Source organism: Phaseolus vulgaris, chromosome 6 (genome assembly GCF_000499845.2).
Source record: "Phaseolus vulgaris cultivar G19833 chromosome 6, P. vulgaris v2.0, whole genome shotgun sequence".
In the NCBI taxonomy this organism is placed as follows: Eukaryota; Viridiplantae; Streptophyta; class Magnoliopsida; order Fabales; family Fabaceae; genus Phaseolus; species Phaseolus vulgaris.
The window spans coordinates 1,242,268-1,385,591 of NC_023754.2; the positions used below are offsets into that span (position 1 = coordinate 1,242,268).

The following is a 143,324-nucleotide window of genomic DNA, read 5'->3' on the forward strand; positions in this document are numbered from 1 at the left end:
AGAAGGAGTTAGAAGGTGACCTTTCAAAAGCTTCTCTTAAGCTTCTCTTGTACTTTGTGACCGGTCTTCCTCATTATAAAAGGGAAGCTTAGGTCTTTGAAATAATAAGATTGATTTTGAGAGTAATGAACTTCTACCAAATTGGTGAGTGATTGAGAGAGACTTGTGTCTTCTTCTCTTCTAGTCTTATCTTGAGTGAATTCTTGGGCTCTCAAGTGGCGGCAACAACACTTATCTTGAAGCCAACCATCCTTCAAGTGGCGTGCACAATTCCAAGAGCTCCAACCACATAAGTTTCCTTGTCCTTTTCATCTTCTTCTTCCATTTCCATTCCAAAATAAACTCTAAAACATGTCTTTGTTGTTTCTTGTTGATTCAATCGGTAGAACTTGTTTAGTTTGTGTTTATGTTCGGTAGTTTGCTTTAGCTTTCTGTTCTTATGGTTTTAATTGTGTTTCTTGAAGTTTCAATTGGTGCATTTGTGTTCTTCTTTGTTTCAATCGGTTAATATGTCCAAAAATGGGTTTCTATGTGAGTTTGGCTTGGTTCTTGTGTTTTGGTGAGTTCTTCAATGTTTAAACACTGATCCAATTCTTAAAACGTGCCTAATCATATTCCAACTCTTATTTTATCCATAACATGTTCATTTCATATCTCTATCATGTTATTGGAATCACATCATGTGGTATCATGAGTCTTAGGTGTGTTCTTGTGTATGTTTGAGTTGTTTTGGCACTTTTAATTCAAGAACTTTACATTCTTGTCTTTACCTTTCTGTTTTAGGTTTATTTTTGGGGTTTTTTTGCTGTTTTCTTGTTCTTAATACATTGTGTTTGTGTAATTTTGATTTTTGAATCTCTATAAGTTTTGTCAAAGTCATGTTTCTCCAAAAATGTTATCAATTCTATGTAGTCCTTTTGTTGATAATTTTGGTTTCTTGATTTTTAATTGAGTGCAGTTTTATGTGTTTGTTTTCGTGATCCTTTGGTGCTTTTTCTTTTTAGATTTGAGTTCTTGTATTTTACATCTATACAAGTTCTTGAAACATCAATTCTATTTTGTGTTTTGAAGTTCTCAATTCTGTTTTTCATTCCAATTAGGTTTACTCTGTTTTCTTGAAAATGTGCTGACTATTTCGATTTATTAAAATTTCTGTGATTACTGGAAAATTCGAAAATTCTGGATTTGAGTTCTTGAGAGTGTTACAAAGAAGTCGAAAAAAGAAGTGTATCAAAATTCCAAGTAAAAAAAAATGATAAATGAAATACGTCCAATGTGTAATTCTGGCACAAAAGCTACGGTAAAGTGGCAGTAGTTTTGCAAAATTTATCAAAATTAATAGACGCACTATATTTGTATGATTCCAGTGCCATTATTGAGATAAGATCTTGTACTTTCATTGGTTTAAATTTCATAATCCAGTTTGCTTTCTTCAGTTCCAGATAAATCTGTAAAGTCACGCACAGTTTACATAAAATTCCAGTAGTTCTGTTTTTGTTTTCTTCATCTATTCTAGTACTTTTCTTTAGGTTTCTTTTGTGTGCCATCCTTTAATTGAGTACCTTATTTTTCTTGATTGTCTTTTCTTCACTCTTCTTTGAGTTTGTAATATATCTTGTATTCCTTTTGCTATAGCCTTTTCTTGTTTACACCTTTTCTTGATTGTCTTTTGTTGTTCTTTAAGTTTTGTGGTGTATTAGCTTTAAGAAAAAGTGGTTTGCTTTGACATATTTCATTTGAGAGTTACCAAAACCTCAAGAGCAGATTGGTTGAGGGAAGTATTCTTTCTTGGAGTGATTTGAGTGTCTTTTAATTTTCATTACTACACTATTATTGTTCCATTTTCTAACCTTGTTTTTCTTTAAATTGTTTGTTCTTGTGTTTGTTGTTTTCTTTTTCTAAATATGTGGTGACTCTTCCAAACCACACTCTCCTCGTAGAGCTTACATTCTTAATGAATTAAAAGAGGTAAAACGTGTCATTGCCCTTGGAAGGACAATTATAAAAAGTTAATTTGAAGCAAGATAGGTCCGCAAATTCCATCCATGGAAGCCACCATTCTCATAGACATTCTTCACAAGGTTCTTCCAATGCTCACGACCATGGAGAAGAACATAGAAGGAGGAGACATCACCATCATTCCCATGGAGATAGACATCACTGTCAAGAAAGATATCACCAAGAAGCCAAGTCTCAATTTTCTTTTGTAAAAGTACCTAGCTTTAGTGGTGATAGTGATCCTAATGTGTATTTAGATTGGGAGGCTAAATGTGAACAAATTTTTTATGCCCATAGGGTCAATGATGACCAAAAGGTGAAAATAGCCTATTTAGAATTCATAGATTATGCCATGAAATGGTGGCATAGACTTGTAATGGACATTGGCCTAAACAAGAGACCTCCCGTGGTTTCTTGGGAAGATTTGAAAGAGTGTATGCGCATTAGATTTGTGCCACCACACTTTAGGAAAGACCTATTGTTGAAGCTCCAAAGGCTTCAACAAGGCACGCTAACTGTGGATGCTTACTTTAAAGAATTAGAAACGCTTTTAATCAAAGTAGCAATGAATGATAGTGAGGAAGCTAAGATTGCTAGGTTTGTGAGTGGTCTTAGGAGGGATATTCAAAATGTTGTGGAATTTCATGAGTATTCATCTTTACAAAATTTGGTTCACCTTGCCATCAAGGTTGAAACTCAAATTTTAAAGAAAAAAGCTTTCGAAAAGACTCATAATGATGGCTTCTACAACACTTCTTGGAAAAATAAAAAAAAATCTTTTTCAAAGTCTCCTCCTCAAGAATCATCTTTCAAAACTAGAGATTCTAAGCCTTCAAATTCTACTTATAAGTCACCAACCAAATCGTCTAGTAAGAAATGTTTTAAATGCTTAGGATATGGTCACATAGCTTCTAATTGCCCTTCTAAATGAAATATGTTTATACATGATGGGGTAGTAGTTAGTGAGCATGATTCTGAAAACTCTAGACATTCCTCACCTTCTAGATCCCCAAGTGAGATTGAGAGTGACAGTCTTGTGAAGGTGACTTATTGATGATAAGGCGAATGTTGGGAACAATTCCAAAACCTTTGGATGATACCCAAAGAGAAAATATTTTCCACACCCGTTGTCTTATCACCAACAAGTTATGTTCCTTGATTATTGATGGGGGTAGTTGCACTAATGTGGCTAGTACAAGAGTTGTGTAGAAGTTAGCCTTACCCACTATCTCTCATACCAAACCCTATAAATTAAAATGGCTTAGTACCAAAGGTGAAATCATGGTTAACAAACAAGTCCTCATTAACTTTGCAATAGGAAAGTATAAAGATGAGGTTTTATGTGATGTTGTGCCCATGGAAGCAACTCATCTTCTTTTAGGAAGGCCTTGGCAATATGATAGACATGTTTTACATGATGGCCTATCCAATACAATGTCTTTTTCCTTCCAAGGGCGCAAAGTTACCTTAAAACCCCTCTCTCCCAAAGAGGTTCATGAGGACCAAATAAAAATGAAAACTAAAAGAGAAAATGAGAAAGCAAAAGAAGTAAGTAATAAACCGAGTCACCATACTTTATCCACTAAATCAATCATGTTGACTCGTGTTGTGCCTCAAGTTGAACCTCAAAGGTATTCTTCTTCTTTATATTTTTCATTACCCAAGGTTCCTATTTCAACACCAACTTGGTTAAAGAATGTTAGGAATGAATTTTTCATACCTCATAATGGTTTTCACCATTTAAGAAGACTTTTTCCAAAAAATATCATTATTCCCAAACGATTTTTTCCAACTTGGTTTGTCTATAGGACCTCCTTTCCTGAACTCCCACTGCTTACAAATTCTAAGTCATGTTTGCCTTTCTCTTATTCAACTGTTAATTTTAATAGTAAATTGACTTTGTTATATGCAGGGATTCAGAATTCGTGGACGAATTCTCTCCAACTCGGGGAGCATGAAGGAGATCAAAAAGAAGAGGATTTCACTAACGGAGGAAGAGGCCATCCACCCAAGCATTTAGGGCTTGTTTGCTTCCAGGGGTGGTACTGTTGTCGACGACGGAAGTCACAACACCACCCCGTTTGGATCCATGCATTGTTGCGGGTGAGGGTGGAAGGAAAGAGAAAGGTGACTGAATTGTGCTTCTTCTTTCAGATGAAGAGAAAGTTGCACTGTGGAGAGCGAGTGCCAAGTCATCCACACGAACTTACAATCTTGCCCTTGCTTTTGTGCTGGAATCAAGGAGAACAGTGGCCTTGCATGCATGCCACATGAAAGCATCAGATTCCTAACTTGGCTCAGGAATCGTTTGACCATGTGAAAGTTTGAAAGGTCATCAATGAAGTGGGTGAGGTAGGTGTGGAGCCTGGTTTCTTTATAAAACGATGAAGTTGCATGAAGCTGGTTCCTCCATTCACAGATAAGCAAAGAAATTGAAGCCATAGAGTGTGTAGTTGGAGAGATTCGTAAGTCATAGTGTGTGGTAGGGGCTTGAGTTACGTATAGGTTGTTCATCTCTGGCTTCATCTCTGGCTTCATCTGGGTTCATCTTTGGGTTGATCTGAGGTGGGTGTATGTGTTTGAATGTTGCTTAATCGATTATGGCTGAAACAGCACAGGTCAAATAATCGATTATGGTGTACATAATCGATTAAGTTAAGCCAGTAACCGATTATCTGTAAAAATTTCGACCCATAATCAATTATCTGAAGTGTGTAAAAAGGGTCTTAATCGATTATGTATTGTCATAATCGATTATGCTTGTTTCTTGCCTACTAACATAATCGATTATACGTTGATAATCGATTATCCTGTGTATATAAGTGAAGGGATAATCGATTATGTTCTAAAATTTGTGAAATAGAAATGTTTCTTAATTTTTTTTATGTTGTTTTCAGGTGTGTTCTTCATCCTATAAGTCATCCTTATTGCTGTTCTTGAGTGCTTATCTTCAGGTTTTTAAATTTTTTATGAAAAGTTATTTTTTTTAATTTTTGTTTTATATTTATGTTTGAATGATTATGGTTTTGTAATATAATTTGTTTAGAATTTATTTTAGTTTATTATGTTAAGGCGTTAGTAAATTAATGTTGGTTGTAATATAATTTGTTTAGACTTTAGTTTAGTTAATTATGTTAAGGAGTTAGTAGATAGTTAATTAAATATGTTAAGGAGTTTAGTTAATTAAATTAATCTTTTATTTGATATATTTTTTAATTTTTGTAGATAGTTATTATTTTTTTAACATTTAAGAAAAATATTTATTTGTATGAAATGAATGATTTACGGAATGGAAACAGAAATTTGTAAAGTTTAGGTTTTTTTATTATATTAAACATAAATTATTAATGCTATAATTAAATCAAATAAAAAAATGTTGTTGTGATTAAAGAAAACTGAAAAAGTTTAAATAAATATGTACCGCCCTGGTAGTCGGAAGTGATGACGTGGCATCAAGCTATTGTATAGGCGTGTTGATGGGACACCTGGCTGGCAGAAGGGAAGGAGGTCGGGGGGCTCGTTTAGCCGCCAGTTATTAAGTTGGCGTGCTCCGATCTCCAGCACACCGGAACCGGCGGTCACCGGGTTAAAGATGAAGTCGCCAGATGTGAACCCAGGCGACCAAGTGATTAGAGATTGCCGAAACAAGGACATCGCCAAAGATGAAGGCAGATGGTCATTTCCCAGCTGGCCAGAGGATGAAGCTCGGGAGATAGCACACTTGAACATACACGGTGAAGCAGGTAGGGCAGATCATGAAGGCGGCCGGCGAGACCACAGGGAAGGTGTGTACGAAAGCACCCGAACTCGCCACCCAGAAGAGATCACGCTCCAAGGCAACTATGCACTGAGTATACCATGCATAAGTAACTTAGCCAAAGAAGAGTCAGAAATAGCGCCCAAGTCAAGGATGCTCCAGATGATGGCACGTGTACAGCTGGATGCGAGCCACGTGTCCAGATGTGTAACTGCCAGGAGAGAGAAAGTATCCAGGTATATAAGAGTTTCAACGAACTTCTGAGGTACGCACGCGTTTAGATTACTTCTTTACAACTGCGAGAACGAGAGTACACTGAGAGAGAACTTGTCACGGTTCCTTAGAGTTCTTGAGTTTTACTCTTAAGTAATTGGTGGTTCAGTCGCTGACTTGGGCGTCGGAGCGTGATCGGCCGCAGCGGCGCCGTTTCGTCTTTTGCAGGTTCTTGAGGTGGATCGCGGTGAAGGACGGAGGCTAACACGGCGCAGAAGTCGATCCAAGTTTGACGAGGCAAAGCTCCAGCGTTTCGGTCAACAGGCAGGATCATCAGGCGCCCACCGAGAAGAGGGGAAGCGTGGCCCCCGCTAAGCCACGCGCCCAGACCAGGATCCAGCCACAGAGGGTGCTGGAGACAGCGGCGGCCAGGAGGGATCAGAGGACTTGCCATCCTTATGATCCAAGGAAGAACAAGGGCAGGGGCCCAGGGCGCTCTCAACCAGCACGCCGGGAGTACAATCGCCCGCCAAAACACAAGTTTGTCATGGGACTGGCGGACCTGATCGCCATTCCCAATATATCAGCTAGGTTGAAGGCGCCCGAGAAGGTGGGCGATAAGGTGCTGGGACCAAAGCCAGACGCCTGGTGCGAATTCCACCAAGGCTTTGGCTACACCGTGGACTCATGCTTAGCTTTGGGATACCAGCTCGACGACCTGGTCAAGAGCGGGTTCCTGAATGATTATTTGCTGGATAGAAGGACAGGGGGCGCGTCGAGCTCCCGGCCAGCAGGTGGTGAGGCTCAGCAGCACGAGATGCCTACCCACGGAGAAATCCACACCATTGCAGGAGGTTTCTCGGGTGGTGGATGCACCGCGTCACAGAGGAAAAAGTATGCGACGTCTGTGATGACGGTGGATATGTTTGAGGACCACTCGCCAGATGTGGACATTACGTTCACAAAGCAAGATCTTCGGGACGTTGTGCCTCATGACAACGACCCCATAGTCATCTCGCTGATTACAGCGGGAAGGAAGGTCCACAGGGTTCTGGTGGACCAAGGAAGCTCAGCAGACGTGATGTTCTGGCCGACTTTCACACAGTTGGAGCTACCCCTTGACCAGCTGAGGCCCTATGGAGGGTGTTTGTATGGTTTCGCTGGCGACCAGGTGGAGGTCAGGGGGTACATTGAGTTGAGGACTACGTTTACGGATGAGGCGGGCTCGAGAATGGAGAAAATCAAGTACTTTGTCGTGAACGCTCCTTCAGCATACAACATTCTGTTGGGAAGACCCACGCTCAACAGAATAGGCGCCATACCTTCGACCCGGCATATGAAAGTGAAGCTGCCATCTATGGAGGGGGTGGTGATCACCATCAAATCCGACCAGAAAGAAGCAAAGAAGTGCTATGAGAATAGCCTGAAGAACAAGAGGTCTGTGAGTTACATGACAACCACCCCGCCTCCCGGTGTGAAGCCCAGGTTGACGGTGATGGAGGAGACCGCCGGGAGGGACGTGGTGGTGGTAGATGCTGAGCTGGGGGAGGGAAACGCCGGTCTAGAGGAAGAAGAGGCGAGGAATCGCCCTGAGAAAGCGAGGGAGCTGGGAATCGCCAGGGCGGTGATCGCCAGAGAAACCAGACCAAAACCCGTCGAGCAGTGGCTCGAAAGAGAGATCGGGGGAAAGGTCTTCAAGCTGGGAAGATCTCTGAAAGTTGAGCTCCAGGACCAGATCGCCAAGGTGATAGAGCGGCATCTGGATGCGTTTGCATGGTCCGCTTCGGACATGCCCGGGATCGATCCCGACTTCTTGTGCCATCATTTGGCAATGAACAACCAGGTGAGACCAGTGCGGCAGAGGAGAAGGAAGTTCAATGAGGAGAGGAGGCAGGCGATCAGAGACGAAACCCAGAAGCTCCTCGCTGCGGGCCATATCAGGGAAGTCCAGTACCCTGAGTGGCTAGCCAATGTTGTGTTGGTGAAGAAGAGCAATGGGAAATGGCGCATGTGTGTCGATTTCACTGATCTAAACAAGGCCTGCCCGAAGGATTCATATCCTTTGCCAAGCATAGATGCCCTGGTCGACAGTGCTGCAGGGTGCAAGCTGCTGAGTTTCCTGGATGCCTTCTCGGGGTATAACCAGATCAAGATGCATCCCATGGATGAAGAGAAGACCGCCTTCATGACCGAGAGATCGTGCTACTGCTACAAGGTGATGCCATTTGGGCTGAAGAATGCGGGGGCCACGTACCAGAGGTTGATGGATCGGGTACTTGCGCGGGGGAAGAAATGTGCAAGCCTACGTAGATGACATGGTCGTGACCTCGCCAGAGAAGATCAAGCACATTGCAGACTTGGAGGAATTGTTCACCACGATCACCAAGTTCAGGTTAAAGCTGAATCCTGAGAAGTGCATTTTTGGCGTGGATGCAGGAAAGTTCCTGGGATTTCTCTTAACTGAAAGAGGAATAGAAGCCAACCCGGATAAGTGCGCTGCCATCTTGGCGATGAGGAGCTCGGCTACCGTGAAGGAAGTGCAGCAGCTTACAGGTCGGATGGCCGCTCTGTCTCGTTTCGTGTCAGCCAGCGGAGAGAAGGGCCATCCGTATTTTCAGTTCTTAAGGCGGAACAACAAGTTTACTTGGACGAAGGAGTGTGAAGAGGCCTTCGTCAAGCTTAAAGAGTACCTGGCGAGCCCGCCGGTTTTGTGCAAACCGCTGGCGGGAACCCCTCTCAGGTTGTATTTCGCTGTGACTGAGAGGGCGGTGAGTGCGGTGCTCGCCCAGGACCAAGATCAGGCTCAAAAGCCTATTTATTTTGTCAGTAAGGTGCTGCAGGGCCCGGAGGTAAGATATCAGGCCTTGGAGAAAGCTGCACTGGCAGTGGTTTTTTCGGCGAGAAGGTTACGCCATTACTTCCACAGCTTCACGATACTGGTGATGACCGACTTGCCCATCCAGAAGGTCCTAAAGAAGCCCGACGTCGCCGGGAGGATGGTGAAGTGGGTGGTGGAGCTGTCGGAGTTCGACATCAAGTATGAGCCCCGAGGTCCGATCAAGGGGCAGATCTTCGCAGACTTCGTGGTCGAGCTCTCGTCCGAAGCAACACGAGTTGAGGGGGATGACTTCCGTTGGTTTCTTTCAGTGGACGATCGTCGAACCAGCAGGGTAGCGGTGCTGGGGTCATCTTGGAGGGGCCCAACGGCGTGCTGATCGAACAATCTTTGAGGTTTGCCTTCAAGGCCAGCAACAATCAAGCAGAATATGAGGCGCTGATCGCCGGTATCTTGCTGGCCAAGGAGATGGGAGCTAGGGTGCTGATGGCTAAGAGTGACTCGCTGCTAGTCACGGGACAAGTAACAGGCGAGTTCCAGGCTAAAGATCCACAAATGGCGGCTTACCTGGAGTATGTACAGGAATTGAAGAGTTCCTTTGTCTCTGATCCTGCCTGTTGACCGGAGCGCTGGAGAATGCCTCGTCAAAGGATCGACGTGCGCGCCGCTTCTCACTTCCGTTCCTCCTCTGGATCTATCTCAAGAACCTGCAAAGAAACGACACGGCGCCGCTGCGGCCGATCGCACTCCGACGCTCAAGTCAGTGACGGTATCACCAAATACTAAGAACTGGAACCGTGCAAACTCTCTCTCACAAACAGCTCTGTCACTCGCAAGCGTAAAGTGTATGAACTGAACGTGCGTACCTTAGAAAATCTGTTAGGAACTCTTATATACCTGGTGGTTTTCTCTCTCCTGGCAGTTACAGACTTGGACACGTGGCTCGTATCCAACTGTACACGTGCCATCATCCGGAGGCTCCCTGACTTGGCGCTGTTTCTACTCTCATTTTGGCTAAGTTCCCTATGCATGGTACTGCCCAGTGCATAGCTAACTCAGGAGTGCGATCTCTACTGAAACTGGCGAGGTAGGGCCTTCATACACCTTCCCTGTGGCCTCGCCAGCCGCCTTCATAATCTGCTTCTCCTTCACCTTCGGCGATGTGCTTGTTCTGGCGATCTCCGACTGCCTGGTCGCCTGAGTCTGCGTCTGGCGACTTCATCCCCAACCTGGCGATCGCCTATTCTGGTAAGCTGGAAATCGGAACACGCCAACTTAACAATCGGCGACTACACGTGCCTCCCGACTTCCTTCCCAACTGCCAACCTGGCGCCTTGTCAACACGCCTGCACTGTAGCAGGGTGCCACGTCATCGCACCCGACCACCAGGGCGGTACACAAGCCCCCCAGTCTTAAGCGAAGACTTGTCTAGCGAAAAGACTGAAAAAGCCTTCGTTAACACCGGTCTACGTGGCATGGGCGCAGAATTCCAAGCGATAGTACTTTCTGCTGCTCTGACGCTCCACCAAACCCTTCAGCGATCGCTCGACACGTGGCTTCATCAACGGCTCTCTTCATCTGCCGTTAGCGCTTCCAAACTTATTTCGAAAAACCCTTAAACCCCTTACGCTCCTACTGTTCCATCACTTTCTTCACACTTGCATACGCTCTCATTTCCTTCTGCGAAAACTCTCGACGTTCCTCGACGCTCTAGATCACCACCTCCCTTCAACGTTCTCCTAATCATCGAAAGGTAACTACTTTCCTTCAGTTGCTGGGTTCCCTTGCATTTTCACCGATTTGCATCATCCTGTAATTGTCTGGTGCATACGCTGTGGGCTGTTTTTCCATTTCTCCTTCTGCGTAACTTAGGGCTTTGTCGATCGTCGCAACGAACTCACATTCGTTCGTCTTTCACCTTCCTTCCATGGTCGAGTCAGCCTTTGTAACCCTCCTGATTATTTTTTCTTTCTTCTTCGTTTGCAGTTGCTATCATGACTCGCACGAAGATCACCCCGAACCCCCCTCCATCAGCGCGAAACCCTCCTTCACAAGCACACAACTCAACGCAAGTTCGTGGTGCTCCCTCTTCGCAGGCTGTGAGGCCTGCGTCTTCCCAAACCGCTCTGGCCCAGGCGACTCCACCAAACGCTGGAGGAGCCCCCATCCCACCGCCAGACTTCAAGACGTTATACCCATGGGCTAACCCAACCCTCTTAAAGGAAACCTCGTCGGTGAACACTGCGGGAGCGGTTCTGCGATTGCCCAATGGGGACGAGGCCCACCAATCGTTCCACAAGGAGCACGATGAGAGAATGATGGTGCTGCCTTGCCCCGCCTCTCTGCCAGTGTGCGCCGATGATAAAGTGAGCGCCGACGGGCCCTTCTGTTTCGTCTACACCACTTTCTTCAAGAAGGTCAAACTCAGGTTCCCTCTTACTCGATTTGAGAGGGAACTCTTAACCGAGCTCAACATCGCTGCCGCCCAGCTTCACCCCAACAGCTGCGCGTTTGTCCGAGCTTTCGAGATAACGTGCGCCCACCTGGGGTTGCCCGCGTCAGTGGACGTGTTTTTATTCCAGTTTGAGGCCAAGCACCCAGGAGATCGCCTGTGGGTCAGCCTGAATGCCATTGCTGGGAGATCCATTTTCACCATCTTCCAGCAGTCGTACAAGGATTGGAAGGGGAAGTTCATCCAGGTTCGCGCAAATGACAAAGACACTTCCCTTCTCAACGGTTTCCCCTTGTACTGGGTGGACAAGGGGAAAAAGGAGTCCAAGAGCTGCTTCAGGAGGCCCAGAAGTCCTGATAGGAATGGGAGCTTTGGATCGAGACCTTTGCCTATTCTGGAAGAGGGTGGCAGATGCCCACATAACATTCTTGACCCCCACCCTGATTTCCTTCGAGTTCTTTGAGGACCAGTTGGAATTCCAAATAGGTTAGGACGCTACACTTTTGTCTTGACATTGCTTCTGATATTGTTTCTGGGCGTCTTGTGTGACACACACAAGACTTTGGTTTTATCTTTTCTGCATATACCTGTTTTTGCTGTCTCATTGTCTTGTACACTTACCCCTTTCTCCTTTGAGCTAACTTATGCACCTCCATTTCATGCAGACACCATGTTGGGTAAGAACATGCTCGCCGACTTAAAGGCGCTCGCCCGCAACCACGGGTTGGCGACCGGTTCCCAGACGGTTCCCAACTCGGCGGTCGAGAAGGCCATCATCCATGGGCGATCACCGCCTAAGGAGCCCACCCAACGAAAGAAACTGGTCCTTAAGAGGCCAAAGCGAAAAGCCCCCCAAGTTGTCCAAGAGGATGAGGAAGAGGACGACGAGGTCACTGAGGATGGCCTCGTTACAAAGAGGAAAAGGGTGGCACCACCTTCCCCACCTGCCCCGCCCCTCTTCCAGCTTCAACACCACCATCAACACCTGCCCCTCCTCCCTCATCGCCAACACCACAAGCCCCTTCACCACCAGTCCAAGCAGTTCCATTGGCCACTGCGCCACCTGCAACTGAGGCCCCAGAGCCAAATTTCTTGGAGGACCCCCGAGCGCCTCTACACCACATATATCAGCAGGAGGGGGCCCTCCTTCCAACACTTCAGCTGCAGGAATCGTTCCAATCGGGGATGAGGTCGCTCACACCTCTCCAATCCTAATCACCGAGTCCCCGATTGCGTCGCCACGCCAGGAAACAACCACTGAAAATGTTGCTAAGGAAGGTGGTGACGAGAACCCTCAACAAGCCCCCCTGGCGCCTCTCCAAGCCACGAACCTTTCCCTCGAGGTTACAAGGATGTGGGAACCTCTGACTGCCAAACTCAAAACCATAGCAGAGGATATCCCATCGATCATAACGAGGGCTGTGGAGAGCTCCACCAGGCGGCTCCAAGACGATGTCTACCACCTCAAGACCGAAAACAGCACAATGAAGGTTGAGGTAGAGAAGGTGGCATTCAGCCTGACGCTCGCGAAAATGGAACATTCCCGAGTAGAGGATGCCCTAAGTACCGAGCTTAGGCTTGCGCGCAAGGAAGCTGCTGACCTTCGCCGCAAAGTCCATGAACTTGCCCAAGAAAAAGTTGAACTTGAAAGCAGAATCGTGCCTCTGCGCACCAAGGCGAGCGACCTGGAGGCTCACATTCAAGCTAATGCCGATAAGGTACAAAAACTGGAGCAAAGGTCAATCGACCGCGAAAAGCTACTTGGGCAAGTGGAGAAAGCGAGAGACGACGCCATGGCTGATCTCGCCGAGGCAAACAAGGAGAAAGGGAAGATGGCTGCCGAGTTGGCCCAAGCTCGTACAGAATCCAAGAAGGTTACTGACGACCTTCTCCATGCTCAAGAGACTAACAAACAACTCCAAAAACAGATTGAAGAGCAGGGGCAGCAGAACAAGGAGCTCAAGAAACAAGCTGAAGAGCTGGGGCAGCAGAACGAGGAGCTCAAGAAACAGGTTGAAGAGCTTCAAGGACAATTTGAAGAACTTAAGCTAAATTCTGCTCAGATTCTGACTGCTGGATTCGAAGCCGCTCGGGAGCAATTCGCATGCCTATTCCCTGATCTCGACCTCAGCATGGTGTCGTTAAACAATGAAGTAGTAGATGGAAAGGTCGTTCCCGCCGAAGGCTCAACCAATTCCACCCCATCTGCTTCTTTATAACTTCACCTGTATTTACCTTGTAAAAACTCTTGCACATGTGTTTTGAACAGTTACTCATTTCGATAGCGAAACTTGGATATTTCTTCTGACTTCTTTTGAGCGCTTTTACCTTCTTTGTATGTTTAACTTTGCTGCGTTTAACTTAGCGATTTGGCAAACACGACCTTTGGCGTAACTGCTTCGAGCCGATTCAAACTTAAGCAATCAATCGCTTTACACAACTTGTACCCTTGAGGCACTAACCTGGTCATAAGAAAAGTTTCCAAGCAACGAACTGTAACTCAATCGTTGGTTCAAACAACGTCCCACTCGACCTGCTTTATCAAACAGGCCTTTCAACTTTCTCGCCGTGTTTGAACTTTTCGCGATCACCTAGACCCCTTGGTAACACCAGCTTTTCTTAGCCTCAGGCTTTGGCAGTCATTTCTTTATCTGAGGCAGAAATGTCCTTTGGGATCTTCCTTTACCCCCCTGAACTTCAGAGCTAAAGACTGGCTGGCTAGGCGTTCTCTTCGAACCTACCTCAGCCACCTTTCAAGCTTCTTCCACCCTCTTCGCCATACCTGAACTCGTTCAAGACGAGAAGGATTTTATCTTGCCTATACTCGCACACAGGCGAGAAGGTCTTTTAACTCGCCTGAACTCGCTCATCGGCGAGAAGGACTTTTACTCGCCTGAACTCGCTCATCGGCGAGAAGGACTTTAAATGGCCTTAACTCGCTCGACGGCGAGAAGGACTTTGTCTGGTGCCTCAACTTGCCCAGGGTGTACATCTCCTCCCCCCTGGATGCACTGAGGACCTTTTCTCTCTCTCGCCTGCACTCGCTCGACGGCGAGGAGGTCTTTAATGGGCCTTAGCTCGCACGACGGCGATAAGGACTTTGTATGGTGCCTCAACTTGCCCAGGGCGTACATCTCCTCCCCCTGGATGCACTGAGGACCTTTCTCTTTCTCGCCTGCACTCGCTCGACGGCGAGGAGGTCTTTAACTTGCCTCTACGTTGCCCCGGGAGTTACATCTTCTCGCTCCCAGAAACACGGAGGACTTTTCCTCTTTCTCGCCTACACTCGCTCAACGGCGAGGAGGTCTTTTAACTTGCCTCAAAACGCGCGAGGGCGTTGAGGTCTTCCATCTGGTGCCTCCGATCGCCGAAAGACGATGAGGACTTTAAAACTTAACGGGTGCCTCTAATCGCCGAAAAACGATGAGGACTTAAAACTTAACTGGTGCCTCTAATCGCCGAAAAACGATGAGGACTTAAAAACCTTTTAGAAAGCACGCGATATATCTTTTCTTGCCTTAAATCATGTACGAATGACAAGGTCTTTCTTCAAAACTTTCGAAAATAGCACACATGCAATTTGAAAACACCTTATACTTCGAAAACTCTTCTTTTATTGGGTGGCCTCATTAAAAACCCTCCTTAGGGAAAAAAGAGTGCCCCCTTGCAACTGTTTTAACAGAGACATTGTAATGTAATATTTGTGTTTGTCTTTACTTACAAAGCTCTTAACTATAGTACAACTTCAGGTGTGTGGCGTTCCAGGTACGAGGGATCGCCCCCCCTTCCAGCGTCTCCAAGCGGTAGGCTCCGTTCCCGAGTGCCTCGGTTATTCTGAACGGTCCAGTCCACTTGGGTGATAGTTTATTCTCCATCTCGTACTGGTGGGCCTTCCTCATCACCAGATCGCCTTCTTTAAACTGCCTTGGCATCACCTTTGAGTTGTACCTTCGCTCGACCCTTCTCTTCACCGCCTCAGCCTTCAGCCTTGCCTCCTCCCTGACTTCGTCCAACAGATCCAGGTTCAGCCTTCTCTCTTCGTTCGAGTCTTCCTCTACAAAGTTCTGGAATCTCGGCGAGCTGTCCTGGATCTCGACTGGAATCATGGCATCACACCCATAGACCAAGCTAAACGGGGTCTCATGGGTTCCTGACTGCTCGGTGGTGTGGTACGCCCAAACTATACGGGGTACCTCCTCAGCCCAACTTCCCTTGGCTTTCTCGAGCCTTCTCTTCAAACCTCTCAGCAACACCCGATTAGCTGATTCCACCTGGCCATTCGTCTGAGGGTGCTCGACGGATGCAAACACTTGCTGAATTCCAATCCCTTCACAAAGCTTCTTCAACAGGTGGCTTGCAAACTGAGTCCCATTATCTGATACCAGGCGCTTAGGCACTCCAAACCGGCACACGATGTTCTTCCATACAAAGCCTTCGATCTTGTGTGCGGTGATCTGGGCCACTGGTTCTGCTTCAATCCACTTGGTGAAGTACTCAATCGCCACTACCAAGTACTTCATCTGCCTGATCGCCAGTGGAAAAGGTCCCAGGATGTCGATTCCCCAGGTATGAAACGGCCAAGGGCTATAGATCGACTTCAACTCCTCGGGAGGTGCCTTATGCCAATCGGCGTGCTGCTGGCACTGTTTACAGCATTGGGCATACTTCTTGCAATCTTCTCTCATGGATGGCCAATAGTAGCCTGCACGGAGAGTCCTCGCGGCCAGAGCTCGACCCCCGACGTGACTTCCACATATTCCTTCGTGGAGCTCTGCCATAATTCTCGTGCACTTCTCGCCGTGTATACATTCCAGGAGTGGGTGAGTGAACCCAAACCTGTACAGATCGCCATCAATCAATGTATACTTGCTGGAATTTTTCTTTACCTTCCTAGCTTCTGCTGGATCCAGCGGGAGGAGGCCATCTGCCAAGCACCGCTTGTACTGTGTTATCCAAGTGTCTGGCTCATGGGTGGCGCAGACCTGCATCACGTCCACCTTCTCTCCTCGACCGGCTCTAATTCTCGGCGATCTCAGAGTTTCTTGCGTCAAAGACTTATGGCTTCTCGCTGCTCTCTCCGTCGACTTGCTTATCTGAAGGACCAGGTGATCTGCTACAAATGCCCTCGGCGTCTTTAGAGTTTCTTGAATCACCGTCCTCTGCCTACCCCCCTTGCCTGAACTGGCGAGCTTAGCAAGCAAGTCAGCTCGGGCATTCTGTTCTCGGGGCACATGGACCACTTCAAAAGAGGCAAAGGAACTCTTCAATTCCTGCACATACGCCAAGTAAGCCGCCATTTGTGGATCTTTAGCCTGGAACTCGCCTGTTACTTGCCCTGTGACTAGCAGCGAGTCACTCTTAGCCATCAGCACCCTAGCTCCCATTTCCTTGGCCAGCAAAATCCCGGCGATCAGCGCCTCATACTCTGCTTGATTGTTGCTGGCTTTGAAGGCGAATCTCAACGATTGTTCGATCAGCACGCCATTGGGTCCTTCCAATATGACTCCAGCACCGCTACCCTGCTGGTTCGACGACCCATCCACCGAGAGTACCCAACGGAAGTCATCTCCTTCCACCCGCGTCGTCTCCGACGAGAGCTCGACTACGAAATCTGCAAAGATTTGCCCCTTGATCGGGCCTCGGGGTTCATATTTAATGTCAAATTCTGACAACTCCACTGCCCACTTCACCATTCTTCCCGCAACGTCAGGCTTCTTCAAGACCTTCTGAATGGGCAGGTCAGTCATCACCAGTATTGTGAAGCTATGGAAGTAGTGGCGCAACCTCCTCGCCGAAAACACCACAGCCAGCGCAGCCTTCTCCAGGGCCTGATATCTCGTTTCTGGGCCCTGCAACACCTTGCTCACAAAATAGATAGGCTTCTGAGCCTGATCTTGGTCCTGGGCGAGCACCGCACTCACCGCCCTCTCAGTCACAGCGAAATACAATCTGAGAGGGATTCCCGCCAGTGGTTTGCACAGAACCGGTGGGCTCGCCAAATATTCCTTCAGCTTGACGAAAGCTTCCTCGCACTCTTTCGTCCAAGCGAACTTGTTATTGCGCCACAGACATTGGAAATAGGGATGTCCCTTTTCTCCGCTCGCTGACACGAAGCGAGATAGGGCTGCCATCCGACCTGTCAGCTGCTGGACTTCCTTCACTGTAGCCGGGCTTCTCATCGCCAAGATGGCGGCACACTTGTCCGGGTTGGCTTCTATTCCTCTTTCAGTCAGGAGAAAACCCAAAAATTTTTTAGCCTCCACGCCGAAAATGCATTTTTCTGGGTTGAGCTTCAACTTGAACTTGGCGATCGTCGTGAACAATTCTTCCAAGTCTGCAACGTGCTTGCTTTTCTCCTGCGAGGTCACGACCATGTCATCGACGTAAGCTTGCACGTTCCTTCCCAGCATTGGTGCAAGTACTCGATCCATCAGCCTCTGGTACGTGGCCCCCGCGTTCTTTAGCACAAACGGCATCACCTTATAGCAGTAGCACGACCTCTCCGTCATGAAGGCTGTTTTCTCTTCATCCATGGGATGCATCTTGATCTGATTATAGCCCGAGAAGGCATCCAGGAAACTCAGCAGCTTGCACCCTGCAGCACTATCAACCAGGGCATCAATGCTTGGTAAAGGATACGAATCCTTTGGGCAAGCCTTATTCAGATCGGTGAAATCGACGCACATGCGCCATTTCCCGTTGCTCTTCTTCACCAGCACGACATTTGCCAACCACTCAGGGTACTGGACTTCCCTGATGTGGCCTGCAGCGAGGAGTTTCTGGGTCTCGTCCTTGATCGCCTGCCTCCTCTCTTCATTAAATTTCCTCCTTCTTTGTCGCACCGGTCTCACCATGTTGTCCATCGCCAGATGATGGCACAAGAAGTCGGGATCGATCCCGGGCATGTCCGAAGCGGACCAGGCAAACGCGTCCAGATGTCGTTCAATCACCTTGGCGATCTGGTCCTGGAGATCGACCTCCAGAGATCTTCCGAGCTTGAAAACTTTCCCCCCGATCTCCTTCTCGAGCCACTGCTCGACGGGTTTGGGCCTTGATTCTCTGGCGATCACCGCCTTGGCGATTCCGAGTTCCCTTGCTTCCTCCGGGCGATTCCGCGCCTCTTCTTCCTCCAGGCCAGCATTCCTCTCCCCCAGCTCAGCATCTACCATCTCTACGTCCCTTCCGGCGGCCTCCTCCATTACCGGCGGTCTGGGCTTCACACCGGGAGGTGGGGTGGTTGTAACATAGCTCACTGATCTTTTATTTTTCAGGCTATTTTCATAGCACTTTTTCGCTTCCTTCTGGTCAGACTTTATCGTGATCACCACCCCTTCCATGGACGGCAGCTTCACCTTCATGTGCCGAGTCGATGGAATTGCGCCTATCTTGTTAAGAGTGGGCCTTCCCAGCAGGATGTTATATGCTGAAGGGGCGTTTACGATGAGGTACTTGATTTTCTCCGTCCTCGACCCAGCCTCATCGGTAAACGTGGTTCTCAGCTCAATGTACCCCCTGACCTCCACCTGGTCGCCAGCGAACCCATACAAGCACCCTCCATAGGGCCTTAGCTGGTCAAGGGGCAATTCCAGCTGCGTAAAGTCGGCAGAACATCACGTCTGCCGAACTTCCTTGGTCCACCAGAACTCGGTGGACCTTCCTCCCCGCCGTGATCAACGAAATAACAATGGGATCGTTGTCATGAGGCACAACGTCCCGAAGATCCTGCTTGGTGAACGTAATGTCCACTTCCGGCGAGTGATCTTCAAACATGTCCACTGACATCACCGATCGCGCGTACTTTTTCCTCTGCGATGCGGTGCATCCACCACCTGAGAAACCCCCTGCAATGGTGTGGATCTCCCCATGGATAGGCATCTCGTGTTGCTGGGCTTCCCCAGCTGCAGGCTGGGAACTCGACGCTCCTCCGGTCCTTCTGTCCAGCAGATAGTCGTTTAGGAACCCGCTCTTAACCAGATCGTCGAGCTGGTATCCTAAAGACAAACACGAGTCCAGGTTGTGGCCAAAGCACTGGTGAAACTCGCACCAAACGTCCGGCTTTGACCCCAGCACCTTGTCGCCCACCTTCTCGGGCGCCTTCAACCTAGCAGATATGTTAGGGATAGCGATCAGGTCCGCTAGTCCCATGACGAATTTGTGCTTAGGCGGGCGATTGTATTCCCGGCGTGCTGGTTGTTGGCGTGCTGGCGGTTGGCGCGCTTGGCTTCTTCCCTTATTTCTCCTATCGTAAGGATAGCGAGTCCTTTGGTCTTTTCTGGCCGCCGCTGCCGTTTCCAGCACCCTCTGTGGTTGGATCCTTGTCTGGGCGCGTGGCCTGGCGGGAGCCACGCTGCCTCTCTTCTCGGCGACCTCACTCTCGTCGGCGATGTGGGCCACCGCAAGTCGCCTGACTTCAGCAAACGTCGCTGGATGAGCCCTGATCAAGGCTTCGCAGAATGGCCCTGGCTGCACGCCCTTCTTGAAGGCATAGACCAGCATTTCTTCATCCTTGGCCGGCGATCTGACCATCTGCGCTCCGAAGCGATTGAGGTAGTCTCTGAGGGACTCCCCATGGTACTGCCTTATATCAAACAGATCGTAGGACACCCTGGGCGATGCCTTGTTCATAATATACTGCTCGACAAAGATTTTCGAGAATTGTTGAAAATTAGTTATGTGGCCATTAGGCAGGCTCACAAACCACTCCATCGCCGTTCCCTGGAGCGTGCTGACGAACATCTTACAATAGACGGCGTCCGACCCTCCTGACAGCATCATCTGTGTGTGGAACGTGGTCAGATGAGCCTCTGGATCCTCCACGCCAGTAAAAACAGCTTTAACCGGGACCACGCTCGTGGGAATTGGCGTGTCGGTAATCGCCTGAATGAAAGGCATTGGGAAAACACGAGGTGGCGTCGACGGTGCCACCTCTTCAGCAGAAGAGCGAACCTGCTGCTCCTGAAGAGCTCGACGCAGCTCCTCAGCTACCTTGCTGAGCTCCTCGTTCCTGGCGCGAGAGGCGACCAGGTCTTCATGTATCCTTGCCTGCTCGACGCGCGAGGCTTCTACAGTGGCTTGCAATGAGCGCATCATTTCTGCCATCTGCGCCATGGTCATGGCGGCGTCGCCTTCAGCTGCGACGGGAGCCACGGGACTGGAACGATTGCTTCTCATCTTTCTCATTAACTTCAGCGAACCACAGAAATACAGCAGACAACACTTCAACCACGAACGAATCAGCGATCGATCAGAGAAAACTCAAGAAACCGTGCAAGAACCCAAGAACACCGCAAACCTTCGCAGAAAACCACCAAAGAACTCGAACTTCCACCAGACAGATTGCGCGCAAGCAACAAAAGACCTCACTCCCCCGATTGAAAGCCAAGCAAACGGTACAAAACACAAACTCACCGAACAAAACTCAAAGAAACTGCAAACGACGGTTGCACCAACACACAACCGCGCAGAAAACCTCGAAAACTTCCACGAACTCACGCTGTGGATGGGAGCACGTTTTACACGGCCCCACGGTGGGCGCCTGATGATCCTGCCTGTTGACCGGAGCGCTGGAGAATGCCTCGTCAAAGGATCGACGTGCGCGCCGCTTCTCACTTCCGTTCCTCCTATGGATCTATCTCAAGAACCTGCAAAGATACGACACGGCGCCGCTGCGGCCGATCGCACTCCGACGCTCAAGTCAGTGACGGTATCACCAAATACTAAGAACTGGAACCGTGCAAACTCTCTCTCACAAACAGCTCTGTCACTCGCAAGCGTAAAGTGTATGAACTGAACGTGCGTACCTTAGAAAATCTGTTAGGAACTCTTATATACCTGGTGGTTTTCTCTCTCCTGGCAGTTACAGACTTGGACACGTGGCTCGTATCCAACTGTACACGTGCCATCATCCGGAGGCTCCCTGACTTGGCGCTGTTTCTACTCTCATTTTGGCTAAGTTACCTATGCATGGTACTGCCCAGTGCATAGCTAACTCAGGAGTGCGATCTCTACTGAAACTGGCGAGGTAGGGCCTTCATACACCTTCCCTGTGGCCTCGCCAGCCGCCTTCATAATCTGCTTCTCCTTCACCTTCGGCGATGTGCTTGTTCTGGCGATCTCCGACTGCCTGGTCGCCTGAGTCTGCGTCTGGCGACTTCATCCCCAACCTGGCGATCGCCTATTCTGGTAAGCTGGAAATCGGAACACGCCAACTTAACAATCGGCGACTACACGTGCCTCCCGACTTCCTTCCCAACTGCCAACCTGGCGCCTTGTCAACACGCCTGCACTGTAGCAGGGTGCCACGTCATCGCACCCGACCACCAGGGCGGTACAGTCTCCTTTGAAGTAGTGCATGTGCCCAGGGAGCAGAATGCCCGAGCTGACTTGCTAGCCAAGCTCGCCAGTTCGGGCAAGGGGGGTAGGCAGAGGACGGTGATTCAAGAAACTCTGAAGACGCCTAGAGCATTTGTGGCAGATCACCAGGTTCTTCAGATAAGCAAATCGACGGAGAAAGCGGCAAGGAGTCACAGGTCTTTGACTCAAGAAACCTTGAGATCGCCGAGAATAAGAGCATGTCGGGGGGAGAGGGTGAACATGACGCAGGTCTGCGCTACGCATGAACTAGACACCTGGGTAACGCAGTACAAGCGATGCCTGGCGGATGGCCTTCTCCCGCTGGATCCGACGGAGGCTAGGAAGATAAAGAAGAATTCTAGCAAGTTCACAATGATTGATGGCGAGCTGTATAGGTTTGGGTTCACTCACCCACTCCTGGAATGTGTGCATGGCGAGAAATGTACAAGAATTATGGCAGAGCTCCATGAAGGGATATGCGGAAGCCACGTCGGGGGTCGAGCTCTGGCCGCAAGGACTCTCCGTGCAGGTTACTACTTGCCAACAATGAGAGAAGACTGCAAGAAGTATGCGCAGTGCTGCAAGCAATGCCAGCAGCACGCCGATTGGCACAAGGCGCCTCCCGAGGAGTTGAAGTCGATTTACAGCCCTTGGTCGTTTCATACATGGGGAATCGACATCCTGGGACCATTCCCGCTGGCGATCAGGCAGATGAAGTACTTGGTAGTGGCGATTGAATATTTCACCAACTGGATCGAAGCAGAGCCAGTGGCCCAGATCACCGCGCACAAGATCGAGAGCTTTGTGTGGAAGAACATTGTGTGCCGGTTTGGTGTGCCCAAGCGCCTGGTGTCGGACAACAGGACTCAGTTTGCAAGCCACCTGTTGAAGAAGCTGTGCGAAAGGGTGGGAATTCAACAGGTATTTGCATCTGTCGAGCACCCTCAGACGAATGGCCAAGTAGAGTCAGCCAATCGGGTTTTGCTAAGAGGTTTGAAGAGAAGGCTAGAGAAAGCCATAGGAAGTTGGGCTGAGGAGGTACCCCGTATAGTCTGGGCGTACCACACCACCGAGCAGTCAGGAACCCATGAGACCCCATTCAGCCTGGTCTACGGATGCGACGCAATGATTCCAGTAGAAATCCAAGAGAGCTCGCCGAGATTCCAGAACTTTGTAGCGGAAGACTCGAGTGAGGAAAGAAGGCTGAATCTGGATTTGCTGGATGAGGTCAGGGAGGAGGCAAGAGTGAAGGCTGAGGCAGTGAAAAGAAGGATTGAACGAAGATATAACTCGAAGGTGATGCCAAGACGGTTCAGAGAAGGTGACCTGGTGATGAGGAAGGCCCACCAGTACGAGATGGAGAACAAGCTGTCGCCTAAGTGGACGGGACCGTTCAGGATAACCGAGGCGCTCGGGAACGGCGCCTACCGCTTAGAAACGTTGGAAGGAGGGGCGATTCCTCGCACTTGGAATGCCACGCACCTCAAGTTATATTACAGTTAAAAACTTTGTAAGTAAGAACAAACACGAAGAGTTTTACAATGTTTCTATTAAAACAATTTGGAGGGGGCATTCTTTTTTCCCTGAGGAGGGTTTTTAATGAGGCCGCCCAATAAAGAAGAGTTTTTAAAGTTTTAAAGTGTTTTAGATTGCATGCTTATTGTTTTCCGAAAGTTTTGAAGAAAGACCTTGTCACTTATATGTGATTTAAGGCGAGTTGGAGTTATGTTGCATGCTTTCTAAAGTCCTCATCGTCTTTCGGCGATCGGAGGCACCAGTTAAAAGACCTCAACGCCCTCGCGCGTCCTGAGGCGAGATAAAGACCTCCTCGCCGTCGAGCGAGTGCAGGCGAGGAAGAGTAAAAAAAGTCCTCAGTGCTTCCAGAGGAGAGATGATGTAGCCTCTGGGGCAATGTAGAGGCACCAGTAAAAAGTCCTCAGTGCTTCCAGAGGAGAGATGATGTAGCCTCTGGGGCAATGTAGAGGCACCAGTAAAAAGTCCTCAGTGTTTCTGGGGGAGAGAAGATGTAGCCCCTGGGGCAATGTAGAGGCACGAGTTAAAGACCTTCTCGTCGTTGAGCGAGTTCAGGCGAGTTAAAGACCTTCTCGCCGTCGAGCGAGTTCAGGCGAGTTAAAGACCTTCTCGCCGTCGAGCGAGTTCAGGCGAGTTAAAGACCTTCTCGCCGTCGAGCGAGTTCAGGCAAGATAAAATCCTTCTCGTCTCGAACGAGTTCAGGTACGGCGTGGAGGGTGGAAGAAGTTTAAAGGATAGCTAAGGTAGGTTCGAAGAGAACACCTAGCTATCCGGCTTACTGTTCTGAAAGTCAGGGAAGGTAGAGAAGGATCCGAAGGGCGCCTCTACCCCCAGATGAGGGAACAATGGCCAAGCTGAGAAGGCAAGAGGAGGTTGGTATCGCCAAGACTCTTTGGCGATCAGGAGAAATTCAAACGATGGCGAGAAGCCAAGGCTCGTTTTGATGAGGCAGATCAGGTGAGCTGTGTTTTAAGCTATTAGTCGGGTTAAAGCTCGTTATTTGAAAGATGATTTCGCGCTGAGGTTTATTACCTTAAGGTTACAAGTTGTTAGAATGTTACCGTTCGAAATTCGATAGTTCGAAGCAGTTGGTATACAATTGCGCTCGCAGAGTTACTAAGTTAATTTCGCCTAAGAGACTTGCGCAAAGAAGATAAAGTTAACAGGAGAGGTTATGTAAAGGAGTAGGAAATGTCATAACATAATGGCATCAGTTCAAAGTACATGTGCAGAAACAGGAAAGAATTTGTTACAAATAAGTATGTATAAAGGAGAAAGCATAATGGATGGAGGGAAGCGACTAGTCTTCAGAAGGAACAATCTTCCCGTCCACCACCTCGTTGTTCAGAGACACCATGGAGAGGTCCAGATCAGGATATTGGCAGGCGAACTGCTCCAAGGTGGCGTCAAACCCAGCAGCGAGAATTTGGGCGGAGCTCAGCTCGAGTTCTTCAATCTGCTTCTTGAACCCCTCATTCTGCTGCTTCAGTTCTTCAGCTCCCTCCCGAGCTTGAAGAAGGTCTTCAGTATCCTTCTTGTTCTCCGCCTGCGCCTGGACCAGCTCTGCGGCGACCTTCCCATTTTCCTCTTTGGCCTCGGCGACTTTGGCCATGGTGTCATCTCTCTCCTTTTCGACTTTCCCCAAGAAGACCTCCCGATCTGCTGACCTCTTCTCAAGGTTTTTTACCTTAGCGGCGTCTGCTTTAATCAACGCCTCCAGGTCAGCCACTTTGACGCGATAAGGGACCAGCTTGCTCTCCAGCTCGATCTTCTCTTGAGCTAAGAGCTGCACCTTATGGCGTAGATCGGTGGCCTCCTTGCGTGCCGCCCGAAGTTCGGTGCTCATAGCATCCTCCACTCGGGAGTGATCGATCTCCGCGAGCATGAGATTGCAGGATAACTTCTCCGCCTCAATCCTTATTGTGCGATTTTCCTCTTGGAGCGCGGAGATGTCATCCTGGAGCTTCTTGCTGGAACTCTCCACAGCTTTTGATATGATGGAGGGGAAATCCTCTGCCATCATCTTGAGTTTCGCTGAGAAGGGTTCCAACACCCTTTTGACCTCAAGGGAGAGGTTTGTTTGTGGAAGCACTGGGGGAGCTTGTTGCTGATTCTCGCCACCACCTTCTTGAGTTGGCTGTTGAGTGGGAGCTTCTTGGCGTGGTGGCGACGACGGGAATTCGGTGATGATGATAGGCGAGTTGTGAGCGCCTTCAGCCCCGCCTGGTGCGGCTTCCGCGGTTGAGGCAGTTGAAGGAGGACCCCCGCCAGCTGATACATATGGCGTGGAGGCGCTCGGGGGGTTCTCCATAAAGTTGGGCTCGGCAGCCTCAACCGCAGGAAATGCAGCTGCCAAGGGAACCGCTTGGACTGGTGATGCGGGAACTGGGGGAGGAAGCAGTGTTGGAGGTGGAGGTGGAGCTGGTGTGGAAGGAGGTGTTGATGTTGGAGGAGGAGGTGGAGCAGGCGGTGAAGAAGGTGCCACCCTCTTCCTCTTGGTGATGAGGCCATCTTCAGTTGCCTCATCGTCTTCTTCTTCATCCTCTTGGACCACCTGAGGGGTTTTCCTCTTTGGCCTCCTGAGGATGAGCTTCTTGCGTTGTTGGGCGGGTTGGGCCTCTGAAGGAGCTGGGCCTTTAGGGGGCGATCTGCCCTGGGCAGCGGCGATCTCCACCACTGAATTGGGCACAGTTTGGGAGCCCGATGCCAATCCATGGGCTCGGGCGAGCGCCCTCAATTCAGCCAGTTTTCCCTTGCCCAACATGCGATCTGTATAATACAAAGGTACATGGGTCAGCTCAGAGAGAAAGATAAACACATGAGTCAGTATGCAAGTAAAGCAGATAAGTGGTGCAGAAAATAAGCCCAAGTCTTGTGCACAACAGACAAGACGCCCAAAAACAGTTAACAGAGGTATTGCCAAGAGCAATAACTTAGATATTGAGGTGAAGCTCTAACCTATTCAAGCCTCGAGTTGGTCTTCGAAGAAATCGAAGGAGATGAGAGCAGTGGTGAGGAAAGTGATGTTGCCGTCTGCCACGCTCTTCCAGAAGAGGCACAGATCTTTGTCCAAGGCTCCCATGTTGTCGGGGCTTCTTGGCCTCCTGAAACTTCCCTTGGATTCTTTATTTCCCTTGTTCACCCAATACAAGGGAAAGCCGTCGAGCAGCGAGGCGTCCTGGTCGTTTGGGCGCACTTGGACAAATTTGCCCTTCCAATCCTTGTAGGATTGCTGGAAGATAGAGAGGATCGACCTCCCAGCAATCCCGTTCAGACTCACCCACAGGCGATCTCTTGGGTGTTTGGCTTCAAAAAGGAAAAGAAAAACGTCCACTGACCCTGGCAGTCCCAGATGTGCGCACATGATTTGAAACGCCCGCACGAATGCCCAGCTATTGGGATGGAGCTGGGCGGCGGCGATGTCGAGCTCGGTAAGTAGCTCCCTTTCAAAACGAGTGAAGGGAAACCTAAGTTTCACCTTCTTGAACAAGGTGGTGTATACAAAGCAGAACAACTCGCCGTTGTTCCCCTTGTCATCCGCGCAGATTGGCACGTCGGGGGGGCAAGGCAGCACCACCAGCTTGTCGTCATGCTCCTTGTGGAACGAAAGATTGGGTTGGTCCCCTTTCTTCAACCTTAGCACCGCCAGCGCAGAGTTTACTGAAGAAGTCTCCTTCAGCAAAGTCGAATTGGCCCAGGGGTATAGCATCTTATAATCTGGGGTAGGAATGGGGGCACCTCCGGCGACCGGTGGAGTAGCCTGAGCCAGGTCAGGGCAAGAGGTTGCAGGCCTCTCAGCCTGGGAAGAAGAAGCACCAGGTGCTCGCGGTGGGTTATGAGCTTGAGACGGAGGGTTTCGTGACGAGGGAGGAGGATTTGGGGTGATCTTTGAGCGAGCCATCGCGGAAACTGCAAAGGAAAAAGAAAGGGAAAGGTGAGCAGGGTTCGCAGAGGCTGGCTCGATCGTGAAAGAAGGATGAAAAAACGAACGAACGAAGGTTCGTTGTAATGGAGACGAAGCCCTAAGTTACGAGAAGGGAGAAACAGGAGAAACAGCCCACAGCGTATGCACCAGACAGTTAATGGATGATGCGAATCGGTTAAAATGCAGGAAAACTCAGCAGAAGAAGTAAAGGGGGTACCTTTCTATGATCAGAAGAACGATGAAGGAAGTTGAGAATCCAGAAGGTTGAAGAGCGTCGTGGGTTTTCGCAGAAGAAACTCAGAGCGTTTGAGAAAGCAAAGAGGTGATGGAACAGTAGAAGTGAAATGGGTTTAAGGGTTTTTCAAATGGTTTTTCGAAGCGCAAACGACAATTAAAAGTAGCCGTTGATGAAGCCACGTGTCGAGAGATTGGAAGGGTGTTTGGTAGAGCGTCAGGAAAGCAGAGAGTACAAACGTTTGGAATTCTGCGCCAGCGCCACGTAGATCGGTATTGACGTGACTCCTTTAGTCTTTTCGCTGGACAAGTCTTCGCTTAAGACTGGGGGGCTTGTGTACCGCCCTGGTAGTCGGAAGTGATGACGTGGCATCAAGCTATTGTATAGGTGTGTTGATGGGACACCTGGCTGGCAGAAGGGAAGGAGGTCGGGGGGCTCGTTTAGCCGCCAGTTATTAAGTTGGCGTGCTCCGATCTCTAGCATACCGGAATCGGCGGTCACCGGGTTAAAGATGAAGTCGCCAGATGTGAACCCAGGCGACCAAGTGATTAGAGATCACCGAAACAAGGACATCGCCAAAGATGAAGGCAGATGGTCATTTCCCAGCTGGCCAGAGGATGAAGCTCGGGAGATAGCACACTTGAACATACACGGTGAAGCAGGTAGGGCAGATCATGAAGGCGGCCGGCGAGACCACAGGGAAGGTGTGTACGAAAGCACCCGAACTCGCCACCCAGAAGAGATCACACTCCAAGGCAACTATGCACTGAGTATACCATGCATCAGTAACTTAGCCAAAGAAGAGTCAGAAATAGCGCCCAAGTCAAGGATGCTCCAGATGATGGCACGTGTACAGCTGGATGCGAGCCACGTGTCCAGATGTGTAACTGTCAGGAGAGAGAAAGTATCCAGGTATATAAGAGTTTCCAACGAACTTCTGAGGTACGCACGCGTTTAGATTACTTCTTTACAACTGCGAGAACGAGAGTACACTGAGAGAGAACTTGTCACGGTTCCTTAGAGTTCTTGAGTTTTACTCTTAAGTAATTGGTGGTTCAGTCGCTGACTTGGGCGTCGGAGCGTGATCGGCCGCAGCGCCGCCGTTTCGTCTTTTGCAGGTTCTTGAGGCGGATCGCGGTGAAGGACGGAGGCTAACACGGCGCAGAAGTCGATCCAAGTTTGACGAGGCAAAGCTCCAGCGTTTCGGTCAACAGGCAGGATCAAAATATTATTTATATTTATAATAATAAATATACAAAGTTAAATTTTTTTTAACATTTAATTGTTTATAAGAGAATAGATTTATTTATTTTAAATGAATATTTGTATTCTGTATGGTTAATGTTTTTTTAGATTGGACAAAAATTATTAATGTTATCACTTGAAAAGATTAAAAAAAATGTTTTTGTAATTTTTGTTATAAGATTTAATTGTTTATAAGAAAAAAAATAAATGTATTTAAAATGAATATTTTTACAAGTGGAAAAAGAAATTTGTAATTTGTAGGTTTTTTAAAAAGTAATTGATATTTTAGAAGTGCTATTTTTAATTGATATTTTAATTATAAATGTAGAAAATAATTATTTATTTAAAAATGAATTGTTTATAAAACAGATTTAAAAAATTTAATTTTGACAGAATGGAATTCAAAATTTTAAAAATATTTTTATAGGGTTTTCATTTTTTAGATTAAACATAACTTGTTAATGTTATAATTAAAAACATTATAAAAATGTTGTAATAATTAAAAAAACAGTAAAAGTTTAGAGTAGAAATATAATTTTGACTTATTTTTTTTAATTTTATTTCACATAAATTATTGGTGTTAGAATTAAATATTAAAAAAAAATGTTACAGTAATTTAAAAAGTCGGAAAAAGTTTACAGAAGAAATTTGAATTTGTAATAATAATTGTAGATAGTTATTAGTGTTTAAAAATTAAATTATTTATAAGAAATAATATTTTATTTGTAAATAATATTTTTACAGAATCCAAATAAAATTTGATAATCTGTAGTTAATATTATTTTAGATTGTACATAAATTATTACAAAGAAAAAAAATTATGTATTTAAAATTGAATATTTTTAAAGTAGAAATAGAAATTTTAGGTTTTTTTATTTTATTTGTTGTTTGATTAAATTATGTTATTGAATGATATAGTAATTTTTATTAATTTTTTTATTAAAATTAATTAAAATTATCTTTTAGGGTAACTGTATTGGTGTACTTTTACACCGATACGGTAACCACGTTCGGTATGAATTCGGAAAGAAATTATGACGAGGCAGAGATGATACACTTTGAGGAAACAGTTGCAATTTATAACAATCTTGTTGCGGCGAACATGAATTTAATTTCACAAATCGAAGAACAAATAAAAAAAAAAAATCAAGGTGCATCAGTCATGATTCTTTGTATGATTGCTTTTGGATTGAAATTGTTACGCACAATGCCTACTACAAGCAACTGTATGAGTCAGTCCCAACCACAAAAAGAGCGCCGCAGACAAGAATTGATGGAGTACTTGGTTCACACTGAACAATCTCGTCATATTATTCGCATGGGACCGGAAGCTTTCATTAAATTTTGTGAACGAATACGGGAAACTAGACTTGTTAAAGATGCATATCGATCAACCGTGGAAGAACATGTAGCGAAATTTCTCCACATTATTGGGCATAATGTGAAGAATCGAAGTATGTCATTCTTTTTCCATTGGTCTGGAGAAACAGTTTCTCGTCACTTTCATAATGTTTTGAGTGCAATTTTAAGGTTGGAGGGGGAATTCTTAATTCAACCAAATGGAACGGTTGTAGAACCACACATCCTTAACAACAGTCGATTTTTCCCCTACTTTAAGGTTTGTTGATAATAACATTACTTAAAATTATGTGTAATGTCTTCTTTAGTTTGTGTTCAATTAAAGTTATGAATTTTTGTTTACATTAGGATTGTTTAGGGGTCATAGATGGGAGTCATGTACGTGCTAAGGTTGCACGTGCTGATGCGCCTCGTTTTCGAGGGAGAAAAGATTGGCCAACCCAAAACATATTTGCAGCCTGTGACTTTGACATGAAGTTCACATATGTCTTAGCCGGTTGGGAAGGAACTGCCTCCGATTCAAGGATATTGAAAGATGCTTTGGTACGAGGCGATCCTTTGGTTATTCCAGAAGGTTAGTTATAGGGGATTGGGTGTGCAGAATAATTAAAAGGTTGTAGTAGTATATACTAACCCAGTTTTCCACAATCTTTGTAGGAAAATACTATCTTGGTGATGCAGGTTTTATGTTAAAACGAAATATAATAACACCTTATCGCGGGGTGAGATACCATTTGAAAGAATATTCGCGAAGAGGGCCACAAAATGCAAAAGAGTTTTTTAATCATCGACATTCATCACTTAGGAACGTAATTGAGAGAACCTTTGGGGTGCTTAAAAAACGTTTTCCAATTATAGCCAGTTGGACTGAGCCACATTATGATGTAGATACTATGACAAAAATTGTTTTAGCTTGTTGTATTGTGCATAACTTTCTACGCGGGATCGAGAATGATGAGTCTCTGCTTGAAGAAGTAGATAATGAATTGTTAGAACAAGATGTCCAACCAAGCACCACCCATGCTCGTGAACATGATTACAGGATAGAGTGTGATATTAGGACACTAGCAAACGAAATGTGGCAAGATTATGTAAACAATTAATTTCATGAAATAATATATTTTCTACCATTTTTCAATGTTTGTCATCCTAACTTTATTTAAGTTAATTAGATGGATCGCGGAAAAAATGTGGCTTCAAATTCATCAGGTTATTATAGAGAGCTCACCAAGTGGACGGCGGAGATGGACCTAATTTTGCTCAATGCAATGATTGACGAGGTACGAAAAGGGTGTAGAATTGATAGTAGTTGGACCACTCAAGGATACACTAACATAGTTATGGCTTTAAATGAGGCTGGTTTATCGGGTCTTAAGAAAAATAATGTGAAGAACCGATAGAAAAGCCTGAAGGACAGGTGGAGGGAAATCCATGATTTGTTTGGTGGATTGAGTGGTTTCGCAGGGAACCAGACCACCAAACTTTTTAAAGCCGAGGACGAAGTTTGGAGTGAGCTGATTAAGGTACAATGATAAGTACTTTTTTACGTAACAATTACATTTAACTTCACATTTCGCATGATATACTAATATGTGAAATGTATGTAGGTCAAACCATCTGCGGCAAAATGGCGTTGTAAGTAATCTAGGTTTGGTTACTTAGTGCATTCCCCAGTGGTTTCTGGGAAGACTAGATGTAGCTCTTGGTTTGAGACTGAACCAGTATAAACCTGTGTGTGCAATCTCTCTATCCCTTAAACTCTTTAATTTCAGTTTATACTTGTTAACTAGTATAAACAACCGATTGTTTCTACGAAACAACCGATTTTTTTTCTGGTGTTGTGCTAAATAGCTTTGTGTTTTTGGCAAACTGAATTCTGAATCAAGTTTTCTCCAAGGAATTTCATTCTAGACTAAAAAGATTGTGAAACCCCTCTTTAAACCATTCACCACCCCTCTAGTTTAAAGCCATACATTCTAACAATTTGCACTCTGACGCTCAAGTTAGTAAGGGCTAAAGAAACAGTAATATGAGTCTTAGAACCGTACCTTTTCTAAGGTTCTTACCACCCTTTATAAAGGTTGTATCTAGGGTTACTTTTGTTCTGTTCCCACGTCTCTTAGCCGGCTTAGGGTTCTTGGGAGAATGTCCTTGCGCCGCTAGTACACAATCTTAGCGTAATCTGACGCATAGGACTTCCCTTTACTGGAGTGCATAGACCTAACAACATAGCCGCCAGGGTACCTACTCATGTACCAGCGTTGCAGCATCATCTATTCTTGGGTGCCCTAAGTGTTCATGTGCCATGCATGCAGTCTTTCCCAAGAAACCCTAACCCTAACAAGCCTTAACGCCTCCAAGGAACACTTGCTTGTGTCGTACCCGAATGTACCATACACACCCCATGCATGATCATCTCATGACTTAGGTCTTTTTGGTATTTGGGTGTTAACTCATACTGTTCGTGAGACTAGCTTACGTGGCCCACCATTACTATCAGACCATCGATATCTGATGTCCGATGTCTTTCTCTAGCGCCGATGACCGAGGTCTTGGCCAGTTCAAATTTAAAGGTACTTGAATTTAAAGACAAGAAATTAAAGGTACTTGAATTTAAAGACAAGAATTAAAGGTGCTAGAATGTAAAGAAATTATAAAGTGTCGAATCAACTCAAGCAATTAAGCATAAGAACCTAAGCTCTGATAACAACATGATGTGATTTGATTTTAGGATTGAGATTTTTAGGCAAATATGAGTGAAAACCTAAGGAAAATTCCCACTGGACATTAACTTAACCAAGTGGTTAAGTAGATCGAAGGTTCGTTTCACAAAGGCAAAAGGAAAAAGATAATTATAAAGTGGCAATGATGCCAAGATAAGGGGCGAAATTAAGGATGGAAAGCAATTACAAAGACAATAACCGAATGGACAAAAGGATACTAAAGAATATATTTATGAATTGGATGGAATGGCAATGGAAGGAAAGGGAAGCTTATGAGAGTGAAGTTTGAGATTATGAGTACACCACTTGGAGGATGAAATTACTCCAAGATAAATGTTGGAAGCCGCCACTTGAGAGCTCTCAAATTCTCACAAGATAAGACTAAAGACTAAGAGAAATTCACAAAAGGTGTAGATAGAAACCTCTTCTAAAAGGTTTTGGGGAGCCTAGGGGTATAGAGCTTTGTAATTAATTGTGGGGAATCCAAAAATAGAAAACACAAAAAAATACAGACACACATTCAAGCAAGGCAAACCACATGCAATGATACATTTCAAATTCAAGCAAAGCAATGTAACTAGTAGAAATAGCGATCAACATAAGCAGGGAAGAGTAAGTCCAGTAGAGGCCCAGTTCAGGCAATGTGATCGTAACGAATGCTCCAAACAGATAATGATGTGAATACAAAATAATAAGTTGTTTCAGGGAGCGATTGAGGACGAGGAAGATTCTCAGTTTCGCGAAGAAGGTGCAGTGAGAGTGAGGAAAGCACGAAGGAGTTGCAAAGGGTAGAGAAATGAAATAGTGAATAGTGACGAGTTTCTAAATGTTAAACTTAAACGACTATATAGGAATGGTAAGCAACATCACCTTCCCACTGCTAATAGGAACGCCACGTGTGTGTCCATGATTGAGTATGATGAAATGTCACCTCAGAAACGCTTCGTGCATTGTGCTTCGTGCATTGTGCCACACCTGTCCGTTGCGAGACTACCACGTAAGTCGCTAGAGCACTAAAAAGTTTTTTTGCTTAGGCAAGCTCAGCTCGAGCCTGGAGGGCTTGTGTACTGGACAAAGCGTCAGTGGTCCGATCTCGATGCATGGTACAGACAGGTCAACTCGACTGTTGGGCCAGTAAAGTGGACCTTATGATTGGATCCAATTTGGTTAATTAACCCATTGTGGCATAATTTAACCTTTTATACAACCACTAGTAAAAGATATTTTTGAACTTAGGAATAAGTGTAGTACATGTGATTCCTAGGTCAAGTAAATGTTTCTTTTAACATAGTTGGTTAACTTGCATGCATGACAAAATATAACGTTGCACCATGAGTAACCATGAGTAAGTGTCCACATAAGCAGAATATTCCCCTAATGTTGACACACAGAATAGATTCTACTTTGATTAAATCCCTTAATTTAGTATTAAATATGAAATTTATAGATTTCTACAATAAATGCTTAATAGCATTCGAAACTATTTTATAATCGATGAAACAATTGTTTACATTAAAAAAGAAATGTCTAATGAGGTTGTTTATAGAATTGTCTAATCTATTATTAGAGCGTCTAATAAGTAAATTAAATATATATATATATATATATATATATATATATATATATAAATGAAAGGACATTGCACTTTCTAACTTGACATAAGATCAAAGGCAAAAATAACTTATATTAAAAGAATAACAACCTAACATCACTATTCAAAACCCTCTTCAACAATTTTTGACTTAGAACCTCCATCTCTTAAATATTTATCACAGATTCTTCATTCACATTCAATACTTACATTAGTCTGTACACAAAGCATGTAGTCCATACATGTTATCAAACTCCCCTTTTTGATAATGACAATTATTTTAGTAATGCACCAAGACTTTGTCTAGTACAACTTGCTAACACATGAAAAAAAATCTTTCCTCTCCCTTTGTCATTGTCAAATCAAGATAATGCATAAAAGAAAGTAAAATAGAAACCAAATGATATTTTCACTGATAAAAAAGTCAAATTACAATTACTAATAACAGAACCAAGAGAAACCAACAACATAAAAATTACTTAAAATACAACCAAAGAGCACAGACTGGACCTTATCTATATCTGTATCAGTACGTAACACCTTTTTTATAGTTAGCAACTCTGATCTTTTGTATATCAAAAGTGTTTTAAGTAGTGGTTACGTTTCCAAGTGCTTAGTCAGAAGTAAAAAACATTTGATTGAAACTACCTAACCTCAAAATTATTAGTTAAGAGGCTAGAAGAAGATGAAGTCTCATAGAGGAAGGCTCTACAATTGAATGGTAGAATACTAAAATTTTCTTTCTTTTTCTTAGTCCTATAGATATTATACAAGTGTAATTTCTTTTTGTAATTAGTTGTAATTTTTTGTAAAAACATCTATAAACCTTATTTGAACCTTAATCGGGCTTTGAAGTAAGCTAGAAAAATCAGCCAAGAACCATAAAAACTGTGGCCCAACACTAAAGTAAAAGAGGGCATAAAATAGAAGTCACATATCACTCTCGCTTGTGTTTTTTTCAATAAGACAGCACACATTTCTTTTGTTTTCTATAAAATTAAGATATTTCCTAAAATTGAAGAGTTCGAACGTTAAAAAATCAAATTTCTTAATATTTTTTATTGAAATTATTTACTTTAATATTTTAATAATTTTTAATTTCCTTTTTTATTAAATTTTAATAATATAATATTTTTTAATAAAATAAATATTATGATACTATAAGAAAGTGAACAAAAAAACTATAAAACGTTTAGTGAATATATTGTAACACCTACCGCTATAGGAGGAACATGAGACTCATGAGAAAAATGCCACCTTACTAAAATATGAGCGATCAATATCATCTATTAAAAGTATAAAAATACATATCTTATGCGAAACACGAGAGTTTTAAAAATTAGAGGATATAGCTGTCATTTAGCTTGTGTATGTACAGTTTCCCTTGTGTTTAAAAAGTATGAACCACAAATATCAGTAGCTGAAGATCGGTGCATACTATCTTTCGACTCAATAAATGACAATGAAATGAAGTATCGTATAGAAGCAACATGGTCTCTAACATTAGACTCCTGAGGAAAAATGCAGCATCTCACTATTCTCTTGTTATAACAGCAAAGCAAGAAAAGACAGACTAAAATTAATCTGTCTACCCTTTAGACTCCATTTTGCCAACAGGAAGGAATGTCAATACGAACGTAGATATGGTTGAAGTGAGAATGAATTTATAATTATCTTATTTGATGTCTATTCATAGCTAGATGGGCCGGGGGAATAGGAGAAACAACCACATCAAAAGGTGAATTTATGCTGACCAGAGATATATGGAGGCTGGTAAATCTTTTACATTACATAAAAAAGCTGTCTCTGCTACACCATTATGCAGCTCTTACTTAACTTAGATTAACACTTCTAACTGGACAAAATCAGGAAGCAATCAAGAAAAAGGACAAAAGTCAACCAACTATACCCTGTATACACTCACTAATCCAAAAATCTTATGTACTGATACAGTTTCAGCGACGATGATCAATGACCTCAACTTGAAGAACCTCCATACAAAATCGGAAGTAGTAAAAAAGCTCAAGGCGCTGTGGTTGGCAGATACAAGACGTTGAGAGCAATATTACCCATTGACAGAAAGAATTACATACCACATAACTAACTTAAAGTCTGCAGACACCACCTGAATTGCTGATTTCATTAATCCTATACATAGTAGCCTTTTGCCATCTTCCCCAAGTTTACAAGCCCATAGATATATAATAATGCTGAATTCATTCCATGCATGAACTCTGTCTTCAATAGAAGTTTTTTAATTATAAATCTTTACTGGCTTCTCAAAAGTGTGGCGATTCTGAAACAAAAGCCATATAATTTTGAATGGAGTAAATAAAACCAAGTTTTATACCCTCAAAACCAAATTGTACTTGAGGAAAGCTTGCTCGTTAAAAGATTCACTAACCTGGTTGACAGCATATGATCTTTTAGGAGCATTGTCAGTATGCTCCAAGCCAAGATATTGCTCCCAAGCACCATAAACATCTCTTCTCTATTAAAAATTAACAAAGAAAGTACAATGTAAACAAATTCGAACATGAATACAGAGGTGGACATTTGTTTTAAGAAAAATAATTACGATTAAGTTTCATATCATCCCACCTGAAAACGACTGGATACAATGTCAGAATCTTGAAGGTACTCCGGACGCCCTAGTGATAGAAATGCAAACTTCCACTGGCCAAACGAGAAATATGTTCGGTGAATTGAAATCAGATATACTAAATTTTTTTTTCTCATTGAACTGTCAAGCAAACAAAATTACACAAATATCTGCGCAAAAATAAAAAATAACACAGGTAAATGAGGAAATACCTTGCCAAACTCATCATCAGGAACTTGAAGTTTCTTTTGTATTCGCACCTTAATTTCAGATAGAGTTTCTCCTTCATGTATAACCAGAAAAAAAGGTTCCCCAAAGTTCTGAATTTGCTGTAAATTTTGAAGGGAAAAGAAAAATATAATACTTTTGTCATATAATATCAGGACGAAATATGAAGGACATTAAATTTTTCAAATTTAATAATAAAAGATATATCAATTAAAACTAGTTACCATTTGGTTTTGAGCTGTGTCTTTATTGAAATGGTACACGTGAATTAGACGATCATGAGGACCAAGGCTTTTCTCTTCATCTGGAATCTATTAAATTTGAAAATGACCATGCAGGTATTACAATTATTTAGGGAGGGAAATTGAACAAAAATATAATATAATGACATATGTAGAAGAGGCAGTTGGTGTCATCATTTCAGCAATAAAGCAGGAATACTTCATTATGCTAAATGTCCCCTTGTTTTAGATTCCTACCTCCTCTGCTCGTAATGTCCAGTACTGATCATTAATGTTTTCAATCTTTTCATTGGGAGGAAAGACCTGCACAGATACGATTATACTGAATGGTAAATTTAATCAAGATTTCCCGATGATTTTTTTGGTAACCATAACACATTATAACAAATCCACATGACATCAATGCATGTGTAATTCTTTACCTTGTATATTTTGTGATAGAAGACTTCAAGCAACCTAAGTTCCGCTTTAGGATCAGATAACTCTACCTGAGCAATAATAATAAGTAGGCGTGATGTATAGAAATAGTACACTGTCATCTAGAAGTTATTAATGGAGGTAAATTGGGCAGCTTTATTAGGGAAACTTGGTATATACCCCAAATTGCAGTCCCAACTAATGTTACGAAAACCATACTGACCCTTGTTAGAAATGCATTTGACCAGGTTGACTGGAGTGACCTGACTGGATCATTCGAAAATATAATAACCAGGTACAAGTTGATGGAGCTTATTGTTTAAAAACCATTACTACTTTCTTAGGATAAAGATACTAAATTTGGAGTAGATTTGTCAAATTGTGTTGTAGACAGACATGTATAGTAATAGATAGGGTAAACTAGTAACCCAATGATCCAATCACTAACCCGGTACCTCGAGAACTAACACAGCAATACAGTAGTTTGCCTAACTAATCAATGTTGAATCTCCAAAGGTTAGTTGACACTACTTGATTTCCCTTTCAACTACAGAAGAAGCCATACGTGATATTTGTGTGCATTTGTGACTTATGCCCGTAGTGTTGTGTACGTAGGCAAGTGAATGAATCAAAGCTTAAGAATTTCACCTTTGTTTTAAGATCATCCAGGACATCCCCAACAGTGCTCTGCTTTGGGAGTCGGATAGTATGAATAACCACCTGACAAAAATATATAAAGAAACACAGAAAGGTGTTATGGGCAAAAAAAACTACAAAAAAATGGAAGAGAAATCTGGTCAGCATACTCACTTCATCTTTAATGGCATGATGAAATGCAACTTTCAGAGTTTTCAAACCTTGTAATTCTGGTAGAGGGATGTCAAGTACTTCATAGTACAATATATCTGACGTCTGACATTGAAGAAAGGAATAAGATCTATTGTCTTTCCAAAAGCTACAATTATTATTAATGTATCAATAACTACCTGATTGTAATGAACTAACATATCAGACAAATGTTCTACCCCTCGATATTTAATGGGCTGGGGTTTTGGTTGTTGAGAGTAGCAGTTGTGTGGTGTCAGCCGTATTTTGGACGGATCATCCAAACCAAGTTGTTGGGCTACTCTCTCGACTACATCATCATAGGTAAAAAGCCTTGACCTAGAAATTAGTAAATCAAGAGTATAAAAGCCTTGTACTGCATAAAAACTACATCTGCTCTTTAATAAAATAGAATAAACAGTATATATTTAACAATTAGAGATGCTTACATCTCCAAGAAAAAGTCATCTTCTTTAGGTCTCTCGAGAGATCGAAAGTGAACCACCTATGAATACATAAAATTATAAGCAATTTTTGTTCTTATTTCAATATTAACATGAAATTTTCATGATTAATTAATTACACATACAGATATGAACAAGCACAGGTATGTTGTGAAAAGAGGGCAAGATATCAAAAACATGACTGCATTTTGGGAAATTCCATGTCTACATCACAAAACTCAAACAAATTTGTATGAAGTAACCAAAACAGGAACGTACCTGGCGATTGTGCACATATTCTAAATATGAGGGCACATCTGGATAACGGACATTGTCCCCAATATCCATAGAGGAAGCCTTCTGAAAGCATATGATATCACCATCTTCCAGCTGCAAATATAGAATATAAGCCAATAAACTAAATTGAGGTATTTGGCTATGTAATAGTGGGAATCCTTACATAGAATAGTGGATTCTAATGTTATTACTGAAACATTCCCAATTAACTTGATTGCCAGAATATTATTGCTGAACATTCTCAGACTAGTTTCATTCCCAAGGAAGGAGGTAGGGTGGGTTTGCTCTATTCTCTTAGCAAGAGAATATTTCTTACATGAAAGTTGTCTAGAAACACTTGACCTGGTCGTCATCAATCTAACATAACCATATCATTTTCTGAGGTGACCACCTTATGCAGTCAAGGATTGCCACATCATGGCAACTCCATGCCAGTACCATTGACTGACAGTAGGAGGCACCCATCTGCCCCCATCACCAGAATAGGTCACTGTCAGCAATAACTGATAGTTACAACAGTGACCACAAACTGTCCCTCTGCTATGTCAGAAGTTGACAATAGCTGATGACCTATCACAGGAATCCAGCAACACCCCACCACTACTGCCACTCGTGTCAGTCCCCAGAATGTTTTGGTCAATCAGACATTGCAATTGTAATTTCTAGTAATACCATTCCCAAAATTCCAAGGAATTATTTTCAAAAGCTGAAACAAGTCGTGCATCAATTATGGATATAACTCACCTGGCTAGTTCGAAAGGTTACTTTCTTGTCAATAGGTTCGCACATGACATTTGGTTCAAACTTAATTTCCTGCAAATAAAAGTCAGTCAATCCACAAATGGCACAATCCAGTCTCGGATCATAAAAATGAATACAAAGCATGGATATAACACAGGACACATTCGGCTCAAAACAGGGATAAGGAAAATGATAGACAAAGGAATATTAGAAGCTATAATCCAGTCTGCCTCTCCCCACTCTCCACTCTTCCCAAATACTGACTCCTCACTGCACGCCCCTCACCTCATCATTCAGTAACTAAGTATCATTCCCTCAACTACTGGCCCCACTATCTGTCTCATTCCCTACACTACTGGCCCCACTCTCTTTCTCATTCCCTCCACTATCAGGCCCCACTCTCTTTTTCATTCTCTTCACTACTGGGTCACACTCTCTTTCTCCGAGTGTAGACTTGCCATATTCAGGGCCTTTCAGTTTTCTCAAGTATATTAGGCCCATAAGCATCTTGTTGATGTCTAGGAGTCTTATCAGGAAATTTCAAAAACTTAAGGCACAAGATAGCAATAATGCAACACATAAAATTAATCTGAATTTAACATAAAAGTTATGGGAGAATTCCAGATTAAAAAGAGTAAAGGACATTATAGACATCAAATTGAGCTGGTATTCCAATCAATATTGGTATAACTAAAGAAAAGTAAAAAAATGATCAATGTAATTATATGATGTCATGTAGTATCCCATATTGAAATGTGACAAGGTTAAAACACAAACGGCTATGATTCAAAGTATCCATCCTTTATAAGGTCCTACCCTTTTTACATAATGCAGGAACCAATTAATTTCTATAACATAAAGCACTAATCTGTTATTATTACAGATATTGCATTAGCTCGGAATTCACTGTATTTGGCATTTTACATTTCATTTCACTCTAATGTAGTTCTATTCTGTTTAGCCTTTCTGTTTTAGTTTTACAATCAATCTTTTCCTTTTAGTTAGTTACAAGATGTTACTAGTTATAGGTAGTTATTGACTCGGTGCTTAGTAACACTTATACCTATATATAGATATATATGTTGTAATCACAGTTGATATTGAATCTAGTTTTTTCTTTTCTTCATATCTGTTCTTTATCTCTTCCTCGGTCTATTACTTACAACACACTGATGCCAAAACCGTTCACTAGAAAATTTAGTGGCTAAAACAATGAAATATATTAAAAAATGGACTTTAAACCTAACTCAATCTTATAAAACTGGCTTATAAGATGAGGTATGCACCCACTTATATACTATTAAATGTCTTAATCTCTAATTAATGTGGGATCTTCAACACACACCCCTCATGTCAAGACCAGCCAACTCATGCGTCAGATATTATGGGTGGTCATAGTGGTCCGATAGTGGGTAGCCTGATAAGCCCAACAAACTCTTGTAGAATAGGCTCTAAATGGTTCTGATACCATATTTACTAAAATGGGAAAAAGAAGAGACAGAAAAAGACAAAAGTTCAGGTAGCATGAAAGCAAATATACTAGAATTTCAGTCAAAAACCAACTTCATTACCATCATCACAACATATTTAGCTGTTCATTCAGTTAAAGAGAGTTAAAGGAACCAATACAAACCAACCTCATAAAGTGCAATATCTTCTTCAGGGTCATAACCAGCCATTTCATTTAACCTCGTTAAGATTTCCAATGGCTTTCCAGTACACTTCACAAAGATCCTTCCAACATAACTGCCATTATAATGAAATAAATCTTAGGTCAACCGAGGTCTCATAAAAATGTTAAAATAAAGAAATTACTCAGTACCGCAGCTCCTCTTTTTCAGGATCATACAGCTTGAAGAAAAGTAATAGATCATCCTTGGTCTTTTCAGGTGGTGCGATGGGACGAGAATCCTAAACATTAATGCAGATTTTCAACAGGACTACTTTCGAGTTGTACACTAAAATTTCATAATACTAATATCAATTAATACAAACGTTACCATCCCCATCTCCACTTCCAAAAACAATTTTAATTCTGCATTGTGAACCTTGTTTGATACTTCTCTCAATTGTCCAACCTGCAATGCAGTGAAGTACATTGAGAAAAACTTCAAATCATATGATTCTTCATTTCATATAACCAAGCACCAACACAAATAAAAATTAAAAGACATCAAAGCATTCCCAGAACAAGGAATACAGACCCAAGGATCCACAACAATTAATATGGACAACACTACTGAAATAATGATTTTTTTTTTTGTTTCAAGAAAGAAAAAACAGTCAACAATGAGGAAAGTGAAAAACAAAAGCAACCCATGAACCATTAGGCCAGCTTACAAAATGAAATAAACATATAGCAAGATAGCACCATAATGAAATAATTAAAACAAAACAAAGCTATAATTCAAAAAACATAACCAAATGGTTGAAGGAGCTTAATATAATTGTAAAACATCTCGATGATCAAGAAACAATTAGCCAGCAGCAAACTAAAAGGGACAAAGTAGAAACAAAATCTCCAAGCAAACAAGAGAATTTACAGATTGTGCTTCCTCAGCAGGTGTCAATGGTCTGTTGGGACGATAAGTATGGTTTTGCCGCTTTGCCCATATCCAATACCGCTGAAATTGAACTGGAACATCAAATTCTTTTGCAACCTCTTCCTGTATAAAAGAGAAGGTGCAAAAATGGGCATTAAAATAAAATTACGATATAAAGTATTTAAAGAAATGCTATATGACAAACTAAGCAATCATCACTAACATTTTAAATTATTGTTACAACAGATATTGATCATGTTGATTCATGTAATACATTTCATTATATCCTTCTAATTTTCAGATCTCATATATATGGTCAAATTATTGTACATGAGTACAAGGCAATTCTCACTCAACAAAGTTTTTTAGAATTGAATCAGACCTAAACTCACATTCTCTTATACCATAAGCTATACAAGTCAATGTTGTTAGCCCAATTGTGTCACCCAATTTCAGAGCACTTACAAACCCCATGTACAAAATGTCTACTCAACAAGCATGAGGTTTGGAGATGTCATATGGACTAGAGATATGAACAAATTATACTATATAAGTGGCCAACAACTCTCATCTTACAATTCAATTTTATAAAGTTGAGTTAAATCTAAATTCACATTATGAGCTTATAAGGTGATGTGCCTCACTAACATACCCTTTTCATACCCCATCGGTAGGCGATTAGATATTTATTCTCCAATAAGTTCCATAATGTAATATTCCATAGAATTTGGCTAGACTTTTAAGGTCTTCTGTTCTTATGAAAGGAGAATGTAGGTCACAAAATTTTAAAGTTGTAAAAAGTAATCATAGTTGTCATACGCAGATATATCATCCGTCAATACAAAATAGAAATTGCAATGAATCTATAGAGATTTACAACAAATTTACAGACTTCACAGTACTCTTTGCCTTTAAAACTGAACAGTCATTTAAAATCATTTTCTTTGGCACTGTCTGTACCCTGCTACTCATGTGAATTTTGTGGTTACAATCAAAGGTTTTGGAAGAGGAATTAGCCACATCAAAACAGACTGAACCCAACAGCTATCCATCTAAGCTACCACAATGGATTGGGTTATAGGACTGAAACCACCAACGAAATGCAGGTTGCATTGACCCACCAGATTGAGATTAATTCATTATTATTTTAAAAATTTAAAGTCAAATGTTTTATATATTTCAGCTGTATATTTGCTTTGTCGTTGATGAATACGATAGTGGTGTATGGTTGTTATTTTCTATATCAATATTTATTTTGTGGGTTAACTCATAAATTATCTTTTTTAAATATTTATTACATATAATCCTTTTCAAACTTCTGCAAATCAAACAAACCCATAATGCAACAAATCACATATAGGGTAGGGTAGGGTTTAGATTTCCAAACTTTGAAAAATTGGGTTCAACACAACACACTTTTTAGTGAGTTTACTGCAGATTGGGTAATTTCTTCCTATATTTTGGTACATTTGCCTCTACTAGGAGGAAGGAGGCCAAATTTCTTCTATATTTTGGTATATTCTTAGATACAATATCATTCTTGTATCTAAGAATATTTTTCAGTATTAGATTATTTCTTAGGAGTGGATATCAAGCTCCCTTGTATTTCCTATTTTGTTTTGTTATTTTATTAAGATTAGAGCTTGAAGTATAGCACTAGTATCAAGGGCTTTAGAAATCTCTCTTTTATTGTTGTTGGTTGCATCAATTGTCCTATGACAAAAACTAGGTAGGTCAACTCATAAGAGTTCAATTCCTGACAAGGTGGTGCATCAGTTGTCCCATAGACCAAGTCACAATAGAATTGTTGTGCTAAGTCACAATAGATTTTTTTCCTTAGGTTGTTACAATATCAAGTAGAAAATGTTGTGGCGTAACTTAAGTTATAACTTTTGACTTACTGGTAAGTGCATGAACCAACTATTGATATCAAAGCCAAGGTCAGAAGTTCAATTACTAGAGGGACAATTGTTAAGGGGCAGACTGTTGTAGATTGCATTAAATGTCTCATGGCAAAGACCAACTGAGCAAAGTCACAATCGAAGAGTTTAATTCCTAAAAAGACCATTGAGGGAAAAATTGTTGTAGGGTGCATCCATTTCCCTCTCAACAATTGCCCCGCTAGGAATCGAAGTCCTCAATCGTGACTTGACCTACCTAACCTCCGCCATAGCACAACTGATGCAACTTGCAACTTTCTTCCCTTCAACAATTGCCCCACTAAGAATCGAATTTGTGACCTTAGCTCTAATACCAATTGTTGGATCCAACACTAACCCGTAGGACAAAAGTTATACTTTTAAGCCTAGTGATAAGCACTCCATCAAACATCTTTTCTATCGTATGATTAGGAGAATATTGTTCAACAATTCCTATTTTCATCCCTCCCTACCAAAATTTTCAACAACTAATGCAATCTACAACTATAACGTAGTTTTTTCACTCTTGAAAATGTATCCATGAAACTTCTCCATTGAAAAGTAATTATAAGGAACAAAATCAATATCTAGTAATGGAAAATATCTGGTTATTTGCTAAGCCTATTGTGTCATCCGTTATCGGGCCATTATTGAACTACCTACAAATATTTAGTCTCATGCTTGAAATGTCCAGTGCATAGTGTAAAGAAGTTGTTGGAGATCCCCCGTTGAGTAGAGATAAAGTCAATTAACAGTATCTAAGTGGGAGCACTCCTCACCTTACAAGCCGGTTTTGTGAGGATGAGTTAGGCTTATACTCATATCTCAATATGATATCAGAGGCTGTTCTTATAAGATTTGTTGGGTCTATCATGTCATCAGCTATCACACCGTTATTAGATCACCCACAAATATCTAATCTCATGCTCAAGATGTACATGTCTAAACATGAGGGGGTGTTGGACATATGACATTGACTAGACACAAGGTCAATTTACAGTATATAAGTGGGGACAGTCCTCACATTACAAGCCGGTTTTGTAAGAATGAATTAGGCTTAGAGGTATGTCGGAAATCCCACGTCGACCAAAGATATGGCCAAATTATAGCATATAAGTAGGTTTAGGATTTACAATTTAAGCCAAATTATATATAAATGCAAACCTAATCTTACGAGAAATTTTGTAGCCTTGAGTTAGCTTAAATTTAAATCAACTTTTTGAAGAGGGGAGACATTAAAAGAATGTAACTTCATTTCATTCTGGCATCGATGTATTTTTAGGCTGCAGCATCAATAAATCTCGGTATTTTGGTTACTTTAAATTATATATCTCAATATCATAATTGTTGTATGTTTTATACCATTTTCTGTGAGGCTAATTTAATTTGCCCTTCACTCTGAATTCTTAAATGAAAAAATAATGCAGTATCAAGACCAAGCAAAAGGGCATGACTGCAGAAGATACCTTGAAAAGATTAAAAGATGTCTGCTTTTGGACTCTGAAACTACGAACTTTGTCATGGTCTACAAGATCAAAGTATATAGCCTTTCCAATCTGCACTTTCAGGTCTTCATCTCGTGCCACCTAAGAATATCATATCAGTAATAACAAACATAATTTATTGTGTAATTCAAAACCTTGGTTAAGTGCACGATAAACAATATTCAATCGCTCCTGTAAGTCACGGTAAAAACTAAGAACCTTTATAATAGTATAAAGGTGAGCTTCTGCCTTTTCTTTCTTTTTGTGCTCTTTCTCTTCTTGTTCTTTCTTCAACCTCTCCTACATTAATTCATTGCAGAAAATCATACCCGATTTCCATAATAAAGCAACCTAAATAACAGAAAAATAAAAAGTAGAGGACACAGCAAATTGAAATTCACTTAATTTTGGCCCAATATGTTCATAAGGCCTGCAGTTTCTCATTAGAACAAAATTCAGAGATCAAGGAGAAAAAAAGACAAGATAAAACAGGATATGTTCTTAAGTGCAATCATGTTGAGAGCTACACTGAGCAGGAAATGCTTTCTTAGACCTATTCTCAAATAAACAGCCATCTAAGTTAAAGCAAGTGTTTTAGACTCTAATGTAGATAAGAATACACTCTTACCCTTAAATGTGCTGCAATGTCTTTCTCATCCACATTGCATATGATTTTGTCCTTGTCACTTTCACGAATATACACCAACATATAAGCATTTGAGTATTTGGTGAACTTAAATGGAGTGTTATTGAACCCAGGAGTTGCCTGTGGTAACTGTTCAAACACAATCTTCCATCCTTAACAGGAAAATATTGAATAGGAAAAAAAAACATGGTCAAAGGGAATAAAATAATTACCTCTTCCTCACCACCATATTGCTCCTCTAATGCTCTTTTATTATCTTCTTTTGTCACCCTCTCATCGTCAAATTTATACCTGAATATGCCAGTCCAGATATTCACAGATAGTTAATACCAAGACAGGGTCAAAACGGGTATTTAAAAAACAGAAAAAAGAAGTTAAACAGCCTCCCTTATTGAATCCCTTACTGCAGTTATAGCCTCTGAATCTAATAAAGTATCAAACAGTCGCTAAATCTAATAAAGTAGCAGAGAACAGAATATTCCAATTCTCTAGCACTCCAACAGCCAGATTTCAAATATGAAGATGTGTGAAATATTATTTAGGAAAGGTGGGACAACCAACTCCATAGTCCTTTGCATGCTGCAGACTACATTTTGAATCCTGAATTGCATTATTCTCCAAATTTTAAAGCAGATACAAAAGTTAAATTTGGCCTATTGCAATGTATAAAAAAGATGGTGCCTAACCCTCAGGAGTAACACTTAATTGATTTGCAACTAGAAGATTTCAAGAATGAAAAAAAAAAGTTGTTTGGAAAGACATTGGTTATTAAGGCAATTGGGAAAAAGATTATAGCAACTTGGGGTAGTCTTATGGAGATCAACATCTAGAGATTCAAAGGTTTGTCATCCATGTATTTTGACATTTAGTTCTTTTGGATGTGAACATGACTAGATCGCATTTAAGATGATAAGATCTTAAAATTTGTGAAATTAGAATTAAAATATAGTAAATTAGTAATTACTTACGTATATTTACATATGCATTATTAGGTCCACACAAAGAGAATAAATTATTTGAAACAAGATACTATGAATGAAGTTGTTTATGACAAGGTTAATTCCAAATTTGTTGAGAAAAAGGAAGGTAGAAGAAGATCACCTAAGGAGTTTGAACATGATGGTATTCCATCCAATGATAAGTAGATTATGCAAAATGCTGAAGGAGGAGACAATTAAAAGATAGATTTAAATGATGATCCCAATTCAAATGGAGATGATGAACACTTGGTTGAAGATCAAGCCCAAGGTGGTGGGGAAGAGGATGATGTTCTTGCCATCTACCTGTAGAGGTGGAGGATGTTCTTATTGATGTGCTTCATAAAGGAAATAGAGCTAATGAAGATCCCTTGAGTTTTCATTTTATTTGAATGATTTATATCAGATGAACTTAAGTTTGATGAGGTATTGACAAAGTGATCAATTTTACTTCAATTATTTACGTTATGTGCCCAAGGGTGTGTATCATACTTCCGTAGAAAATTCTACAATCTCTGTCATGATCCCACAATTTACAATATTGTGAGCCCTTCACTATCTTTATCATAATCAGAATTTTAACTACCTTGCATATGACAAAAGAGCACTATTGGACTACACAATAGTGCTCTTTTGTCATCTCCAACCTTAGAAATGTCCTTCTTGCTCCAAAAAATTCTAATAACTTTGTTTGTGTTTAAAAACTTACTCATGACCTAAATTGTTTTGTAACTTTCTTCCCCTCTCATTCTGTTTTTCTAGTATGGAAACAAGAAGGGCAATTGGAACTATTAAGGAATCCAGAACTAGTTAGTTGTTTATTATCCTTTAAATCCCAACTAATATAATCTAATTTTTAGAGTTTGAACTTTTCTCAAACGATTTCATATACGACAAGCAGATATTCCCTTATTTTTGGCAAATATTTCAAGTAGTGTTATCACATCTCTCGCATACTAGCATAATTTAGCAAGTTTGGAGGCCAAGCTTGAGGTCACTAGGACGGCGAATCGAATTCGGAGGGGACCAGAACGAGTTGTCGCACGGCTCAATGAATCGAAGGATGTTGGAGCTTCTCAATCTTCTACTCGACTCTTGAACGATCATTTTTTGTCAAAAACATGGTGCATCGCATCACGGCCCACTTGTCCAAAATAATGCCCAAAACAACCTAAAATGTGATGCTTTGTTGGGTTAGTAAGAAATCTGAAACAAAACCAACGAACCTTCACTCGCTCTCGCCGCCACTACTCTCGCACTCGCACCATCATTGTCGCACTTCTCAATTGTGTTGACAACTGCGCTTGTCTTCGCAATCGCGTTCACAGTTACGCTTGTATTCCAACACCACTTGCTCTCCTCATCGTTTGTCGTCGCTTACTCTCACTGCTAGTCCTCGTCGTTGGTTGCTCATTGTTCTTTGTTACGTTCTTCTCTTCTCTTCTACTGCTCCCTTGGTGGAGCAAGGGGTGAGGGATTCAAGAAAAGAATTTCCTTGGATAATTAAGTGTATTAAACATTTATGAATTTTATTAATTATTTATATCAATATTTTATGAACTAAGAATCTGTTTTGAATGTTTTTAGTTGTGTTGTAACTCTTACGATCCCTGAGTTACGATCCTCAAATTTAACAACATTGCCTATAACCAACTCCATAAATAAGTTACATTCCCTCTTAATAGGAGATCATAGTAACTATCGATACACAACCCCACATCCTCAAGTCAAGTAGGCAAGGTGAAAAGGTTTATTCAACGAAAAACCCATAAATAAATTACGATGTATGTTGTGCCTAATAGGTGTATCGTCGTGCACGAAAACATTAGGTAGCCCATTTTCATTAGGACACAAGTCATTATGACACAAGTTGTGCCCAATCGATTTAAGGCCTTGTTCTCCATTATCGTTTAGACAATTGCAAGTTCAAAAAATGAACTTGCGTTTGTTAGGTAATGTGAAATTCTAAGCAAATGTCATGCCGATAAAGTTAGGTCAGGACTTGCCCGATAAGGTGGGTCTTTTGTAAATACCACCTAAAGAGGTTGATCTTATGGTCTTATGTAGATGTTGCCTAACAAGGTCGGTCTTATATAAGGTCGGGTTCACAATTCTCAACATTTCATACTTTGTTTCCTTATCAAGCTAGTATTATGATCTATTATAGGTATTGATAAGGGCTAATGCTTTTAAGTTGCGTATCACATTGTAAAACATCATATAAATCCTACCGTCAATACATCATGATTTATTTCCTTCTTATTTAGTTAGGATTAAGATCTAGCAATCTAGAATTGCAATATCACATACTAAATGGGATTAAAAAAGCAAATGAACAAAAACAACATAACAAAACAAAGAAAAATCAATGTGGCAGTATCAAAGGCACATAAAATTGAGCAGAAAGCCAATATATGTGTAGGTTCTGGATAAGTTCATTAACACTTTTGATAACGGCTATTGCTTTATAGTTTGTATCATATTACAATTGTAAAAGATCATATCTTAATGAATTAATACATCATATGATAACGGCACACTGCTCTCACTTGCTACAATCTTTTCAATCCTCGTTTTTCATGCCACAACCACACCTGTTTTTGTCATGCACTGGCCTCAATCACAAGGAAACTCAATTATTACTTTACTCCTCAGTCTCTAAGTGGTCACAGCCACCTCCTAACAAGTAACAACATTAGCATTCTCCTTCACACATCAACAGTCCAACAACACTTCACTCTTCCCAATTTTTTTCAAGTTACGGTTGCAAAACTGATCAAGCGAAGCTAACTCTCAGTCTTGGTTTCCTAACTCTAGGGCTTCATAGCATGTGATTAGTGCCTCTCAAAATATCCAACAAACTCCTAAACAGATCATCATTCACAACCAACTGGGTTTATATATTTTCTCATCTAGCTCTTTTGTACTCACTTCTTCACATAATCCTAAAATCAATGTTATTCTTGAGGATCAATAGCCTTTCATATCCACGAAAAGCCCCTAAAAGTGTTGAAATTAAAATTAGTACCTTGAAGTAAGAGTCATTTTTCTCATTAGTCCTTCATATGGGAGATGTGAACTAATAGAGTTAGTTTCCTTATATACCACATTATGTGACAAGTCCACCACCACCTAACATACCAAGTTGAGGATAAGATGGTAGTTGACGTGTCACTTAACATGTCATGTTGACAAACTAAGTCTATCACAAGGCACCAACATGAAAAATTGATCATACTTTGGGGTTCTAATTTTTAAATTCAACACTTTTAGGAACAGACTAGAAGGCGAGATACATTTTCAATAACCCGAAAGACTATTCGCCTATTAACAAATTCTTGCATGTTCATTACATCACAAAGAAACCTCATTAAGTGTTAACATATTTGCTCAAAAATAACAATGTTTATTGAGTTTCTTGCTAGCCACTATTTTGCAAAATCTCAACCATCCAACAAAATCATGCTTCACGAACATGTTGCACTGGAGGACCTTTATCAATTTTCCAGTCAACATATTTAGCAACAAGATCAGCCTCCTAGTTCCCCTGTGCTTTGTTTACATTTTATTGTTTCCAATATTAATGTCAATCGCATACTGAGCAAATTGGCATTTACAGTTTGGCTATTCCAATTTGCATGTACTACATGTTGAACTTCCAACCTATAAATACTTTTTAACTAAATAAAGCATGCATGTCATTTTATTCTGCTTATTGTATGGCCAAAGTCCATGGACCACCCTCTAAACACTCTCTTACCAACTACATTTTCACCTTTCAAATTGAACTTCAGTAATTTGTGGAATCCTTCTCCCATTTCTACAAACGATTTCTCTTGTTATATTTCTTTTGTAAATGATTGCTCATGTTTTACATATGTATTTCTTTTCAAACACAAATCTGATGTTTTGTCTACTTTTGTGCAATTTTTGTGGTGAATTAGTCCTTACCATGTTTACCGTATCTCCCTAGACATTAATCATAGAACTATATCCCTAACAATCATTACTCTTCTTAGTCAAATGTCTCTCTTATTGTCTTATTGGGATCATGCCTTCCTTATAGCAGTTTATACTATCCTATGCACCTTAGAACTTTGTTGTTCCATACACAATCACCTGCCTATGGTTTTCTCAAAGTTATTGGTGTGCCAGTTTTTTGCTGCTTAGATCATATAATTCACACAAGCTGGAATTTCACTCCCTTCCACTCTACCTTCGATACTCTGCATCACAAGGGTTACAAATTTAAGCTATGAAGCACAGACATGAACACCAAACATGACACGCACATTCTGACACCTACAATTTTCAAAATGTAGGATACGACGATAAGGATGGATATACATATACACACATATATATATATATGTGGGTGTGTAGACCTGTTGAACATTATTATGAATAATTTCCATTGACAATCAAGATTATATTCAAAAACAGAAATAAATAAGTTAGTCAAATATAATAACTTGAACACATAATATCCTAAGACAAAAACAAATTTAATACATCTATCTAAACATTAAAAGATCTAAAATTTCACCCCATTGTTGATCACCATCTTAAAACATCATTGTGTTTGTCCTTATTAATTGTGTCAAAATTGTGTTGAATGTTGCAAGAGTGTTGGAGCCAAAAAAAATGTTTAGATTAGAAACTTTAACAAAAGTGTTTGATACATGTTGAACACGTGTCAGTGTCGAACACAGAGACATAGCATTGAAGACACAGAACACAGAAGACTCTACATCTCCAAAGATGTTTTTCCAACTAAAACAAATTTACCTTAACCTTAACCCTATTCCATCTCTTTTTTTGTCCCTGCCATTGTTCCTACAATTTTACCCTCTTAAATACCTCTTCATATTTACTATCCACCAGACCTTCTCTACCTGCTAGACCTCTCAATACCCATCCCCAGCAAACCAAGTTAAAATCTAGAATTTAGAACCTCACATCCATCCTACATATATACTTGTCCCTATAGAACCTAAAACCACCAAACATGCTCTTGAAGATCCAAAATAGTTTTCTGCTGTAAAGGAAGAATTGCTTGGTCTATGCTCCCTCTTCCTCCTCACCAAGCTGCCATCAGCTGCAAGCATGTCTTTCAGGTTGAAGAAAATCCTGGTGGCACTGTTTGTAGATACAAAGCACAACTGGTTCCTAAAGAATTTAACCAGCACTCGAGTTTCGACTTTAGGGAGACATTCTCCCGTTATAAATACCGTCTATATTCAGATTATACTCAGACAAGCTCTTACTTGTAACTGGTCAATCTTTTAGATGTTCATAACACATTCCTCAATAGCATCCTTGATGATGAAGTCGACATGATCCAACCGCTAGGTTTTGAAGTAGATACCTCTTTTTTTCAAGCTTCACAAAACGATGTATGACCTTAAACAAGCTCCACACACCTAGTTTGGTGGACTCAGCCACCTGACAGCAGTTTGGTTTCAAAGACAGAAAATGTTACTCTTCCTTGCTCGCCTACAGTCATGAGTCCTGCATTGTATAATTATTGGCATGTGGGCAACATAACTATCATGGGTAGCTCCCTTCCCTTATCCACCATCTAAGAAACTGTACTGTCTTTTCTCTCAAATAATTTGGTAACCTTGACTAGTTCCTTGGCATATAGGTTTGCCCTTAACTCAACAGGTTCCTTCTCATGGTCCAAACCAAATACATTAAAGACTTGTTTGCTAAGACAAACGTCTTGAAGCTAAATCCATATCATCTCCTATGGTTTCAGGCTGCAAACTATTTTCCTATTAAACAGTTGTGACCAAGAGGTCAGTCAGTTAGACAATTGTAACTTCTTGTCAGATATTTTTCTTTTATGTTAGAAATCTCATATTGACTAGAGAGACGACTAAATTATAGTATATAAGTGTAAACTTCATCTTATATGTCACTTCCGTGAGGTTGTATATGGCTTAAAGTCCACTTTCTAAGATGGTATGACTGTGTATCCTAATAAGATTTTGTTCGGTCTATGGTGTTGTCACCCCTATCAAGTATTTATTGGACTACCCAAAAATATTTAGTTACACGCTCGAGATGTCCAAGACTCAGTGTGATAGGATGTGTTGGAGATCCAAGATCAATTAGAGATATAACCAAATTATAATATAATTCGATGCAAATCTCACTTTAGAACCGGTTTTCTGAGGATGAGTTAAAATTAAAATTGTCTTTCTATGATTTTCCCCTTAAATGTCTTCTTTTTATTACACAGTTATAGCTTTTTACAATCTCCTTTCTATTAGACAGTTGTAACCAACAGGTTCAGTCAGTGACAACCAACACCCATCAGTGGTAATACCCTGGTCTACATATGACAACTATGAGAGAGAATTACCAACTTTTGTTTATTTACTGAGAATCAATAATACTTTACTTTCTCTATCTTAATATAAAACTAAATGGTTTGCTTCTGACTTGTGCCTCCCTACACAACACCAACCAGAACTCCTTGCCCAAAAAAAAAAAGATGTGCGTAACATAATCTGTTAAGACACTGTATTCCCAACAGCAAGTTATTGTTCTTCATATTTAATATATTTCTCTCATGTCCCCATCACATACATGTATAAATAAATCCTAGATACAATGAGCAGAAGAGAGCTCTCAAACTATTTACACATACCACTGTTCAGAGAGGGTTGGCCTGATAAAAGCATAATAATGTCCGCCATGCACACCTCCACTGTGAACCAAAACACTGGAAAAAAAATTTAACGTATGTTAAAACGTAAGCACAAAACAAAATTGGATAACAATATCTTCACAGCATGGATAAACAAAATTTATAATTTTCAAGCATTTCTTTAATAAAAGGGTAATCCTATTTCATATGAGAAGATGCACAACAATACCTATTGTCAAAGAAAAAACTTTCAAATATAACTTCAGACACCAATTACATGCATTCCCCAATGACAGCAATTCACCAACTTTCCCTAATTTTTTTGTTATAATAGAAATGCCTATGAGAAAATTAACTATAAGAAAGAAAACATATTGTCCATAGTTTGAAATACAAAGGAAATGGAAGAGAAAGAAAATAGTCATGTGAGATCCACACAAAATCTTCGCTCTTCCCAATAGTCAGAAAAGTAGAATAATAGTTCAATTTTCTATTTTCATCCTTACAGTAACAAGGAAACTAAGCAACATGTACAGAAACAAGCCTATAAAAATTGCACATTGAAAGAAAACTCGGCAACTTATAAAGCAATGAAGCCCATAAAAATTGCACACTCATACTCTCAATAAACGAATACAAAACTAGGAATCACATACCGAATCACCAACCACAAAATAACCAGTTATGAATGCTCAAAAAAGTAAATAATCAAACTATAAAAGTGACTACCAAATGCAATTTATCTTAACAAACACTATCATTACACAGTCTGTATTAACAAACACTATCATTACCTGTGAAGTGTATAAAGATTGCGGACAGTCCTATCAGCATCAGGTGAAAGATATTTTCCATCATCACGGTCAAGATCAAGTTGCAAGGGAAACTCATAACGGTCATTAATCTATATAGTACGAGCACCAAGAAAAAATTAGACTACCATTTCCATTTGAAATCTATCAAACGTGAATGAATATTGAAAGAAGCATAGACACTCATAATAATAGCTAATACCCATCCGCTCTCTAGCAGAAAATCTTCTGTTTTTGTGTATAATACACAATCCCTATCCCTGGCCATAGCAGTTACAAAAAACTATTTTTCTAACAAGTATAATTAACCAACGGTGGTGTAGGGCCCACCATGTATTGCAATTGTATAAAGCGCTATCCTTTAAATCCAACCAAAACTACTCAATCACTCAGCAAGCAACTATTTTACAACACCACCAACCACTTTAGATCAAATTGCCTTCCAAATACACACCAAATCACTTTCTTGGAAGAATAAACAGTATCAGTAGCAAATTAGCGATACCATGAAAGCACCACTACTAACAACCAAAAAGGGGTAGCATCATACATTGTCATGCATAATTTTAACACTCTTCGTTGGCATGTTACAGTACAGCTAAAGCGCACAAGATGCAGCTCACTCCATATGACAGTTACACTAATTGAAGCCCTATTTGAGAGCATGCAATAAAAAATTTCAGCATTCGAAGGTACTAACTGCAAAAAAATATCAGCAATTTATCAATTGGACCACCAACCTTAACCATAGTATCCCGCATAAAGTCATATTCAAATCTTTTTAGCTGAAGTTGAAGAACAGGAGGAAATTCAACAAATAGGACACCCTTCTTAGCATCCTGAAATAGTCATGTTCATTAAAAAGTAAATTAGTTTACGCATCAAGCTTAATAAAAATAAATCTGCTTAAAGTTTTGCATTCAGGCAACCAAGCAACTTAACAAAATATGAAGAGACTGTTTGGAGCTGTAGAGAGAAATAGTAGAGTTGTGATAGAATCCCCTAGTTGGTTGGGCAAAGCTGAGGAACATATATACATATATCATATATAGCATTATATAAGGATGGCCCCCCCAAGGCCATATAAAAATAAATGTATAATAAATCATATGCACCAAGTGTGTTGCATATATTGTCAATTCTAGTGACCCACAATGATTTAGTGAAAATATCATCCAACTTAACGTTTATTAAGAAGTGGACTTAAGCCTAACTCAACCTTATAAAACTGGCTTATAAGGTGAGGTCTGCACTAACTTATAAACTATTAAATGTCTTGATCTCTACTCGATGTGGGATCTCCAACACACCACCTTAGGCCCAGGCCAATAGCGAGTGGCTTGATAAGACCAACAAACTCTCGCTAGGATAGGCTCAATGGCCCTTATACAATTAAGAAGTGGACTTTAAGTCCAACACAGCCTTATAAAATATTAAGAAATGGATTTTAAGCCTAACTCAACCTTATAAAACCGGCTTATAAGATGAGGTTTGCAACTTATATATTATGAAATGTCTTAATCTCTAGTCAATGTGGGATCCCCAACACACCCCTCTCACGTCAAGGCTACTAACTTGTGCGTGGGATTATATATTATGGGTTGTCCGCAGTGTTATCGATATCGGATAACTGATCATATCAAAGACCCCAAAAATCCTTTATAGAGTTATAACGGTAAACATAACGGGTTAGGCGAAAGCATTGTGGTCGAAAGAAATATAATCTTCTATACCTATATATAAAAGGGATGAAAATAGTTATAATTTTTTAAATGGGACCAAAATAGGTCGAAAAAACCAAAATTTAAGTAAGCTGTGATTTTTACTTAGGGTTTCAGTCGCACACCACACACCACATTCCATATTTAAATTTTAATAGGTTTTATTAGGTTAAAATTGAAATGGGCCTTTGGCCCAAAATTATGTCTTTTAAAAATTAGGTTTAGGTATGTGCCCGCATCTCCTTATGCATGGAGCCACCACAGCTCTAACTTCATTATACGCAGCGCCGCCGCATCTCCAACTTCATTATACGCAGCGCTGCCGCAACTCCTCCTTTCTTTTACGCAGCGTCGCTGCAGCTCCTCCTTTCTTTTACACAGCGTCGCCGCAGCTCCTCCTTCCTTATGCGCAACACCGCCACAACTCATTCCTCATGCTTCCCCGTCGTCACAGTGTGCGCCGCCGCCACTGCCGCTGTCTTTTTCTCCGCTTTTTTGGATATTTCTGCTATTTGTTACCACTCCGAGATGGCAAAAGCGGCCGCCATGGGCCACCATCGAAAATCTGCATCGCCACCGCCTTGTTGTGGCAGTGGTTAGAAAATCCACCATGGCCGATAATTGATAACATTGGTGGTCTGATAGCGACCCCGTAGCGGGTGACCTGATAAGCCCAACAAACACTCTCGCTAGGATAGGCTTTAAATGACTCTAATACCATATTAAGAAATGGACTTTAAGCCTAACTAAATCTTATAAAACCAACTTATAAGGTGAGGTTTGCACCCACTCATATATTATAAAATGTTCTAATCTCTAGTCGATGTGAGATCTCCAACACTAGTGTCTCTAAATAAAATCTTTTATTTACTGAAGTCACAATTTATCCTTATATGCACAGTTCCTTCAAGAAATATTGGATTTGAGGCACTATGGAAACCAACTTGGTATCACAAATTAGAGTCATTTGAGCAGCTTCCCCAAATCTTAGTGTTCTTTAAGGCTCTGTTTGAGCCAAATGAGCTCACAAAAGGCAGACGCCATCATTATGTAGTCTTACCACGAAGGAAATGTCATGACAATAGATCATGAAGTACTTCGGTTTTTCAACAAATCTTTTATATCACTCCAGATATGAAACTGGTTCCCCCTAACTCAATAGAAGTTTAGTATTAGGATCCATAGGTGTGTCAACAGGTTCCTCTAAAATATTCAATGCATACTTACTTTGGAAAATTATGATTCTTTTGTTTGATTGTTCTACCTCAATCCACGAGATTTCTTATGGTTTGGAAAATTATGATTTGTTATACTTGGTCATGATTCTAAAGTTTACACTCAAATTTTGATCATAGATGATCAAATTCTAGTTTGCGATTAAAATATGCCTTCCACAAATAGTTTATTCTCTAGAATTCTTGAGGTACCCTGGTGAATGATGAAATTTCAGCTAAGATTATTGAAACTTAGAAATGGTAACACCCTATGGAAGAAGAGGTCATAGCAACCCTCTCATGGAGGCTAGAGTGGACATCCACAATGCACATATTGCAAAAGAATGAGTCATACCCAAGAAAGTTGTCATTCCTTTCAAGGTTTTTTAGACAAACCACCCAATGTGTCTAATTCTTAAAAAGGAGATTCTATGTTTTCTGATGACAGATACAATGATTATTTGATTTTGAAATCTAAAATAATCAACAATCAAGCTCAATATTCTATTGCACCAATCTATGGAAGGTCAAGCTCTACAGATTCTTGGCTCAAGTGCCTTCGATCACATTCTAGTAATAGTTTGTCATTTTAATTTATTTGTTCACCAAAAATCACTCACCTTATTACTATAGCCAATGGATCCAAAGTTGCATCCCAAGGAATTGGTCAAGTTCCTTCTTCTCTTTAGATCTTAATTTTTGTCTTTTACATTCCATATTGTCCTTATAATTTAATCTCTCAAAGTCAATTAAGTCTCTCTTTCAATTGTTGGGTAACCTTTGATACTAATTCCTTTGTTATCCACGAACATAGTATGGGTTGTTTGTTTAGCCAAGGACATGAATCAAAAGGTCTTTTCAATGCCAACTACAAATCTTTTTCATGAACGTTTGGGTCAACCAAATTGGGCCAAGTTAAAGACAATAACTCCTAATATTGAGCAACTTCAAGTGTTAGAATGTGAATCATATTAAGAAAACATGTTAGGTCATCCTTTGCTAAACAAAATTGAAAAAATATGTAACTCAATTTTCGCTACCCTTCATTCAAATATTTAGGGACCAAGTTGTGTCATCTTTTCATTTTATATATCCTTCATTGATGTCTTTTCGTTTTATATATCCTTCATTGATGTATTCTTTTACTATACATGGATTTTATTTAATGAAAGGCAGATCTGAACTTTCATCCATATTCATGTCCTTTTTTAATGAGATTAAGAACCAATTAGAAAAAATAATAAGAATCTTCAAAAGCTACAATGTCGAATATTTATCTATTGAGCATTCTTCTTTTATCATCAAAGAGTATTCTACATCAACCTACTTATCTCACACACCACACAAAATGGTATAGCAAAGGAGAAGTATAGACACTTCATTGGAAACTAAATGCACATGAGTGTTTAATACAAGTGTTCTTGAACATCATTACAGAGATGCACTCCCCACCGCGTGCTTTTTAATAAATAGAATGTCTTCTTCCTCTCTTAAAAAATTTAAATTCCTTACTCAATAATACTTCGTAGTGATTCTTTATTTCATGTCTCTTTTAGAGTGTTTGGTTGTAATTGATGTCTCTCCACATTGACAACCTTTCTAAGGCAATTAAATGTTTTTCTTAGGAAGTTCTCTCTTCATAAAAGATATATATATTATTTTTTGCTAAAATGTAATGATATTTTATTATTATTTCTTTTGTTTGTACCCAACTTTAAGGTTAGGGTTTATGGTAAGATCCTTACCGCTACATTTTTGTACACACATCATATATGTATATGAATGTATATATGTTCATGTATATATATATCCAGTTTGGTTGATTCTCTATTGTTTCTCATTACCTGTTTATTTTCTATTGGTCACCTACGAAAAAAATGTTTATTGGACATGCCACCACCTTCTCCAAAACTCCTACCATTACTTCTAAAGAATTGAATGGGTAAAATTATCTCTCTTGGTCTGCCTCAGGTAAAATGTCTTCTCACTAGAAAATAAAGTTCCCAACTCCATTCTCTTTCCAAAAGAACCCCTCTTTCATATCACTCTACGTGTTTTTGGTTGTGTATGTTTTGCCGATGATGTCTTGAGGATTAGATAAACTCTCAGTTAGAACCCTCAAATATGTCTTATTGGACTATTCTCGAATTCAATGTTACTCTCCTAAGACCAAGAAATACTACATGTTTGCCAATGTCACTTTTTTAACCAACTTTGTTCTTCCCTCCTTCTACATAGGATTCTAATTTTGTCCAACATGTTTTACTTGTACCCTTACTTTAATTGAGTTTTTTGTTCTTTGGCTCCTAAGACCCAAAATACCCTAAAAAAATCCATCTAAACCATTGTCATTGTCGTTCATTAACTATCAACACCAAGAACCAAATGGCTCCAAAAGCCCAAGGTGAGTCCTCTTCAGCAGGTCCTTCCCAATTATCACCGAACATGATGACTCAAATTGGCCCATTGTCTTTTGTAAAGGTTCTCGATCTACAATAATTCTCAAGCTATTTACAATATCCTTAGCTACCACAAGTTGTGCCCTTCCTATTTTTCCTTAATTTCTTGTCTTTTCTATTTCTATTGCTAAAAAATTGACAAAAGCACTTCATCATCTTGGGTGACGACAAGCCATGATTACTGAAATGCAAACTCTTAAACATAACAAGACATGGGAGTTAGTTCATCTTCCTTTCGAGAAGAAGACTTAGGTTGATGTTCGGTTTATGCCATTAAGGTTGGACCTAATGGTGAAGTTGATTCTCTAAAAGCTTAATTGGTAGCTAAAGGATATACTCATTTCTATGGGCTTGACCATAGTGATCTATAAAGCTCAGACACTTCTCTTAAATGGCGTATCGGTGTCAGATACTCATATCGAATACCGACACTCGTATCCATGAAGTGTCAAATTCAAAAAGTATTTGTTGAGTTTCTGACAATTCTAGTACAGTTCTAACACAATTTTAAAAAGGAAAAATACATTAATTTTCTAAAAATTCAAACTTATTATATAAATTCGTATTACGATTATAAAAATAAGAAACAAATCATTTTGAACCAGTCATAAAAAACATTTTTCTGTTCCAAAAAATAATCTGGAACATACTTTTTTGCACATAAATCTTTATTGTCAATTTATATAATTCATAATTATATAATATATAGATTCGTGTCCCCGTATCTTACATTTTAGATATTATATGTATCTTCATGTCCGTGTTCGTGCAGTGTGCGTGTCCGTGTCCGTGCTACATAGATAGTGATACTTTTTCCTCGGAACCAAAATGACTAAACTAAAGTCACACTTTTCATTGGCATGGCATTCATTCGTCATTGATCCCTTTCATCAATTAGATATTGAAAAAGCTTTTATGCATGGTGATCTAGAAAAGGAGGTCAACACGGTGCAACCACCTGGGTTTGTTACTCAGGGAGAGTTTGGTTTGTAAGTTGTGTCACTCTTCTTATGGTCTCAAGCAATCTCCCCATGCTTGGTTTGGAAAATTCAGCCACATTGTTCTATCCTTTGGGCTGAAATGTAGTGAAGCAGACCACTCTGTAATCTATTGTCACACCTCACCTAGAAAATATGTGTACTTAATAAAGTATGTTGATGATGTAGTATTTACCATGATTATCTAACTCACGAGTTGACTCCTTAACTCGTCTAAGTTTATGTTCCTACTCACCCCATGCAGATAACTTGGAAGCAAACTCGTTTTTTAAACAAACTCTGTGGACTCAATGCAAAGTAGCTGAACTCGGTTGAACTCGCGAGTGTGTACTCTTTTGTTTTACTATATATATTAAATACATCAGCAGAGCACAATAACTCTAATTTTTATCACCTCTAAATACAACTATGGCAATCATAATCCTAACTTAATAAGAAATAAATAATAGGAAAAGGAAATAAATAACCAATCCTAAGAGTTAATGCGAAAATAGGGAAAACAATCGTAATGGATAATACAAAATATAAGATAAGACAATATTGGATACATCCAAACATTCAACCAAACATTTTAAAAAATGCTAAGTTGATCAGCTCTTCAAGTGGTAAGAGAATTTGAAGCCAAAAAAGGTTGTCAGTTAAATTATAACCAAAAATAACAGATAATAGAGATACAGAAGTTTCTAAACGAAGTCACATACAATGTTGTAAAATCGCGAGTATACTCATATACTCGCACGATTCAACGATTTTAGAGAAGAAATCGTGTTGACTCGCATGGAGGGTCACTGCCTGAGCGGATCAAAACGAGTTTGGGAGTAGGTAGCTGAATCAAAGGGATGATTGTCTTTGATCCGCAACTCGAGCCAGAATTTATTAAAAAAAAAACAAAAAAAGCATGTCGTTCTCCTTGCCATTAGTGGCGCCGCTTCTGTTCAAGATCGTCATTGTTGAACATTGCACACACTGCATACCATAGCAGACGTCGTCACGCTCGCCATCGTTGTTGAGCCCCCGACCATAGCGCTCGTCGTTGTCCTCTCTATTCCTCGGGTGTCATTGTTCTCCTTTCTATTCAACTATTTTCAATTTTGTTGTGTTGCAGGAGGGAGAGAGCTCATGCTCCTTTTATATTTTGGATTTCAATTGAGCCCCATAACCATTACAATATTTTGTTTTAATTTTTTATTGCGCTGGCTAAAAACTAATTTGAAGCAATGCAATGGGTAAGAAAATCACAACCTACATCTACTCAAAGAATTTTTCTGATTTAAATATAACTTTTTATTATACTAGTAACTCTTACGAGTCGAGTTGCAGTCCTCAAGTTACGAGTTTTAAATCCCTTTCTGATCCTCTTCCAATCTACAAGTTTCACAACATTGTTCACTTTTGCAAAATACAGGCTATTATAACATCGGAATATTTTATAAGGAGACCAAGTACTTGCATTTTGAAGATGCTTCTTTGTTTTTTGCAAAGCATAACATGTCATTTTGATAAGGAAAATATGTAAATTTTGACTCTCAATCCAAACATGTTGTCATATTGCTTATATTTTATTTTAGTTTGACTTGCATTCATACAAAAACACAATCCACTATTCAATAGTTCAAGTATCATCTGCCGATGGGTGCATGTATCCATGTCTTTCTTTGTTGCTACAATCTCCATTGCCACTACTTCTTGCTTAGTTCTACATGCAACTTCATCTAGTAGTAGACATAGCCTGTATTAGATAGTAGCATTTGTATCTCAAGCTCCAACCTTATTTTAAGAAGCTCAAATTCATGTTTCACAGTTATACATTGCTACATGCTTTATTTCGTAGAGTTATTCAACATGCTTCATGTTCAGTTACCCCAGTCTCTAGTGCAAATTATGGTTGTACCACAATTTGCAAGTAAACCAGCGAATAGAAGACATGTTCAAGAATATATCACAAATAGCTTGATCTATTGAATAGCACAATTCCCTCAGTCAAGCAAATATCATAAATAACTTGGACAAGATGCCTAGAAATCAGGAGTTCATTGAATCAAATCCTAGAAACAACCTCTCCACTAACAGGGTTAGGATTACATAGGGAGTAGGCATGGCAAACAACCACGAACCCCTAACCCAAACCTAGCCAACTTTGACTAGGAATACCTGCTTTGCCTACCCACCTTGTTACCTTTTCTATATATAATTTTTACATCACGATATACAATATTATAAATATATGATATATATATGACCTTATTGTTATAACTCTTAAACTTCTATATTTCAATAGTTAAATCATGTTTAAAGTATAAAATAAATAAATAACAAACGTAAAATTATACATTTAACTAAAAATATAATATAATTATTAACTTATTTTAAATTGTTTTTAAATTGTTCTTTTTTGTATTGTTTGAATTAAAATATTAGTATTTAATATATAATTTATCTCAAATGTATGTATAATTAAAATTGTAAAAAATTGTGACCATTTACCAATTGATTTACCCTGTCTTGAGAAAACCCAACGGATATGGAGATGATTACTAAAACTTTAGACCTATATCCTCTGAGCGTGAACACCTACCCTACCCCACCTTGCCTTTTGTGCGGACAGGTGAGTTAAACCCATCCTAGACCCACGCTTTTGTGAGGACAGGGTCTAGTAGTGCGTACATCTACCCTACTCAAATCCCACTAGGTGAGAGTCTCATGCCCAAGCACACCCTTCATAGAATATCACATTCACTTGCTAATTTAGATGGTTGTAAAACATCAAAGTACAGAATGCACTGAAGCAAATGAGGGATAACACATGCAACAACAAGATGAATGGTAGAAGGTTTTTTGCCTAAGTGTTCTTCAAATACAACCTCTTACAAGTGAAGTTGTCACTGGCTTATTTCCCCCAATAAGCAAATAAATTGCTATGAACTTTTGGCTTTTGATAGAAAGGCAAGGCGGAAGAGAGAGATTGCACAAGATCATGGATAACATCCACCAAACATAAAAGCTAAAATATAACCAAGTAGTGTGAAAAGAACATTGAAGCAAGGGTTCCCTACATTAGAGTATTGTTGTGTGTGATATACTTGTCAGCTAAGGCAGAAAACGTTCCGTTAGTTTAGCTATCTATATCTATATTATATAAAAGAAATAGATTTATATAATATAAGTTGGTTATTGCTGTAAGCTTGCTTTGCACTACTAGAGCTGGTATATAAACTGACTGCACTATCATATGATGTAGGATCATCCTTAAATAATAGAAAGAGTTTATCTTTCTACTACATCTTATCTAGAATTCTACTACCTTGACACTCGGCATGAAAACTGTAATCAGTAACTTAGCTTTCAACTTTTCTAAGAACAGTTATGGATTTTTCAAAATTTAACACGAACACCATGAAAATCTATATAACTATCAATTTACAGCTTCTTGCACTCTCCCAGATAATATTCAGGATGATGCATCACAGTTTCAAAAATGCACCCAACATCTGACCCAGCCATTATTGATGCAGAAGACTAAAGTAATTCATAAAAACCTTAATTCTTCTATTTTAGAATGGAAACAGTTCGTAGAAGACATTAGAATAATAATATCAAAAACAGAATTAAACAAAAATACAAAAGTCCTTTGAAAGACAAGGTTAACTTCTCCAAATGACTCTAATAGTTTATTATATGCTGATGCAGCATTTATGAATAGCAACTAACCTGCAAACCATACTGTTCAGCATGATATTTGTTATCCCCCTCAAGTCTTTCAACTTCAACATACTTATCAAAGGAAGCATAAACATCACGACAACCTTTGACATCAAGCTGAAGGTCTAACATGGATATGTAAAACTAAATTAGAATTATACAAGAACTAAACACATAATTGAATTCAAAATGCCTAAGGAATTACCATAAAATGACTCTTTTCTAGTTGATTTGTAGTCTACATTGATGCATTCTATGTAATTCATATGGTGCCCTTCAAATAATTTTTGTATGGTTCCCTCAACAACAGTTCCCTGGAGACAAATAAAACCATTAGATATGGTCACTCATCAAGAAGAAAATTAACCAAAGTTATTTTCATACCTTCATTTTGTCTTCAAGCTTTTCACAGAGAACCCGATTTAGTTCTTGAACATCATGCTGCATGAAAGAATCATATGTATCCCATCCAAAAGACTTTGTCAGCTCCTTCGTCGCAACACTGGTGTCACTGTATTGAAGCTTGTAGAATAAACTTTGTAAAGCCAAAGGGATGCTACCAGAGGGCATATCATTTTCAGTTGTTGGCATATGGTACACAGCCTGAAATATTATATCCACAAACCAACTTCTCATTGCTTTCCAACAGATAACTTCAGGCGAAACAAAATGTGATAAACTGTTTTAACCTTTCTAAAATAAGGAATATGGTACAAGGTTTGGAGTAGAGAATTCATATAACAGGTAGCTCCTTGGTTCTTAAGCCCGACATAGCCAGTCTCCTTCTTTGAATCATAAGTCCAGTAATCAACAATCCTACGAACAAGAACCTCAGCTTCAACTATAAGAGTATCATTCACAAGATACCCTCTACTAGGATCATACAATTCACCAAGAGGCATGAAGGACGTGAAACCCCAATCACTTTCACGTGCATTAAATTGATGCTGTGTGTCTGCATAGTGTAGAAGAATTGAGTTACAACAAGCCTATAATAAATCCAAAAAACTGTGCCTTTTTACTTTTACTTCCTCTTTTAATAAAAAAAAATAATTGAGACAAGTAACAACATAAACTTTAGAAGTCAATCTCATTCTCCACCAAATTTTTAAACAAGGTGCAAGAGGGAGGAACGAAAGGTTGACCGCGATATGAACCATGTCATATGTATATGAATGAATTTAAACATCTACTACCAATAACCCCACCCCATTCCAAAGTTCCACTATCCAAATGGTAAGAAACAGAAAATTAGCTATGAAACAAAAAATAAACTATGGAATGAGTAAAGGTGTCACATGATTTATCAGAAAATGATGTATAGCTAATTGACTAATTATAATAGAATATTTACCATGCAAGGAGGTCTCAAATGCTCTTCCATCCACTACATGCACTAAAAACCTATCAAAATTCTTTACCTTTAATTTCAGCAATGCTCTTTTCTATTCTACACCTATGGCTAATCTATGTCATCTTGTAAAAGTGTAAAGATCAAACTGCAGGACTACCTTTTCTCACAGAATACTTATTATGGATTTGATTAACAACTGCCAAGCTAAACTGTGCATATCTACTCCAACCATAGGGCAAACTAGCTGAATCTGCAACATCCAAATACATGGACAAATAGTCCACATTGTTTCCTTTTGGGAAAATAAGCACCCGCCTGTGAAGAACAAAACCAAGTTTGAAGGAGATAATCACTGGAAACAAGTATACATACATGAGCATATTCAAGGAAATTGACAATGTATAACCAGTTTACTACATCTCAGAAAAATACCATTTATAGCCACCAACAACAAATTGTTCTGAATAGAGCTTCTTTGTATTCAGCCTCGAAAAGTTTTCAATTCTCCATGTGAATCTAGACGATGGAGGATCCTCAACAGGCTGACTCTCCACAGCATTGGCAGTTTCAGGTTGAGCTACAACTAACGACCATCAAAGAAACAAGAAAAGTGAACAATCACCTATCATGTCTGGAATTAGCTGAAATCATAAATTACCCCCCCAAAGTAATAAAAAGGTGAACCTAACCGAACTAGACCCTCCAATAGCTAACCAGGAACACAGGTAAAATGAAGTTACCTAATTAATTACACAATAAACAATTGCATCAAAACCCCACAACTTTCAAATACAAATCAACCAATGATTGGACGCAAATCATTTTCCGTTCTGAAACTTTAGCTGAAAAACGTTTCTTATTAAAAAAAATAATCAAAATCCCAACGCATAGACTCACTAACGAATTTCCTACACTTAAACACGAAAAACTGGCCCAACCAAAAACTTAAACCAATTTTTCACTCATCTCTCCCACTCTCTCTCTCCCAGCAACAATGCTTAAACCATTTTGCCGAACCTCCAAAACAATTCAATTAAATCACACAGAAGCTAAGGACGCTGAAAAAACCCCAGCTCCTTGACCCAAAATTAAAAACGAAAAAAACTAAAAGCCCAGATCAAAGGAATCGCAAGAATAGGAAACGAGAACTACCTTCCATAGGTTGATGATTGTTCTCAGGCAAATCCGTGTGCGGCACGAGCACCTCCTCGTCCTCTTGCTGCTGCACAAAACAAAAACCAAAATCAACTACGCCACCCAAGTTCGGATCCACCGCAACGCCCACCGCAACCCCAATCGTAAACACAAAGCCCTAAAATCGAAACCCCGAACTGCACTACAAATCGCGAAATTGCGCAAAACGCTCCCTCGCTCAGATCAAAACAACGGCAAAACAGAAAAAGAAAAAACGAAAACCGAAACCCCCGTCAGTTCCCTCACTCGGAAGTGGAGAACACCTAATTGAATAACACGACTCGCGGTTGGGCGCAGAATCGCCCGAAGTAAGCACAACGCGACTTAATATTGTGAATAAATAGGAGCGAAACGATGCGCGCAGTGTGTATGTGTGTGCGTTTAAGGTTAGGGAACGAACGCGTACATCAATGGGTGCTGGCATCATCACCGTCATGGTGAATTGGAACCTGCGAGGGTTATCGTTAGAGAGAGAGAGAGAGAGAGAGTGGAGAAGGAGAAAGTGTAGTGTGTTTGAGAAAACGAGATCAACACCAGAAGAGCTTGTTACAGAGAAAAGAGAACGAAAGAGGTCTTTGGTCTTTATTTGGGGTTTGGACAAAACGGGGATTTCATCTTTGCGACTGTGGACCTAGTTCTTAGAAACTCATGAATTCTTAGGGTATTACTGAAATTTACCTTTCATATAAAATAATCATTCATTTTTTTATTAGAGTAAAATATATTTTAAGTTACGTAAAATTTTAAATATAAAATATATACTCTAAAGAATTTTCGTAATATTTTAGAATAATGTCTATGGTTAATATATATAAAATTTATAAAGACGGAAAACATATTTTAGTTTTTCATTTCATTATATACATAATCATTAATCATTAATTAAAAATACTTGCGTCAGTTATTTTGTAAACTTGTTGAGTGATTTGAAGATACATGCAACTAACTACTTTTTATAATAATTGTTCTACACTTTTAAGCAAAATTGTAGATTTCATTTCTATGTTGTTTGTTTAAACACAAATGTCAAGGAATGAAACGTAAATATAAAGGGAAAAAATTGAGATAGATAGAAAATATTGTATTATTTTTTTTGTTTTGGAAGAAAATACGTAAAGAGGAATTTTTTTTTTTTTTGCATAGAAAAATAGGAAATATTAAATTTTCAAATATAAAAAATCACTTTGTTATGTTTTACGTTTTTTAATTAAATAAATATTTATAATAAGAATAATGAAAAAAAATTGTTAAATACATAATGTTGTACTGGTCGGACGTGCTCGGATCCTCAGCACTTAACTGTAGTAAACTCGGTTAGACAATTCATGTGAGAAATACCCAGCTCATCCTAGGGTAAGTATGGGCCCAATAACACGTTATGAAGTCGACTCAGACGTTTGGAAGTCTATATGGAAAAGATAATTAAAGTAAAAATGGTAGAAGGAATAACTGAAGGAATATCTATAAAGGGGTTTAATGCCCCGAGTAAATGTATGTTTTTTCTGAACCTTACACTAATACAAATTGATAGTTTGAATGCTCTCACTAACTTGATTGTCAGAATGTGATCAATAGGTAGAGCCCCCTTTATCTCAAAGAATAAGCATCCACGTGGAGACAAGTCAAACCTGATCCCACCGTGAGGCCCGATAAAACCTGATCCCACCCACATTTGTGATGGCATTCCTATGAGCTCTTCTTGGATTTTTGTTGATGATGGTGCAGAAGCTTAATGGATGAGAGTGGACAAGGTCCTCCTAAGAGGTGTGGTGACCTTGAAGGTGCATGAGAGGTAATGAAGATTGGAGTGGTTCGGCCATCTCCATTTGGGGGTGTAGTTTGAAGACTAAAAAAACCTAATTCTAGAGAGAATTGGCTAGGGAGTAATTTGAATGGCACTTGGGCAGCATTTCATTACTCAAAATAGTCTTGAAAATACAAGGTGTTGGCTCCTCCTTTTATAGGCTAAGGAGGACCATAATGCAACCCTAATGCTAAACAAAATGAAATGCAAATTACATCACATGGCACATGGCCGGCCTAGTGGAGAATCCTTCTAGAATGTGACCAAATCTTTAGCAAATCTATGTCAAGTCTCATGGAATCAAGTTTATGCTATTTACACCACAACTAATACCAAGCTACCCTTAATGGGCCTTCATGTAGCATATACAAATCTTCATGGATTCGCTTGGCCTAAACGCTCCTCCCTTTGGCCTAAATGCTCTTGGTTTGGCTTTGAATGCTCATGTCTTGGCTCTTGTCTTTTTATGTGAGGTTGTGCTTGGCCCTCTTCCATCAATTTGTGTCTGAGCATTCCACGCGATGAGAAACACGAGGCAAGGACCGTTGGGATCTGAAGGAAGCGAGGCCCCCACTTTGCAACAAATTATGGAGACCATGAGGGCTCTCGAGGAGGCAAACGAAGAATATCAACGTGAACAAGAGCGAATTCGAGAAGAAGTCAGGGTCGAGCAAGAACGGCTACGAGCAGAAGCCCGAGCCGACCAAGAGCACCTTCGAGAGGAAACGCGGTTGATCCAGGCCCGCCTTATGGCAGAGATTGAGGCCTCTCGAATAACTATGGAGGAGCACGCACAAGCTAATGAAGAATTCTGTAAGACCAACGATGAGTTGTAGAATAGCTTGCACTGACAAGGCCGACGTCCCACTCAGGAACGTTCCCCAAACTTGTCATTAAGAGATGACTCCAAGTAGTTCTCTCAGCAAATCATGGAAGAGCTTGTGCCGCCCCATCACATCACACCCAAGATCGCTTTTTTCTCTGGGGTAGGGGACCCCAAGAATCATCTAGTGTAATCCCGGATGGTCACATCACCTCTTTCCCTCAGTTCTCTCGAATGTTTAAGGAGCAGTTCATGGCTAATAAGGTCAACTCTCCACGATTGTATGATCTTTTCAATGTCAAATAGAGGGAAGGGGAGTTGCTTAAAGAATACTTGAATAGATTCTACACAGTCTCAGTAAGACTTCAAACTTAGGATGAAGAGATGGTGGTTGCCACTTTTGTACTAGGGATGACAACAAGCCCGTTCAACGATTCATTAATCAGGAATGCAACAAAGACGTTATCCAAGGTGCCTGGACGAGCTACCGTCCATATCGAGGCCATAGAGGTCGTGCTCAGGAAAAATGGTAGCTCACGTTTTAAACAACCCAAGTACAAGGAGAATAACCAAGATCGTTCTATCAGGAGCGAACCAGAGGTAAGTCCCGTATGTCACCAAGAAGGATGAACCTAAGGCAAAGGCTGGGGAAGAGACATCAATCAAGCCTAAATTTAGAGTATCCTGCATAGAACTCATAGGCATGTCCGGAGGGGCAGACAAATTGAAGTTCCCCAAAAGACAAACCGGTTTTTAGGGTCACGAAGGGATATTTGATGTGATTTTCACCGAGCTTATGGAAATGGAACCGAGTGATGCATCTTCCTAAGTTACCACCTGGAAAACTTAGTCAAAGAGAGTTTATTGACAGAATATCTCGAGGTCGAACAAGAAGGGTCGAAGGCGAAAACCACATCCTATGAGCAAAAGCACGATGCTCTAGTCCTTGGAGAGTTAAGCACAATCGTAGGAGGATTCTCCGGAGGGGGAAGTTCAGCCTCTAAGCGCAAACGTTATGCCCGAGTGGTGATGTCTCTAAATGCAAGGGAGCTCGGTCGATCTACCAAGCTTTCCCTTTGTTTCACAAGGGCCGACTTGGAGGATGTGTTTCCCCATGAAGACTATCCAGTGGTGATATCTGTTATCACTGTAGGACGTAAGGTGCACAGAGTCCTAATTGATCAAGGGAGCTCAGCATAATGTTCTAGGGAAATTTTACCAATTTGCAGATTCCCCCTTACCAATTAAGGCCATATGATGGCTGTCTAGTTGGTTTCGCAGGCGACCAGGTAGAGGTGCGAGGATACATTGAATCGAGGACAAACTATTACCATCAACTACATCGTCGTCAACGCGTCTTCTGCATAAAACCCGCTCCTGGGCCGACCTTCCTTGAATAGGTTAGGGGCAGTGGCCTCAACCACCCACATGAAGATGAAGTTGCCTTCGGCTGAAGGGAAGGTGATCACAATAAAAGTTGACCAAAAGATGGCCCAAAATGTTACGAAAGTAGCTTAAAAAACCGCAGGGGAACTGTACTATCCAACCCGGAGAGCTGGGATGGGTAGCAGAGGGTGACATTAGCTGTACCGTCCCGTCCCCGGGCGTTGACCAAAGTCAAAGTCAAAGCCAAAGTCAAACATATGGTGGGACCCATCCAGGGAGCCCAGGGAGGAAAGTCAACAGGTTGACCGCTTAAGGCGTCGCCAGGTTAAGGCGTCACCAGGATAAGGCGTCGCCAGGTTAAGGCGTCGCCAGGCTAAGGCGTCACCAAGTTGAGGCGTCGCCAAGTTGAGACATCGACGATGTCACCCCCCAATACCCACGAGTAGGAAAGACCGTGGAGGGGGCGACACCACGAGAGGCCTCGGGCCCCGGTATCTCAAAACAGTAATAAAGAGAAGAGAAAGGTGGCTTCAAGGCCATATTCCCAGTACCAGTGAGGAGTAACCTGACTTGTGAAGTACCCACGCCACCTCTGGGAGACCCCTGGGATAGATACGACCCATGAGAGGGCCACGCCCAGGGGCGAACCATGTGCGTAGTACGAGAGGAAGGTAGATACACTCCCAGGGCGAGTGACTAGAGGCTGGGCGCATAAGTTAGCACCCAGAAAGTCACCCATTGCGCCAGATGCACTTCGAGGAAGGAGGACTTACACGATGGAATATCCCTAAGTTGGGTTACGGCGCTGTAAGGCCCTCCACATAGAACATCGATCAAGTCAGAAGAACACATGGCAGTTACTTGCTCAGTTTTTACACACACACACTCTAGTTGCTTGCTCGCGAACCCACTGTACGCACATGCAATTAGAGAGAAATCAGTTACTCAGTTATTTTACCACCTTCAGAGCATCCATTCACGGTGCTCCGATACGGAGGTGTGTCTTTTGGTGTTTCTCGCTTGCTGACTTGATCGTCGGAGTGCAAACGGCCGTGAGGGCGCCCCATTGTTCACTTCTTTTCAGGTACTCACTTCGGCTAAGGGTGGGAATTTGGAACAAAGACGAAGGAGTCCTTGATACGCGAGTCTTAGCTACGCACGAAGCACAATCTGGTCAACCGGCGAGAACATTTGGCGCCCACCGTGGGGCCCGATCTAAAACATCAGTCCCACCGCAAGTGTCTAGTTTTCCAATTGCAGTTTCCGATTCAGTTCCTTCGAGATTGTACCAAAAGCCACTGTTCGTTGTGAAAGTGGTGCATTTTCACCGATAGCCTTCGGTTCAATTCACTGTTTGATCGTGTTCGTTTGAGTTTGAGTTCCCAACGTTTTCTTCGTCCCTTGGAGTTACACGACAGCTAGAAGAAGTTCCTGAAACCGCAGAAGATGAGGTCCACGAGGCAAGGTTCGACGCGTGCTGAGAGCGAAGAGATGACCATGTAGTAAGTCATGGGTATGATGCAGGCATTGCAGGAGGCAATGACAGCGTCGAAGGCTGAGCAAGAACGCATGCAGGAGGATCTCGCGGCGTCTCAGGCGAGAAATGAGGAGCTCTGTCGCATGAATGAGGAGTTGCGTCGTGGGTGGCGCAACAACTCAGGGCTACGCGACGGGGATGAGCCCGAGGGTTCCACTCCCCCAAGGGAGTTCTCTACACCGTTCTCGCAGTCGATACTGGAGACGGTGATCCCCAACACATTTGTGGGGCCCAAGGTAACCTTCACAGGGATGGAGGACCCCGAAGCACATCTCACTGTGTTCCACACGCAAATGATGCTGGTAGGCGGTTCCGACGCTGTAAAGTGCAAGCTCTTCATGAGCACTTTGACTGGGATGGGCATGGACTGGTTCATTAGTCTTCCGAATGGCCATATCACCTCCTTCGCACAGCTTTCGCAGTTGTTCAGGGAGCAGTATCTAGCAAACAGGGCTCCACCGCCGGTCTCGTACGACTTGTTTGATGTGAAGCAGTATTAAGGCGAGACCTTGAAGGAGTATATTAATCGCTTTGGGGCCCAGGTGGTGAAGGTTGGCACCACGGAGAAGCCCATGATTGTCTACGCGTTCAGGAAGGGGGTCTGCCCTGGGCCTTTTTGCGAGTCAATCATCCGCAACTGTCCCCGAACCTTTGCTGAGATAAGGCGTTGCGCTGTGGAACACATCGCCACTGAGGGCGAGGTATGTGAGAAGCGCACAAGTGTAGCACCCGCACGCCCGAGAGCGTCGTCGCGTGCACAACCCGCCAGGGTCAACGAGGCCACGACGGGAAGGAAGAACCAAGATAGGAAGCGCCCATACGAGGCGAGGAGGCCTCAAGCAAGGGGGGCAGTAGAGGGGGACAAGCAGGTGAGGAAAGGAAATAGGCCGTTAAGGCACAATTTCGTGATGGAGCTGAAGGATCTTATTGCTGTGCCCAACATAGCTGACAGGTTGAGGCCACCAGTGAAGTCTGACAAGGTGCTAGGACCTCGTAAAGACTCATGGTGCGAGTTCCACGAGGCGTTTGGACACCATATCAACAACTGCTTGGAGCTGGGCCATCAGTTGGATGAGTTCGTGAAGAATGGCTTTCTAAAGGATTATCTTGCTGGGCCTGCCACCACCGCAACCCTAACAGTGCCAGAGGAGGATCAAGCGCATGAAATGCCAATCCATGGAAAAGTGCACACCATCTCTGGTGGCTTTTCTGGAAGAGGACCCATTGCCTCTCAACGCAAGAGGTATGTGAGGGCAGTGAACTCAGTTGCTGAGGAGGGTTCGGGTGATCGGTGGGAGTCAGACCTTGTGTTCACAAGGGCTAACCTACGAGATGTTATCCCACATGACAATGACCTCGTGGTCATTTCGGTTGTCACAGCTGGGAGAAAGGTGCACAGGGTTCTCGTCGACCAGGGCAGTTCTGCAGATGTCATGTTTTGGTCGACGTTCAATAAGTTGTAGTTGTCCCCTAACTTGCTGAGACCCTACACTGGATGCTTGTATGGGTTCACAGGGGACCAAGTTGAGGTGCGTGGCTACCTGGAGTTGAGGACGACGTTTACTGATGGAACGACGTCGCGTATCGAGAGCATCCGGTATCTAGTCGTGAATGCTAATTCAGCCTACAACATCTTGTTGGGAAGACCAGCGCTGAATAGGCTAAGGGCAGTGGCCTCCATGCGCCACATGAAGATGAAGTTGCCAAATCTTAGTGGCAGGGTCATTGTGCTCAAATTTGATCAAGAGGAGGCCCGGAAATGCTATGAAAATAGCTTAAAGACAAAGAGAGGCGTGTTCATGGTGCTTGAACGATCGCCCGTTTCGGATACGTCAATGGAGGTAGAACCCTTGGAAGAGGCGACGCCCGCAAAGTCGACGCCTGTAGAGGCCTCACACCCGGAGGCGATGCCCAAGGAAGATGCGCCCTTAGAAAAAGCACACAGGGGGGCCTCGCCCATGAAAGTAGCGTTAGAGGAGGCGACGCCTGAAGCACCCGATAGGGCGACGCCTATAAGAGAAAGCAACAAAAGCGAGTCTCGTGCGGAGGGTACGCGAGACAGGCAACCCCAACCAGTAGACAATGTGGTGGAAAGGCAGATAGGTGGTACGGTGTTCAAGTTGGGACGTTTGTTGAGCCAGGAAGAACAAGACGAAGTAGCAGCAGTGATCTCACGCCACTTAGATGCATTCGCGTGGACCGCCGCAGACATGCCAGGCATCGACCCAGATTTTTTGTTCCACCACCTGACCATGGACGCCAAGGTTCGCCCTGTACGACAGAGGAGGAGGAAGTTCAACGAAGAGAGGCGTCTCGTCGTGAAGGAAGAAACGCAGAAATTTCTGAGTGCTGGGCACATCAGGGAGATACAATACCTTGAGTGGCTGGCCAACGTCGTCTTTGTGAAGAAGGCGAATGGAAAGTGGAGAATGTGCGTCGACTTCACGGACTTAAATAAGGCGTGCCTTAAAGATTCGTACCCCTTACCTAACATCGACGCATTGGTGCATAGCGCCTCAGGGTGCAAGATGTTGAGCTTCTTAGACGCGTTTTTGGGGTACAATCAGATAAAAATTCATCCAAGGGATGAGAGCAAAACGAAATTCATGACGGAGACGTGCAATTACTGTTACAAGGTGATGCCGTTTGGGCTGAAGAACGCAGGCGCCACCTACCAGAGACTAATGGACAAGGTCCTTGCACCCATGCTGGGAAGGAACGTGCACGCCTATGTTGATGACATGATGGTGACCTCTCAGGAAAGAGGGCGACACCCAGCTGACCTGGAGGAGCTGTTCGCCACAATAGCCAAGTACCGCCTCAAGTTAAACCCGGAGAAATGCGTTTTTGGCGTTGAGGCGGGAAAGTTCTTGGGATTTATGCCCACTGAGAGGGGAATAGAGGTGAACCCTGATAAGTGCGCAACCATCATTGCGATGAGGAGCCCGACCTCAGTGAAAGAAGTTTATCAGCTTACTGGGCGGATGGTAGCTTTGTCAAGGTTCGTGTCTGCTGGAGGTGAGAAGGGCCACCCCTACTTTCAGTGCCTCAAGAGAAATAGCCATTTTGCGTGGACAGATGAGTGCGAAGCAGCATTCCTCAAGCTAAAGGAGTACTTGGCAACACCACCAGTGCTTTGCAAGCCACGGGCAGGCGTCCCCCTTCGATTGTACTTTGCAGTAACAGAGTGGGCCATCAGCTCTGTGATGGTCCAAGAGCAAGACCAAGTACAGAGGCCCATCTACTTCGTAAGCAAGGCCTTGCAAGGCCCCGAGACAAGATACCAGTCGTTGGAAAAGGCGGCGTTGGCGGTATTATTCTCAGCTAGGAGGCTTCGTCACTACTTTCATAGCTTTACAGTAATGGTGATGACGGACCTCCCCATCCAGAAGGTACTACAGAAGCCAGACGTCGCTGGAAGGATGGTTCGCTGGGCAGTGGAGCTGTCGGAGTTTGACATCTAGTACAAACCCAGGGGATCCATCAAAGGGCAAGTCTACGCAGATTTTGTCATAGAGCTCTCACCAGGAAGTGCCCCCAGGAGGTGGAGTTAGGATCACAATGGATGCTCTCAGTGAATGGATCCTCCAACCAACAGGGAAGTGGTGCGGGAATAGTCTTGGAGGGGCCTAATAGGGTGTTGATCGAGCAAGCCTTACGTTTCGCCTTCAAGGTAAACAATAACCAAGCTGAGTACAAGACGCTGATTGCTGGAATGCTTTTGGGCAAGGAAATGGGCGCTCAAAGTCTCTTGGCGAAGAGTGATTCCCAGTTGGTCACAGGGCAAGTAACAGGGGAGTACCAAGCAAAGGATCCACAGATGGCTACGTACTTAAGGTACGTCGAAGTGTTGAAGGGAGCCTTCGCCGCTTTTGAGCTGGTGCATGTCCCTCGAGAGCAAAATGCCAGAGCTGACCTGCTCGCCAAGCTGGCCAGCTCAGGCAAGGGGGGAAGGCAGAGGACAGTCATCCAAGAGACGCTCAAAATGCCGTGAAAGTTTGTGGCAGACAACAGGGTGGACGTTCTTCACATTAGCGCAGCAAGAGGAAAGCCAAGGAGCCATCGCTCTTTGATTCAAGATACAACGAGGACACCCCGCATCAACATCTACGCGGCCTTGCGCCGAAGGAGAGAAGTGTGTGCAAGTATGTGCCTTGGAGGAAGGCGACACGTGGATGACGCCTTATAGGCGATACATTGCAGATGGAATTCTCCCAACAGAGCTTGGATAAGGAAAAAGGATAAAGAAGAACTCTGCAAGCTACACTCTCGTTGATGGAGTGCTATTTAGGCATGGGTTCAGGCATCCAATTCTGACATGTGTGAGTGGCAACGAGTGTACAAGGATCATGTCAGAGCTTCACGAGGGGATTTGCGGAAGCCACGTGGGGGAAAGATCATTAACTTCCAAGGTGATTCGCGCAGGGTTTTATTGGCCTTCGGTGAGGGAGGATTGTGTAAGATACGCCCAACGATGGAAGCAGTGCCAGATGCATGCAAACTGGCATAAGACACCTCTAGAGGAACTGAGATCGATTTACAGCCCATGGCCCTTCCACACATGGGGAATCAATATTCTGGGGCCTTTCCCTCTGGCGATAAGGCAAATGAAGAATTTGATAGTCACCATCGAGTACTTCACGAAGTGGATAGAGGCAGAACCAGTGGCACAGATCACTGCGCACAAGGTACAACACTTTGTTTGGAAGAACGTTGTGTGTCGTTTCGGGGTGCCAAGGCGTCTCATCTAAGATAATGGCACTCAGTTTGCGAGCCAACAGTTGTGGAAGCTGTGTGTAGAAGTAGGAATCAAGCAGGTGTTTGCATCAGTCGAACACCCCAAGACGAATGGGCAGGTAGAGTCAGCAAATAGAGTTTTGCTGAGGGGATTGAAGCGAAGGCTTGAGAAAGCTAAAGGGGCGTGGGCAGAAGAAGTACCAAGGATCGTGTGGGCTTACCACACCATGCCTCAATCTTCCACCATGGAGACGCCTTTCAGCCTAGTATACGAGTCATATGCCATGATCCCAGTAGAGATCCACGAGAGTTCTCCGCGTTTCCTAAGCTTTGTGGCAGAAGAATCCAACAAAGAAAGAAAGGTGAATCTAGACCTGTTAGACGAGGCCAGAGAAGAGGCGAGGATAGAGGCTGAAGTTGTGAAGAGGAGAGTGGAGCATCAGTATAGCTCTAAGGTGAAACCGCGACAGTTCCAAGTAGCTGACTTGGTCATGCGGAAGGCTCATCCTTATGAGTTGAAGAACAAGTTGTCTCCCAAATGGACCGGACCCTTCAGAGTAATCGAAGCCAAGGGAAATGTTTCGTATAAGTTAGAAACTCTAGAAGGGGGCCCCATCCCACGCAGCTGGAATGCGGCCAATTTAAAATTTTATTTCAGTTGAAGAATTATGAAGTACACAGTTGTAAAGGGGATGCTCTTTTTCCCTCGCGGGGGTTTTTTTAATGAGGTCACCCAAGTAAAAAAGAAGTTCAAGAAAACTTTGTCCCAACCTTTCCTTTTCTCACAACGTAAAGCAAAGACTAAGAAACAAAAACAAAGGCTCAAGGCGTCGCCTGACGTAGGCGTCGCCAGGCGCAGGCATCGCCAGATAAGAGAGCGTGCATCGAAACCGAAGCAAGCAATAGGAGCACACGCTCATGCGCAGGCGTCAAGTCAAAGGGTACGCTCTGTATAAGTTAAAATCCGGGTGCCTAGTCCCTGAGTAGAGGTTAAGGGATTCCTTCGGGACGCCCCCTCCTCAGGTAGGAATAGCTAGCCCCGGTGTCTGATGTTTAGAGACCTCGCAAGGAAGTGGCGGCGGGCGTTTCCTTCAAGTGTGGGCATCAGACAGTAAGAAGTTTCGGAGCAGTGGAGAACCAAGTCACTTGGTGCAGATACACGCAATTGAGGAGAAGCGACATCCTTTGGGAAACCTTCTCCTTAGGCGTAATCACAACATCCCTGGTCATCTTGGTTTTTATTCACACCAGGGACGATACGACGATGTTTCTAACACGCCTCTCCCTGGGCGTGGGCACCAAGAACACTGATCGCCTTGGTGCTTTCAGACACCCTGAGGACGAAACAGCACTACCCCTGGGCAGGCCTCTCCTCAGGCGTGGGCACCAAGCGCGCAGAGATAAGGGCTAAGTTGCCTTGGTGTTTAGACACCTTGTGGACGATACGACGCTGTTGTAATAAGCATCTGCACGGGCGTGGGCACCAAAGCGCGACTTTTGTCCCAAGTGTTTAGACATGTTGAGGACGATGCGACCTCGCGTTCAGAAGGTCTCTCCTCGAGCGTGGACACCCAGTACAGGTAAGATAAGTCCTCCTCGCCCTCGAGCGATGTCGAGGCCACAAAAAAATGGTTAAGTCCTCCTATGCCTTTGGGCGACGACGAGGCAGGCGATGCCTTCATGAGGTAGATTCCTCGCAGATACGAAGGCCAAGTGAAGTTTGAAGCGAAAGGATCAAGAGAAGGATATGCATCACAACTTAGAAAGGAAGAGCAAGAGCAGAAAAGAACACGCAAAGGTATGAAACCAGAATGATCAGGTATATTCAAAGTATGCAAAAGGCATTGTTCATAAAGACTACAAAGATTAGTTATGTGCAAAATGGGTAGCAAAAAATGTTCACAGTAGTTACAAAATACAAAAGAGAAGCTATGCTTCATAGGCCTCCAAGGACACTATCTTGTCGTCGACCACTTCATTGAATGGGTTGCACTCAGAGACGTCGATGCCAGGGTTTGCGCAGGCCGCTTGAACAAGGGCCTCACCAAACCCGTCGGTGAACCCCGTTGCAACCTCCTCGCTCAACTTTTCCTTTGCTACCTTGAAGTGTTCGGCCTGAGTGGTCATCTCTTGATCCTTGCAGGCCAAGGCAACAATCAGCTCCTGAACCTTGGCCTGAAGGTTGGCATTTTCAATGGTCAGCTGGGCACATTCATTGGTTTTTTCCTCGAGCGCAGCTTCGGTCTTCCCAAGTGTTTGCTCCCGATCAACACACTGGTTCTCGAGCTTCTTCTGCTGCGCCTCGGAGGTCTTCACCGCCGCTTCAAGATCGGCGACTTTTACACGGAGAGGCACCACCTGATTGAGGAGTTCAGCATGGGCTTGCCCCACCTCATGCAGCCGCTTGTTGGCCTCCTCCTTCGCATTTTGTGCCACCCTCAAAGAAGTCTGGTAAGCCTCCTCTTGGCGCTCCCAGTGGCGGGCCAAGGTTTCTTTCTCTTCTCTCTGTAAGGCGACTTTTTTCTCTAGAGCTTGAAGGGTGAAGGCCTCGATCGCCCTAGCCTTAGCTTGCTCACGCCAGTTTTGTGCGCAAGGCATGAAGGCGCCCATATAATAGTATATACCTTCTGTTTTGGGCCCTTCAACTCCCCTTTCCAAGAAGCCCCTCAGCGAGTCTTGGATGGGCAAGGGAAGTTCTGGAGCAGGCGGTGGGGCAGAAGTGGGCTCAGCCTCAGTCCCACCCACCAAGGCCGTAGGTTGAGGGGGTGAGGTGGCACTCGGAGGGTGTTCCCTGAGGGATTCAGCTCCGGAGGAAGAAGAGATGGCGGAGGTTGCAGTCTGAGGAGCAGCTTGAGTGGTCCTTCTTCTTTTGAAGACTTGCCCTCCAGCAGAGTCCTCGTCGTCATCAGAAGGCACCACTACCACCCTTTTACCCTTGTCAAGGGGGGCTGGCGCGGCAGCGGCTTCAGCCAGCGCAAGAGGCATAACTGCTATGGGGGGTGGTGAGTGTGGGGGGTGGTTTGGAGAGGATACAGATTGAGGAGGCGATGTTGTAGGTGGGTTTTGAAGGTGAAGGCTAGGGGGAGTAGGGGCAGTCTCAGAGGTTGGAGGTAGGGAATCCCCAACCCCTTTTGCTGAAGCCTCGCCTTTGGACTTCAAAATCTGGGCGAGTTTCAACCTTCGTTGCTTGTCCATCCTTGAATCTGCACCAGTAAAATAAACGCATTAGAGATTAGTTCTAAGCTTAGTCACTATGGCATGAGAAAGCAAATAAATCATAAAGCAAAAAACAAGCACAGACAGAGTTATCTAAGTAGCAGAGGCAGAAGCAGGGGTGGCCCTCATACCCATATACTTGGCAAGGGCTTCAACATTATATTCACGACTTATCATAAGGGAGGTATCAAAGGGCCCCGCGCTGACCAAGATTTGGCAGACCTTGCGATCGAATGAGGGTAGCTCATCGAGGGACTTGGGCTTCGTTAGCTTGACCTTCTCCACCCAATACAAGGGGAAGTCGTCGAGAGCAGTTGGGTCATAATCAGAGCAGCATACTCTGAAGAACTTGCCCCTCCATCCCTTGAAGGATTGCTGGAACAAGGTTAGGAGGACCCTCCCAGCGATGCTACTAAAACTGACCCAGAGGCTTTTTCCTTGTTTCTTCACTTCGAAGAAGTGGAGAAAGATGTCGACAAAGGGGGTCTGCCCGAGATATCCGCATGATATGCTGAATGCCTTATGAAAGCCCAGCTCTTAGGGTGAAGCTGGGCGGGGGCAACATTGATCTCGGTTAAGAGCTCTCGTTCGAACGCGGAGAAGGGCAGGCGCATCCCAATACGTTTGAAGACCACCTGGTAGAAAAAGAAGAAGGGGACCTGATGTGATTCCACTAGCCATATAGAGAAAGGTTCTTGACCTTCTTAGGAATCACCTTGAGTTGGACATTATAGAGGCACTTTTCTTAGAGTTGGATCATTGTTCTAAGACAAGAACTCACCAAAAACTAGTACCAAATCCCAAACTCATTTGGATGAACCAATTGTAGTCAAATTGAACCGAACAAATGAGCAAGAAAAGCAAAGGAATAAGATGAATGGACAGAAATATAAAACTGCCGAACCAAAACTCATAAAAAACAGCAAGAACACCAAACCAAAACTCAAGAACACAAGCTAACAAAAACAATAGAAAGAGGAGGAAGGAAGGAGAAGAGAGTGCTCATGAAGATGGAAGGATGTTGGATGATCACGCCACTAAAAGTGTGGAATGCTCCTAGATAAGAGTGATGCCGCCACTTGAGGACTCCATTGATCCATCAAGATAAGACTAGAGAAGAAGGCTCCAAAAGCTCTCCAAAGTTCACTCAAAATTTGAGTAGAGTTTTCTTAGATTAATTCCAATCTGAATTTTACAAAGGAAGCACCTCTCTTTATAGCCTAAGGTGCTGAAAAATAGGTGGGAAATTTCAAATAAACTCATTTGAAATTCCCACAAAAAACAAGTCACATGGGAGGTGTGACCTTTTTCTACTATGACACCTCCCAAAAACTACACCTACACCACTCTCCTAAGTCACATGGGTAATGTGACTTTATTTTACATTTTCACACTCCTTTATTTAATAACCACACCTCCTAAAACTATACAAGAGTATTTCAAAGCTTGGCCTTGCCCCTCATGGGATGGACTTGGGCTCTTTGGGCTTTGGCCTTTTTGGGCTTGGGCTTGGGCTTTGGGCTTGGGCCTCATCTTTATTTTATGTCTTCTTTTAATTTTGAGAAGACTAGAAGGAAGAACTTCAAATGTGAGGGTGGATGTCCTCTTCCTCCATTAATAAAAACCTCCTTTATTTGATTCTCATCAGGACCCCATTGTTGGCCCTCTCATCTCCGCATACACACAGGAGAGCACAAAAATATCTTCGTCGTGCCTCCTAGCGAAGGCACGATGTTGATAAACGCTGATCCTTCGATATGATCTCTCCATTCTTTCATGAAGGTTAGGGTGGAGTGCTCTTCGAGCAGCTCGTCTGAGGCCCAGGTGTAAAGGGCCTTATAGTTGATCTTCGGGGGTGGTGGATTGGCGGTTGTTTTCGTACGCGCCATAGGATTGGTGAAAAAGCTGAAGAAGGAAGAAAAAAACAAAGGCTTAGCAAGGAAGGTTTGAAGAAGCAAATGGGAAGAAACCCTAGAAAAACCCTACCCACGCGAGAAGAGAAGAACAAGGGAAACGACGAAGCGAGTAGAACACAGAAATGCAGAAAATATAAACAGTTCTAGGCAGTTATAAGAGCAATACAGTAAAGGGAAAGAGTCATCGAAGAAGAAAAACCATACCTTTTGAGTATCTGGGTGGTTGAAGATTGAAAGTGCGAAGGAGAGAATGAAGGTTGCAGAGAAAGTTTGAGAAGATGAACAGTGGAGGGAATGCGAAAGAGTGAATGAAACAGTGGTTTGGAGCGCGCGTTTTCGAAAAGGTATAACGTTAACTTGAGGAGCGCGAGAGGCGCTAAGTGATGACCGTGCGATTGAGCCACATGTCAAGAGATTAAAGCATAACTTAAAACGTCACATCCTCAGCGCAGAGAATGTCACGTCAACTGCTCAAGGGAATGTCACGTCAGCAGGAATGCCACGTGGATGATAGGGCGAGGCCTTAGTCTTTTTGCTGAAACAAGTGTCAGCTCAAGACTGGGGGGCTTGTGTACCGTCCCGTCCCCGGGCGTTGACCAAAGTCAAAGTCAAAGCCAAACTCAAACATATGGTGGGACCCATCCAGGGAGCCCAGGGAGGAAAGTCAACAGGTTGACGGCTTAAGGCGTCGCCAGGTTAAGGCGTCGCCAAGATAAGGCGTCGCCAGGTCAAGGCGTCGCCAGGTTAAGGCGTCGCTAGGCTAAGACGTCGCCAGGTTGAGGCGTCGCCAGGTTGAGACATCGACGGTGTCATCCCCCGATACCCACGGGTAGGAAAGACCGTGGAGGGGGCGACACCACGAGAGGCCTCAGGCCCCGGTATCTCAGAACAGTAATAAAGAGAAGAGAAAGGTGGCTTCAAGGCCATATTCCCAGTACCAGTGAGGAGTAACCTGACTTGTGAAGTACCCACGCCACCTCTGGGAGACCCCTGGGATAGATACGACCCATGAGAGGGCCACGCCCAGGGGTGAACCATGTGCGTAGTACGAGAGGAAGGTAGATACACTCCCAGGGCGAGTGACTAGAGGCTGGGGCGCATAAGTTAGCACCCAGAAAGTCACCCCTTGAGCCAGATGCACTTCGAGGAAGGAGGAATTACACGATGGAATATCCCTAAGTTGGGTTACGACGCTGTAAGGCCCTCCACATAGAACAACAATCAAGTCAGAAGAACACATGGCAGTAAGTACTGAAACAGCAAGGTGTATAAGTTTCCCTGAAAGTTTGCTAAGGTACGTTTTTATTCAGTTTACGTTTTGAACGCTTTAAAGCACTTTAAACGCTTTAAATGCTTTGAACGTTTTAAACGCGTCGAACGTTTCTAAGTGCTTTAAGTGCGCTTTAAGACGCTTTAAATGCGCTTTGAATGCTTTAGACGTTTAAAAGAGGCTTTAGACGTTTGAGACGGGGATCGAGACTCAATTTTTACACACACACTCTAGTTGCTTGCTCGTGAACCCACTGTACGCACAGGCAATTAGAGAGAAATTAGTTACTCAGTTATTTTACCACCTTCAGAGCATCCATTCACGATGCTCCGATACGGAGGTGTGTCTTTTGGTGTTTTTCGCTTGCTGACTTGATTGTCGGAGTGCAAACGGCTGCGAGGGTGCCACGTTGTTCACTTCTTTTCAGGTACTCACGACGGCTAAGGGTGGGAATTTGTAACAAAGACGAAGGAGTCCTTGATACGGGAGTCTTAGCTACGCATGAAGCACAATCTGGTCAACCGGCGGGAACATTAGCGACGAGTGGCAACCTGGGCCCGCTGAAGAATCTCAACACCTTGCTTTGTAAGGAGTTAGAGGCCAAGATAGCTAGTGTCATCTCGGAGAGTATGAGCTCTTTTGTGTGGTCATCCGCGGACATGCCTGGAATAAATCCAGGTTTCCTGTGCCACCGACTAACTGTTGGGTCTATTAGTGTCTAAGTTCAAGAGGGGAGGGGTGAATTGAGCTTATAAAATTTTCGTAAGAACACACAATTTTTCAGTATTCCAGAGGCAAAAAGAACAGATTGTTTTTACATGAAACAGATTGATTCTTCAGAGCAGTCTTGGCACAATTTGAATTTTGTTCAATGTAAAGTTGTGTTCAACAGGAAATATAACAGAACCAGATCAGCTTAATATTGTGAGGATGAAGGATATAGCTATGCTTAGAAATCAATCAAAAGTTACACAACACAAGATTTCAAGAAGTATGATCCTTTCTCAGGTTTCAATGAATGATCAGTTTGTTTACAATTCACTTAAACCATTATATGCAGCAACCTTGTTTATGATCAGAAAACTTTAACAAATCAGTAAGAACAGTTTTCACTTAACCCAGAATTAACAGATTCAATTTAAAAAGAACAGATTTAGTTCTTGACAGAATTAAGCAAAAACTAGAAAAGAGTGCAGGGATGAGAATACAAGATACACACGTTTTTATACTGGTTCACTCATACAGAGCTACATCCAGTCTCACCTTACCCCAAGGTGGAATTCACTAAAAACAGTACCAGTCACTTACAAAACCAGCAGTTCTTGAACACTACAAGAACACCATACACAATGCTGAAAAACCCTATTTCAGCACACCTTGCACTCCAAGAAACCCTATCAAGGAGTGACTAACACTTACACCTTTACAAAACAGAATAAAGGAAAGATTACACCTGAAAAGAAGATGCAAGAACTCAAAACCAGTAGTTCAATTTGCTGCAGAACTGCACCAGCACCTTCACCAAGATTCAAGGTTTCCTAGAACAAGCACACTTGAAAATCTCTTTGGAAAACCTTTCAAAAACTCTTTCAATCCTTCTTCTCACATGGAAATTGTTTGATCTCTGTCAAAAGCGTAATTCCTCAGCACTAATTCATGTGAGAGAGACTTTTCTTTATATAGAAAACAGTTTCTAACTTCTTTTCAAAAAACAGTTGAAAAGCAGTTAAGAAAACAACAGATTCAGTTTTGAACTTAACAGATTTATTTTGTGAAAACTGCCAACTCAGCTTAACAGAAATAACTGTCTGAGTGGTACCTTTGGTGCCCTAACTAACTTGTGAAAACCTTTCAGCAGACCAAAGAATAAACCTGTTCTTTCATAGTAAAACAGATTAAAGTATAACACACAAGCCAGCTCATCTTAACTGAAATAACGAACTGAGCATTCCCTTGGTGTCTTAACAGAAATTTAGAAAAGCCTTTTAACAGAGAAGAAATAAACAGATTCTTTCTCCATAAAACAGATTTATTTGTGTACTGTTTTAAAACTGTTAAAACCATTTAAAAAGCTTTTCAAAAACCATTAAACGAAAGCCTTTTTAACAGAGAAGAAATAAACAGATTCTTTCTCCATAAAACAGATTTATTTGTGTACTGTTTTAAAACTGTTAAAAAACATTTTAAAAAGCTTTTCAAAAACCATTTAACCACATCATGTGCTTGATCTAGACTTGGTTAGGCATCTAGGATAGGTTAAACAGCAAAAGGCAATCATACACACTTACAAGCCTAATTACAAATGAATCTAAAAACCTATTACAATCTTCAAAGCACTCAAGCCATTTTCTTCATCAAACACACATCAAGCCTTGGTAGGGAAGAAGCTTCCTTCAGCTTCAACACTAACAATGGATGAAAGAGTTCAAAGAGGGAGGAAATTCAATGGAGAAAAACGTCTCGCCATCCGGGAAGAAACTTTGAAACTGTTAGTTGTTGGCCCCGTAAGGGAAATCCAATACCCCAAGTGGTTTGCAAACGTTGTCTTGGTAAAAAAAAAAAGTAAACGGAAAGTGGAGAATGTGTGTCGACTTCATCGATCTGAACAAGGCTTGTCTCAAGGACTCTTATTCTTTATCGAGCATAGATTCCCTGGTCGACAACGCCTTAAGATGTCGCTTTTTGAGTTTTCTAGATGGTTTTTCATGGTACAATCAAATCCGCATGCACCCGAAGGACAAGAGTAAGACAACCTTTATGACTGAAGTTGCTAGTTATGCTACAAGTTTGGCCTAAAGAACGCTGGGGCGATCTACCAACGACTCATGTATCAGATTTTTTCACCAATGCTCGTGCGCAACGTCCAAGCATATGTGGATGACATGGTCATCACCCCGGAGAGGGAAGACCATCACATTTCCAACCTATAGGAGTTATTTGCCATTGTAGCAAGGTATAATCTAAAGCTTAATCTTGATAAATGTGTGTTTGGAGTAGAAGCCGGGAAATTTCTTGGTTTCCTGCTAACCGAAAGAGATATAAAGGTGAATACTGATAAGTGCGCAACGGTCATATAAATGAGAAGCCCATATAATATGAAGGAAGTACAACAGCTAACTGGGCGCATGACTACTGTACTGACCAGGAGTGCTCGAAACCTCGATCTAAGCGTTTAGGTATGGTAAGCTCGGTTGTGAGTTATGCCTAGCTCGGCCTAGGCCGGGCGCAGGCCCAAAAGTTCAGTACAAGGTCAACCCAGTTTTTTTAATAAGTTTCCGTGGAAAAGATAATTAATTAAATACAAGAATATTTGAATTGGTTATAGTATATTATCTAATGAAAAATCCATTAGATTGTCTCCATTATATAAGTTTCTCTCTTCCATCTATTCATCACACACCACCACCCATTCATGGAACCATCTCTACCCCTACATCCACCCCCTTGACCCTTGCCAGTCATACCTTACTACACAGAGGTTCTTAATAGCAAATGTTCTTCTTCTTTCACTGTCTACACTGAGGTTCTGTATGCCTTGGAATTATTTTCCAACAAACATTGTCTTTGTATTACACTATATGAAGGCATTTGGCTTATATTGTAGAGGAGATGGTTGAGGAGATTTGTTGCAGTTCTTCTTTTCCCTCAAGCTTGATGAGGGAGTACCTCTTCTCTCACTTTTATCATACACATTTATTTGTTAATTTTACATTGAGTACAATGTATGATTTAAGTGTGGGGGAGGAGAATTATAGTTTAGGATTTGTTTTTCTCTTTTGTTTTTTGTGTGTTTTTTTGATTTGTTTGAGTTTCTTTTTGCTTCTGTTTAAATAAAAAAAACCAGGTTCTTAAGATTGTCTAATGGTTGGTATGTTCATAATTCTTGCAAATCTTGGTTTCTTGATCTTTGTTGTTTGGATTTTCTTAAAAATTGAAAAATAAGTTGGTTATAAGAAATTTTGGGTTGAATCTTTTGATAGACTGTTCCTAATGAGTTTTTTAGCCTTAATTGATATATCGTTTAATGCTCTTTTTAGGTTGCCCCTTAGACTTACCCTTCCTACATGTTATGCACTTATCATAGAAGCTATGTACGGATTTGCGCATGTGGGGCCAAAAGAAATGCTCATGCAATGTGTCTAATATCTTAGCTACCCCAAAGTGTCCCATAAGACCACCCTCATGTGCCTCAAAGACCCTTGGGGAACACAAAGTCTTTTCCCTTTAAAGAGAAAACCATCATGTATAAAAAAGTCTTTGTGTCTTCCCTTTGAGCACTCTTGATAGATGTGAGAGAAATCAAGGACATCCTTATAGAATTCCTTTATGTGATCAAATCCTAAAAATTAAGTATCCAAAACATTTAGCAAGGTGTGTCTTCTTGAAAGAGCATCGATAACCACATTAGTTTTACCTTGCTTATGTTTGATCACATAAGGAAATTGCTCAATGAACACTACCCATTTGGCATGTCTCTTATTGAGCTTGCTTTGGCCATTCAAATACTTAAGGGACTCATGATCACTATGGATCACAAATTCCTTTGGAAAAAGGTAGTTGTTCCGTCCGGTTGACCTGGGACGTCTTCGTGCGCGACCTCAACCGTCAGCTAGGGACTCCTTCCCACTGGTTACCTGTGGATTCCTGCAAAAAAGAGGACAAAAGGGCGCCCTAGCGGCCGTTTGCACTCCGACGCTCAAGTCAGCCAGCAAGAAACACCAAAACTGTGCACCTCCGTCTCTGAGCACCGCGTATAGCACTCTGAAGGTGATAAAAGAACTGTGTATTGTGTGTGTGTTTTCTCCCTCAGGCAAAGATCTTTCCCCAGTTCCTTGTGCGTAACCTCAAGGCTCGAGCAAGCAACTAGAGAGTTTCTGGTAAATTTGCCAAAAGTTCCAACCCTGTTTCCAACATTCTCAGCGCTATTTAAACTACCCAAGCATTAAAAGCGCCTTAAAGCGCCTTAAATTACTACTCAATCAGCGTATCTAATTAGAAAACGTAGCGCATTTAAGACGTTGAAACGCTTGGGAGCCATTATAGTACCTGAATGCCCGAAACGGAAACTGTATTGAATGACTTTAATTACCTGGCACCTGACTAAAGGGTGTTCCTATTCTGACATGGCTGTCGTACACGTGGAGGGCCTCACGACGCCGTGACCCCATCTGGGGGCGTTTCTGCCCATCTGGGGACGTTTCTACGTGTGAGTCCTCCTGCTTGGGAGTGCTACTGCGCTAGGGGTGACTTTTTGGGTGCCAACTCATGCCCCCAATCATCTAGTCACTTACTTTGAGAGCGTATCTGCCTTCCTCTCGTACCCTGCACCCGGCTACCCTGGGCGTGACTTCCCTCTTGAGTCGTATCTGTCCCAAAGGCGTCTCTGGGGCGGCAGGGGTACTTCACAAGTCAGGCTGCCCTACACTGGTGCTATCACTATGGCCTTGAAGCCACCTTTTCCTTCTCCTTATCGCTGCCCCGGGTTATTGGGATCTGAGGCCTTCCCACGGCGTCGCTCCCTCCATGGTCTTTCCTACCCATGGGTATCGGGGAACCACACTGTGATTGCCCTGACTTAATGATAGTTGATCTTGGCGACGCCCTGGTTGGGCGACGCTTTCACCTAGGCGACGCCTTGCCTTGGCAACGCTTCCTCTTGGCGATGCTGTCACTTGGCGTCTCTCCACCTAGGCGACGCCCTGCGTTGACTTTGACTCTCCAGGCGTTAACTTTGACCTTGACTCAGTCAACGCCCGGATACGGGACGGTACACAAGCCCCCCAGTCTTAAGCCGAAGACTTGTCTTCAGCGCAAAGACTAAGGCCTCGCCCACGCCGTCCACGTGCCATCCTGATGACGTGTCATTCCCTGCTGACTCAACAATTCTTCGAATTACTGACGTGACACTTTCTGAACCACAGGGGTGTTCTTAATGGTTGATTGGACATCCTCTGAAGCGGGAAAAACAATGCCCTTTGGTTGTTTTGCTTGCATTATACTCGCTTCTTTCACTTCGTTGGGCGGCCTTGTATGCCCGGGAAAGGTCGCGCACCAATGCCCACGCCCATGGAGAGGCTCACCTAACGGAGCCGTATCGTCCACGGGGCGTCTCAGACACCCAAACGGTCCTTCCCTTGATCCTTAACGCCCGACGCCCACGCCTAAGGAGAGGCCTGCTACAGCAGCGCCGTATCGTCCTCGGGTGTCTGAAACGCCGAGTGCTTTGGGGGGGGGGTCGTTCCCTCCATGGTCTTTCCTTCCCATAGGTATCGGGGAACGCCCCGCTAGTGATTCGCTGGCGTTTTGGTGGTCTCGTCTCCCTCCACAGTCTTTCCTACCTGTGGGTATCGGGGAACGCCCTGCTAGTGATTCGCTGGCGTTTTGGTGGTCTCGTCTCCTTCCACAGTCTTTCCTACCTGTGGGTATCGGGGAGGCGACGCCAGTAACTAACTTTGCTTTCTTCGATTTCGTCTCCCTCCACAGTCTTTCCTACCTGTGGGTATCTCTCAGTAACTCTGGGTAACTCTCAGTAACGTACCCGGGAGAGTTCTCTTCACACCCTTCCAAAACTCGTTCACCGGGTGGAAAGGCCGGTTCTTCAAGATCTGCTGCACTGACCTCGTTCTCGACGCTCTGGATGGGTTTCCGCTGTACTGGGTGAGAGAGGCGAGGGCCCTCAAAACCAAACCCTTCAAGAAGCTGGCTCCAAGTGATCAAATAGCTTGCCGGATTCTTGCTGAGGTGGGAGGTTTTGACTCTGCCACTTTGATCAGCCTGGAGTTCAACGCTGGGACTCTCGAAAAGTACATATGTAAGAGTCACTGCCCCAGAAACTTTGGCCTTTATCGCTTTCCAACCGTGCATGTCTTGCTTCATGGTATCTCTGACACATTTATCTCCCTTGGTGCAGGTTCGAAGATAAATCAAGACAGGAGGACACGACTTACTCGAGCTCTGCGGGCTAGGATCAAGGCTTCGTCTTCCTCCAGTCCTGACTCCGACGGCCACTGAGAAGCGGTTCTTTTGTGATTTGCATGAGTTGTAATACTTGCCCCATTTGCGCTACTCCCATTGTGTCGAACATTGCTTGTAACATCAATTTTCTATATCATACTTGATTTTTGCAACGTCACGTTACCCTGCATACGTTTCGCATATTGTGCGCTTTTCTTTCGTCATGTTCACCAACAGCGCCTGCCTCCATCCAGGCGACGCCTTCTTTCTTGGTGACGCCTTCTTTCTTGGCGACGCCTTGACCTAGGCGACGCCTTCTTTCTTGGCGGCGCCTTCTCTTGGCGACGCCTTACATTACTTCAAACGGAGAAAGATAAAGGCTGAAAACCAAGGCACTTCTTTTTCTCAAACTGGTTTTACCATTGAAGTTTATAGGGCTTTGCATGAGAGATGGTAGGTAACCCAAGTTTCTCTACCACTCTTGAGCTTGCCACATTTGCACAACTCCCCCCATCCACAATTAAGGAGCACAACTTATCATTAATGAGGCATCTAGTATAGAAAATGTTTTCCCTTTGACTTTCATCAAAAGGTTTTAAAACTTGGCATAACATGCGTCTCACTACTAATAAGCCTCCTTCACATGAAATCTCACTTTCTTCCTCACTTGGGGATCTAGAAGGGGTAGGGGACCTAGAACTTTGTGAGCTATGATCACTCATGACAACCCTTTGCTTAGCCATCATGTTTATTTTTGAAGGACAATTAGTGATGAGAATCAACTAAAGGTGGCTTTTTATAATGAAGAACAAGATCATTCGCCTTCACATTTAAAGTTTTTCTTGTTAATCTTTGCAAAAGATAAAGCCCAAGCCCAAGCCCAAGCCCAAGAAGGCCAAAGCCCACAAAAGCCCAAAGACCATCCCATGAAGGACAAGGCCAAGTTTTAAATAAATATTGTTTAGAAAGGTGCTTAGAGGGAAACATTAGAAACCTCTATTGTTAAAGCATCTTTTAGTCTTTAGTTAAGAGTCTTAGGGGGGGTGTATTAGTAGATAGGTGTAGGAGTAAATAAGGAGGTGCCAAAGTGAGAGAAAGGATCACACCTTCCTCATGCCTTGTTTTAGGCGCAAATTCTAGAAGCTTTTTGGGAGGGAGTTTTTTTGAATTTGTGTAGCTTACATTTCAGCACCTTAGGCTATAAATAGAGGTGCTCTCTTTGTAAAATTCAGATTGGAATTAATCTAAGAAAACTCTACTCAAATTTTGAGTGACCTTTGGAGAGCTTTTGGAGCCTTCTTCTCTAGTCTTATCTTGATGGATCATTGGAGTCCTCAAGTGGCGGCATCACTCTCATCTAGGAGCATTCCACACTTCTAGTGGCGAGATCATCCAACATTCTTCCATCTTCATGAGCACTCTCTTCTCCTTCCTTTCTTCTTTTTCAATTGTTCATGTTGCCTTGTGTTCTTGAGTTGTTTTGGTTCGGTTTTTCCATTTTCCAGCACCTATGTTCTGTTTTTGTTTTTAATTTCTATTTTGTTCGGTTCATATGTTTACTTGCTTAATTCTGTTCGGTCATTCCAAGTTTTAATCTCTTTGTTGATTCAATTTGACAATATTTGGTTCATCCAAATGAGTTTGGGATTTGGTACTAGTTATTGGTGAGTTCTTGTCTTAGAACCATGATCCAACTCTAAGAAAAGTGCCTTTATATTTTCCAGCTCAAGGTGATTCCTAAAAATGTCAAGAATCTTGTTCTATGTGGCTATTGGAATCACATCAATTAGATGGAATGTGCCCAAAACCTAAATATTTAAAACACTTTCTACTTGAGGTTTTGGTAGGTGACTTAGGTGTTGAAGTTGAGGGATTAGAATGTCTAGGGTTGTAAGTGTAATCTTTCTTAACATTTGCGAATTTTTTTTGGAAGAAGTTTTGTTTTTGTTTTTCCAAGATGATTGGTGGTAGCCATCATTATGAGAGTTTTTGAAATGGGTTTTCTTTGAAAGTTGGGTTTCAACCTTGATGTCAAGGTGAACCAATTTTTCTAATGATGAATACTCATAAAGTTCTACCACATCTTGGACTTCCCTTCTCAATCCACTTACAAATCTAGCCATTTTAGACTCCTCACTTTCATGCATGTCAAATTTAGTTAAAGTCGTTTCAAGCTCTTTAAAATAATCATCAACACTTTTTATTCCTTGTTGAAGTCATTGAAGCTTCAACAAGAGTTCCTTCCTATAGTGAGGAGGAACAAACCTAGAGCGCATGCATAAATTAAATCCTCCCAAGAGACCACGATTGGCCTCTTGTTAAGTCCAATGTCCATTACAATCTTATGCCACCAATGCATGGCATAGTCTAAAAACTCAAAGGAGGCTAACTTGACTTTTTGGTCTTCTTGGACCTCATGTACATTAAAAATTTGTTCAACTTTAGCCTCCCATCCTAGGTAAATGTTGGGGTCACCTTCCCCACTAAAACTAGGAAGTTTTACATAAGGCAAAGAAATTTTAGGAGCATGGTGCTGATGTTGGTGCCTCTCATCAAATTGGTTCAATCTCCATTCTTCATCTTCCTCATGGCTGCCATATGGAGTTAAACTCCTTGTAGCCCTCCTATGCTCCCACCTCCTTGGTTGTCTTACTTGAGAGCCTCTCATCCATTTGTCTCATTTCCTCTTCTTTTTGGGCAAGGGATCTCCTAGCAGCCGCCAATTCACCCATAAGGAATGCCTTTTGGGGAGATTGGGGTTTTGATGACTCCCCTGAAGAAAGATAAGCCATAATTCACAAGTGAACAAAAATTAGTGAAATAGAAGTTAGAAAACACTCTCTCAAGTTTGCGTCACTTTTGGTGAAAAAAATCAAGAGGAGAACACTCAAAACACTCAAAAGAATTTTATCCTCCAACAAAAGGTCTATCTTGGTGTTGAAAAGAATTCTCAAGTGAAAGTGGACAAAGCCCTTCACACTTGATCTCAAAGAACCACAACAAAACTTAAGGAATTTGAAAAGACAATCAAGGAAAGCTAAAAACAAGAAAGCTAAACCAAATTTTGGGAAAAGAGATTATGACAAAACTTGTAAAGGAAGATAAGCAAGAAAAAGACACACAAAAAAGACTCTAAGACACTTACTAAACTTTTAACAATGAGATTTTCTTTAGTAAATTTGTCAAAGCAAAAGGATAAACATTCCACAATGTTGAAATCAATTTGCCAAAAAGATGAACGCACAATTTTGAAAATGTTGTTCTTTAAAAGATTGGAACACAATTTTTTTTTGCGCAAATTCCCTTGCTTTTTTTTTATACTTGTTCTTGGATTATGGAAATGAAATGTCCATAGTTTTGACCATTCATATTTCCATATAACTCAAATTTTCACAAAAAGTTTGGGATTCAAAACAATTGATCACTTGAAATATTTTGTTTGGAACTTAAATCTACTTCTACTAAAACAAGTTTCTAATTACTTATAAACTTTCACAATTATAACACAAGTAAGTAGAGGCAAAAATATAAGGACTCTTAGAACACTAAAGAACATATGACTCAAGGCAAAAAGGTAAGAACAATAAAAGACATAAAGGAACATTCAAAAAGCGAAAACAATGTTATTGAATAAGGTAAATGCCGAATTTAAAAGCAAGAAAAATAAAGGGTTGAATTTAAAAGTGCTTGAAAGTAAAGACAAGAATTTAAAGGTACTTGAATGTAAAGACAAGGAATTAAAGATGCGAAAAAGTAAAGTGCCAATCAACTCTAAACAAGATAAGCTTAAAAACCAAAGCTCTGAATACCACATGATGTGAATTGATTTTTAGATGTTTTCATTTATGTAACACTTTTACTTAAGATTGGGATTTTAAAAATTAATGGTGAGGACCAAAGGAAGATTCCCACTGGACATTAACTTAACCAAGTGGTTAAGTAAGTGTGAAGGTTCACTTCACAATGGCAAAGATGAAAAATAAGATATAGTGAGGATGAGATGCAATTGCGGAATTGAAATGGGCACAAGGTAAACATCAATGGTGGTCATGGCCTCCTAAATGATGCACCATACTCATAATTATGAGCTAAACCCAAGAGCAACAAATATGAGAACTAAGAGACATAAACATAAATGGAATTGAGAAATGGAAGGAAAACAGAGTGAGAAAACTTATGATGGCTTGGACTGCCAATTGTGGGTCTCCTTCAACGAAGTGGCTGGGAGAGCATTGTAAGAATTAATGGCCTTAACAAAAGGGGGGTGAATTGTTTAAGGGGCGTTTTTCGAAAATATATGTTAAGAATGAAGATTGATATTGATTTACAGATAAACAAATCAGATCAGCCAAGAAAACAAAACTGTTAAACTAGCTATCAGAAAAACAACCAGTTGAAATTACGTTTTAATCGATTGTTTATGGCAGTAGTGTTAAAATCACAATTCAGTCAGATTTTAAATGAGTGAGGGAAAGAGAAGATCACACAATCAATTATAGTGGTTCACTCCTTACCAGAGCTACATCCAGTCCCCAGAAAATCACTGGGTATTCACTAAGTAACCAACAACAGATTACAATCACACAACACTACAAAGAGGTGATCTTGATCCCACAAGAACATACACCCTCTTTGCCTTTTCACACAATCACAGTCAGAAAAACCTCTGACCTTACAGATTCAATGCTTTACAAGAATACAAAATGAAAAACAATTATAGGAATATAAGGAACAAATTACACCTGAAGTACAGGAAATCACAGAGCTCCTAATTCACTTCTTGAACCACTTGCACAGCCTTAGGTAATCATAGCAAAGCTTGAATCAAATCTCCCTCGAAGATCTTTCTTAATCTCACTTTCTGTGTGTTTTCAAATATGGAGGTAACCAGTTTTATAGCTCTTAAATCTAGCCGTTTTTGGCAGTTAAACACGAGCTAAAACAGATTCATATTAACTGAAAACATATTTAACAGGTTTTTGAAAAGCTGTTAAGAAATTCAAAAATCAACCGGTTGAAATGTTGTTTTAACTGGTTGAATTGGTTTTGATAGTTAGTCAACCAAGTCAAAAACAATTTTGAAAACCCTCAAACATGGCCTTGAAGCCATCTTTCTCTCCCCTCTAACTTGACTTCTGGCGATTTCGCCCCCTCCACAGTCTTCTCTACCCGTGGGTATCGGGGGGCGACGCAATCAGCGTCTTATACTGGCGACGCCATCAACGCCTTGTACTGGCGACGCCTTGTCCTGGCAACGCCTCTTCTTCTTGGTGACGCCTCATCCTCCTTCCTTGGGCCGCTCAATGGGTCCCACTGTATCTTTGACTTTGACTTTAGTCAACGCTCGGGGACGGGACGGTACAGTGACTTAGAGGAGCTATTTACCACAATAGCCAAGTACAAGTTGAAGTTGAACCCCAGAAAGTGTGTGTTTGGGGTGGAGGCAGGAAAGTTCTTAGGGTTCTTACTCACTGAACGCGAGATAGAGGCAAACCCTGAGAAGTGCATCACCATTATAGCGATGAGGAGTCCAAAGTCAGTAAAGAAGGTGCAACAGTTGACAGGTCGGATGGCCGCCTTGTCGCGGTTTCTCTCAGCAAAAGGGGAGAAGGGACATTCATATTTCCAATGCCTAAAGAGGAATGACAGGTTCGTGTGGACCAGTGAATGTGAAGAGTCGTTCCTCAAGCTAAAAGAATACCTTGCCAGTCCCCCCGTACTGTGTAAGCCATTGCCAGGTGTTTCGCTCTGCTTATACTTCGTCGTTACGGATCAGGCCATAAGCTTGGTCATCGTCCAGGAGCAGGACCATGTATAGAGGCCCACATACTTCGTCAACAAAGTCCTGCAAGAACCTGAGGTGCGCTATCAAGCCATAGAGAAAGCAGCTCTAGCAGTGGTATTTGCAGCAAGAAGGCTCTGCCACTATTTCCAAAGTTTCACTGTAATCGTGATGACAGACCTTCCTATTCGTAAGGTCTTGCAGAAACCTGATGTGGCAAGACGAATGTTGCGTTGGGCGGTTCAGCTATCAGAATTCGATGTGCAGTACGAACCAAAAGGCCCTATCAAAGGCCAGGTTTATGCTGACTTCATAGTAGAGCTCTCCTTGGCAGCCGTACAACAAGAGGGAACAGATTTCCAGTGGGTCCTCTCCGTAGATGGATCCCCCAACCAACAAGGTAGTGGTGCAAGCATCATTTTGAAGGGGCCAAATGGGTTGTTGGTTGAGCAGGCCCTACGTTTCGCCTTCGAGGCTAGCAACAACCAAGCTGAGTATGAGGCCTTGATCGCGAGAATGTTATTAGCCAAAGAGATGGGTGCTAAGAGCTTGTTGGCAAAGAGTGATTCCCTGTTAGTAACAGGGCAAGTTACATACCTAGAGTATGTTAAAGTTCTGAAAGTGACTTTTGCAGTGTTTGAACTAGTACACGTCCCTAAAGAGCAGAAAGCCCGAGCTGACTTGCTAGCAAAGCTCGCCAGTTCAGGCAAGGATGGCAGACAGAGGACAGTCATACAGGAGACTCTGAGGATGCCTTAAACCACCACAAATTGCACAACAGAAGTCCAACAAATTAGCACCTCAAAAGGCGCTAAGAGAGGTCACTGGTCGCTGACCCAAGAAACGTTGAAAACTCCCAAAATAAGCGCGTATAGCTCATCAAGGGGAGAATCCTTGCACGTTTGCCTGGTCGAAACCTGGATGACACCCTATAGACGTTATTTGGCCGACGGGGTACTCCCGCTAGAACCCGCAGAGGCCAGAACAGTCATGAAAAATTCAAGTAGATACACCCTGGTTGATGGGAATTTGTTCAGACATGGGTATATTCATCCTATCCTGATATGCGTAAGTGGTGAACAATGCACGCACATTATGGCAAAACTCCATGAAGGGATATGTGGAAGTCACATCGGCGGCCAAGCTCTCTTATCGAAAGCCGTTCGCGTGGGGTACTACTGGCCAACCATGAGGGAATATTGTACAAAGTATGCACAGCTGTTCCCGCCGGTTGACTCGCTTCGCCGGTTGACTCCAACAGCTGCTTTGGCCCTTCAATCTCCGCTTGAGAAATGTGCCTTCTTGATCAAGAAACCTCTCACCTGCAAAGACAAAGGGGCACCCTAGCGACCGTTTGCACTCCGACGCTCAAGTCAGTATCAGGGCAAAGAAACACCAAGTGTGTATATTAGCTTCAGTCTTAGAAACTGATCCGATCGGTCATCGGTAGTCGATGATGTCAGCGTCAGAGAACTACGTGGACTACTCGCAGGGTGACACGCGGGCTCTGGGGCAAGTCGAGTAGAGGGGGAGGGAGGTGGTGAACCTTCCTCTACCTCTACCACCTCGATCCCTCCAGGCTGGAGAGACGAGACCCCCTCAGCCACTGTTTTCTTCCTCTGGCGGTGAATGAGGGGGGAGCCTGAGCTTTCCTCTTCCACTGAGGCAGCAGCAGCAGCAGGTACCAGCGAAGAAGCCTTCACCAGTCTTTTCCTTTTCTTCCCTTGCTCAGGGCCTTCGGCTGGCGCGACCGAGAGCGGAGGGGCTTCGATTGGCTCAGTGGTGGAAGAGGAAGAGCCAGTCCCTTTGGCCGCTCGGCGTTTAGCGAGCTCCAACACCGCCAACCTCCTATCTTTCCCTGACATTGAATCTGCATAGGCAAGAAAGAGGGAAATTAGACAGCTAAGAGACGCGAGCAAGGTGAAAAGTATAAGAGCATGCATGAGGAGGTATAAATGTCCTAAGGGGCGGCAGAGAAAGAACTACCTATATATTTCTTCAGGGAAACCACATCAAACTCATCCTTGATGAGGCGAGCGGAGTCATACTTGGCCCCCAGGAGCAGCCCACACAGCTCGCGCTCGTAGGGGGCCATGGTCTCGAGATCCTTGGGTTTTTTAAATTGAACCTGGGGAACCCAGTAGAGGGGGTACCCCTCGAGCAGGTGAGGGCTTTGTGGGGTGGCAGATATCATATAAAATCTGCCCTTCCAGTCTTTGAAGGACTGCTGGTACAGGCCCAGAAGCACCCGTCCAGCAACCCCGTTCAAGCTGACCCAAAACCTATCCCCTGGTTTCTTCGCCTCAAAGAAGTAAAGGAATACCTCCACCGAGGCGTTGTGCCCAAAGTGGTTGCACAGGATCTGGAACGCCCGGATGAAGGCCCAGGCGTTGGGGTGGAGTTGGCAGGGCGCGACATTCAACTCCATCATCAGTTCTTTCTCGAAGAAGGTGAAGGGGAGTCGTAGCTTCAGCCTTTTGAAGATCGCGGAGTAAACGAAAACGAAGGGCACCCCATTGGTGGCCCTGTCGTCAGCGCAAATGGGCATCCCTCGGGGAGGGATGCGGACGCGGATGTGGAAGTCGTTTTCCCTGTCTATGGAACACGAGGGTTCGTCCGGGTCGTGGCTCAGAAGCGAGTTAAGATGGTCCTCGGGTAGCAAGATGGACGTTTCAGATAGCAACGCCAGAGGGGCCCAGTCATAGACCTTGGCGTTGTCATGGAATGAGGTGACAACAGGCGGTGGCGAAGCTGGTGCACTCGCGGAGGGCTGTGCACCAGAAGAAGAGGCAATGACACGAGCGGTCTGCTTCAAGCGAGCCATCGAGAGATAGCTGCAATGGAGGAAAACGAAGGGTCAGAAATAGAAAGGGAGAGAGTGATGGATGGTTCGGTGAAAAACAGAGAGAGGGAATGAGGAAGAAATGCCCAGGTAAAGGAGAAAGAAGGGGAGGCAGAAGTCAAAGCGGAAACATGAGAAAAACCCTAGCGCGGGTTGAGAAGAAGAAAACAGGGAAGATGGATGCATGATGACTAGAACGATAAATACAATCGGTAAAGATGGCCAAAAAGGGGCCAGCGAAAAGAAAAACCATACCTTTGAATGATCGTAAGAGTCAAGGATCACAGAGAATTTGAAGAAAGATGGGTGCGCGGAAGAGAGGTTCGCAGAGAGTTTGGGAGTCAAATGAAGAAGATGAAGGAACAGTGGAAGGGCGCGCCAATTTGAATGAAAGAAACGCTAGCGACGCACAGCGCTGGCCGTTGATGGGGCCACGTGTCGCGAGATTAAGAAAGGAAGTCCAAACGTTAAAGAAGCAGCACGTGAGGTGGCGCGTGAGGCGGCCCCACTTGCCACGTGGACTGAGGGCACGACCACTTAGTCTCTTCGCTGAGAACGAGTTCTCGACTCGAGACTGGGGGGCTTGTGATCCGATCGGTCATCGGTAGTCGATGACGTCAGCGTCAGAGAACTACGTGGACTACTCGCAGGGTGACACGTGGGCTAAGTGGCAAAGAGGTAGGGGAACGACCGCCAAGAGAGGTGATCGGTGGTCAGTAACCAAGTTACCACCGACAGATCAGGCGGCAGAGAGGTCGGGGGACAGATCACCCAGAATGGTGATCGGTGGTCAGAGGCCAAGTGACCACCAGCAGACCAGTTCCCAGACTCGCGCCTGGAGGCAGAGCGCGAGTAGCGAATAAACACTGATCAGTCATCGGGTGTATTGTCATCGGGGTCTCGTGTTACACGCAGTTAAACTGGGACTAAGGTTCCCAGCGAGAGCGTTACGCATGGACCTTGCATGAGCACACCTCAAGGAACCATGCACGAGAGTGGCCTGAGGGAACTAGTAAGCCAGTCAGTGACTGGTGATTCCCTCAACCCATTACGTGCGTGTCATCCAGAAGGGTAAGTCGCCTACACAGAGAGTAACGTTCGGTGAGTGCGCCTAGACCAGCCACACCCGACGTCCACTCCTAAGAGTGTGCAATTTACCCAGATAAGAGAAGCGTCCTAAGTTACTCCGCAAGGGCGTAGCTTAGGCGGACAAGGAGAGGCGCTAGAGCCCTTCTAGTAAGTGACACGCGTGTGGTTAGATGTGAGTTGCAGGCCTCCACGTGTCACCATCTGGGAGGGGTGCGGTCCAGACAAAAGAGCACTCCGTACCGCTAAAGGTACAGACAGGCGCAGCCAAGCGCAGACTCTCACGCTCCCCATTGCTGATTCTGAAGGTACGCTTTCTCTGAAAAGCATGACAGGGTTCTGACACATGCCAGAAAAGCATAACAGAATTCTGTTATGCCCAGGAGCAGGAAAAGAGAGATAAAAGGCAGAATCAGAGTGAGAGTGGGGGAAGAGAGAAAAAAGAGAGACGAAAAATAGAGTGCAAGTTCTACACACACACATTTTACTAAGTTTCCAGTTTCTGGTGGTTCTGTTGAACTAACTTGATCGTCGGAGTGCAAACGGCCGCTAGAGGCGCCGTCTGTGTATTTTGCAGGTCACATCTTGAAGCCATCTGAGAGAGAGAGTTCAGAAGGTGATTCTTCAGGAGACGCATTCGCGAAGACAGGGCAGAAAGTGTTACGAAGCGATTCACCCACGTTCAAGTTGCCGGCAGGATCAGAAACTGTGTACCTTACTAGGGTTTTGGCACCCTTTATGTAGGTTGAAACTAGGGTTTACCTTTACGTCGTTGCCCTTGACTAGAGTTCCTTGGAGAATGTCCTTGCGCTGCTATTCATAGAATCTTAACGTATCTGGCACATGAACTTCCCTTAACTGGAGTGCAACGAGTGACAGAGTGGCAACTTGGGTACCAACTTGTGCACCTAATCTCTAGCGCCATCTGCTTCGTGGGTGCCCTAAGTATTCACGTGCCATGCATGCAACTTTCCCTGGAGACCCTAACCTTAATGGGCCTTAATGCCTCGTAGGATTATCCACACGTGTTGCGCCTTCATGCGTCATACACACCACGTCCATGGATCCCTCGTGACTTAGGCTTCCCACATATCTCTTGTCTTTAACTGTTATCTTAACCAAACTCTAGAGCCCACCTTACGTGGCCCTCTACAACGTCCTGATGACTGATGTTCGATCTTCTCCCTCTACTGGTGAGCTTCGATATCGATCTCCAACATCGGGCTTAGAATACCAATGTCCAAAGACTAACCAATCCCCTGGTGGGTGCGTTTGGGGTCCACCTCGTGGCCCCCCTTCCATCACCAAGCATTAGTGCGCGATGTCTGAGGTCAGTCTCTGGGTTGATGACCGAGGATTGGTCGGGACAACACTGATGCAAGTAGTGCCAACGACACGCTGATTGGCACAATGCGCCCCTAGAGGAGCTACGATCGATCCACAGCCCATGGTCGTTTTATACCTGGGGGATCAACATTCTGGGACCATTCCCTCTAGTAGTGCGACAGATGAAGTATCTTATGGTTGCCATTTAGTACTTTACGAAGTGGATAGAGGTCGAGTCAGTTGTGCAAATCACAACTCACAAGATCCAACACTTCGTATGGAAGAACATAGTGTGTCGTTTTGGAATCCCAAAATGCTTGGTGTTCGATAATGGTACCCAGTTTGCAAGCCAGCAGTTGGGCAAACTATGCACAGAGCTCGGTATAAAGCAGATGTTCACATCGGTCGAGCACCCCCAGACAAATGGATAGGTCGAGTCTACCAACCGAGTTCTGCATAGAGGTCTGAAGAGAAGACTGGAAAAAGCCAAGGGAACTTGGACAGAAGAGGTTCCTAGAATTGTGTGGGCTTACCACACCACTCCCCAATCCACTACCAAGGAAACACCTTTAAGCTTGGTGTATGGTTCAGACGTGATGATTTTTGTAGAAAGTCAGGAGAGTTCACCACGTTTCCAGAACTTCGTAGCCGAAGAATCCAACAAAGAAAGAAGGGTGAACCTAGACCTATTGGATGAAGTCAGGGAGGAAGCACGCATCAAGGCTGAACCCTTGGAGAGAAGGGTGGAGCACAAGTACAACTCCAAGTTGAGACCTCGACAGTTCCAGGTGGCCGACTTGGTGATGCGAAAAGCTCACCCCTATCAACTAGAGAACAAGTTATCTCCCAAGTGGACTGGTCCATTCTGTGTGACAGAGGCGCTTGGGAGCGGGGCGTACAAGCTCGAAACCATGGAAGGCGGGGCTATTCCTCGAACTTGGAACGAAGCCAACTTAAAGTTTTATTTCAGTTAAGCATATCATTGTACACAATTAAGGGGACACTATTTTTCCCTTACTAAGGGTATTTTAATGAGGTCACCCAATAAAAAAGAAAGTTGAATAATTTGTTTGCAGTATGTTGTACAATCCAGTAAAAGTGAACCTCTCATTTGGGTGAGTACACCGAGATCAGGAATAGTAAGGTTCTTAGTGAGCATCCCTCTTGAGTAAGAACACCAAAGTCGAGAACAATAAGGTTCCAAAGTAAAAGTGAACTTCTCCTTTGGGTGAGTACACCGAGATCGGGAATAGTAAGGTTCTTAGTGAGCCTCCCTCTTGAGTAAGAATACCAAAGTCGAGAACAATAAGGTTCCAAAGAAAAGTGAACCTCTCCCTTGGGAAAATGCGTTAAGATCGGGAAAAGCAAGGCTTTTAGTGAGCCTACTTCTTGAGTGAGAACACCAAAGTCAAGAACAATATGGTTCCTAAGTAAGACGTCTCCCTTGGATTATGCGCTAAGGTCAAGAACAGTAAAATGAACCTCTCCCTGGCCTTTACACGCCCAGGTCGCGAAGAGCATGGTTCAAAATAAAGCATCACCCTTGTCCTTATGCTCTAAGGTCAAAAACAGCAAGAAAAAACCCTTCTCGTTTCACTACGCCAAAGTCAAGATCAGGTAGAGTCCAAGTAAACATCTCCCCCACCCCTATGTGTTAAGAGTCGAGAAGGGTAAAGGCAGGATGGTCAAGGAACGTGCTACTTAAGCAAGGATGGTCATCGCGGTATTGTTAGTTAACAAAACAAATCCAAGACAGGTAAAGCAGCCAACAACGAGTGTAAGAGACAGATTGAAAAAAAGAGAAAATGACTTCATAAATAAGGAATAGATACACTGTTCGTCAGGTTACACAAATGAAAGGAGAAGTGCCGCTATTCGGCATCAACCAACTGCCCATCAACAACTCTCTTGGTCAAGCCGGTTTGAGAAAGGTCCACCCTAGGATGCACACAGGCAACCTGCGCCATGGCGTCCTCAAACCCTGCTGCGTAGGACTATACGACATCGTTGGTAAGCTTCTTCTTAGTCTCTTGGATGAGTTTGTCCATACGAGCTAACTCTTCCTTTAGTTAGCCCACCATCACCTCCAGCTGGGCTGATTTCTTCCGCAGCTGGGTCACCTCTTCGAGCTTCTCCTTCAATTTGCCTACCTCAGCCCTGAGATCACCGTTCCTGGCATGTAGCCTCAAGGTTTCCTGAGACTTCTCAAACAAGAGCTTCTTCGTCTCTTGGTCAGATTTGCGAAGCTCGTCCACCTCCAATGCCATGCCAATTGATCGCCGTTTTAGCTCCATGATCTCGAGGATCTCTTGCTCCCTTGCCTTCTGCATCATGGAGAGGAGGAGGCTGGACCCCACAAGGGTTTCCCCAAGGTAATTCGACACATGGTCCAGCAAGGGGCCCTCCTTCAGGCTCTCCAGTCTTGTTTGCGTTTGGAAGGACTGCAACGCCTTCTGGACGAAGTCTGGTAGGTTGGCAAAGGAGTCGCCTTAGTCATTTCTCGCAGCACTCTCCCCCTACCTTCTTGCACAATGATATCGTGGGGGTGAGGAGGCACTAGGAGGATGCTCCCTGTAGGAAGGAGCCTGACCATCTGATCCTGAGGTCGTAAGGATGGCAGCATCAGCTTTGCGCTTCCTCTTGAAGACGAAGCCTAAACAAGTGTCCTCATCCTCAGAAGGAGCGACCTCAATTACTTCAGCCACTCCTTTAGGCCTTTGATCTGCGGGGGCTGGAGCAGAAGAACCAGGAGCAAATGTGATGGAAGAGGCCCCAACACCAATCCATTGAAAGGCCACCAAAATGTCAAATTGAGGCAACCACTAGAGTTATGGTCAAAGAGGGGTCAAGAGGACGCATTCTGCATGTTATAAACTCTAGTGTAAAGTAGACTTTAATTTCTTGTCAAAATTAGCATAGGAACTTTATTTGTAATTTTTCTTAGAATTAATTTTGGCACCTAAAACACCAACCTAGGTAAACTTAGAGTTTCTAAAAAACCTCTAAATTACCAAGGCCGGTCTAGAAAGCCCATGGAGGGGGTGAGCATACAAACTAGACACACCCCTTCTCATGTGCTCATTTAGGCTCCACTTTTGGGAGGGAATTCATTTGAATTTCCCTCCACTTTCTTTTGAATTTCCAGCCCTCTAAACACTATAAATTGAGGTGTTTGGCTCTCATTTTGTAAGATTAATTCATTAGTGGAATGCTGCCAATTTTGTGCCATTCTCACTCTTTGCCTAAAACCTCTTAGGAATAGGTTTTTAATCATCCTACCGTCACCTTCCAAGTGAGATGGCCTCACCACTCACTCTTCATACTTAGCATGCACCTTCAAGGAGTCCAACTCTGTATGTGAGATCCTTGTTCCACCATCAATCCATGGAGCTTCCGCAAATTCACCTCAAAACCGCAAAGAAGAAGACATAAATCCAGCATTTGGTATCATGAGGTATGGTTCTAAAATAGCTAAGTGTCATCTTTCATTTTAATGTTTGTGTTCTTCTTATTTCGGTGTTGTTCTTCATTTCTTCATGTTGTCTTGCTGTTTTTTACATTTTAATTTGATTTAGGTTCTGTTTGAAGAAATTCAATTGGTGCATTGTGTTCAAATTGTTCTTGAGCTTCTAATTTTCACATTTATGTAGGATTCTATATAGAATTGTGTTTCTGTTTTGTTTTTAGGTTGTTTGAGTCTTGCTTGCAATTCTATTCGGTTCATTATATGTGTCTTGAGTCATTTTAATTTCTGAATCCTATTATGTTTTGTCTAAGTCATGTTTCTCCTAATTTGTCATCAATTCCATGTAGTGCTGAATTTGTTGATAATTTTGGTTTCTTGATTTGATTTGAGTCCAGATTTATAATTTTGTGTTTGTTGATCCTTTGGTGCATTTTTCTTTTAGTTTGATTTCATATTTGTGTGCTAGATCCATACAAATTCATATACATCTACTCCATTGTGTTTTTGAAGTTTCTTATTCTGTTTTTAAATTCTAGAATTAGGATTACTCTATTTTTTTTCAAATTCTGTGCTGGCTGTTTTTTTGTTATGAATTTTAAATACGTTGGAGAAAAATTATGAAAATCTGGATTTATACAGTTTGATGTGTTAGAAAATCAAGAAAAAAAAGAATCAGATGAAAAGACAAAATAGAGAAAAAATGATAAATAAAACAAAAAAAGAGTGCATCCTGACGCCAAAATATACGGTAGTTGGACAATAATTTTGAAAAATTTATCACAAAATTTGGTGCATAGTTTTGGTGTGATTCCATCGCCAAAAGTTTGCTAAGACCATGAATCGTTTGTGGTTAAAATTTCAGAATCAAATTCAAAATAGCCAGCTCAGCATAAATATTTTAAGTCACACTTTGTGAACCTGAATTTTCCAGTAGTGCTGTTTTGGTTTTTCTAATCAATTCTAGTGCCTTTCTTTAGGTTCCTTTTGTGTGCCATCCTTTGTTGAGTGCCTATTTTTATTGCTTGTCCAATATTATTCAAATTTATTTCTAAGTTGTGTCTTATAATTCAAATCCATTTGCTGTTGTCCTGTTTTAAAATTCTAATTGTTTCTTGCTTTCATTTCTTGACCTCTAAATTGTTGGTGGATAAAATTCAATTGGTGCTTGTTAAGTGGAATTGACCTTATGGTGAGTCTATCCCTACTTAGTAGGTACTGTTTTGAAGTTTTAATTGGCTAACCATAAGAGGTTAAGGCAAGGAGCTGCAGCAAATACAAATACATATACTTTCTAGAACACAACAAGGAAGATCAATCACAAGCCAAGGAGTGCATAGATTAGGAAATCTGAATTTTATTTTGTGTAATTCAATTTCATTGTATTTCTTTGAGTTGTAATTACATTTAACCTTGATTAATTAGTGGATTAATCACCTGTAGATGGTGAGTGTGTCTTCAATGGCTCCAAGTGTCTAGAAGCCTCACCTTAGGAATCGTCTAGTTTAAAGCTTTGTAGTTAGCAATCTTTATTTTGTGCTTAGTTAATTGCTTTACTTTAATTACTTGTTTTGTATTGTCAAACTTGATTTGCATTTTTTAATTTCTTTGCATTGTTTTCCTTTGCATAAAAATTGACATTTCATTCCTGATCCGGTCGGTCATCGGTAGTCGGTGACGTCAGCAACGGATAGCCACGTGGACCATTCTTAGTGGGACACGTGGGCCAGGGAAGCTGATGTGTCTTAGAGAGGGTCGCCCGGGAGGGTGATAGGTGATCAGGTGGTGGTCGTGATTAGGATCGGTCGTGTCACGTGCAGTCAAGCCGTGAGCGAGAGGCGATTCCCGGCGAGAGCGTTGCATACGAGCCTTGTGTGACGAAGTGTCAGAGAAAGGAGAAGTTATGTGCTTTGTAATACCGCGCATGAGAGTGGCCTAAGAGAGTTAGCAGCCAGTCGGTGATTGGTGCTCTCTTAACCCATAATGTGCATGGTGCAAAGCAGAGGTGATCGTTCGCACAGTAGGTGACGCTAGGTACATGCGCTTAGCCAAGCCCACCTGGTACGCACGCTGAGGTTGCACGGGACACCTAGTAAAAGAAACACGCTAAGTTACCTCGTACACGAATAACTTAGGCGCGCCGTAGAGTATATAAAGGGATTCCACGCTCATGCAGAAAAAGGTAAGATTCATTTGTGCAAGTTACTAGCTTTACACACAGAGAGAAAGAGAGAATCACAGAGCGCACACGAGTCTCGCTGAGATTCCTAGTTCTTAGTTCTTGGTGGTCTTGCTTGACTGACTTGAGCGTCGGAGTGCAATCGGCCGCTAGAGGCGCCGTTTGTTGTGTTTCGCAGGTTCGCTTGGAGTTCTTAGAGAGGTGCTTGAAACGTATTTGCGGAAGACAGAGTTTGACGTGGCGAATCCTTCGACGATCGAATCACCTGCAAGATTAATTCCTAATCGTGATCTAAGTGAATTACTTAGAAAAAGAATTGTGTGAAGTCTTGAGGGATAGGTTTTGGCAAGGAAAGACTTGGTACTTAAGAGATCCTAGTGATCCACCTCTCTTTCCTGGAAAGCTACCTTCATTACTTGCTACCTTCATTACTTTCCTTTTCTTTCTTGAGGTAAAATGATTTTAAACACAAAGCTTTAGTCATGTCAAATCACTCTTCTAAATCTAGTTAAAGTGATATAAAGTCCATTAAAAGGCCCCAACACCAACCCATTGAAAGGCCACCAAAATGTGAAATTGAGGCAACCACTAGAGTTATGGTCAAAGAGGGGTCAAGAGGACGCTACATGTCATAAACTCTAGTGTAGAGTAGACTTTAATTTCTTGTCAAAATTATCATAGGAACTTTATTTGTAATTTTTCTTAGAATTAATTTTGGCACCTAAAACACCAGCCTAGGTAAACTTAGAGTTTCTAAAAAACCTCTAAATTTACCAAGGTCGGTCTAGAAAGCCCATGGAGGGGGTGAGCATACAAACTAGACACACCCTTAAGTAAACAACATGTTGTTTTTCAAAGAAACTTGGAAAAGGTTTTGTTCCTGCCGGTTGACCCGATTGCCTTCGCGCGCCTACGACGATCACACGCCCAAGTATCTCTGCTTTCGTCCGTGCCCTCCTTCGATCAAACACCTGAAATTGCAAAGACAAAGGACGCCCTAGAGGTCGTTTGCACTCCGACACTCAAGTCAGTGTAGGGCTAGGAAACACCAATGTGAGCTGTAAAAAGCCCTATGCGTATTTGTGTGTTCTGTGTAAAAACTGTTATGAATGAATCGCGTGTGTCTTATTAGGTTTGATACTACCCTTTATATACTCTAGGGTTTCCACTGATTTCGCCAACCATAATTAGGTTTACTAAGAGTGTGCCTTAGCGCCGCTATCACCCACTCTTAGGGCAATCTAAAGCGTAAGGCTCCTTTACTAGAGTGCAACCTCTGACGGGATGACCACCTGGGTACCACCTTGTGTACCTAATCTCTGGGGCCATCCTTCCTTGGAATGCCCTAGTTGTTCATGTGCCATGCATGCAACTCACCCCTGGAACGTGACCCTCTCGGGTCGTATCTCTTCCAGTGGCTCTCTACTTGTTTTACGCGTGACCGCGTCATCAACAGCGCACGCATGGGCCCCTCGTGATCTAGGCTTTTCCCTAACTGATAATTGGTGGGTGGTCTGGGATCCACCTCTCATGGCTCAGCTCTGTTGTTCAAATCACCGATGTCCGACCTCTCTACACTGTTGAGGACACATCAGCACATCCTGGTGATCGACCTCTGACCACTCTTCGACACCTTGACTCACGTGCCCCTCGAAACACTGGCATGCGCTGCTCGTGGGACCTAGCTTACGTGGCCTCATCATTACTAGTGGTCAACGCCGCCCGAGGACTGGTCGGTACAGGTTTTGAAACAAATATGTTCTTGCTGTTTGGATTAAACCGCAACCCAGCCTTGCCAAAAACACATTTTTTAGAAGCAAGAATAGTTTCAAGATTGGAATGGCCTTTGGAAAACTTGTACATGGTTTTTAAAAGGTAGTGACCTTTCTTTTCAAGTGATTCACAATTTTCACAAAAGCTAGAATCACACTTGCAAGAAGAGTTTTTGTAAATCATTTCCAAACTTTCAAAATCTGTTTTTGAATGGCTCAACTCTTCTTCCAAAGTCTTGACTCGATTTTCCAACCAGTTGTTTAAACCTTTCAACCGGTTGTTCAAAAGGGTCAACCTATTAGCTTCTTTATGAGTCTTATTGAAGTCCTCAAGAAGTTGGCTATAATTTTCAACATTAATGGAAGAGCTTGAACTTACACTGCTTGATTCAGATTCTTTCTTTACCATGAAACAAATATTTGCTTCCTCATCATCCTTTGATGAAGAACTTGAAGATGAATATCATTGTATGTTCTTCATGATTTGCCTTTCTTCTTATACTTCTTGTAAACCCCTTTCTCTTTGCTCACATTTCTTGGACATTCATCCTTAATGTGCCCCTGTTTACCACATCCAAAACAAGTGTAGTGTTCCGGCCGGTTGACCGGATGCATCTTTGTGCGTGGCTTGTCCTCGCGAGCTGGGGCACCTTCGTTCTGCTCCGTCCGTGAGTACCTGAAAAGAAGTGGACAAAGGGAAGACAAAGGCAAGAAACATCAAAGGGACACACCTCCGTATCGAAACACCGTGAATGGATGTTCTGAAGGTGGTCCAAAAACTGAGTAACTGAATAACTAGTGCTTTCTGCCCTAACTGCCTGTGCGTACAGTGGGTGCGCCAACAGTGCAACTAGGGTTTCTCTGTGTGTGTAAAATTGTGAGAATTAGGTCCAAACTCGCCCCTCGTCTCAAACGTCTAAAGCCCCTTTTAAATACCTCCAGCATTTAAAGCATCTTAAAGCGCATTTAAAGCGTCTTAAAGCGCATTTAAAGCGTATAAAAACGTTCAACGCGCTTAAAACATTTAAAGCATTTAAAGCATTTAAAGTGCTTTAAAGCGTTCGAAACGTAAACTAAATTAACGCGTACCTTAGCAAACTTTCAGGGAAACTAATATACCTTGATGTTTCAATGCTTTCTGCTGTGTGTTCTTCTGACTTGATCGCTACACTTCGTGGAGGGCCTTACAGCATCGTAGCCCAACTTAGGGATAATCCATCGTGTAAGTCCTCCTTCTTGGAGTGCATCTGGCGCAAAGGGGGTGACTTTCTGGGTGCCAACTCATGCGCCCCAACCTCTAGTCACTCGCCCTGGGAGCGTATCTACCTTTCTCTCGTACCATGCACGTGATTCTCCCCTGGGTGTGGCCCTCTCATGGGTCGTATCTGTCCCAGGGTCTCCCAGCGGTGGCGTGGGTACTTCGCGAGACAGGTTACCCCCTACTGGTACTAGAAGTATGGCCTTGAAGCCACCTTTCTCTTCTCTTCATTACTGTTCTGAGGTACTGAGGCTTCTCACGGTGTCGCCCCCTCCACGGTCTTCCCTTCCCATGGGTATCGCGGGGTGGCATTGTTGATGCCTTAACCTTGGCAACGCCTACACCGGGCGACGCCTTATCTTGGCGACGCCTCACCTTGGTGACGCCTTATCTTGGCGACGCCTCACCTTGGCAGCGCCTCGTCTTAAGGCGGTCAACCTGTTGACTTCCTCCCCTTGGGCCCCTTGAGGGGTCCCACCATATGTTGACTTTTGACTTTGACTTTGACTTTTGTCAATGCCCGGGGACAGGACGATACATGTAGTTTGTAGAATTAAATTCCTTAACATTCTTGGTATTATACCTATTTGGTGGCTGGTTTTTGTCCTTGCTATTCTTCACATCAATTGTGCCTTCATGGAAATCCTCAAGGATGTCCCACATCTCTTTTGCAAAAGCACATTTTGAGACCCTGAAAAACTCATTGGAATTTAAAGCAGAAGAGATGATATTTTTAGCAATGCAATCATGTTGAGCCTTTTTAGTTTCACTCTCAGTCCATTGGGACCAAGGTTTCTCAATGAAAACATTATCTTTTTCAATTTTAGGAACAAAAGGGCCATTTACAATACCATCCCAGATTCCTCTATCAATTGATTCAACAAAGATTTTCATTCTAACCTTCCATAATTGATAATCCAATCCACAAAACAGAGGGAACCTGTTTATTGAAGCACCTTCCTCAAAGGGTAATTTTTCAGCCATTTAAAAAAGGTTTAGGATCAAAACTTGAATGACTTTCAAGAACTTTGCTCTTGATGCCAATTGTTATAATTATAGGGCTAAAACAATAGGGGGTGAATTGTTTTTTGAAAGATTTTCGCAAGTATTGAAAGTAGAGTGAAAGGCTATGAAAAATTAATCAATGGAAAATTTGTCCAGCCAAATATAAAATTGTTTTTAAGCTTGATGCTGAAAATCAACCTGTTGTTTTTACGAAATAACCGGTTGTTTTAATCAGCAGTTTATAAAAGCAAAGTTAAAGCAGTTTAAGAAGGGTAAGGATAGAGAGATTCACACTGATTGTTTGTACTGGTTCACTCAACACCTAAGCTACACACACCAAGAGTGATGATGTTGAACCCCTCAAGAACACACACCACTCCTTGGCAAAAACCACACCAAGAATGTTGAATTTGATCCCCTCAAGAACACACAACACTTCTTGGCAACACCAGTACAAAAATACAATTATCAAGGAAGAAGAATACACCTGGGTAAATCACAAGATCAAAGATCAGAATACAAGACCCAATCCTATTCCACACTTGAGATGATCCAAAAGCTCTTTGAAAACTGTTTTTGATTTATCTCTTTTACGTAGTCAATGCATATGAGCGTAAAAAACACCTTTTTATCTTTCAATCAAATGGTTAAAAAAATTACAACAAAAGCTCAAAAGCAGTTGGAATCATTTAAAACAGAAAAACCACTTAACAGAATTCTGTTAAGGTTTTCAGCAAAACAGTCGGTTGATTTTTCAAAATAACCGATTGATTTTTATTTGACAACATTAAAACTCACTAAGTGTCAAATAACCTGTTGTTTCTAAATTTTAACCTATTGAAATTTGTTTGACAGCAAAGGCAAAGACAAAGCTTTTCCAAATCATTTTGAAATCCACTAAGTGTTAAACAACCTGTTGATTTGAAATTTCAACCTGTTGAAATTTGTTTGACAAAAAAGGCAAAGACAAAGCTTTTCCAAATCATTTTGAAATCCACTAAGTGTCAAACAACCTGTTGATTCGAAATTTCAACCTGTTAAAATTTCACTTCCATTTAGAAAACCCATCTTTTCAAAATGTTAAAGATTCAATTGAGCTTGGATCATCTTAAGGAGTGAATTAACAAGTTTCAAACAACTAGACACACACACACAACATAAGCAAGGTATTCAAGCTTTACACTTGGATTTGGAGACATCAAAGCATCTTGTTCAACAGCAAGGAGGTCTACTACGAGTTCCATAATGCCTTTGGGCATGACGTGGAACACTGTATAGCTCTAGGCTATCAGTTAGCAAGATTGATAAAGGATGGATTCCTGAAGGAATACTTGGAAGGGAGCCAGGAAGGGTCGAAGGAGGAGCTTCCACCAGTGGAACAGGTGCACGAAATACCTGTCCACGACGAGATCAATACTATCTCAGAAGGATTTTCAGGAGGGGGATACACTGCCTCCAAACATAAGAAGTAGCAAGGGAAGTGATGACAGTAGAGGCACAGGAGCCTGATCAACTGGTCGAGCCCGACCTCTGCTTCACGAAGGCTGATTTGGGGGACATAGTCCCACATGAAGATGACCTCGTGGTGATCTCGGTCGTCACTGTGGGAAGAAGTGTGCACAGGGTTCTCATAGACTAGGGGAGCTCGACCAACGTAATGTTTTGGGTAACGTTCAGCAAGTTACAGTTGTCACCTGACCATATGGTTGCTGTTTGTTTGGTTTTGTTGGAGATCAGGTAGAGGTAAGGGGACATGTGGAGTTGAGGACGAATTTCTCAGAGGGCATCTCATCTCGAACAATCAGTATCAGGTATTTGGTGGTAATGTTATTTCGGCTTACAATATGCTTTTGGGCAAACCTTCCTTGGACAGGTTAGGCGTGGTGGCCTCGACAAGGCACATGAAGATGAAGCTGCCCTCCCTCGAGGGAGGGGTAATCGTCATCAAGTCTAACCAGAAGACGACGAGGATATCCTATGAGAACAGCTTGAAAAACAAAGGGGAGTATGTGTGGTCGCAACCCAAGCACAGGGACCAGATGGGGCCACTTGTGTAGAAGTCGCCAACCCGAGCCTGCTGGTGAGATTCAGGAGAAAGAGATTAAGGGGGAAGAAGTTCAAGCTCAGTACATCACTGGGCCAGGAGATGCAAGATCAGATCTTCGAGGTGATAGCGAGGCACTTGAACGCTTTTGCGTGGACTTCCTCAGACATGCCCGACATAGACCCTGACTTCTTGTGCCACAAGCTCACCATGGACGAGATGGTCAGGCCCGTGATACAGAGGAGAAGGAAGTTCAATGAAGAGTATTCTAGTTGGTTGACTCAGTCACCGCTAACTTCAAAGGCAGATGGGGGCTCCTCCTATTTCCTAGTGGTCTCTGCTCTCTCCTTGGGTGATCGAGAGTGGCTTTGTTGAAACAAAGGGGTCCCTACCTATTGATTGCACTCCGACGATCAAGTCAGTACTGGGCTAAGAAACAATAAGTATGTAAAGTAGTTTCAGTCTTAGAAACGGCATACCTTTCTAGGGTTCTTACCACCCTTTAAATAGGTTGTATCTAGGTCGACTTCCCAGTCCCACGAGGATCTTTCCTTAAATGGAATTAGGGTAACTAGTAAGGCGTCCTGTTACGTGTTGCACGAGCTTAGCACAGCCGCCGCTCAAGACTTTCCTATTCTGGAGTGCATAATCTTACAGTATGGCCGCCAGGGTACCAACTCATGTACCAGCGATGCGGGGCCATTTGTTCTATAGGTGCCCTAATTATTCATGTGCCAAGCATGCAGTCTTTCCCTGGAAACCCTAACCCTTATGGGCCTTAGCGCCTCCAGAGAACACTTACTCGTGATATACTTGAACGTACTATACACACCTCATGCATGAACCCTCCTGTGATTTAGGTCTTTCTTATATCTGGATGATAGCTCACTGTTATTTCTAGGGCCCACTTAGGTGGCCCACTAACGCGACCAGGCCACCGAGGTCCGATGTCATCGTCTAATGCCGATCTCTGATGCCGATGTCTGAGGTCTGGCCAGTACACAAGCCCCTCAGGCTCGAGCTGGAACTTGTTTTAGCGAAGAGGCTAAGTGATCACCTATGGCAACCTACGTGGCGAGTGACATGACGTGCATAGTGCCCCGAAGTGACGTCTCACAATACTTTTTTTATCAATGTACACATGGCAGGATCACGGTTGAGGCTCGTTACCGCTTGCGCTTCTTCGTATACGTTAAACCTTTCAACCGTTACGCTCATTCCACTGTTTCATTACTTCTCTCTAAGCATTTTTCAAATCACTTCTGCCTTCTTCCTGGAACACTTCGACCCCCCGAAGCGTAATCATTCCAAGGTAAGCTTTTTACTCCATAATCGCCTTTGTCTTACTATTCTGATGCTCATAATATACATTAACTGTTCTGGGACTGTTTATGTTTTCCGCATTGATTGTTTGTTCTTCGTTGTCCTGTTTCTCTATTTTTTCTGAACATTGTGAAGTGCGCACATTTCCTTCTTTTTCTGCGTGTTGAGTTTCCTTCTTTTCGTGTTTTAGGTTTTCCTTATAGGATGGTTTGAAAGACTCCAAACACTACTCCACCTTCCCTTGACTACCAATACCTATAACGCTAGGCACTCAACAACCTCTTAGAGGAAACCTCTTGTTTTACCACTTTCGAGAGCATAGTGAAGTATAGGAAGGGTCAGGACTGCTGTACCGTCCCGTATCCGGGCGTTGACAAAGTCAAGGTCAAAGTCAACGCCAGGAGTCAAAGTAAACACAAGGCGTCGCCTAGGTGAAGAGACGCCAAGTACCACCGTCGCCAAGAGGAAGCGTCGCCTAGGTGAAGGCGTCGCCTAACCGGGGCGTCGCCAAGATCAAATATCATTAAGGCAAGGCAACCACAGCGCGGCTCCCCGATACCCATGGGTAGGAAAGACCATGGAGGGAGCGGCGTCGGGGGAAGGCCTCAGGTCCCGATGATCCGGGATAGTGATAAAGAGAAGAGAAAGGTGGCTTCAAAGTCATAGTGATAGCACCAGTGTAGGGCAGCCTAACTCGTGAAGTGCCCTTGCCGCCCCAGAGACGCCTTCGGGACAGATACGACTGAAGAGGAGGGTCACGCCCAGGGTAGCCAGGTGCAGGGTACGAGAGGAAGGCAGATACGCCCTCAAAGTAAGTGACTAGATGATTGGGGGCATGAGTTGGCACCCAAAAAGTCACCCCTTGCGCAGTAGCACTCTCAAGCAGGAGGACTCACACGTAGAAACGTCCCCGGATGGGGTCATGGCACTGTGAGGCCCTCCACGTGTACGACAGCCAAGTCAGAATAGAAACACCATTTAGTCAGGTACCAGGTAATTAAAGCCATTTAATACAGTTTCTGTTTCGAGCGTTTAAGGTACTATAAAGGCTCCCAAGCGTTTCAACGTCTTAAATGCGCTACGTTTTCTAATTAGACGCGCTAATTAAGTGCGTTACGTTTTGTGATTAAAAGCGCTTTAAGGCGCTTTAAATGCTTGGGTAGTTTAAATAGCGTTGAGAATGTGGGGAACGGGGTTCGAACTTTTGGGCAAATTTTCCAGAAACTCTCTAGTTGCTTGCTCGAGCCTTGAGGTTACGCACAAGGGACTAGGGAAAGATCTTTGCCAGAACGAGAAAATACACACTAGATACAGTTTCCTTTTCACCACCTTCAGAGTGCCACACGCGGTGCTCCGATACGGAGGTGCATAGTTTTGGTGTTTCTTGCTGGCTGACTTGAGCGTCGGAGTGCAAACGGCCGCTAGGGCGCCCCTTTGTCCTTTTTGCAGGAATCCACAGGTAACCAAGGGGAAGGAGTCCCTAGCTGACGGTAGTGGTCGCGCACGAAGACGTCCCAGGTCAACCGGACGGAACAACTGCCATAAATCCCATATCTTTGGGAAGGAACATGACATGTTCGTGAAGGTCGTGCCTTGTGGGATTGGGGAGCCTGTCTGTTGCGACTAAGAGCAGCATGACATGTTCATGAAGGTCGGAGGGCCCCTTCTGCTTCATATATTCAACCGTCTTTCGAAGACTTTCCCTACGCCTTCCCTTCACTCCTTTCGAGCGGGCTCTCCTAACTGAGGTTAACATAGCCCCCACCCAACTACACCCCAACAATTGGGTGTTTGTTAGGGCCTTCTCTATTTTTTGCAACTACTTTGGCCATCCGCCTTTTGTGGACGTGTTCTTATATTTCTTTGAAGCCAAAAGCCCAAGGAAGAAGTTATGGGTGAGCTTCAACGGGGCCGCTGGGAGAGTTCTGTTGAACACAATGCACCGATTGAATTTCTTCAAACAGAACCTAAATCAAATTAAAATGTAAAAAATAGCAAGACAACATGAAGAAGTGAAGAACAACACCGAAATAAGAAGAACAGAAACATTAAAATGAAAGAAGACACTTAGCTCTTGTAGAACCATAACTCATGATACCAAATGATGGATTTGTGTCTTCTTCTTTGCAGTTTTGAGGTGAATTTGCGGAAGCTCCATGGATTGATGATGGAACAAGGATCTCACGTAGAGAGCTGGACTCCTTGAAGGTGCATGCTAAGTATGAAGAGTGAGTGGTGAGGCCATCTCACTTGGAAGGTGACGGTAGGAAGATTAAAAGCCTATTCGTAAGAGGTTTTAGGCAAAGAGTGAGAATAGCACAAAATTGGCAGCATTTCACTAATGAATTAATCTTACAAAATGAGAGCCAAGCACCTCAATTTATAGTGTTTAGAGAGCTGGAAATTCAAAAGAAAGTGGAGGGAAATTCAAATGAATTCCCTCCCAAAAGTGGAGCCTAAATGAGCACATGGGGAGGGGTGTGTCTAGTTTGTATGCTCACCCCCTCCATGGGCTTTCTAGACCGGCCTTGGTAAATTTAGAGGTTTTTTAGAAACTCTAAGTTTACCTAGGCTGGTGTTTTAGGTGCCAAAATTAATTCTAAGAAAAATTACAAATGAAGTTCCTATGATAATTTTGACAAGAAATTAAAGTCTACATTACACTAGAGTTTATGACATGTAGAATGCGTCCTCTTGACCCCTCTTTGACCATAACTCTAGTGGTTGCCTCAATTTGACATTTTGATGGCCTTTCAATGGGTTGGTGTTGGGGCCTCTACGTTCCCTAGCACACATGAGCTTAGGTTTAAAAAGAAACGTTTACTTAAGCTAGATCCCCTGTGCACTAAGTACACCCTAAGGTCCAAAACTACCCCTCGCTAGCCGCCTAGGCCTCATGCCCAAGGGGTTCTACGAAGAACTAACTAATACATACATTTAGGGCCCAATCTCATGGCCCACCAACCTGGCCCAATAGCCGATCTGACCTGCCTATGGCTAATGCTGAGGTTTGACCACCGAGCGCTGAGCTCTGAGTGTGTTGGTCCAGTACAGTTCTCTTTAAAAGAGTAAATAGAAAAACACACACACACACAAACTCTATGATGAATGATGAACACGAAATTAAAAACAAGACAAAGAATGAATAAATGGCGGAACACAATAGAGAGAATGAACAAAAGAAATGAAGAACATTGGCGGAAAAGAAATGAAGACAAAGGAAAAAAGTAAAGAGAATAAGAAGCTTATGGAGATGGAGAAATGGAGGTGATTCATGCCACTTGGGGGAGGAAGATACAATATGAGTGAGGAAGTGAGTTTCCACTTGCAGTCATTTCTGCCAAGATAAGACTCAAAGGAATTTTAGGAACACTCAGGATTTCACTCAAGTAGAGTTTCTTTACTATCAATTCAATGTGATTTACAAGGGGCAAAACACTTTATTTATAGCCTAAGGTGCCTTGGTGAGCAAGAGAGCATGGAGGGGGCGGAAACATGAAGGGAGATTTCTAGAAGCTAGGTTTAGGTGTCGCACATGATAAGGCTTTTTAAAAGCTAGGTTAACTTTATGATGCACATGGGAGGTGCGACACATGGGAAGGGTTTTCTAGAAGCTAGGGTCTCTAGACTCCTAAACTAAATTATTCTTCGTGGGCCAATGTCCGTGTGTTTTAATTTTATCTTAAAAAGACTAGAAGGCATTTTAATTTTTTCTTAAAAAAGACTAGAAGGAAGAACAGTTGATATTCTGATCCATGTCCGGTGTTCTTCTCCTAAGAATCTTCTAAGGGATGGTGGGGCCTTGTGTCTCAGCTTGAGATGATTGACCTAGCCTCGAATAATCTTTTATGATCTTGGTCATCTTCTTGTAAAGTTGGTTCATATAAAAAACCCTCCTAGATATCATACACATAGATCCCAGTATGTGCCTAAAAAGCCTAAAATCGATCTTCCTCCTTTCTATGGTTCAACCAATATAATTATTACTTAATTTGGGAGATGGAGGTAGAACAAATTTTTAAATGTCACCAAGTAGATCATGAGAAGAGGGTCACATTAGCAACCTTTAGTTTTCAAGATGATGCCATGACTTGGTGGATTGCATACGCTAAAGATCTTAGCCTTCACCATAATCTTCCAATCAAATACTGGAATGAACTACGATCTACTCTTAGGAAAATATATATACAATCATATTATGATGGGGATCTCATGCAAAAACTCCATAGGTTAACTCATAAAGATTTGATTGTAGACCAATATAGACAAAAAAATGAGTTACTTATGTTAAGGGCAAGTATTCGTGAAGAACCTAGACTTATAATTGCTCATTTCCAGAGTGGTCTTAATTTCAAAATTAGGGATAAAGTTCAACTTCTTCCTTATAATGATTTTAATGATTTGGTGCAATTTTGTGTTGGGTAGAGGAACAGATAAATAGAAAATTAAGTTTTAGACGATCCTCTTCATCTAACTATCCCACAAAGACTATAAAAAGAAAAAAAAAATCTTATGACAAAGAAAGACCACAAGATAATGAGAGGGATATGGAACAAGCTAAAACAAAATATACAAATCATTATGTTGCTCTTTCTGAAGAAGTTAAGAATAAACAAGTCCAATGCTTTAAGATTCTGGAAAAAGGACATTATGCTTTTGAATGTCCTCAAAAGAAAACTCTGATTTTAAAGACCATGACACTCAAATGCTTAAGACTTCACCTTTTTCCTCTGAGAAAGAAGAATATCTTCTGAAGAAGATATTCAACCTTGTTCATACTTTTTCTTCAAAAACAACAAAGCCACATATGTCTTGGCTATTAACAAAATATTTTTAACTTTTGTTTCCTTACTTTTTGTTTGTTTTCTTCTTCTTCAGGTGGATCCATGAACGTGGTGGATGTTGACTACAATGTCTTCAAATAAGGTGACACCCAAAGTCGGATATGAGGACAAATCCATTTTAAAGGGGGAGCCTGATGGAGGATCATCCACAAACTCCAAGTCATCAGACACAAGGCTAAGAACAAAAGAATGTACAACATGATGTGAATGCAACTACAAGAATACATGATTCTTTGACATTCTTAGGAGCAACTTGAGCTGGTCATAAATGGCACCTTACTTTAGAATTGGATCAATGTTCTAATTCAAGAACTCACCAAGACTTAGCACCAACCAAGACTCATATGGAAGTCCATATATTGTCAAATGGAATCAAAACACAAGGAATGGAAGAACACAATTGATAACCGAACAGAAAAAGGAAAAGAATGAAACTGCACCGAACAGAAAACAAGAAACAATGCTGGAAACAGAAAAACAATCGGTACAAATGAAAAGGAAAGACTAGGAAACTAAAACTGCCGAATGGAAAATTGAATAAAAGGAAGAAGAACACTTATAGAGAAGCTTGCTGGATTTTGAGAATTGGAAGAACACTTCACGCCACTTGGCTCCTTGATCCAAGATAAGTGATGGAAAGCCGCCACTTGAAGCTCACCATTGCTCACAAGATAAGGCAAATGAAGAAGAAGACTCAAGACTCACAATTTCTCTCCAAATTTGAGTATAGTCTCTCTACTATAAAATTCCAATCTGAAAAATACAAAGAGAAGCACCTTATTTATAGCCTATGAGGTGCTGAAAATGCAAGCTAAATGACACACAAATGCAATGAAATTCGGCGCCAATCTAGACAATGAAGGAAGTGTGACATTCCTTTCTAGTTTGGCACCTCCTAATCTCCTATCTACACTCCCCCCTAGACTCCCTTACTACTTACACCTTTTTATTACATCCACACCCCTATTCTACAAAAGAAATAAGAAGAGCCATCTTATTATACTCTTGTCCCAAAGCTCTTGCCATGCTCCTAGTAATTCGTTGGGCTTGGGCCCCTTGTTGGGCTTGGACCCCTTGATGGGCTTGGGCCCCTTGTTGAATTTGGGCTTCATGGGCTTGAGCATCCTCTACTTGGTTTCCATCACAACATAAAATATTTGTCTTAGTTTTGTAAAAAAGTTTAATAGTTATTTTAGGTCTTGTATTTTGGGACCACTTTCTAAAGTAGAATTAAATGGAACATTTAAACTCTATGATCCTGCCGGCAACTCGAACGTGGAGGAATCGCTTCGTAGCACTCTCTGTCCCGTCTACGCGACTGCGTTTTCTGCAGAATCACCCTCAGAACCTTCTCTTGGATCTCCAAACGTGACCTGCAAAACACACAGACGGCGCCTCTAGCGGCCGTTTGCACTCCGACGATCAAGTTAGTCCACAGAACCACCAAAGATGAGGAAACTAGTAGTGTGTGTGTAAAACTCTTGCTCTCTCTGTTTTCGTATCCCCTCAATCTCTCCCTGATTCTCTTTTAATGTCTCTCTCTCTGCTTCTGGGCATAACAGAATTCTGTTATGCTTTTCTGGCATGTGTCAGAACCCTGTTATGCTTTTCTGAGACAATGTACCTTCAGATTCAGTAGAGTGTGGGTGTCTGTGCGTGTTCGCGCGTCTCTGCACTTGTCTGTACCTTTAGCGGTACGGAGTGCACCTTTATCTGGACCGCACCCCTCTCAGATGATGACACGTGGAGGCATGCGACTCACATCTAACCACACACGTGTCACTTACTGGAAGGGCTCTAGCGCTTCTCTTGTGTGCCTAAGTTACGCCCTTGCAGAGTAACTCAGGATATTTCTTCCATCTGGGTAAATCACATACTCTCAGGAGAACGCCAGGTGTGGCTGGTCTAGGCACACTCACCAGACGTTGCTCCCTGCGAAAACGGCTTACCCTACACGGTGTCATGCACGTAATGGGTTGAGGGAATCACCAATTACTGACTGGTTTACTAGTTCCCTCAGGCCACTCTCGTGCATGATTCCCTGGGATGTGCTCATGTGAGGTTCATGCGTAACGCTCTCGCTGGGAACCTCAATCCCAGTTTAACTGCGTGTAACACGAGACCCCGATGACAATGCACCCGATGACTGATCAGTGCTCCATTTACTTCTCGCGTTCTGCCCCCAGGCGTGAGTCTGGGAACTGGTCGGTTGGTGGCCACTTGGCTACTGACCACCGATCACCGTTCTGGGTGATCTGTCCCCTGACCTCTCTGCCGCCTGATCTGTCGATGGTCACTTGATTACTGACCCCGATCACCGCTCTTGACGATCGTCTCCTTGATCTCTCTGTCACTTGGTCCACGTGTCACCCTGCGAGTGGTCCACGTGGTCCTCTGCTGCTGACGTCATCGACTACCGATGACCGATCGGATCACTCTAGAAACCCTCACTTGATATACAAGCAAGGGTTTTTAGAGCACAAGAGAATATAGTAGTCATGTTAATTAGTTAGAAGCTCTAGAAGCTTACCATGGATTAACTAGGCTAACCAATGTTAAGGTAGCTTAAACCTTAAGCGACCTTCACCCATGGAAGCCTATAAATTGGTGTTTCTTCCTCTTTGTATTCATATTTAAACTTTATTGAATGAGCATTCTAAAAATTCAAATTCATTCTCTCCCAAATCTTTCTTTAGTGAGCCTAGAGGTCTAGTGAAACCATAAGGAATTGGCCAAACCTCTCCATACCTTCAAGCACCTAAATCACCTTCAATATTCATCTCATTCCTCATTCTTTGGCACCTTCAACACTTTAGCTGCATCTTCATCCTTTTCCATCCAAGGCACACTTTGAATTGCATCATTAGGCCTTTGAGGCTCTCTAGCAAAAGAAGATTTGGAAGATAATGAAGTCTAAATATTTATTTTACTCATTAAATATTATCAAATTTTAATACATAAGTGTGATAATAATTTATTATAGGCTTCCATGGTGAAGGTAGCTTAAGGTTTAAGCTACCTTAACCTTGGTTAGTCTAGCTAACCTATGGTGAGTTCTTGATGCTTATTTGGTTAGTGTTATGTGTTCCTATGAACTCTAGAAACCCTTGCTTTTATGTTAATTAAGGGTTTCTAGAGTGTACATATTTTATTTAAAGTCTATTATAGAAAGTGGTCCATAGATACAAGACCTGAAGCTATTCTACTTGTTTTTACAGACTAAGACAATTTATTTATGTTGTACATGCTTCTGCTTCTGCTTTTAGTCTTGCTTCTGCTTTTAGTCTTATGTACTATGACTTGGATTTTGTGGACGGTTCTCCATCACTAACTCACTTAGTTTATCAAGTGTTCAAGATAATGTTTACTCTCAAATTACACCTTAAAAAGATAATACAACCATAGCCATATAATTCACGAGGTTAATCAAATGCAATGACAAGATGAAGTGGTCTTTTACTGAGTTATAATAAGGTCAATGTGAAGATATGATATTTACATAAGATATGCTAAGGAATTAAAAAAATTAAGAAAAGAATTTAGGAATGAAAATTGAATAATAACTACATGATCATTTACAAAACATTTTCAAGGCATATTTTTCCTATTCATTTTTCCTTTATTTTCTTTCTTTTTTTTATCTATTTTCAAAGTTTTCAATTCTGTTATAAATTGGTTAAGCTAAATTTGAGTTTCTTAGTGGATTGTGCATATTTTTACTTTGTTCTTTCTTAGTTTCTCTTTTCTACATAACTGGTTTAGCGAAATTGGATTCACTTAATGAAAATACTCAACTTCTTTTAGTTCCAAAATCCATCCTTATTCAATGTTAACTTCCAAGACTGTTGCAATTCTTTTCCAAACTTATCAATTGAGGTTTTTCTCTTTGTTGACTTATAATGACCTTTAGAACCCAAATGAACTTGAAATTTAACTCAAATGGATGGTATAATGTGATTATTATTAAGGTAGTTTAATTTAGTCATGGTTAAAAATTAGGAATGTCTCAATATTTTTTAAATTTTCATAAAATTAATTTCAATTCAAAGAATGAAGTTAAGTTTTAGCATTTCAAATTCAAAGTTGTCACATAATATATAAAAAATGACTCAATTTTTACTTCGCTTATTTATACCAAAATGACTTATAATCACTTAAATAAAGTTTATTTACTATAACAAAATTATCCTAAACTTACTTTAAGCATTTCAAAGTGAACCAAACTAAATTAACCATTAAAACTCATTGGTAAAGGGGTAATTACTATAAAATGTAAAAACATCAAATATGACATGAAAATTCAGTAGAAAATTACTTCTATGACTATACTAAAATCAATACATGACTATAACAATTTCAAAATTACAAAAACATATTAAAAATAGTAAAATAAGCGTTAAAAGTACAAAAACAAAAAATAAACAGTAAAATCGACGACCCCACACTAGAATCCTACCTTGTACTCAATGTAAATTGTTCTCATAGAGACTGGGACTGAGAAAACTATAACCTCCTTCTTTGGTCGGTCGATCGCCTTTCTCCCTTCTTCACTTCACTAAGCAGCTTCCTTCACCTAAATTGCTCTTTTCCCTCTCCTTTCGCTAGCCTTCACTCCTTCACAAGCTCTCGATCGGGATGGTACTTGCAAAAGGTACTACGACACTCAAGTAAGATCTTAGTATTCGATACTCGGTGCAATTAATACGTGATGAAGATGTACCTTTTTTCTCGAAACTCGTGACTATTTATATGATTATTATGGGCCCTTTGCTATTGGGTTGGATTAGCATTTAGGTCATGATTAAACGCACATTACCTAATGTTTAACCACTGTTTTAGACTTGTTAATCCTCTGTTGAGTTTAATGAATTTAGTCATGTCGGTCGACACTAACCAAGTACTGAGACCTCCAACCTTCGTCCGGTACAGACCATGTCAGCTTTTAACAATTTGCAATATGTCGACCTCTTAGTATGTTATATCTATGGTATGAGCTAATTAATAAAAAGAAAACTTGTTAATAGACGTTTAAGTATTATACACCGGTAAGTTGACAATGTAATTACCTGTCAACTATTTTCTTGAAATATGTGGGTGGCTTCTTATGCAATGAACAGAACCACACAACAGTGCCATCATTTACAGATAGCACAAGTAACTACAGTGACCCTTGCATCATCCATGAAAACAATTAGTAAAACTTTAAAGGATGAAATACTAATAATTGATAACTTATATTAACTGAACTTACTCATTAATATAAGGGGGAAAATATATTTGTTTTCCCCCTATATAAAGAAAGTTGGTGATGTATGAGTCGGTTTCAACTTTCTAAGTTCTCATTGGGTTAATTAATTGGGGATCCAAGAATCCATAAACATCTTGTTTCCCCTTATTAATAGAAACTCCATACAAATACATACAAGTAATTAGTTAAAGAATAATGAATAATTAAATATAATAAAGTACATTGAATATAGGTGGAAGAGACTTACATCATAAAAAATTGAATGATGGTTATATTCAGCTTCTGGTTGCCAACAACAATCTCTAACACATCAATCATGTATATGTATAGAGGGATGTCACTATTTCTTCCAAAAATAGTGTAATCCCATAAAACCTCCACTGGGTTTGTACCTTTAACTAAAGCAATCTCTACTAAAGAGGTTATAAGATTGTCAGTGGAAACCATATGCTTCTTTATTTTCATTTCTGATGTAGTTGCTACAAAATAAAGAAATTTGTATTAAATTAAATAATACATAAATATAAATTAATAACTACAAATTAATTTCTTATTGGCAGTTCCAGAATTAGTCAAACGAAGTGTCTGGGCTAGGCTATGAATGTTTAAAATTCCTTGACCACAGTAGTTACTTGATGTGAGTTGATTTTAGATTTTTCCATTTTAAGGGTGACACTTTGTTTATGATTTGGATTTTAGCAATTGTAAGGTGAGACCTAGGAAAGATCTCCACTGTTCACAAACTCAACCAAGTGGTTAAGTGAGTGCAAAGGTTCACTTCCAAAGGCAAAAGAAAAGACACAATGTATAGTGAAGATGATGTAGAGTTGTGGAATTGAAAGAACATAAAAAGAAACAATTATGATAAGGGTAACCGAATTGAAAATGGAAGCAAAAGCAAGAACATAAACACAATAAGTAAAGGTGTAATGGAAAATGGAAGAAGAGATGAAGGAAAGAAAGTTTATGGTGATGGACAAGAGTGAACACGCCACTTGGAGTGTGGATTCTCCAAAATAAGTGAGGAGGGCTGCCACTTGAAGAGCTCTCACTCTCACAATATAAGACCTAAGCTAGGAGAATACAAGTCTCACATAAATTGTGTAGAGTTTTCCTTCTATGTCAAAATTCAACATGAAAATACATGGAGTAAGGCACCCTATTTATAGGAATGGGTGCCTTGGAAAACAAGATGAGCAAGGGTAGGATGGTAAAAGAGTGAGGGGGCCTTTAGGGTTTGACTAAGTCAAGACCGCACCCTAGGCTTGTTCTTCTATAAGCTAGGTCAACTTTCCTAAACCTAGATGCCTTGTCTTAAAATAAGTGGGCTTGGAACAAGCCCATTTCACTAAGAACACTCCTTTTTATGCTATATGAACCTACTCTAGCCTATCTTGCTATTTGGACCCCTAAAGTGAGCCCGAATTATTTATAACATGTTTTATTTTTAAGAAGAGTAGAAGAAAGAACATTTAGTGTTCTGGTTTATGTCAAGTTCTTCCTCTGGTGAGGTCTTGACTTGATTGTTGAGATTACTGCTTATAATGTGAATGGTCTCTTGAGTCCTTGGTCATCTCTTGTCTACTTGGATTGTATCATTACTTCATATGTACGAAAAGGAACAAAAGCTTCAACAGCTCATACTTTGTCCACCGTCATCTTCACCACATTAGAGGGAGAGACACATTATGTAAGATAACCCCTTCAAAGACTTTTCCTATGGCCACCACCCGAGCAGTGAAATTGTCCTCTACAAGTAATTCACATTGGTGATTCTTGCCAATGTCTTCCCCTAACCAAGTAAGAGCTGCACAATTGCCCTTTATGCTCATGAGAGTAGGAGCCACAAGCGGCTTGACAGGAAGTACCTTTTGTGATAGACGTAAGGTTTGTAGCTGCTCGTGAAACTCATGCCTCAATCGCTGAGTCAACTGCTTAGTTACTGATACAATCCAAGTAGCCAAGAAGATGACCAAGGACTCAAGAGACAATTCACACTATGAGCAATCATCTCAGCAATCAAGTCAAGACCCCACCAAAGATCAGGTGGACCTCACCAGAAGAAGAACTGGGCATAGACTAGAACACCAAATGTTCTTTCTTCTAGTCTTTTAAAAGAAAAAAAACATGTTTGTAAATAAATTGGGCTCACTTTGGGGGTCCAAATAGTACAATAGGCTATAGTAGGTTCACATAGCATAAAAGGGAGTGTACTTAGCGAAATGTGCTTGTACCAAGCCCATTGTTTCAAGACAAGGCACCTAGAATTAGGGTTTTTAACTTACCTTCTAAAAGATGTACCTAAAGGTGTGGTTTTGACCATGGTCAACACCCTAAGCAGCCCCTCTCCCTTTGTCCATTTTACCCTTCCCCATCTTGCCCACCAAGGCACTCATTCCTATAAATAGGGTGCCTTGCCTCATGTATTCACAACTTGATTTTGAATAGTAAAGAAACTCTGCAAGAGTGATTTTGTAAGACTTATGAACTCTCATGTTAGGTCTTATCTTGGGTGGGTATTATCTCAAGTGGCAGCTTAAGTTATCTAAGTCTTATCTTGGGTGGGTAATATCTCAAGTGGAGGCTCTTGCATCACTCATCTTGCAGTCCCTCTGTTCCAAGTGGCATGACTTCCTTTCTTCCCATAAGATCTCTTCATCCCTTCCTCTTTTATCTTTTATCTTTTATTTACACCTCCTTCCATTCCATACATGTCTTCTTCTAATCTTTAATTTTGTTCTTTACTTTGTTCTTCTTCTTTAATTGTTCCTTGTCTCCAATTTCGTTGTATCATTGGTCACCTTATAATTGCCTTTTCTCTTTTCCCTTTTAAAGTGAATTGTACCGAGGAGGGGGCGGCATCGAGGCAGGGCATGGAGGCCTCGGGCTTCGGCACCCCAACAGTAAAGATGGACAAAAAAGGTGGTTTTCAAGCCACATCCCAATTACCAGTAGGGAGAGACCCAGATCACGAGGGATCCGTGAATGGGGTGTAGGGAATGCGGTAGTACGCACCACCATCAAAGAGCCACTGGGAAAGAGACGACTCGTAAGGGTCACGTCCCAGGGGTGATCTGCATGCATGGCACGTGAGTGGGGCAAGGAACGCCCAGGATGGATGACCTCAAAGATTGGGTGCATGAGTCGGCGCCCAAGTGGTCATCCCGCACCAGATGCGCTTTGGCAAGGCAGCCTTACGCACTAAGATAGTCCTAAGACTGGGTGATAGTGTCGCTAAGGCGCGCCTACAGTATGCTTAAGTCACATTTAGCCAGAGGGGCAGAGACACTGAAAGGTATATAAGGGGTAACAACAAACATAACAAGGTACGCTTTGGTTATTACGCATTTCTAAGAGAAGCAGCACGGAGAGAGAGAGAGAGAGAGAACACACACACAGTGTTCTCAGAGTGATAGTTTGGTGTTTCATTTCCCGAGAGTTTGACTTGAGCGTCGGAGTGCAAACGGTCGCGAGGGCACCCTTTTTCTCTTTGTTTTCAGGTGATTCCATCGAAGGAAAGGGACGTAGGAAAGGAGGGTTCTTGGACGCGAAGCTATCAGAGGCGCACAAAGACTTTTAGGTCAATCGGCGGGAACATTCGGCGCCCACCGTGAGGCACGTTCTAAAACATCTGTTCCAACTGCAAGAAAGTGAGAAGAATCGTCAAGATTCATCAAGACTCGTCAAGATTCATCAAGATTTGTCAAGACTCATCAAGATTCATCAAGAAACGTTCAAGAATGAGGAATACAAGACAGAGCTCTACTGCACTAGATGGAAGTGAAGGTTTGACCCTGCAGCAGGTTATGGAGATGATGCAGGGCCTCCAGGAAGCGATGGCAGCGTCTATAGCTGACCAAGAGCGTATCCAGATGGATCTGGCTGCATCACAAGCAAGAAATGAGGAGTTACACCACACCAATGAGGAGTTGCGACGCGGTTTGCGAAACCAGACAGGGAATCGTGAGGTAAAGGAACAAGAATGCACTACGCCTCCAAGGGAGTTCCCCATGCCTTTTTTGCAGACGATTATGGATACGGTGATACCAGCCACGTTCGTAGGGCCGAAAGCCACGTTCACTAGGATGGAGGATCCAGAGGCTCGTCTCACCGCTTTCCATACGTAGATGATGCTGGTTGGTGGTTTAGACACTGTAAGGTGCAAGTTGTTCATGAGCACGTTAGTAGGGACGGCGATGGACTGGTTCATCAGCCTTCCAGACGGCCACGTGACCTTGTTCGCACAGCTGTCGCAGTTGTTCAGGTAGCAGTATATTGTGAATCGTGCTCCCCCACCCAATTGTTACGATCCCTTTGACGTCAGGCAGTACCAGGGTGACACGCTGAAGGAGTTTGTCAACCATTTTGGGGCGCAGGTGGTGAAGGTCAACACCAAGGATGAGACGATGATCGTTCATGCGTTTAGAAAGGGGATTTGTCCCGGGCCTTTCAGTGAATCAGTCATCAGGAGCCGCCTCAAAACCTTCGCTGAGATTCGGCGCCGTGCGGTGGCTCACATTGCGGCGGAAGGGGAGGTGAACGAAAAGCGCGCGTGTGTTGTCCCCACACGCCCACGAGCGTTGGTGCGTGCGCAGCCTATGAGGGTGCATGAGGCCGCGACGGGAAAGAGGAACCAGGGGAGGAAGCAACCCTATGAGCCTAGGAAGCCTCAGGCTAGGGGGCACGTGAGAGAGAATAAGCCTGTAAGGCATAACTTCGTGGTGGAGTTGAAGGATCTGATAGTTGTGCCTAACATAGCAGAGAGGTTGAAGATGCCGACGAAGACTGATAAGATGCTGGGACCTCACAAGGAGGCTTGGTGCGAGTTTCACCAGGCGTTTGGTCATCTCATACGCAACTTCTTGGTGTTGGGGCATTAGTTGGACGAAGTGGTGAAGAGTGGGTTCCTGAACAATTACCTGGCGGAGCCACAGGGAACTGTGACCCCAGTAACGACAGGGGAGGACCAGGGGCATGAGATGCCCATTCATGGGGAGATCCATACCATCTCGGGGGGTTTCTCAGGGGGAGGATGCACTACCTCTCAACGCAAGAGGTATGTACGCTCAGTGATGTCAGTGGAAGCGCAAACGGTAGATAACATGCTTGACGTCGACCTTGCCTTCACAAGGGTTGATCTTCAAGACGTTGTTCCTTGTGACAATGACCCCGTGGTGTTTTCTGTCGTAACCGCAGGGAGGAAGGTACACCGAGTGCTAGTGGACTAGGGCAGCTCGGCGGACGTGATGTTCTGGTCCACCTTTAATAAGTTGCAGCTGTCTCCTGACCAGCTCAGACCTTACACAGGGTGTTTGTATGGTTTTGCGGGAGACCAGGTGGAAGTACGGGGGCATTTGGAGTTGAGGAGCACCTTTACGGATGGCTCTGCATCCCGCACAGAGAATATAAGGTACTTTGTGGTTAATGCCCCCTCGGCCTATAATATCTTGTTGGGGAGACCGACTCTGAATAGGTTAAGGGCGGTAGCATCGACATGCCACATGAAGATGAAGTTGCCAGACTTGAGCGGGAAGGTGATAGTGATCAAGTCAGATCAGCAAGAGGCAAAAAGGTGCTATGAGAACAGCCTCAAAACTAAGAGGGGGATTTTCATGGTGGTGGAGTGCCCACCCATCGAAGATGACAGTGCAGGAGTCTCTCGCGCGGAAAACGCTCGGGAGAGGCGACCCGAGCCAGTTGGGAATATTGTGGAGAGGCAGATTGGGGGTAGGATGCTTAAACTTGGTAAATTGTTGGACCAAGCAGAGCAAGACCGAGTCGTTGGGGTGATAGTGCGACACCTAGACGCTTTCGCATGGTCCGCTTCAAACATGCCAGGCATAGACCCAAATTTCTTGTGCCACCGCCTCACCATGGACCCCAAGGTCAAGCCCGTTCGCTAGAGAAGGAGGAAGTTCAATGAAGAAAGACGGCGGGTCGTCCAGGAAGAAACGAAGAAGTTGTTGAACGCTGGCCACATAAGGGAGATTCAATACCCTGAGTAGTTGGCAAATGTGGTCTTGGTGAAGAAGGCCAATGGGAAGTGGAGGATGTGTGTGGACTTCACTGACCTCAACAAGGCATGCCCGAAAGACTCGTACCCTCTACCAAGCATTGACACCTTGGTGGAAAACGCCTCGGTTGTACGATGCTCAGTTTCCTAGACACGTTCTCAGGGTACAACCGAATCAAGATGCACCCCAAAGATGAGTGCAAGACGGCGTTTATGACCGAGACATCCTGTTACTGTTACACAGTGATGTCGTTCAGTCTGAAGAATGTGGGCGCCACCTACCAGAGGCTAATGGACAGGGTCCTTGCATCCATGTTGGGGAGGAATGTGCAGGCCTATGTAGATGATATGGTGGTGACTTCGCAGGAGAGGGGCCAACATGTGTCTGATATGGAAGAGCTATTTGCTACAATAGCTAAGTACCGTTTGAAGTTAAACCCCGAAAAATGCGTGTTCGGGGTTGAGGCGGGTAAGTTCTTGGGTTTCCTACTCACCGAGCGTGGGATATAGGCGAACCCAAAGAAGTGTGCGGCCATCCTTGCCATCAGGAGCCCGGCCTCGGTAAAAGAAGTGCAGCAGCTGACAGGGCGGATGGCCGCCCTGTCCAAATTCGTATCCGCTGGAGGGGACAAAGGCCACCCCTACTTCCAGTGTTTGAGGAGAAATAGTCGGTTCGTGTGGACCACGAAGTGTGAGGAGGCATTCCTCAAGCTAAAGGAATATCTGGTCGCTCCTCCCGTGCTGTGCAAGACACAGCTGGGCATGCCGCTCCGGTTGTACTTTGCCGTGACGGAGCAAGCGATCAGCTCAGTCCTCGTTCAGGAGCAGGACCGGGTACAAAAACCAATATACTTTGTGAGCAAAGTATTGCAGAGGCCAGAGGTAAGATACCAAGCCCTGGAGAAGGCAGCCTTGGTCGTGGTATTCTCGGCCAGGAGGCTTCGTCATTACTTCCAGAGTTTCACAGTGGTAGTGATGACGGACTTACCTATCCGGAAGGTGTTGCAGAAGTCGGAGGTGGCAGAAAGAATGGTGCGTTGGGCGGTGGAGCTTTTGGAGTTCGATGTTCGGTATGAGCCCCGAGGCCCCATCAAAGGCCAGGTTTATGCGGACTTTGTGGTAGAGCTCTCCTCAAGAGGTACACAGCAGAAAGAGGAAGCCAGGTTCAAATGGGTGCTTTCCGTGGATGGGTCCTCCAATCAATAGGGGAGTGGAGTTGGCGTGATCTTGGAATGGCCAAACGGGTTGTTGATTGAGCAGGCCTTGAGGTTTGTTTTCAAGGCCAACAACAACCAGGCGGAGTATGAAGCCCTTATAGCCAGAATGCTTTTAGCCAAGGAGATGAGAGCACGGAGTTTGATAGCAAAGAGCGATTCCCAGTTGGTTACAGGTCAAGTGACCGGGGAATACCAAGCCAAGGATCCACAGATGGCCGCGTACCTGGGGTACGTCCAAGTCTTGAAGAGTACGTTCGCGGTGTTTGACCTGGTGCACGTCCCAAGGGAGCAGAATGCCCGAGCTGACCTGCTAGCCAAGTTGGCCAGTTCGGGCAAAGGGGGAAGGCAGAGGACGGTGATACAGGAAACCCTTAAAACACCACAGACGTTTGTCGCTGATAATAAGGTAGGCATTCATCAGGTCAGTACGTTTAGGGGAAGAGCGAGGAGTCATCGATCGTTGACTCAGGAGACGCTGAGGACGCCCAATGTAAGCACTTACTCGGTCTCGCTAGGAGAGGGGGATCCTATGCAGGTATGCACGGTTGAGGAGGGGGACACATGGATGACACCCTACAGGCGCTACCTGGCCGATGGGATACTCCCATTGGAGCCCAAGGAGGGCAAGAAGATAAAGAGAAACTCTACCAAGTATACCCTTGTGGATAGGGAGCTGTTCAGACATGGGTTCACTCACCCAATCTTGGTGTGTGTGAGAAGAGACCAATGTACACGAATAATGGTTGAGCTCCATGAGGGAATTTGTGGTAGCCATGTTGGTGGTAGGTCCTTGGCATCAAAGGTTGTCCGTGCAGGGTACTACTGGCCAACAGTAAGAGAAGATTGCACGAGGTACGCCCAGCGGTGCAAGTAGTGTCAACAGCACGCCGACTGGCACAAGGCGCCGCCAGAAGAGCTGAGATCGATTTACAGCCCATGGCCTTTTCACACATGGGGAATCGACATTCTGGTGCCGAGGCGTCTAGTTTCTGACAACAGTACACAGTTTGCAAGCCAGCAACTGGGCAAGTTGTGCACAGAGGTCGGGATAAAGCAGGTGTTCGCATCGGTTGAGCACCCTCAGACAAATGGACAGGTTGAGTCCGCCAACAAAGTCCTACTCAGGGGTTTGAAGAGAAGACTTGAGAAAGCTAAGGGGACCTGGGCAGAAGAGGTTCCCAGAATAGTGTGAGCTTACCACACCACACCTCAGTCCACCACTAGAGACACCCTTCAACTTGGTGTACGGGACAGACGCAATGATTCCGGTAAAGATTCAGGAGAGCTCACCTCGTTTTCAAAGTTTCGTGGCTAAGGAGTCTAACGAAGAAAGAAAGGTGAACCTGGATCTACTGGACGAGGTCAGAGAGGAGGCAAGGATCAAAGCTAAAGCAGTAAAGAGAAGGGTGGAGCATAAGCACAGTTCCAAGATAAAGCCCCGACAGTTCCAAGTCGTTGACCTAGTAATGCGGAAAGCTCACCCGTACCAATTGGAGAACAAGTTGTCCCCCAAGTGGACTGGCCCATTTAGGGTGACAGAAGTCCTGGGAAACGGGGCGTACAGGCTTGAGACCTTGGAGGGAGGCGCCATTCCTTGTACTTGGAATGCAGCCAATCTCAAGTTTTATTTCAGTTAGAAACTCTAACATTGTACACAGTTTAAGGGGACACTCTTTTTCCCTTCTTAAGGGTTTTTTAACGAGGTCACCCAATAAAAATTACATTTCAAGTACACGTGTTCTCCTGTTTTCTGTACAATGCAGGGGTGAACCCATTGCTTTGGTGTTTAGACACCTCGAGAGGGAGTGGCAGCTTCCTTTAGGACGCCTCCCCCTTGAGCGTGGGCGCCAAGCGCGGACAGCACGGTTCAGTTAGAAACGAACCTGATGTCTTGATGTTTAGACACCTTGAGAGGGAGTGGCAGTGCCCTTTGATACGCCTCTCCTCGAGCGTGGGCACCAAGTGCGAGTAGCAAGATTCAACCGGTGATGAACTGGTCGCCTTGGTGTTTAGACACCTCGAGAGGGAGTGGCAGCTTCCTTCGGGACGTCTTCTCCTCGAGCGTGGGCACCAAGTGCACCGGTCGTCTTGGTGTTTAGACACCTCGAGAGGGGCGGCAACTCCCTTCGGGACGCCTCCTCCTCGAGTGTGGGCACCAAGTGCACCGGTCTTCTCGGTGTTTAGACACCTCGAGATGGAGTGGCAGCTTCCTTCGGGACGCCTCCTCCTCGACCGTGGGCACCAAGTATGAACAACATGGTTCAGCCAGTTAAGTCCTTCTTTGCCTCCAAGCGAAGATGAGGCCAGTGACGCGCCTCGAGGCTAGACACCTTGAGACCGCAAAGTATGAGTAAGTATCAACAAAAGAGTTTTCGTTGTCTAAAAAAGAAGTTGAAGCAAGGACAATTGAAGGTTCACGCATGCTCACTTCCATCACAGGTCGTTAAGCAGTTAAGGCAGAGGGCGAGAAGGCATGCTACCTAAAGTTCGAAGTTTTAAAGTTTGTCAAGGACGTCGTATGGTGTTAGCATCAGAACGTTGTTAGTAAAAGCGACAAGTTAAAGGCACAGTCCTCGACAAACAAAGATAAATAAGGCAAGTAAAATAAGGTGTGAATTGTATTAAAATTATAAGTGTTTTGAAGGACACAGTTTTCAAGCCTAAAAGTCTAAGCAAGTTCCTTCTGAGGATGCCTTGGCACAATTTGCCCATCAACGATGTGGTTCGACATCGCGAAGGGGGAAACATCCATCTTAGGATGCTTGCGAGCAACCTGAGCGAGAGCATCTTCGAACCCTATAGCGTAGGCGTCGGCAACATCATCAAGGAGCTCCACCTTGGCTTTCTCGAAGTCTTCGACTTGTGAGGTGAGCTCCTCCTTTGTCTTCTCAAGGGCTTCAGCCTTTACGGTGAGCTCAGCCTCTACCTTGCCCAGTTGCACCTCCCGGTCAACAGATCGCTCTTCAAGGTTGGCCATTTTAGCTTTGCTGGCCGCAGCTTCTTCTTGGAGTTCCACCACCTGAGCACGTAGTGGCACAACTTTACCCAGTAGGGTGGTGTACTCTTGGCCTTTATCATGGAGCTTCTTGTTAGCTTCTAGCTCGGTCTGTCAGAGGGCACTTAGCTCCTGGTTTAGTGCAGTCTCACGGATGAAAAAACCCTGAGCCTGATTCGCAAGTTGTTCCTTCACCAGGGCCAGTTCTTTTGCCAAGGCTAGTTGCTTTCTAGCCTACGACTCTGCCTCATAAGAGAAGGCGTTGGCCTAAGCAAAGAATTCACCGAGGCTGAGAGCCAAGTTCTCCTGCACCGCCTCGTTGATGGAGCTTCCCATGACCCCTTTCTGGTAACCTTTCAGGATTTGTTGAAGGACCAAGGGAAGCTCGGGGACAAGAGCAGGGGCTGGTTCAGGCACGCTCTCGCCGCCACCCTCGAGCGCAAGGGGGCCTCGGGGGGAGGAGGCGCTAAGGGGGTGATCCCTGAACGAGGCAGAATGCCTAGCTGAAGAGGAATGGGAGGTGGCTACGGTCGCGACCTTGCGTCTCTTGAAGACAGGGCCTTCCATCGTGTCCTCCTCGTCGTCAGAAGAAATGTGCACCACCCCCTTGCCCTTCTCAAGGGGAGCTAAAGGTGGGGAAGCCTTGGCAGTTGCCAAGGGAATTGCGGTAATGGGGGCTGAGGAGGCAGGGACAAGAGTGGTTTGGGTGGAAGGTGGGGCAGGAATGGTTTGGGTGGCAAGTGGGGCAGTGGGTGCTGAGGCGCCCGCACCAGCAGCGACGTCGTCGCGAAGGGATAGAACCTCAGCGAGTCTAGCCCGTTTCTCTGCGTTTAACACCATCCCTACATCAAAGGAATGAGAGGTAAGAACTTAGTAAACAGGGAGAATCAGAAAACCAGCACAAGTATAAGCTAGTTGATACAGATGAAAAACAAACAGAGTGGCGTATAAGGAAGATCAGGAAAGGATTCCTGTACCAATACAACCAGCAAGCCCAGTCGGGCTGTATTCGTTCTTGATGAGCTCTACGGTGTTGAAAATCACCCCCAGACTGGCCAACACTTGGCATACCCCGCGATCAGCAAAAGAAAGATCATCCAAGGTTTTGGCCTTCTTGAGTTTTAACTTCCCCACCCAGTACAAGGGAAATTCGTCTAGGGCGGTGCGGTCGTGCTCGGAGCAGCACACCCTGAAGAATTTTCCCTTAAACCCCTTGTAAGACTGTTGGAACAGGGTAAGGATGACTCTCCCTGTCACCCCACTGAAGCTAACCCAAAGGTTTTTCCCAGAATTTTTGGCCTCAAAGAAATGGGGGAAAACATCTACGGAGGGGGCATGGCCAAAGTAGTTACAAAGAATGGAGAAAGCCCTGATGAAGGCCTAGCTCTTGGGATGCAGCTGGGCAGGGGCGATGTTTATCTCAGCTAATAACTCCCTTTCGAAGTTGTTGAAGGGGAGGCGCTGCCTAATGCGTTTGAAGATAGTCTGATAGAAGAAGAAGAATGGTTCACCGTCATTGGTGTGATTGTCCATGCACACGGGTTCGCCCTCTACACAGGGGCGAACCAAAATATAAACATCACACTCTCTCCCAAACGCCCTACCCTTGAAGTCAGGCTCATTGTCCAGGTGTGCCCTCCAGTCAGCGAGAGAGGTGAGGGAGGAGGTTTCAGCAAGGAGCTCGTCGGAGGCCCAAGGGTATAAGGGCTTGTAGTTGACGCTAGGAGGAGGGTTGGTGATGACTTTCGTTCGTGCCATGATGAAAGAAGCTAGGAAACACAAGGAAAAGAAGAAAGCAAAGGTTTAGCGAAGGGGGCTATGGTGTGAAACTAAAGAAACCAAGAAAACCCTACCCTCGTAGGAAAACTCAAAAAACAGAGGAACGAAGAAGATGCAGAAGAAAACTTAAAATATAAAAGTTTAAACTGTCACAGGCAGTTATCAATGTGCAAATCAAAAGTAAAGAGCAATCAATGGAGAAAAATCATACCTTTGATTATTGATGAGCGAAAGTTCTGGTTTTTGCGAAGAAAGGAAACCAGAGAGCTCAAGGGTGAAGATGAAGAGTGCAAAAGAAGTTTCAAGTGATGAAACAGTGCATGAGGCGCGCATTTTTGAAAGATTTAACGTAAACTTGAGAAGCGCAAGCGACGTTAAGTCCCAGTCGCCTGATTAAGACACGTGTGCGCTGATTAAAGCAGGAACAGGAAAGTGTTACTTCGGTACACTGTACACGTCCTATCACTTAAAGCCACGTAGGTCGGCAGGGTGAGGCCATAGTCTCTTTGCTGAACAAGTTAACAGCTCGAGACTGGGGGGCTTGTGTACCGACCGGTCCTCGGACTCTGACGTTGACCAAAGTCAAGGTGGGGCCTCGAAGGCTAGGTCCGCGGGGAGGTTCAGTAAGACAGGGCGGAGTCTCTCTAGGCTCATCCAACTCCGAACTAACAAATGTTAACCCCTGATCCAACGACACGCACATGACCTGGGTGCTTAGGTCAATAATAGCCCGCGCGGAGAGTTCTCGTTGCCAGGGCTCGACCTCCGATGTGGCTTCCGCAGATTCCCTCGTGGAGTTCAGTCATAATTCTTACGCAGTTCTCTCCATGCACACATACTAATAGGGGGTGTGTAAATCCGAACCTGTATAGCTCCCCATCGATCAAGGTGAACTTGCTGGAGCTCTTCTTTACCTTTTTGGCCTCTGTTGGATCTACTGGGAGGACGCCGTCTGCTATGTACCGCTGGTATGGCGTTATCCATGTATCTGGTTGGTAAACGGTGCAAACTCGCGTTGTCTTCGCTTCCTCCACTGGGTGCATCCTAACTCTCGGTGCTCTCAAGGTTTCCTGAGTTAATGATCGATGACTCCTTGCTATCCCTTCTGTTGACTTGCAAACTTGAAGAACCTAGTGATCTGCTGCGAACGCCCGAGGTGTCTTTAGAGTTTCTTGTATAACAGTCCTCTGCCTGCCCCCCTTGCCCGAACTGGCGAGTTTGGCAAGCAAGTCAGCTCGGGCATTCTGCTCCCTTGGTACATGCACCACTTCGAACAAGGCAAAAGAACTTCTTAGCTCCTGTACATACTCTAGGTAGGCCGCCATTTGTGGATCCTTGGCCTGGAATTCGCCGGTCACCTGCCCGGTGATCAGCACCGGGGGGCGTCGTTGTGCTTACATGGCACACTGATCGCCTATTTTTGAGGCTGTTTTCATAGCACTTCTTTGCCTCCTTTTGATCGGAGCGGATGGTGATGACCACCCCTTCCATCGAATGTAGTTTAACCTTCATATGCCTAGTGGAGGGCACAGCTCCCATCCTGTTGAGCGTTGGTCTTCCTAGCAGGACGTTGTATGCCGAGGAGGCATTCACAACCAAGTACCTGATCTTCTCTGTTCGCGACACCGCCCTGTCTGTGAATGTCGTTCTTAACTCGATGTACCCCCTGACCTCCACTTGGTCCCCAGCAAAGCCGTATAGGCAGCCCCCATACGGCCTCAGATGGTCTGGGGACAACTGTAACTTTTCGTAAGTTGGCTAGAACATCACATCTGCCGAGCTCCCTTGAACGACCAGTGCTCGATGAACCATCCTTCCCGTCGTGATAAGTGAGATCACGATGGGATCGTTGTCGTGGGGCACGACATCCCTGAGGTCTTCTTTGGTGAACGTGATGTCCACATCGGGCGAGTGATCTTCAAAAGCCTCCACTAACATTACGGACCTAGCATACTTCTTGCGTTGCGATGCCGTACATCCGCCGCCCGAGAACCCACCCGCTATGGTGTGGACCTCGCCGTGGATGGGCACCTCATGCTGCTGTCCCTCGCCGCTCACCGGTTGCGGAACCGACGACTGTCCTGTCTGCTTCTCCACCAAGTAGTCCTTCAGGAAGCCATTCTTTACGAGTTCGTCTAATTGGTGACCCAACGCTAAACAATTGCTAATACGATGTCCAAATGCTTCGTGGAACTCGCACCACAATTCCTTGTGGGGTCCCAACATCCTGTCGGACTTCGCCGGTGGCCTCAACCTGTCGGCTATGTTGGGCACCGCGATCAGATCTTTGAGTTCCATCACGAAGTTGTGTCTCGGTGGCCTGTTCCCTTCTCTTCTCTCCTCTGCTCGACCCCTAGGCTGGGTCCTCCTTGGCTCGTAGGCGCGCTTCCTGTCCAAGTGTTTTCTCTCCATGGCGGCTTGGTGAACCCTAACAGGTTGCGTACGTATCTGTGCCTTGGGCCGCGCGGGCGGCTTGGTGCACTTCTCGTACGCCTCATCTTCTGAGGCAATGTGCTCTACCGCTCTTCGCCTTATTTCTGCGAAAGTTTTTGGGCGACTGCAGTTGAGCGTTTTACTAAAAGATCCGGGACGTACCCCCTTCCTGAATGCGTACACGATCATGGGTTCTTCCGAGCTGCCTACTTTCACCACTTGTGCCCCAAAACGGCTTATGTACTCCTTTAGGGTTTCGCCTTGGAACTGCTTGACGTCGAAAAGATCATATGAGCCTGGGGCGGGAGTTCTGTTGGCTAGATACTGCTCCCTGAATAGTTGTGAGAGTTGGGCGAAGGACGTGACGTGGCCCTTTGGGAGGCTAATGAACCAATCCATAGCCATCCCCGTCAAGGTGCTCATGAAAAGCTTGCACCTCACGGCGTCTGAACCGCCTACCAGCAACATTTGTGTATGGAACGTCGTGAGGTGTGCCTCGGGATCCTCTACCCCTGTGAAGGTCGCTTTGGGTCCCGTGAACGTGTTGGGGATCGCGGTCTCCAGAATTGCCTGTGAGAACAGTGTTGTGAATTCTCTGGGTGGGGATGCAGCCTCAAGCTCGTCTCTGCCACGCCATCCACGGCGTAATTCTTCATTGGCGTGGTGGAGCTCGTCGTTTCTTGCTTGAGAGGCTGCCAGATCCGCCTGCATGCGCTCCTGCTCCACCTTTGAGGCTGCCATTGCGTCCTGCATGCGCTCCTGCTCCACCTTTGAGGCTGCCACTGCGTTCTGCAGCCCTTGCACCATACCCATGAGTTGTTGTAGGGTCATCTCTTCGCTCCTGGCGCGTGCTGGTCGGGTGGTCATGGCTCTCTGGAGATCCTCTCGATTTATCTGGGTTTTGAAAACTGGAATTGAAAACTTGTGTGGTGGAACCGATGTTTATATCGGCCCCACGGTGGGCGCCAAATGTTCCTGCCGGTTGACCTGGGTCGTCTTTATGAGTGGCTTGTCCTCGCGAGCTAGAGCACCTTCGTTCTGTCTTGTCTATGAGTACCTGAAAAAGAAGAACAAATGGGCGCCCTCGCGGCCGTTTGCACTCCGACGATCAAGTCAGCTAGCGAGAAACACCAATGTGACTGGAAAACTGTATGATTATCTCAATGACTGGAACTGTGTGGCTAAACTGTGTTGCCCTAATTTCCTTGTGCTCACAGCTGGGTGCGCCGCCAAGAACAACTAGGGTTTAGTGCTCTGTGTAACTATGAAAGCATACCTTATTAGGGTTCTTCATGCCCTTTATATAGGTGAAAACTAGGGTTTACCTTTGTGTTGCTGCTATTATCTAGGGTTCCTTGGAGAAGGTTCTTGCGCCGCTATCCTTAGGATCTTAGCGTATCTGGCCCATGGACTTCCCTTATCTGGAGTGCAATGAATAACCTTGCAGCCACTTGGGCTCTCACTTAGGCACTGTATTTCTCGCGCCATCATACTATTTGGGTGCCCTAATTAATCACGTGTCATGCATGCAGCCTTCCTTGGAGATCTTTAATGAGCACGTGGGCATTGTCACGTGCCCCTTTGACTTGATCGTTTATTCTGTGCGGAGGGTCCCACAGCGCCGCCACCCAACTTAGGGTTATTCCATCGTGTGGGCCCTCTTCTCTGCGAAATGTTTCTATCACGCGGGTTTACTCTTCGGGCGATGTCTTACTTGGGCGACGTCTCGCTTGGGCGACGTCTTGCTTAGGCGATGTTCTTCTCTTGGGCGACATCTTGCTTAGGCGATGTCCTTCTCTTGGGCGATAACCGATTACGTATACTGCAGAACGCCGCTTCTACATACGACGACTATGTTGACTTCTTGACCACCTACCTTTCTCTTGTCCACGTCATCACACCCGATGACCTGGTCGGTACAGAAACATATATATATATATATATATATATATATATATATATATATTACATAAGCTTTATATGCAACAAGTTTAAAAAAAAGTATAACGCTTTGTAAAATATCATCTTCTTACAAACACTATAATGATAACATTTTTTATAAATCCTTCTCAGTTATAAACACTCATGTAAGAAGTTCTTATTTCATATATCCTTATAATATTTTAAACAACATTTATTGATAGAAATATATTTTTCACGAAATTAAATTCATAGCATTTTATTTATTTATTTATATATTATTTAAAATAATATATAATTATTTTTTCTTATTTAATATACATAAATTATATTTATATAGTACTCTTCATAATAAGAATATTATGTAAGGTAAAAGAGATAAGAATTAAATTAATAAAATAAGAGTGATGCTATAATAGGTGAAATTTATTGTCATATTGATACGTGACATACATTTTTAAATTTCAAAATTTAAAATAAAAATTATTTTATTTAAAATTATATAAAGATAAAATTAATATAGTTATTAAATTTTAATATATTAAAACAGTTAAAAATAAAGATATAAAATAGTATTTAATCATTTCTAACAGAAAAAATACTAAAATGGTGTAATTTGGTGATGAAAAAACCAAAATGCACAAATGCAGTAAAAAAAATACGACAACTTTGCCATACACTTTTAATTAAATCCATCTGTTCAAGTTTTTTTAATGGAAGTAGCCAATTAAAATAATAACTTTAGTTTAAATAAAATATAAAAAATTTGTATTTAGGATTTGTGATTTTAGTATATTTTATTTGAACCGGAGTTATGCCAGCTGTCAACTTAAGTTGAAATAATTTTTTTTCTCATCAAAATAATAATTAATATTTTTTAAAATAAAAAAATTATATAATAATTTAGAAATGGTTTAAAATTACATAAACTGAATATTGTGAAATTTTTTATTTTTTTAGTATATAATATCAAAATTTTAATTTTTTTGTTTTATTTTAAAAAATCATATATAAAGTTGACGAATTAGAACTACCTTTCTTTTAAAAAAACAAACTTATTATAAACCAAATTTTGATATATTAAAAATATATATATAAATTATTTTAAATAAATTAGACTAAAAATAGGTTGTGATAAATTTAAAATATTTAGTACTTCCAAAAAATATTTTGTTAAAGTTAAAAATACTTTTATTTTTTATAAAAAAAATAAATTATATTTGTGAAATAGCGTTCATAGTTGATACAATTATAAATAAATAGGACATAATTAATATAATTATAAATAAATAGGACATTGTTCATTGTTTATGTATAAATTTAAACATGTATACTATTATTTTTTTATATATATAAATTTATAAATTTATACACAAATCATATCTCATTTATTTGTAATTGTATAATCTAAATCTTACTTCACGAACATAATTTATTTTTTTTAAAAACAACAAAAATA

General features: G+C 42.9%; 10 protein-coding genes across 11 annotated transcripts; 7 read left to right on the forward strand and 3 right to left on the reverse strand.

Annotated features, from left to right (window-relative positions):
* Nucleotides 1-29,754: 29,754 nt before the first annotated feature.
* LOC137832975 (uncharacterized) lies at nt 29,755-31,549 on the forward strand. Its single transcript, XM_068641378.1, has 6 exons — nt 29,755-30,165; nt 30,255-30,480; nt 30,564-30,997; nt 31,079-31,274; nt 31,371-31,429; nt 31,514-31,549. The coding sequence occupies exons 1-6, from the start codon at nt 29,755-29,757 to the stop codon at nt 31,547-31,549; spliced, it is 1,362 nt and encodes a 453-aa protein (XP_068497479.1).
* A 4,435-nt stretch (nt 31,550-35,984) lies between these two features.
* LOC137830920 (ubiquitin C-terminal hydrolase 13-like) lies at nt 35,985-68,331 on the reverse strand. Of its 2 annotated transcripts, none has more exons than XM_068638329.1 (32): nt 68,100-68,331; nt 67,652-67,721; nt 66,932-67,082; nt 66,657-66,814; nt 65,835-66,100; nt 65,530-65,748; nt 65,351-65,459; nt 65,155-65,270; nt 55,795-55,893; nt 55,037-55,146; nt 54,243-54,317; nt 46,820-46,898; nt 46,590-46,736; nt 46,181-46,261; nt 45,944-46,063; nt 42,559-42,681; nt 42,016-42,093; nt 41,838-41,926; nt 41,653-41,761; nt 40,019-40,087; nt 39,257-39,367; nt 38,984-39,039; nt 38,696-38,873; nt 38,520-38,621; nt 38,358-38,429; nt 37,715-37,780; nt 37,530-37,595; nt 37,275-37,361; nt 37,035-37,151; nt 36,822-36,896; nt 36,625-36,711; nt 35,985-36,516 (listed from the first exon to the last, which is right to left on the reverse strand). In XM_068638329.1, the coding sequence occupies exons 1-32, from the start codon at nt 68,127-68,129 to the stop codon at nt 36,475-36,477; spliced, it is 3,357 nt and encodes a 1,118-aa protein (XP_068494430.1). In that variant the 5' UTR covers nt 68,130-68,331; the 3' UTR covers nt 35,985-36,474. The 2 variants fall into 2 exon arrangements, with proteins under 2 accessions (XP_068494430.1, XP_068494433.1); XM_068638332.1 differs by having other exon boundaries at nt 67,652-67,718; nt 68,100-68,255.
* Nucleotides 68,332-70,018: 1,687 nt separating this feature from the next.
* Nucleotides 70,019-70,333, forward strand: LOC137832976 (uncharacterized). Its single transcript, XM_068641379.1, has one exon. The coding sequence runs from the start codon at nt 70,019-70,021 to the stop codon at nt 70,331-70,333; it is 315 nt and encodes a 104-aa protein (XP_068497480.1).
* A 6,475-nt stretch (nt 70,334-76,808) lies between these two features.
* LOC137832977 (uncharacterized) lies at nt 76,809-77,237 on the forward strand. Its single transcript, XM_068641380.1, has one exon. The coding sequence runs from the start codon at nt 76,809-76,811 to the stop codon at nt 77,235-77,237; it is 429 nt and encodes a 142-aa protein (XP_068497481.1).
* Nucleotides 77,238-78,207: 970 nt separating this feature from the next.
* Nucleotides 78,208-78,642, forward strand: LOC137832978 (uncharacterized). The gene has a single exon (XM_068641382.1). The coding sequence runs from the start codon at nt 78,208-78,210 to the stop codon at nt 78,640-78,642; it is 435 nt and encodes a 144-aa protein (XP_068497483.1).
* A 1,267-nt stretch (nt 78,643-79,909) lies between these two features.
* On the reverse strand, nt 79,910-94,128 carry LOC137832979 (uncharacterized). The gene is made up of 2 exons (XM_068641383.1): nt 93,990-94,128; nt 79,910-81,183 (listed from the first exon to the last, which is right to left on the reverse strand). The coding sequence occupies exons 1-2, from the start codon at nt 94,126-94,128 to the stop codon at nt 79,910-79,912; spliced, it is 1,413 nt and encodes a 470-aa protein (XP_068497484.1).
* Nucleotides 94,129-97,289: 3,161 nt separating this feature from the next.
* Nucleotides 97,290-97,877, forward strand: LOC137832980 (uncharacterized). The gene has a single exon (XM_068641384.1). It carries the CDS (start codon nt 97,290-97,292, stop codon nt 97,875-97,877), a length of 588 nt encoding a protein of 195 aa, XP_068497485.1.
* Nucleotides 97,878-132,112: 34,235 nt separating this feature from the next.
* LOC137832982 (uncharacterized) lies at nt 132,113-133,612 on the forward strand. The gene is made up of 2 exons (XM_068641385.1): nt 132,113-132,694; nt 132,782-133,612. Exons 1-2 carry the CDS (start codon nt 132,113-132,115, stop codon nt 133,610-133,612), a joined length of 1,413 nt encoding a protein of 470 aa, XP_068497486.1.
* A 385-nt stretch (nt 133,613-133,997) lies between these two features.
* On the forward strand, nt 133,998-134,375 carry LOC137832983 (uncharacterized). Its single transcript, XM_068641386.1, has one exon. It carries the CDS (start codon nt 133,998-134,000, stop codon nt 134,373-134,375), a length of 378 nt encoding a protein of 125 aa, XP_068497487.1.
* A 4,895-nt stretch (nt 134,376-139,270) lies between these two features.
* On the reverse strand, nt 139,271-140,812 carry LOC137832984 (uncharacterized). The gene has a single exon (XM_068641387.1). The coding sequence runs from the start codon at nt 140,810-140,812 to the stop codon at nt 139,271-139,273; it is 1,542 nt and encodes a 513-aa protein (XP_068497488.1).
* Between the last annotated feature and the right edge of the window lie 2,512 nt (nt 140,813-143,324).

Coding starts and splice junctions, on each gene's coding strand:
- LOC137832978 (XM_068641382.1), top strand. CDS start 78,208: ATGCCTCAATCTTCCACCATGGAGACGCCTTTCAGCCTAGTATACGAG.
- LOC137832983 (XM_068641386.1), top strand. CDS start 133,998: ATGATTCCGGTAAAGATTCAGGAGAGCTCACCTCGTTTTCAAAGTTTC.
- LOC137832982 (XM_068641385.1), top strand. CDS start 132,113: ATGGCCGCCCTGTCCAAATTCGTATCCGCTGGAGGGGACAAAGGCCAC. Junction 132,695..132,781: donor AGGAAGCCAGGTTCAAATGG/GTGCTTTCCGTG, acceptor TTGATTGAGCAG/GCCTTGAGGTTTGTTTTCAA.
- LOC137832976 (XM_068641379.1), top strand. CDS start 70,019: ATGAGAAACACGAGGCAAGGACCGTTGGGATCTGAAGGAAGCGAGGCC.
- LOC137832980 (XM_068641384.1), top strand. CDS start 97,290: ATGACAGACCTTCCTATTCGTAAGGTCTTGCAGAAACCTGATGTGGCA.
- LOC137832975 (XM_068641378.1), top strand. CDS start 29,755: ATGCCTACTACAAGCAACTGTATGAGTCAGTCCCAACCACAAAAAGAG. Junction 30,481..30,563: donor TCCTTTGGTTATTCCAGAAG/GTTAGTTATAGG, acceptor CAATCTTTGTAG/GAAAATACTATCTTGGTGAT. Junction 31,430..31,513: donor TTTGGAGTGAGCTGATTAAG/GTACAATGATAA, acceptor AAATGTATGTAG/GTCAAACCATCTGCGGCAAA.
- LOC137832984 (XM_068641387.1), bottom strand. CDS start 140,812: ATGACCACCCGACCAGCACGCGCCAGGAGCGAAGAGATGACCCTACAA.
- LOC137832979 (XM_068641383.1), bottom strand. CDS start 94,128: ATGGCTTATCTTTCTTCAGGGGAGTCATCAAAACCCCAATCTCCCCAA. Junction 81,184..93,989: donor AATGGATGAGAGGCTCTCAA/GTAAGACAACCA, acceptor TTACTGGTGCAG/ATTCAAGGATGGACAAGCAA.
- LOC137830920 (XM_068638329.1), bottom strand. CDS start 68,129: ATGACGGTGATGATGCCAGCACCCATTGAT. Junction 42,094..42,558: donor CTGCTGAGGAAGCACAATCT/GTAAATTCTCTT, acceptor ACTGCATTGCAG/GTTGGACAATTGAGAGAAGT. Junction 36,712..36,821: donor TTGTATCCAGTCGTTTTCAG/GTGGGATGATAT, acceptor AATTTTTAATAG/AGAAGAGATGTTTATGGTGC.
- LOC137832977 (XM_068641380.1), top strand. CDS start 76,809: ATGCTCTCAGTGAATGGATCCTCCAACCAACAGGGAAGTGGTGCGGGA.